This window comes from Podarcis vaucheri, assembly GCF_965113315.1.
Source record: "Podarcis vaucheri genome assembly, chromosome: 6".
Classification (NCBI taxonomy): Eukaryota; Metazoa; Chordata; class Lepidosauria; order Squamata; family Lacertidae; genus Podarcis; species Podarcis vaucheri.
This window is the reverse complement of record NC_138764.1, coordinates 52995765-53137490: the sequence shown is the minus strand read 5'-3', so window position 1 is coordinate 53137490 and position 141726 is coordinate 52995765. Positions and strand designations below refer to the sequence as shown.

General features: G+C 43.9%; 5 protein-coding genes and 1 long non-coding RNA gene across 13 annotated transcripts in view; 4 read left to right on the top strand and 2 right to left on the bottom strand.

The window, feature by feature from the left end:
* Positions 1 to 21604: 21604 nt before the first annotated feature.
* On the bottom strand, positions 21605 to 42326 carry TAL1 (TAL bHLH transcription factor 1, erythroid differentiation factor). 3 transcript variants are annotated; one of them, XM_082226786.1, is made up of 5 exons: positions 42225 to 42326; positions 32682 to 33284; positions 31157 to 31248; positions 27589 to 27639; positions 21605 to 22925 (listed from the first exon to the last, which is right to left on the bottom strand). In XM_082226786.1, the coding sequence occupies exons 1-5, from the start codon at positions 42236 to 42238 to the stop codon at positions 22504 to 22506; spliced, it is 1182 nt and encodes a 393-aa protein (XP_082082912.1). In that variant the 5' UTR covers positions 42239 to 42326; the 3' UTR covers positions 21605 to 22503. The 3 variants fall into 3 exon arrangements, with proteins under 3 accessions (XP_082082912.1, XP_082082913.1, XP_082082914.1); XM_082226787.1 differs by having other exon boundaries at positions 27589 to 27636; XM_082226788.1 differs by lacking the exon at positions 27589 to 27639.
* On the top strand, positions 37762 to 39115 carry LOC309534869. The gene is made up of 2 exons (XR_014220908.1): positions 37762 to 37869; positions 38419 to 39115. It is a non-coding gene; the product is annotated as an uncharacterized lncRNA (long non-coding RNA).
* A 4969-nt stretch (positions 42327 to 47295) lies between the features above and the next one.
* Positions 47296 to 66501, bottom strand: STIL (STIL centriolar assembly protein). Of its 5 annotated transcripts, none has more exons than XM_082226714.1 (17): positions 66483 to 66501; positions 63955 to 64023; positions 62201 to 62305; positions 61226 to 61341; positions 60216 to 60403; positions 59553 to 59800; positions 58254 to 58337; positions 57969 to 58055; positions 57099 to 57246; positions 56112 to 56221; positions 55883 to 55994; positions 53980 to 55041; positions 53270 to 53432; positions 52305 to 52521; positions 50599 to 50794; positions 49839 to 50095; positions 47296 to 48926 (listed from the first exon to the last, which is right to left on the bottom strand). In XM_082226714.1, exons 2-17 carry the CDS (start codon positions 63987 to 63989, stop codon positions 48107 to 48109), a joined length of 3948 nt encoding a protein of 1315 aa, XP_082082840.1. In that variant the 5' UTR covers positions 63990 to 64023; positions 66483 to 66501; the 3' UTR covers positions 47296 to 48106. The 5 variants fall into 5 exon arrangements, with proteins under 5 accessions (XP_082082840.1, XP_082082838.1, XP_082082842.1 ...); XM_082226712.1 differs by lacking the exon at positions 66483 to 66501 and adding an exon at positions 65896 to 66159; XM_082226716.1 differs by lacking the exon at positions 66483 to 66501 and adding an exon at positions 65896 to 66159 and having other exon boundaries at positions 55895 to 55994.
* Positions 66502 to 67445: 944 nt separating this feature from the next.
* On the top strand, positions 67446 to 80131 carry CMPK1 (cytidine/uridine monophosphate kinase 1). Of its 2 annotated transcripts, none has more exons than XM_082226800.1 (6): positions 67446 to 67820; positions 72365 to 72511; positions 73998 to 74150; positions 75015 to 75091; positions 75176 to 75272; positions 76765 to 80131. In XM_082226800.1, the coding sequence occupies exons 1-6, from the start codon at positions 67629 to 67631 to the stop codon at positions 76804 to 76806; spliced, it is 708 nt and encodes a 235-aa protein (XP_082082926.1). In that variant the 5' UTR covers positions 67446 to 67628; the 3' UTR covers positions 76807 to 80131. The 2 variants fall into 2 exon arrangements, with proteins under 2 accessions (XP_082082926.1, XP_082082927.1); XM_082226801.1 differs by lacking the exon at positions 67446 to 67820 and adding an exon at positions 67848 to 68085.
* A 22014-nt stretch (positions 80132 to 102145) lies between these two features.
* FOXE3 (forkhead box E3) lies at positions 102146 to 103450 on the top strand (the record flags this gene model as incomplete). The annotated part of the gene is made up of 1 exon (XM_082227322.1): positions 102146 to 103450. One exon carries the CDS (start codon positions 102146 to 102148, stop codon positions 103448 to 103450), a length of 1305 nt encoding a protein of 434 aa, XP_082083448.1.
* A 38102-nt stretch (positions 103451 to 141552) lies between these two features.
* FOXD2 (forkhead box D2) overlaps positions 141553 to 141726 on the top strand; it is a 2792-nt gene continuing 2618 nt past the window's right edge. The window contains exon 1 of the mRNA XM_082228466.1: positions 141553 to 141726. This exon is cut by the window's right edge and continues 2618 nt beyond it. The gene's annotated coding sequence lies outside the window, so the exon portion shown is untranslated.

Genomic DNA, 141726 nt, shown 5'->3' with positions numbered 1-141726 from the left:
CTCAAAGGCCACATCAATTCACAGGAGACAGCAGTGGGCTTACCTGTGACTCACTTCTACACAACTGTGTACAGGATTGCCACCTCACTGTTTTCCTTGCTTTATGCTGCTATCATACACATACTTGCATGGAAGTTACTCCCATTGAATTAAATGGGGCACTTCTGAGTAGAAATGCATAGAGTTGTGCTGTTAGGTAACAACCCGCTTCACAATGAAGTTAAGCAGCTTAATTTGAACTACCTGGAGTAAGTGGGATGGGAATTTGGCTTATTTGCTCTGGTCAAGCATGAATGGCTTATTTGCTATCTCTAAGACTCTGCTCTTTATCTTTGAGGAGCTATTTCAAAAAAAGGTTGTTATTATGTGCTTTGAGTATCATGGATTTACCAGTATAGCTCTTAAGTATCAGGTGTTAGGGTTCCTTTTACCAGTCTTGCCTTATAAATGAGCTGTAATTGCTTCTCCATTTGGTACAGATGATAGTTTATTGATGGACAAACCATGTAGGTCACAATGGCTTGGCCACTTCATTCCTTATTGGATAATTCTAAACCAGGAATGTCCTAAGTCCGTTTTGGGGGGCCTAATCTGGCCCACCGGTCGATTTAATCCGAGCCCCGTGGCAGTATATGTCCTGGGGTAAAATCCTAAAAAAAGCTCAACAGCTTCAATCCTAACAACTTTTGCTGGCCCTCACACATGTTCACTTCATCAAATCTGACCCTCTTTGAAAAAAGTTTGGGCACCCCTGTTAAACTACCGGTAACCTAAAGGCAAGAGCTTTAAGCTGGCTAAAGAGATGCCACATCATTCTCTAACTGATTGATCTGTTAATAAGGTGAAGGTAAAGGACTCCTGGACGGTTAAGTCCAGTTGAATTCGACTATGGGGTGTGGCACTTATCTCTGCTTTTAGGCCAAGGGAGCCAGCATTTGACCTCAGACAGCTTTTCCAGGTCATGTGGCCAGCATGACTAAACCTCTTCCGGCGCATGAAACACTGTGACGAGTGTCAGAGCACACGGAAACGCCATTTACCTTCCCGCCACAGCAGTACCTGTTTATCTACTTGCACTGGTCTTCTTTCAAACTGCTAGGTTGGCACAAGATGGGACAGAGCAACGGGCACTCACCCTGTCATGGGGATTTGAACCACCAACCTTCCAATCGGCAAGCTCAAGAGGCTCAGTGGTTTAGACTGCTGCACCACCTGCGTCTAACTGATTGATCTGTTAATAATCTTGTAAAAATCAGACCCGGTTGGTCACTAATGTGAAATGTCAGGAGTCCACTGTGCATTCCTACAGCCAAGCATTGATATGAAACAGTCCACCTATGAGCTGCATCATCATGTGAATTGGCTCTTGACTCTTAACAGCAACAATCTTTAGTTTTCATCTGCTTAAACGCAACTGTCTTGGTTTCACTGGTTTGTGGCTCTAGATGGCTGAGATTGCATACACATTGTTGCTTGCTAATAACTGTAATGTTAAAGCAAATTTGAAAATGTATCCATTGAGCCCTGAGCTGAGTCATCTGAACTGTACCAACAATTTTTTCTGGTTTCATGGTCCAGCAGGTGGTGGAGAAACAGTACTTAAAGAAAAATTTCTTTAAGCTACAATGACTGACACAAACTAGTCCAGTAAAACATGTGATTATTTTATTTAATCTTTCAAGTTGTGAAGTAAGCGGTGAGCAGCTATAATGCCAGGAAGTGCTATCTCCTAAGATTAAATCTCACCCCTTCATCTGATTTATGATTTCACAGTTCTTTCCATAGTAATAAGTATTTTTGAAAAATGAAGCAGGTCCTCATAAATTACAATTCAGAGTTTTAGAGCAGGGGTTAGAGCAAACTTTTCTCCCCACCCTAAACCACTTGAAACTTGTTGTGGGTCTTGGTGGACCACTTCATAGGGGTTTGGTTTGGTTTAGTTTGCCTATTGCAGTGTGTTGTGCTGCAAGACTTGAAATTGTATTTCTATTGCTTCTTTTATTTTTATTTTTATATTTATATTGTGTTTTATTGTATTACAGTTTGATTTCCATGGAACTGTATAGAATTCAAATTGTAAGTGTTCTTCACTGACATGTTTGGACCAGAGTTGGGGAACCCCTAGTTTAGAGAATTCTCTTCCACCTTAAAGAAATGTCTTCCTCTCTGTGTCAGGATCCATCTCATCCATTTCTCAGATGAAAACAAGGCTGCTGGGTTTGCATGGGAACTGCCATCTTACTCCTCTGGAAACGTGAATGTACAAGGGATCAAGAATATGTCACAGAGCTTCACTGGAAGCTTCATTACATTTTGCTGGGGGGGGGCGGCCATAATTATATTTAGGTTTAGTTTAAACCTAAAAATTTGGCTGTCGTTTACAGTAATAGGTGTGGTTCCAGCAGCTCAAGGATTCGCCTGTTGCCTGTGGGGATTTAAAACAAAAAGAAGTCTTGCATGCAGAAGATCCTAGGTTCAATCCCTAACACCTCCAAGTAGGACTGGAAGAGAACCTTCTCTGAAATTATGAAGAGCTACTGCCAGTCAGTGTTGGCAATACTGAGGTAGATGGGCCAATGGCTCTGACTCAGTAGAAACAGCTTCCTAAGACATTCCTGTTTCATACTAAACCAGCATGGTGAGGATCATCTTGAGCCGCGAGATGGTGCTTTTTTTGCTTTCCAAACCTTTGAGGCCCAGGCACCTCAAGAGGAATCAAATGATAGTCACTTCAGAACGTGACCTGTGGTTAAACAGTTTTCTCTGTGAAAATGGGCTTAGCCATTTCTTGGCAGATCTGCAAGCGATTTTTATGAGCAGAAATGCCACAGAGATAGAAGCAGGGGGGAACCTACCAAGCATCTTGTTACAATTAAAGGCAGATCGCCCATTTCATCTGAGGTCACTTCTAGATGGTGGAAGGAGGGCAGAAAATTCCCCTGTGGGTCAGCTTCCGTGACAGATTATCACTTTCATGTGACTTCCAGTGCTATCAGCCTGGCAACTTATCAGCAAGTGCAGCTTTCAGCCAGAAATATGCTCTCATCTCACTGCCAGTTCGATGCAGCATGAAGATTAGGGACAATGAAATAGTCAATTATTCATTCTGCTTGGTGTCCACTGGGCAGCAGAGCTGACTACCTGCAATTAGCCTTTTTGCCTTTCAAAAACCTGCATGTGGGGACATCTTTGAGACAAAGCAGGGGAGAAAGGGGTCCTTTAAAATGGCAGTGTGAGATTACTTCAGACATGAGCCTATGGGCCTCTCTGGCCTTGCATTGTTCTCCATTGCCCATGTGCTGACCTCCAACCTCAGCTGTCACATGGTTGACAGCATCATATGACAGTTGCCATAAGACATTGCATAGTACTTTCGATAGCTACAGAGGATACACTGAAATGTAAAAGCTCTTTCTTTATTTTTATTTAAACCTGTATTTGCAGGGATTTTCTGGTCAAGTGCCTGCTTTAACATGTAATCAGTGTATCATTCACTCCATTGGGCCTTACTGCCTTTTTTAATGGATTAATGCAATAAAATAAAGCAAAGTTTAAATGAACAGGAATGCCATATTAACACACACACACACACACACACACACACACACAATGAAGCTCCCAAAGTTATGTGTGTAAACAAATGTTTTTTTTTTGGGGGGGGGTGTTAAACTGTAATAAATATTGCAGAGAGCAAGCAGTTGGACACAACTGAGTGCCCAATTTCTCCATCTTGGTGTCTATAATCTTCTCCTAACAGAGGAAGCTCCAGAACACCCTGAGCTTATGTGGCAGATGTGGGGCTGAAGCATTGAGGAGGAACACAAGGCCACTGCAGAGAAAGAGCGAGCACACAGGAGGAGAAAAAGGAGAGAAATGTTGGCTTCTTATATTGATATTAGTTTTATCATTTGCAAATGGGAGGGAGCAGCAAAGACAATCTGCTGCCTGTGACACTCTGCGTTGGCACTGTTGTGAAAACAGCAGCAGAGAAAACCCATGGTCAGTACTGCCTCAAACAAGCCTCAAGCTGGGGAATGGGCAGAAACATGGGCTCAGTCATTGTTGATGAGTGTGCAAAGACGTGGGGCACTGTGACAACTTCCAATTTTTCAGTGCAGAGTAAACTTGTACAATGCCATCTAGTGCTGCCTGTCAGAAGCCACCTGCCCACATCTGGGGGGGGAAGGGACTTGGTTTGCACATGGTTGCAACTTGTCAAACCCAGACACAGCTCAACTTCAAAGCTGTGCAAAGGTCAGGTCAGTTCACATGGCTGCACTGGTGACTCCTTTCCAATCCCTTCTGTAGTCTCTATATTTCAGGCTGAAGGCTGAGCTTTTGCACAGCCGACATGGTGACATGTCATCCATGCCACTTAAAGGTAAAGGGTAAAGGTACCCCTGACCATTAGGTCCAGTTGCGGATGACTCTGGGGTTGCGCGCTCATCTCGCTCTATAGACCAAGGGAGCCAGTGTTTGTCCGCAGACAGCTTCTGGGTCATGTGGCCAGCATGACTAAGCCACTTCTGGTGAACCAGAGCAGCACACGGAAACGCCGTTTAACTTCCCGCTGGAGCTGTACCTATTTATCTACTTGCACTTGACATGCTTTTGAACTGCTGGTGGGCAGGAGCTGGGACTGAACAATGGGAGCTCACCCCGTCGCAGGGATATGAACTGCCAACCTTCCAATCGGCAAGCTCTAGGCTCTGTGACTTAGACCACAGCACCACCCACATCCCTATCTATTCCACTTGTTGTTGTTGTTTAGTCGTTTAGTCGTGTCCGACTCTTCGTGACCCCATGGACCAGAGCATGCCAGGTACTTCTGTCTTCCACTGCCTCCCACAGTTTGGTCAGACTCATGTTTGTAGCTTCGAGAACACTGTCCAACCATCTCGTCCTCTGTCGTCCCCTTCTCCTTGTGCCCTCAATCTTTCCCAACATCAGGGTCTTTTCCAGGGAGTCATCTCTTCTCATGAGGTGGCCAAAGTATTGGAGCCTCAGCTTCACAATCTGTCCTTCCAGTGAGCACTCAGGGCTAATTTCCTTAAGAATGGATGTGTTTGATCTTCTTGCAGTCCATGGGACCCTCAAGAGTCTCCTCCAGCACCATAATTCAAAAGCATCAATTCGACTGGCATTTCAACCAAAGCACAACAGGGGCAGAACTGCAGTTTCTGCATTTGCAAGAAGAGTCGAGCAGCCATCTCTGCTTGTAGAACTGCTCCTATTGGTTTATCCCATTCCATCTGAGTTGGAAGAGAGATGGCAGGCAACTCCTGCTGTCCAAGATGTAAATATGAACCCGGGCACCGTCCCAATAAATTCTCAGTCACCACAATACCTTTGCATCTTCATCCAGAACTTTACCCAAAATCTAAACACAGCTACAAGCTATCTTCGCACATGTCAAAGTGTATGATTGAAAGAGTGTACACTTGTTGATTTGCACAGTTCAAGGTACACAGTTGGAGGTCTGTGCAAGGGGAAATTAAATGGATAAACTATAATCAAATATTATGATGCTTTATTCCGCTGCTGCTGCTAACTGAAATTATCTTCCCTTACCCCAACTGGGTTCACACACAAATTCTCTTCCTTTCAAATGCTAATCCCTACCAGACATGGACTTACAATTACAAATTCATAGGCATCTTTCCCAGGAGCAGGAATTGTTTTGCCCCATAATAACCTCTAAAATGAGGTCTTAATAGAAATTCATTCACAGTCACTGGTAAAGCTTCATTAGCCAAAGAGAAAAGACAGGGCCGGCAGCAGTGGTCCCTAACCACTCTAGGGAAAAATTAATTCAAATTACTTTGTGAAGTAACAAGGCCAGATAATGTGTTTCCTTTGCAGGATTATTGTTTTTTTCACATTCTAATGTGCTTGTAGATTAGGTTGCTGTACTTTATCCTGCAGTGGTCCACAGTGACAAGGCTGGGAACTAGTAGCATCATTGCCCTCTCGGAAAACTTGTTTCAACATGACTTGTGTGATAGCAGGCTGATATAACACTGAAGGTTTCTTCTTTCTTCTAGCAATCTTTCCAATAGCAGTGGCTAGTCTCGGCCAGAGAGCTGAGATCCAAAAAGAGGGAGGGTCTGTGAGTCTACTGATTGCCACTAGTAGGTGATGCTCAAGGAAGGTGGAGCAGCGAGGGGCCGGCCAAGTCTATGCCTTGCAAAGGAGATGTCTGGTCTCCAAAGTAATGCTTTATGAGATCTTATGATGTCTTTGGTTGAAGCCAATACATTCATAGTGTTCTGTCTTTGCAAAAGGTTTCTAGGCTTTTATATATGGTGCTGGCTTAATCATAGAGCCAGAGGCAGGGTTGTAGTCCATCTAGTCCATCCTAGAGGCAAGAAATTCAGGTTTAGAGCATCCTGTTGACTGTGATATTGGGTTACTGGAAGGTAAGGTCAAAGCTGAAGACAACTCACATTGGGAGAGGCTATGGAAAACAGATTTGAAATTCATGGCATGTTGTTCACTGAAAGAAAATTATATGAAAATGGTGTATCGGTGGTATTTGACTCCAGTTAAGTTAGCAAAAATGTATAGAATGAGTTCAGATACCTGCTGGAAATGTAAAGAAAAGGAAGGTACCTTTTACCATATGTGGTGGACGTGTAAAGGAATTTTTAAAAATTGGGACATTATATATAATGAATTGGAAAAAATGTTTAAAATAACTTTTGTTAAAAAACCAGAAGCCTTATTATTAGGAATTACAGGTACCGAGTTACCAAAGGACCAGAAAAGACTGTTTATGTGCACGACAACAGCCACACAGATCCTACTAGCCCAGAGATGGAAGGAAGAAACAGCCCCAACCAAAGAATAATGGCAAACCATAACTGGGAAGCTCAGAAATCAAGAGGACAATAACTTTTAAAAAGAATGGGAAAGTTTACAATTTATTTACAAGACCATTATAAGCAGTTTAAAACATTTGCAGGATTTTAATCACACTTGTAAATTAAAGGAAAGTATGGATAATTTGGAAGGATAAATCTTGGATATGCAGTTGTAAATATTATCACTAGGATCCATGGAAGAGATGGGAGGAAGTCAGGAGATTATGAGTAATCTCGATATTTGGATCTTGAATTGTTTTTTGTTGTATGTTTATATTTTTAAAAAAATATTTAAAAAGAAAAGCTGAAGGCAACTGAGTAGAGCAAATTGAACAACAAATATTGCAGGAAATGGTCTAGATAAGATGTCAAGAAGGCAGAGACCTGGAACCCTTCCACACTTCACTTGTGGGTTTGGCAACAGAATTGTCCAGTAAGCTCTCTTTAGAGTTTGAAGATTGGGCGATGCCTTGCCCATTTCCCAGTTCTCTGTCATTAGAAAGATGCTCTGAAGAAGCAGCTTGCTTTTGGGGGTTTCATTCACCTTGGAAAGGTCTTCCCATGTCAGACATTGGACTCCTTTCCCCTTGGAACCGCTGCCTTCATTTCTGGACGGCATGTATTCCCTTCACACATGGTTGTGTCAAATCCCTTAATTATATTGTACTCCTCATCCAAATAAATAAGAGTTAGCTCTTATTTATTTGAATTTCGGATAGAAAATAATGAATGAGATTTAACATCACCAAGCGAAACAGTGGGGAAGGATTGCAGGCCTGTGCTTCTGCTGGAGATGGTGGATGAGTGTTCTTAGCAACCTGCTTGCATTAACAGAGGCTGCTGGGGGCTGGCAGCACACAGGGATGATGTGGGCACATGGCAGGGACACAGAGAGGCAGCCAGGCAAAGGATCAAACTGGCATAGCCTCATGCTTCACTGCTGCTTGTGTGGTGTAGTGGTTAAGAGCGGTAGTCACGTAATCTGGGAAACCGGGTTCGTGTCTCCGCTCCTCCACATGCAGCTGCTGGGTGACCTTGGGCCAGTCACACTTCTGTGAAGTCTCTCAGCCCCACTCACCTCACAGAGTGTTTGTTGTGGGGGAGGAAGGGAAAGGAGAATGTTAGCCGCTTTGAGACTCCTGAAGGAGAGTGAAAGGCGGGATATCAAATCCAAACTCTTCTTCTTCTTCTTCTTCATCCCTTACTGATGGACTTCCCTCCACTCACTTCTATAAGCCAAGTTTGTTTCTGATGATTCTTTCACACCCTAGACAGATGAGCACTCGGCTCCCACCACCAGTTTCTGAAATGAACATCTGCCTACTACAAGCACATCCAGCGTAGTTTGTTTGTTTCTAAAGCGGGACACACAGAACCCCTAATAGAGCGACATGTTACTCAAAGCTTCCAGTGCCAAAATCGCTCCTTGCTCAATCACTCAGCCAGTGATTAAGAACAGCCCTACTAGATCAGGTCAATGTCCCAACTAGTCCAGCATCTCACAGTGAACAGCCAGGTGCCCCTGGGAAGCCCACAAGCAGGTCCTGGGCACAGCAACACTGCCGTGACTGGCTTTGAGAAACATGCTGCCTCTGACTGTGGAAGCAGAACATATCTATGTTGACTGGTAGCCATTGAAAGCCTTATTCTGCATTCCTTTGTCTAGGGCAGTAGTTCCCAGCTATGGGTCTGGAGACTCCAGGGGGTCCAGCGGACACATCCAGGGGGTTCTCATCCCTTGTCTCTCTCTAACTAAAGTTTTGTCATTTTGGCATGGTAATATCACAGGTTTATGGTCTGTTTTAGTGCTAGGTGATTTTTCAATATATTGGCCAAAATCGGTTTTGAAATCACACCGCGATAATGATTTTGACCTGGCAATGTGCAGCAATATATCACTCCTCACGCGAGGGAGAGCAAGGCAGCTGATTTCAAGGTACCGCTGATATCGCACTATAATCTCATACAATAACGCTGCTGATCTGAGCTGCCTTCCCTCACACTGAGGGGAAACCGGGCAGCTGATTGCCCTCACTTCAAGGCACTGTGGCACTACCTTCCCCTGGCACTGAGGTGCAGCAGCTTTTCTCAGCCAGCAGAAAAGTAGCAGTAGCCACAGTGGACATGTATCTTCGCTGGCTGCCCCTCTGAGGTGGCTTGATGCACACACACACACACCCATATCCATTACCTCCCACCAGCGGCATTGCACAAGCCTGTAGCGCCCAGGGCGGGCAGGCGTGAACACAGGGAGGGGGCAGGGCACCCCACCTGCCCGATCTTCATGACTGCTCCTTCCCTCATCCACAGGCCTGATCTCCAATTTCTGACATTTTGATATATCAGAATATCGCAATGTTTAGCTGCTGGTAGATCATGATGTCAAAAACCAGATATCGCTCAGCCCTAGTCTGGGTTTGTTTGTTTTTAGTATACCTAAATCCTTTGTTTATTAGGGGCTACACCCCATATTGGGATGCGGGTGGCGCTGTGGGTTAAACCACAGAGCCTAGGACTTGCCGATCAGAAGGTCGGCGGTTCGAATCCCCATGACAGGGTGAGCTCCTGTTGCTCGGTCTCAGCTCCTGCCAACCTAGTAGTTCGAAAGCACACCAAAGGTGCAAGTAGATAAATAGGTACTGCTCCGGCGGAAAGGTAAACGGCATTTCCATGCGCTGCTCTGGTCACCAGAAGGGGCTTAGTCATGCTGGCCACATGACCCGGAAGCTGTACACTGGCTCCCTCGGCCAATAAAGCAAGATGAGTGCCGCAACCCCAGAGTCGTCCGCGAGTGGACCTAACGGTCAGGGGTCCCTTTACACCCCATATTGTTCAAAAAATTGCTTTGCAAAGGTAACTACCATAGAGTTATCAAAATTTTCAAAAGTAGGGGGTCTGTGGCTTGGCTTTTGAAAAATAAGGGGTCCTCAGTAATTAGCTAATTGGGAAGCATTCATCTAGAGCAGTGGTGGCAAACCTTTGGCACACATGCCAGAGTGGGCACTCAGAAGGCCCACTCTTTGGGCACGGGCACCATAGCCCCAGCAGGGCCGTTTCTGGGGGCTGGCAAAATGGGCAGGTACTCTCTCCCATGCCACTGCAAGCGGGAAACACTCCCTAGAGCGTGGGCCACCCACAGCAGCATTGGGGAGAGTTGTGTGCCCACCAACCAGCTCCCCCACACTACAATTTAAAACAAACAGACTGAGCAGGTAAGAGGCAGGTGGCTATTTAGGTTGTTAGCTGTTATGAAGATAATAAGCAGAAGGTGGATGCACACATGAAATAAAGCCAGCCAGGTACTGCTAGTTCCCAAGCAAGTTCAGCCTCCAAAATCGGTATCAGTACCTCTAGCCAACCAGCTCCAAAAATTTAGAATGGTAGCATTCTCTTGCAGGAGAAAGTATTCCGATTTTATCTTGGTTGTGGTCAGTGCTTCTCTTCAAGAAGGACATTGCAAGAAATCTGTTCTGAGAGGGGCAGTAGTTACACCTTTACTGAAGAAGCCACCTCTCGACTTGGTGATTTTGGAAATTACAGACCAGTTTCAAATCCAACAGTTTTGGCTAAAATGGTTGAGCAAGGAATGATTCCATCTCTTTATGACTTAGGGTTGACTTAGGGCTCATCCGCTTGACCCGCCACTTTCCCCAGGGGGGAACCCACTGTTTCCCTCTGGATCAGAGCAAAGTCAAGTGGGTTTTCTGTGAAATGATGTTTATCCTGATTTAGAGCTGAATAACAGGTTGGAAAGGCAAAACCTCCTGGACCTGTGCTTTTCCTTCTCTAGGTGACCTATGTGGTCTGACATATACCTTCTTTCAGCTGATATTATCCTTTAATATAGGGGTAGCCAACATGGTACTCTGCAGATGCTACTGGATTATAACACTTCTAACCTCTGCCTATTGGTCATGCTGGTGGGGTTGGGAGTCCAGCAACATCTGGCTGCCCCTGCCTACACCAATAGCCTGCCTTTCCTTCATCACGGAACTCAAGGTTAGCATTCATGGGGCTCTTAGACAAACTCTCATCAAACAGATAATAATAATAATAATAATAATAATAATAATAATAATAATAATAATAATAACAACAATAATAGTATTTATACCCCACCCATCTGGCTGGGTTTATTTATTTATTTCTATTTATCTGTATGTGTGCATGCAGACAATCATTATTATCCCATATTAAATTGCCATGTTGGCACTTTGCGATAAATAAGTGGGTTTTGGGTTGCAGTTTGGGCACTCGATCTGTAAAAGATTCGCCACCACTAGAGTGTTCCCTTTCTCTTGCTCAATGAGGCCACCCTGTGGCAGAGAAAATGAGAGACATAAATGGGAGGATAGACTGTAGTTCAAACCATTACCGTTGGAGAAACAACATCATTCAAGCCACCTCTGTCCTCCTTGGATCTCTGAAAATTAAACAGGTGAGGAAACTTAATTTATCTTCTCCCTCACATCCCCATTCCGGCTTTATTTGTTCACGTTGCAGGTGGAAGCCAAAGAGGAATTGTTGGGAATAAAGCAGAGTGCAAACACTCTTCGCTTCCTTAGTTTAGCAAAATAATGTTAAATAGTTCCTACATGTTTCGCAGAAAGCAGGAATCATGTGGCACTAGAGAAATATGGAGCAGCACCTATCCAGAACCAACCTGGTGGCACAAAGGCAGCTAGATGGTGTGCCTGTCTTGGGTCTCTGTGTCCTGGTTTGGTCGAACACAGACATGCAGCCTGAATAATTTCTCTATGCCTGGTAAGAACTTGTAGAATGGCCCTCATCTCCCCCATTTTGAAAAACTGGATTATTTTCTGATGTCTTCTTTTAGTTTCTTTAAGTCCCTTTGACTATGCCAGGGAGGAGGAACCTATGGCCCAGCCCAGATTTTTGGGGGCCACAACTCCCATCCCCCCGACTATTGTGGATACCGGCTTGGGCTGATGGGAACTGGATCCTAGCAATATCTGAAGGTCCACAGATTCCCCATCCTTGGATTACACCCATGTCTCTGGCTGTCTGGCATAAGACAAGGCAGCATGTCATAGGGATACACACCAGATTCAGTGAAACTCTGCATCCCAAACCCAACTAGCCCAATTCAACCTGTTTTTAAAGGTATTCTTTCACAAAAGGTACCCCTGGCAGTGACGCTACCATTCCTCCATCACTTTCCATTATGGAGGTTCAGGAATGCAGCGGCACCAGCACTGTCTGAGGAGGACTGAGGATATTTGAGTGTCAACAGTGATAAATGCATTCAGAAGGGTCATCTGCAAAACCCCTAAATTGGTTAAGGTTTGTAAGTTTTCAAGCTCCACCTACCACTAATCCTGATGAGAACTAAAAGCCTGATTTTTGAAAGACAAGTAAGGAGAAAGTTCCGGATTTCTGCATTTGACACCAGGTGTCTGCTAAACAGGCCTGTCCTGGCAGGTTTCAGCCATGAAGGTTCTGAGATCTGTTCCTCCACATATATCGCCTCAGAAAAGCTGGTGGTGGCATGGATGCATTAGCAGCCATTAATTTCCCCAGCAGCCACCCAGATCAATGTCTGAAAGGCAGCCATCGACTTCATTCCCCCCCCCTTTTTTTTCTTTTTAGACCAGAGAGCTGATTGTCAAAACATTACATCCAAGTCACTTCCATAATGAAGCTGAAGGGGGAGGGAAGAACCCATCAGAAGGCAGTGAAATGAATCTAATCGCCTCCACTTCCATTCAACGAGCTCCAGTTCCACGCTGTTGTTCCCCTTACAAGTGCACTCAAAACCCCAGCAAGTGCCTAACAAAAGGTTTCCTCTCCCCTTTGGTATCTGTTAAACAAGCTCTTTCTTTGCCACCCGGCATCTGCTTAGCAGTGGCAACGGGCTCCTTGCATTACCATAAGAACACTGGGGTGGGATTTGGCCCGGCTACTCAGGCAAAAGCACCACAACAACTGGTCTGATTGCCTCCATCAAAAAAAGAAACCAACACACACAGAGAGAGAGAGAGAGAGAGAAGAAAGAAATGAGACAGAGGCACATAACTGCTTTAGTCCTTGTGCTGCTGGCCAAAGCCCAAGTGAGCAGCTGCAGGTACCGGTGGAAACTCTGCACAAGTTTATGCACTGATGCTTTTGCAGGCAGGATGGCAGTGAGAAGTTAGACAGAACAGGTTTTTGCATGGAGTCCAACAAGTATTTATTCTTATTTTTAATTTAGTTCAAAATTGATAAACAGCTTGATCAAAAATTTCTCCCAAAGGTGTGCAAATGTAATTATAGATGACACTTGGCTAAAACCCAGAAACCAATTAAAAGCAATCCACAAACCAAGGGTGCATAAAATCATCATCATTAACATCAAAGATAATATCAACAGAACTTTAAAAACACATGTAAGCAACTGAATCAAGTGTCTAGATAGGCTTGCCAAAACAAAAATGTTTTCTGCAGAGTATGGTGAGGGTACCTGCCTAAATGTGACTATCTTTGAAGGATGCAACCCTCTAAAGGGAGCTTCTTACCTTTGAAAAACAATGAGAGACAGATTGATGGCAAGTCCTGAGAACAGACAGCAAGTGATGAAGACAAGGGGGGGGGATTGGATTTTTCTCAAGTGGGGGCTGGGAACAAGCATTCCGTTGGGGGATTGCCCCGGCCTGGGAGAGAAGAGAAGGGCAGACCTCCAGGACCAAAGAGCCTTTCTGATTAGAAAATCATAAGCTGCCACCACTTTGCCCTGCTGAGAAATAGCGTACAAGTCCCTATAGACAGATTCTCAGGCCATGTTTAACGAACTGATAATTGAAGCCCCTTTGACAAACGGCAGGGCAACCCCTGGGGAGCTGTGGAAATGTCAGCTCTGCCAGGATCCCACCAGTCACCAACAGAATTGCAATCACATGCAAAGGCAACAGAGCACAACCTGTTTAGGGTTAGGGAGGCTTAAGCCGGTGATGTCCAAGTTCTGCAGTTTGGGGCAGGAGGGCTGGATGCCTTTGTTCCTGAGATCAATGGGTGAAATTAGAAATTCAGAATATAAAGTGTGCACTGAGAGCCAAAGGAAGAGAACAGAACAGAATAGCATTTATTGCATTAGTTCATAAACCATATCAGGAGAAAGCCAAAGGGGAGCCAAATGGAGTTAAATTGGTAGAGTAGAGGATGGGAGGGTGGTGGTTAAAGTGGTGGAGCTTCATGGTCCAGCACTAGGGGAGTGGGCAGAGAGCAGGCGGAGGCAGGGCTGGCATGCATCCCGGGGCGGGGCACACATCCTGGGGGCGTGGCACGTTGCCTGCAGGGGTGTGACACCCAGCACTGGTGGGGGGGCAGCCGTGATGGCACCTCACCAGGATCACACTGCCAGGGGCGGTGTGCTCCCCCCGCACTCCTCTTCCTCCACCAGTGCTTCCATGCTATGTTGCAGGTGAGCTTGCCACTCAGTCTGAGAACATGGTCTGGATCAGGGCATCCCAAACTGTGGTCCACATGGGGCCCATGGGGGCAGAGGGGGACTACTGGATTAGGTTATACCAGGTCAGATGCCTGCACATCTGCAAGAATTTTTTTAGAAGGACAGGGAAAAGTAAAACATTAAAAGTTGGGGGCAGACTAGTTGAGAGAGAGAGAGAGAGAGAGAGAGAGAGAGAGAGAGAGAGAGCACTCTTGTACATCTTGCTTCACATATCAGGTACTACAAATGGTATGAAGTTACTCACTGAGTCTGGCGATAGGAGGAATATTTTGGCACAGGGTAGAAGTGGGGGACAGGGCTCTTTCCTGTTTCACTTCAGTCGGCAAAATGGGATGGGCTGCCCCTGTTGTGTACACATCACTTTTGCTACCTGTGCATATATTGGAGATCTGTTGTTGCCTAGGGCAGGAGTTCCCAAACTGTGTGCTCCAAGGCCCTTAATATCCTGGAGCCAGCACTAGTCAGTATACCCATGGAACTTTAAAGGAGCCTCCCCTGAGAAGTTCAGTCTACCTGGATATCCATGGTGGCATCTGCCTGTTTTATTTTCAGCACCTTGGACTGAATGAAAAATTTACCATAAACTGAGGTGCTCAGAGGGACAGGTGGAAGCAAGGGCCTTTGACAATCAACATGGAAAATGCTCTAACCTCCCAGCATCATATTTGCCCATTTCTAGCACCTGCCCTCACCCACCGCAGATGCATCAGGTATGGGACAAGTCCAGGCATCTGAGCTCTCCATGAAGCAAGCACTTCCCATTTTGTTGCTTCACGCATTGTACGAAAGAGTCCTGAGAATCGGTTCCTATTTGTCCAGAAAATGGAATGTTATCATTTTCTTTTCACCCTCTCTTTATTAGCCAGCCAATTTGTCTTGAATAGAAGCAGTGTATAATGCCAATTCTTTCGTATTCTAGATTCACCCAGGAAATCACTCGCAATTTCTCCCTAGGGCCTGGTGGTGGTTCACAGCAGCTTTTGTCCTTCCGTGAGAATAAGCACAGCGAGGCAAGATAACTGGCAGGTCTCTGTCCGGCATATGGCAAGAGGGATGCACTAAGCAGATCGGAAAGCAATAAATTGCCCGTTCCCATTGCAAAGCCTGTATACTAATGAGGAGATGCAGCACTTTGCGTCATTATGATTGGGAATGATTGGAGGCGAGGAGCCTAATTTAATGCATGACTATAGCAGCTCCATTAATGAAACAGATAAGGAAAACTGAATGGAAATTGACACTGTCAGTTCAAATTGTCCTTAACCCACCTACTTTGTCTCAGTATAATAAAAATTAGGAGGGTTGGGGGGGGAGCTTCTTTGCTTTTAAAAAACAATTTGCTTGCATAAGAACATAAGATCCCACCAGGACCAGACGAAAGGCCTGTCAAGTCCAGCATTCTGTTCCCACAATGGCCAACCAGATACCTATGGGAAACCACAAGCAAGAGTCGCCATCCATTCTTTTCCCCAGCAACTGGTGATGCCTCTGACTCTGGAGATAGTATTTATCAGTCATCATGACTAATGCACTTAAACAGGTATCAGGTATAAACGCAGTATAAATTCAGCAAACACGTGAGCCGTCAAGTTCCTAGTGAAGGAGCTTCATCTGTCAAATTCAGAAAGGCATCCCTTCTTGAGATAGTAGTCTCTCAATGGGCACCATAGCATTCCCCAGGCACCAAACCAAGTTCTTCCTTTCATGGTAAGTGAAAGTTCTGTAACAAGGGTGTGGGCAAGCACAAAACTAAATCACTTGGCTATTTTTCTCTAGCCTATAGGTGAGGCATTGCCTGTTTTTATTATCAGTCACAACCAGACCCAACCAAACCAAACAGATATTTTTATACCAATATCCCAACCCAACCACTCCAAGTATGCTTTGCAGTCCTTCCTAACAGACTTGTTCAGACAATCTGGATTATGTGGAAGTACAGTTACAGTAAAATCTTTGGCAAAAAAAGATGGCATGGAGACGGTGTTGATGTTTTTTTAAACCTTTATTTAGAAATATCCTTCATATAGTCATTATATATATCTTGTTACTGTTCCAGTAACAAGAAGCCGAAAGCACCAGCCTGAAGATGACGAGTGAGACCTCGTCGAAACGTCGCACAGACACCCCGACTCTTACACGGGAAGACACCCGAAGACACCAAAACCTGCATATATATTTATATATATATATATATATATATATATATATATATACATACACATTACAACAAATGTGTTTTCAAAGTAGCACATCACCTTGTGGGCTTTTACAAAGGTAATCAGAATAAAAATGTACCAAGTCTGGTTATACTTTACTTCTGCTGTAAAATGCAGGGGAAAAACAACAACAAAAGGGGGCAAAAAGAATCCATCACACAGTACGACACTGACTTGAAAGTGCTGCTTCTTCGGAACCTAAATTTTGTGGGTGTTATATACACCAAGACACAGAGCAGGCAAGAGAGGAGAGGCATGGGGAAGCAGAGTTGTACCATTCCAATCACAATTTAAAGTACACATGAACAGACCTCAGATATACTGAAATTGTACTGTGCTGAAAAGATATGAGTTGTACCATTCTCTCATATGGATTAAAACAGTCGAAGAGTGTGAGTAATGCATGTGATGTGTGGAAAGCACCTAACATTTTATTCTCCCCAATTTCTGGGCAACAGAACCCACTAAAGAAATTGAGATGTAAGCAGCTTACATCGATCCGTAGTGACCCTCCCAGTTACACCAGCACTATTCAGATGACGTGTGATGCAGGGAAGGCAAGGTAAGCAGAGGGAGAGAGACCAAAGGCTGGATCCTGTGACCTAGAGACAGTCTGACATCTGTTTAACTAGGGGAGCAATACTATTGATCAACATCCCAATAGGCCATTCACATCTCAAAACTCAAGATCAGGCACAGTGATTCTTTCCTCCATTCTCACCCAGACCTCCTCCTCCTGCCCCACCTTCATTGGGTACATGATAATCTCCATCTCAGGTGTAGAATTACTTATTGGTCTCACTCTTAGCCCCTCCCCGACAATTCACATTTATAACTATCATAGAAGTAGATACCATATTGTTGTTTTCTTCCATGACCTGGAACTCTATGAGGCATTACAAAGGAATGCAAGATTGCTGTTGTCTAAGTTAAACACAAGAAGGTTAGATGCATACTAAGCTCGTTTCACTATAACTACAGCCTTTAACTGGAAGCAGATCCCATTGAACTCAATGGGCTTACATCTGAACAGACATGCAGAAGACTGCACTTTTCATTCCCATTACAATCTAGGGGACAAGTCATCATTAGTTTAATTCTGTTGATTACAATAGAACCTAAACTCACCTTAGTCTGACTCCAACCTAGAGTGGCATTCTGCATGTCTAAAGAAATTCACACCACATTATTTTACCTTATTTCCCACATATAAAATATCTAGGTGAGGGACAGGACCCAGCAAGTTGAGCACCAGCTATTTTTTATGAGCAGTGAGGAAAGCAGAAAAAAATCAGTTTCTTGAGATGGCATACACGTATAACAGTTCACCAGGGTCTCAATAAATCTACCTGGTGAGCTGCATTAGGCTTAGTGGTTCACAGACTTGAGCTGCCATCGTTATTATTATTTTTTTGCAAATCCAGTGAAATGTACCAAATAGATTCACATTGATGGCGAGATCAGACATTCACTGATCAGATGAGTTTAGTTGCTATTTTAGTACATGAAACAACAGTTTGCACTCATCTCTGCTGTGAAACAGTAGCAAGCCACTGACTATTGGAAGCAGCCTGGGAGTGAGGAATTTATTCAACATACACACCCCATTGCCTATAATGTCTCAATGGGAGAATGTGAAAGTCAATGTGTACATGAAATAAAACAATGTACATTTGGACTTTTATCATTAGGAAATGCAACACTGCCCGCATAACTCCTTTGCGGAAGACTGTGAAAGCTCACACAATATAGGTTACGTCAACAGCTCAGGGGAGACACGCCACACTTTTGCAGAGTGACAGTACCAAGAGCATAAGGGGACGGATCACTTACTTGGAGCAGTTGAATGTTAACCCATGGTAAGGGCTGGTATTGAGCTCCACGGAAATGGTGTTGAGGTCTAGAGAATGCAAGACGTGGAATGAGGTTAAAGAGCTCCTCACACAACTTCCCCGAGCACAGTTCTTTAGACGCACACAAACATTTACCTACAATATTGTGAAGTCAGAGGAATTTGTCCCCTGTGGAATATCAGTTGCAGAAGTTAATTCTGAAGTGGAAGTGGCTGGGGAGGGGGCGTCTGAACTTTATTAAATCTATGCTAACATCTCCCAAAGCCAACTGACATGCCTAAGGGTGAAGCCAAGTCTAAACCAAACAAGACCATTTTGGGCTCTAGAACAATAATACCAAAAACTGGGATTTATTTTTTTAACGTTTTCACTTGAAAATACTTCTCCATATAATATACCTCTCAACACAAATATACGTACAGACATTTTAACATAGCAATAGTTAATGTTCATTTCCTCAGAAAACAGAAGGCGGTATCTCAGGGGCTTGCCTGGTGGGACAGAGGCAGGGGCCTCACTGATGATTACTGGGGTGGGCTAGATGAATCAGTGGCAAGGTCAGGGCTGTGCAGAGGCTCCCACTGGAGTGTCCACACAGCCCTGGCCTCATGACACACAGTACGTGGCAGCAGTGACACTGGTCCTAGGAGGCTCTTCCTGCAGCTCCACTCACCAGGTGAGCCACTCCTGTTTTTAGCAGTTCTATGAAATCCAGTCATATTTATTTAGGAACAGGCAGCTCTATGCCACAGTTTTCATTGGTCAAAAGACTAGAGAAGGCTGTATCCCATTTCCTAGGTAACTATCAACCTAGGAAAAGAGACTGTAAAGACTGAAATAGGAGAAAGTAAATGTGGGGCTGATGAACATGCCCAAAATTTGACCTATGGTGGCCGTGCAGGACTAGTGAATGAATGAAACATACTAAGAGCTCAATCCTATATGTATTAACTCAGAAGTTAATACATGCCTTATGAGGAACGGCTAAGGGAGCTGGGCATGTTTAGCCTGGAGAAGGGGAGGTTAAGGGGTGATATGATAGCCATGTTCAAATATATAAAAGGATGTCACATAGAGGAGGGAGAAAGGTTGTTTTCTGCTGCTCCGGAGAAGCGGACACGGAGCAATGGATCCAAACTACAAGAAAGAAGATTCCACCTAAACATTAGGAAGAACTTCCTGACAGTAAGAGCTGTTCGACAGTGGAATTTGCTGCCAAGGAGTGTGGTGGAGTCTCCTACTTTGGAGGTCTTTAAGCAGAGGCTTGACAACCATATGTCAGGAGTGCTCTGATGGTGTTTCCTGCTTGGCAGGGGGTTGGACTCGATGGCCCTTGTGGTCTCTTCCAACTCTATGATTCTATGATTCTATGATTCTATGAGAAGTAAACCCCATGTGTTCAAAGAGGATTACTCCCTAGTATGTGTGTGTTAGGATGACATCCCAAAACTCAGAATCTGGTGCTTTGCAGTTCATTTAATCTGACTTTCAGATTCCATTTCCTATCTATGGATTTCTGCCAATGCTTCCTGTTCATAACAACTGTTTAAACAGAAACTTTTACAAGCAGTGTTTAGCAAGCTATTTATTCCACCTCTACAAATACATTTGGCTGTTAATGGGATAATGGGGAAATGAAGTCCACACGCATATGCATAAGCAAGCACATCGTCCAAAAGAGAAATACTTTAACTTTCACCAAAAAACACAAACCCTCAAAATCAGAAACCCTTTGGCATTAAAAACAAAAGCCTTCTGTAAAGCTGTTTGGATATCTATAAGATGTTTATTTTAAAAATAAAACAAGACTTAAGACAGAAACCCAAAAGGCCTTCTCCATTAAGGGTAGACTTCCATTTGTTTGCAAAGCTCTGTCCTTCAGTCATGGAAGCACCCAGAGTTTTCTGAATCGTGCCTTGAACCTGTAAAACTGCTGTAGCTACAGAGAGTGCATAAAACAGAACCAGTCTTAGCAACTATAGCTTCCCAATGTGCATCCTAGAATTATGGGTGTGCTGGCAAACATGTTGCTTTGTGCACATTCACATGCTACATTTTTATCTGCACACTTAGAAGATCTCCTACGCTCGTCTTGAACATGCAGTACAGTATATGAATTGGCCCTGAGAAGTGTAAAAACTTCCTGGATCTGCAATCGCCACAGAATCATTGCCTGTAACCTTCAAAGCTCAAAGTATTTCTCAAACACTGTCATAGGCTTTATTGGTGGTTTGGTGAGATTGCAGAGAGTTGGGTAGATTCTGATGGGGGGTAGTTGGAAGAGGTTTTGAACAAAGTACTGGCATTGGGGAAATGCCCAGGAAAGAGCTCACATGATATCGGAAAAATAACATCACAGGGCTATGTTGCACAACAGAATGCACACCAGCTCTGGCTCCCTGCAACTTCTGAGAATAGTACCCCCTGAGCATTGTCCTCCTGGGGTTTCTACTGCAAAGTCTCCTAGGGCACTTCCAGACTGTCGCTATTTTGGGGTTTGATTCAATCACATACTGATAAATGCAGGCTGCACAACTATAGTTGCTTGGGAGGTCTTGTGCAACAAACCCCCAAATATTGGACTTTTTGCAATAAGTGATAGGGGGAACAAAATTAAAAAATTCCTTCCAGTAGCACCTTAGAGACCAACTAAGTTTGTTATTGGTATGAGCTTTCGCGTGCATGCATAGGTATCTGAAGAAGTGTGCATGCACGCGAAAGCTCGTACCAATAATAAACTTAGTTGGTCTCTAAGGTGCTACTGGAAGGAATTTTTTTATTTTGTTTCAACTATGGCAGACCAACACAGCTACCCACCTGTGATAGGGGGGATGCACTGATACGCTGTCTAGCCTCACCACAAGCAAATCAGGGTGAATATTCCATCTGGAGGCACCCTTAGCATGTCTGGCACATAGCACAGTTGGGGGGGATGCACTGATACGCTGTCTAGCCTCACCACAAGCAAATCAGGGTGAATACTCCATCTGGAGGCACCCTTAGCATGTCTGGCACATAGCACAGTTGGCCATTTGCCATTCCCAGCAGGAACCTGACTCTGATGACCAACAGCATCAACCACGAATATGGTTCATGGATATGCTTTTGTGCAACTCCCATTCATTTACACAGATCTTGTGCAGGAGAAGCTCCTAGTGGCTCATGTGACCCCTGACTTTTATGTAAGTAAATCCAAACAAGTCAAAGTGCATTACTGAAACATTGTTTATACCAGTTTTGTATATAAATATATATTTACATACACACACAATTTCTCGTCGCACTTGTTTCAGGAAAAATAAAACCAGGAAACCCCAAGATAAGAACTCCAAGGAAATGCTGTTGCTCACCCAGGTTAGAAGAAATCATCATTGTGATGAAATGTCAGACGTTGGGAAACAAACCCTCACTGATGTACCTTTTTAGTTCAACAGATACTGCAGGTTGGAATTAAACAAAAGATTTCCACCATCATAAATACAAGACCTCAAACAACCCAAAACTGAGCTAGATTTAATTTTTTAAAAAAATTCAGAGAAACCCACAACACAAAGTCAGCTGTTCCTTCGCAAGGGATTATTTCCTTTCTTCCATAAGAAAGGCAAAGCTCTTGAGTGAAGGCAGACAAGTTGCATACATTTTCTCAAAGTGAGTTGGAGAAAAACCACACTGCAAGGATGGTTTTTAAGGGATTTCATGGCCACACGGATGCACAATGTTATGGAAGATGCTTGGAACAGATGACAGGAAACGAGGGGCAACACAATACTGAAACAGTGATAACTCTGCAGAAGGACAGAGTGTCAGGCCAATCCCTTTTAAACCTTGTATGAATACAAGATGAGATGGCTGCATATTTCCACCTTTGAGTGTTAAACTCTTTCAAAAACACAGAGTTAACAAGACAATCCTCCCAGGCCATCAATGCTCTGTCAGTGAAGATGCACTTGATCCATCTGTGTTTTGTTATGCAGCTCTCTTGTTCAAGCCAACAGGAAAACTTGGGAAGTACCCATTTTCTTTTCAAGAGGAGGGGGGGTGAAGGACATGCATAAATTCCAGATACCATGTATTCAAGGGCCTGCCTGTGCCTCTTTGCAGGTTCATCATCGCTGCGCACTGTTTTCAATGGGAAGAATAGAATGGTGGAGAGCTCTTGTGTGCTGCTTGGGGTCTAATGGTTCGTGTTCTTCTGTGAAACTGTCTGGGCTTCCTGCTCCATCTAATGAGCTTCCACAGCTTGAGTTTGGAGACAACATGTCCTGAAGAAGGTCCTCTTGCACAAGGCCACTCTCTTTGCTGACTTTTCCCCTTTGGTTCCCTTCTTCTTCCTGGTCATTGAGCAGCTTGGCCAAGAAATTGATGTATTTCATAGCCAGGCGTAAGATTTCGTTCTTGCTCAGCTTTTTGTCAGGTGGGTGAGTTGGGATGAGCTTGCGGAGCTCAGCAAAAGCTCCATTGACATTCTGCTGCCTCCACCTCTCCCGGCTATTTGTGAATATTCGACGGACCACCTTTGTGTGAGGACCTAAAAATAAAGAGAAATGCAAGTTTAGCAGTGACAGAATTCATGGGGAAACAGTAACACGAACACATCAAAACAACTTATTAAAGTGTGACTTTCAAGTAGGGATGGATGAATCTCTCATTTTTCCCATCTTGAATTCAGTTCACCAGATTTCTGCATTAGTTTGCAATTTTTTGAATTAAAAAACCTCACAAAGATTACTCAGCATTTTACTGTACATTTCCCCTGAAATACATTTCTCTGTATGCAAATTTTGAAGGACAGCCATGTTTCAGTTTGTGTATTTTTTCAGAAGTGTGAATTAGATAAGGTTGCATAAAAACTGGATTTCTCCTTCATTCCTACAGTACAATCTGTAGATATCTTGGCAGAGCCAGCCAGGTACACTTTTCATCACTGGAACGGGAGACAGAAATTAGACAGGTGCCCAATTCTTTCTTCTCATAAGGTGTGACACAAACTATAATCAGTTTGTATTTCAACCCAATCTCTTCTGCAGCAACATAACCTGAGGCCTCATCCCACAGTGCAACTTGGCTAGCTACTAATCAGAGAATCCTTAACAGAAAGGAATATACATACAGCACTTCAGGGAGACACTATCTCTATCTATCTCTATTATCTATCTATCTATCTATCTATCATCATCTATCTATCTATCATCTATAGCATGTTGGTGGTTGTGGGTGCTAAATTGACACTTTTCAACATTAGGTCAGTTACTGTCTCTTAGCCTAAGCTACCTCACAGGGTAGTTGTGAGGATATGCTGGGGAGGCGGGAAAGCTATATGCCACCTTGAGTTCCTTGATGGAAAGATGGGATATAAATGAGACAAACAAACAAATATTATGCAGACTGTGAATTGTTTCATCTTATAAAAACTCATAACACCCAGTTGGATAGTCTAATTTTCATGATATGACACATGCTATGTGTATTGGGGTCCTTAAGATCCACCAAACACTCTTATAACTGAGGCCCAGTGTTGAGGAGGGGGCCAAGAGAGAGAGAGAAAGAGAACTTGGTACAGAATGCATCCCAAGTTGGCTTTGTTCCAGTGAAAAAAAGCTTCTGCTTGTGCAAGGCAGGGCCCCTAATTTTTGTCACAGGTACACAAAAGACCTCCATCTACTGCAACCCTCTGGTTCATATTCCATACTGATCAGGAGGGTCTCCTAACCATCAGAAGCAACTTTTCAGGGGACACCTGGGTTGCAGTGGGTAGGAGAGATCAGTTGAGGTGCCCATTGAGACTGGTATGGCAGAAGGCAGAGTGGCTCACAGTAGGTGGAACCATGCCCAATAACAGGCAGAGCCAACTAATTCTAGTTTTGCCCCATCCTCCTCATTGCTGAGTTCCATAATCGTGACACTGAGGACTCGGCTATACAGATGCAAATAAAACATTTTAAATGTGTTGTGAAGTGCAATATACAAATGTGACACTAGAGGGCGAAAGTGAGCTATGCCAAATTCAATGTATTTTTCAAAACTTTTTAAAAGCATTTTCGCAGTGTGTGTGTTTTTTATATGTGTAGCATCCACCTGAGAGTAAGGAGGAGGAAGCTGACAACCAACACTGCCCATCTCTGGACTCACTATACAAAAGATGGCAGGCAGGTAGGAGCTGACTAAGGGTCAACTTGGGCTGATGGGGCATTGCCCCATTCATTGAAACAGACCAGCTTCTCCTGGAGATCAGTAAAAATCATCTTGGGCAAACAGAGGTGATTTCCACTAGTGCAAAACCGCCATGGATATAGACCAATAACTTTAATTCACAACCCATTTCCAGCAATTTGCACATACTCAATTTTAGCAGAATTTTAAAAATAATAATGTGGATTTAGCTGAGTGCAAAGCCCGTCGGCAGTCACCTCCCAAGGGAAAGGGGCCTAGGACCCAGCAGTTCCCCACAAGTTAGTCCACCCAACAATCGAAGCAGGAAATTGATCGTGTGGGATACGCCCACCTGATCCTAACAGATGATCCTGCTCAATGCTCCAGAGGAAGGCGAAAAAGCCCCGGTGTCTGCCAATGTGCCGCGGGGGGAATTTCCTTCCCGATGCCAACCCAGGTGACCAGGAAAACCCTGTGCATAAGAGCAAGAATCACCACATGTTACAGCAGAAGGCAGTAGCAAGTGTCATTCCCCTGTCTTTTCCATAAGCAATGTTTACCCTTATATTCTGCATGAATTATGCACTGTGCAGAGGAAGGAGATTACACATACTTGACTGAATAGGCATTGTTTACTTCAGCATGAATTTGGCATTTTTTTTAATAAGCAGCACTGGTGGCAGTGGTGAAGGGTAACTGGACTGAGTGGGCAGTCAAGTATCAAGGGTCTCTTCAAGTCAGGGGGCTGGAGATGTAATGAGGTCAACTGTTGCAATAGGGAAATCTGAATCGATAGGTATTAAGGGGAGGAAGCTGCTGCTCAAAGCTGGCTTTGGTTCTCAGTTTGCAAAGGGATAAGCACTAAGGCGAAAAAACCTATCAATGGATCCCCTGCCCTCTGATCCAGAAGCCTTTGTCCCAGGTGAATGGAACTGACAGAGACAGGGTCAACTCTAGGACTCAAGGAGCACTCTGCAAATTGCCCTCTGGCGGGTCTTCTACATTAGTGGGCACTGCAGACTTACGTGGTGGCAATGACATCCTGCTAGGAGGCTCCATTTTAAATTTCACACAGTGCCCCTGACAGAACATTGTCATGGGCCACTAAAGGAATCACAAAATGGTGGTTGTCAGGCTATATTGGCAGCATTGTGGAAAATTTTAAAATGCCAAATTCAGGGCAGACGTCACTGTCAGTGACCTCTGATTCAGTACTGGGGCCTCGGCAGTGGCTTGGTGCTGACACCAAGCCTGGACTGAGATGAATTAATGCTTAAGGAAAACAATTCTTCACATGCTCACAGGCACTCTGCTTTTAGTCACACCAAGAGCCAATTCCCGCCTGACATTCCACACTTAATATACAATTATTTTGAAACCTGGAGTGGCTGTCTTCTCCCCCAGCAGACCACCCTGTACATATGCCTGGGTGCTTCTGCAAGGGCCAGCTTCCTGATGTATATGTTGCAAGGAAGAAATAGCCCAGTGCATCCATCTCTGCATACAAAATTACATAGTTTGTCTCTTTACTAGGGGTAGAGATGGGCAATTGCAGAGAAAAGCAGACATGTGTCAAGGATTTCTTAGGACCTGAGAATCCAGGAGGTGCCTATCTGAGTAGGGCTGCCATATGTCCAGGAATTGGACTGCCAAAATGGCGTCTGGGTGGATTTTCACAGAATCGGCCAAATGTTGGGGGGAACCCAGATGTATGGCAAATAGAGCGATATTTTTTTTAAAAAAAATGCTTTAAAAAACACTTATTTTTTTGAAGATGCTCCCCAAAGGTCAACAACTTTTCCGGATTTTAACTTTTGGGAATATGGCGACCCTGTATTTGAGATCCTTGTGCCCTTGTGCATATACAGATTATAAATCCCTCCTTGCAGGAGGTTCAACAGAAGGAGCTCCACCTGCCTAACAGTTTTCATGACAAGAAGAGTGGCAGTAAAACAGGAAACTGGCCCTGTTCCAGATCCATTTATGCATGGCTTAAAAATATTGAGGGCTTATCTTAAGAACATGTCAAGACTGAGAAAACAAATATTACATCTACTTCCACTGAAGCACTCAAACTGAGAGGATATTTTTCACAACCCATGAGCAAAACTTCTTTTTTTAAAAAAAAATAGAAATAAAAATCTAGAATATCCAAATTGATCTGCCAATCTAAATTCTATATCCTGAGTTTTGATAGCTGAACTAAGCACTAAGCCCTAAAAACTCTTCGACTGTGGAGACATTTTTCTTAAGTTACGGGGGCATTGACAAAAGTGGGTGATGGCATTGAGCTTTTTTCATTGGATCACCAACTTGGTAGCTGTGAAAAAGTTGTGAGAAGGCAACTCTCTATCCCCCAGACCTTATACTTCAGATCAACCTACTGCAGCAACAGTAGAGAATCTCTGGCCCACAAACTTAACTAGGGTGGGTCAGCAAGGGTCTCATTTTGGCCTGCAAAGCCATTCCCAGCTAGCCACACCCAACTGTCAAAGTTGATCCATTGGGTTGCAGCTAGATAGTGATCTGGCCCACTGAGCCAAAAAGATTCCCCACCTTCTTTAATATACCAGAAGCCTTATCCTGTGGACTTGATTTCATGCATTTATTTTGGGGTGAAAGAGGGTCTCTGTTTGGAGAACTGCTCCAGGAACCCCAACCATCTTACCTGGCCTTGGAGAAAGTCATGTGTTGCAGGCACATCTGAAGTAATCTCAGTTCATAAATAAGATAGAATATAAACTCTCATCCCACAGATACAAATCCAACTTTTTAGTCCTGGTCCCATCAGTGTACCACATCCAATCTACCGCATCACAGAGATCACAAAGTTCTACCTTAGTGTCCCTGAACAAGTTGGCGTTTTGCCAGTTGACTGGTGCACATCTTTTAGACTAAAAATACTTCCCAAGTCTTGCCTTTGAGGACGTAAAGCAGGGGTAGTTCACCAAAAGCCCAGCTCCCCTCCCCCAAGTTCTTCCCTATGGCCCCTGAGAATTTGGCGGCAGCAATGGAACAAAAAATAATGATGATGTCCTCACCAGGATTGGGACTCTGCTGTCGCATGGAGGAGTACCCGCCATAGGTTTCTGCTGTAGAGGGGTGAAAAGAAGGAGGGTACAGGGAAAATTGTGTTCAGTCGTGGAAAATTGTCCTGAGATTGCTATCTAGGGTCATGGTTTCAAATCCCACCCAACCTCAGCGGTGTGTGTGGGTCTGGGTGTGTGGGTGTGTACTGGAGAGAGTGGGTGTGAATGTAGGGCAGCCTCTTGATCACCCCCTCCCCCACTTTTTAGGTCACTGGCACGAGGCCCTTGGAGAGGTCCCCCAGAGGTCAAAGCAGCCCACAGGCCACCCTTGACATAATGCAAAACTGCATTTATAATGGATTAAATCAAATATATTAGGATCATTGTTGGTTTGGGCTTCTGTAGACTTAGGGCTCATTGGGGTTGATCGTTCGCTGCTTTGTTTTCTTTGCTTGTTCAGGTGACAGAACCACAGAAATACCACACAGAGTTGATCCATCCCAAAATTAATCCCAGTTTTTGAAAACGCCTGTAAAAATAATTCAATAGCGTGTGGATTCATTGTACTGCTTTTCCAGCAGCCTCCCAACCCAGGGTTGTGGCTTAGTGGCAGAGCATCTGCTTTGCATGCAGGTCTCAGGTTCAATCCCCAGGAAGAGCTGGAGGAGACCCCTATCGGAAACCCTGGAGAGATGCTGTCAGTCCGTGTACTTGTCAATACGAAGTTAGATGGGCTATGCCTCTGCATGTCCCCACTTTACATGTTTGCCTCAATGAGGGCTGCTCTAGAACCAGTGTGGCAGCAGTTCCATGTAAATTGTTGGTTTGGTCTAAATGAACACACTGGCAGAAGCTAAGTCCCTCACTGCCACAGGATAACTCTCATTTAAAAGACAGAGGATCCTTGCAAACCTACTGAAGATGGTGAGGCAAGACTAATCTTAAATTGAGGAAATCCACAATTTAAGATTAGTCCAGCTGCATTGTCGTGTCAAATAGCTTGTCCCTGTGTCTTTTCAATGAGGCATCCAAATTATATCCAGTCCTTCTATAAATTGTGGAAATATCAATAGTTGAACAACTGAGCTAGCAACAGACAAAGTCAAATGTTTGATGAAATATAAAAATGGACTCATTAATAGAGCCAGCGCAACTGTTAATGTGAATATTGAGGATTACTAAGCATATGTAAAGCAGCATAGCTAGCAAGCAAGCAACCACTTTGCCAATATGGATGGAGGAAATGTCAAATCTGATATTTAAAATATAATATTAAAAGGGGGAAGATATAGTTCAATCTTTTCAGGTGATTTTCTTTTAGTTTTGTTTGATCCCTAATTTAAACATAAATGATTGAAAAAGCGGCAAGATCATGACCACTAGATATTTCTATTGCTTTGAAATACATTACAAATCCTCACCATGTTCTGTAAGTGGCGACCTCTCACTGGGAAGGAGTTTTGACCTCCAAATGGCATTTTGCCAGTAAATTACCCTGGGATTATCAGGCTGCTATGGTCATAATAACCCAATTTCTCCATAACAGTTCTTGAGCAAATGAGGTATGGGTGACAGCATGTGTCCCATTCATGGAATTAGTTCCAGGGGTTTTTAACAAAGTTTCTACTTCATGTCCTTATCCCACATCCATAAAACCTGCTCTGCATCCTCACTTTGGCTTCTTTGATTCTCGACCTGCACAAGTTGTGCCCCACTAAGGCAAACCCTCTTTGTCATATTGCTGCCTACCTAAGGCTACAAAAGGGCTGTCGAGAATCTGGACATGACTGATGGGGCTGTGTTCAGCTTGGTGATTACAAGAACACATGCCCAGTTTATACACAGTCCAGACAGGCTAATAGTACTTCTGGGTCTTAAGTATATATAAACCAAGAAGGAACATCTCACCAGTCAAGTATACACTGATGCTTCACATGGTTCAGGTGTAAAGAAGCCTAAAATCAACCTTTTGCTCATGGGCAACTTTTAAATTATTCCATGAGCTCCAAGGCCAGTATATATACATACATAGTTTCCAGCAACTGGTACTCAGAGGCATATGCCTTCTCTGATAGTGGAGGTAGAACATAGGCATCAGTAGCAGCCACTGATAAGCCCTCTCTTCCATGAATTTGTCTAATCCTGTTTTGAAGCCATCCATGTTGGTGCCCATTGATGCCTCTTGTGGAAGCAAGTGTCATAGTTCAATGAGGCTCTATCAAGTACATTGTTTTGTCTGCCCTGAACCTTCCAACATTCAGTTTCAGGGGATGAAGAGAGAGGGAGTGTGACTTCTCTCTCTCCACTTTCTCCACACCATACACACCTCTATCCTGCCACCTGTCTTACTCATCTTTTTTTTTTTTTTTTTTACAAAGAAAGTCTCAGGTGTTGTAACCCTTCCTCCAGTCCTGTGATCGTTTTGGCTGTCCTTTCATTATTCTTTTTCCAGCTGCATAATATCCATTTTGAGGTAAGGTAGCCAGAAGTGGACACAATAGGTTCCTATAACAGCACCACAATATTGGCAGCTTTATTTTCAATCCCATGGAATTTGCACTTTTCACAGCTGCAATATTGTGTATTACTTCAGAATGTGGTAAGCCAGTCCTGCAGCTTTAGAGGACCCTCCTTCTTGTTCTGCTGATTGAGGCCCTGGGCTTCTGCACCCAAGTCCAGCCCTGAAAGCTCCAGAACATCTGGGCACATGACCCAGCTGAAGGTCCAAAGGCCTCACCCCCTCAAATCCCATTCAACACTGATGGCTACACTCCTTTGATTTCCAAAAACTGGTTTTGCTTAGTGCATATTGCCCAAATACATGAATAAATACAGGACCAGGGCAATGTAGTAGGCAAATATTGTCTTCTTCCTCCTAGGGTGGTCATCAACTAAGCTTTACTCAGAGTAGAACCACTGAACTTAATGGACCTAACTTAGTCATGCCTATTCATTTCAATGGATCTGCTCTGAGTAAAACTTTAATGAATACCAGCCAATTGGTTTCATCCCAACATTTTCTCATTATTGCTATTGTCACCATCATCATCACCACTATGAAGCCAACACCAGGTGCTGTTGGACTATAGCTCCCATCATTTCTGACCATTAGTCATGCTGGCTGGGGCTGATGGGAGTTGGAGTCTGACAACCATGTTAATTACCTCCGATTTATGTACTTAGGCATCGTATATTCACCAAATGCAGATCCCTAAGTCGCCAAAATGACACACCATCCACATACAAGAGGGAAGTGATAGCAGGCTTGGGAGAACCTCAATGTTTGCTAGGTACAAAAATCATTTGGAGGGGGGAGGAAAACCTGAAAGCAGGACAACAACCCAAGCAGAACTCAGCATGCTGAATGGCTATGGAATGCTGTGGAGTAAAGGAAGCATGACAGGAGGTGTGGCTGGCTGGAACGCTGAGCAGAAGGACCGCTATTGCAACGTTTCGTTGCAAGTTCCACCTGTAGATCATAATCTGTCCGTCCCCCGTCCCCCTGCCAGCACAAAAATAACAGGAAATTAACTAGCAGATCACAGTTCTTGAGACTCTCAAATTTAAAAAGCTTCCTCACCATCAGAGAGCTCCACTTCATAGGGGGACGGTCTTCTTTTCACTCGGTTGTTGCTGTACATTGAGAAGTTATCTGGCTCTCCAAAGAAACCACTGCAAAGCAAGAGGCAGAATACAGGACAAAATGAGGAGAGAGAGTACAGTACTGCAAGGCAGATCTCTGCTGAAGACACTGGGCAGTCTTTGAATGTACTTCCATTCAGCTGAGCATATGCAGAAAGAGTGAGTGTGGGAAGGGGGATATTGTGTGATGAGCATTCATAACATTGCACATATATGCACATATTACAGATGCTCATCACACACACCGAGAAACCTTGAGCTGCAATTCTAAGCACATTTATTTGGATGTAAGTTCCCCTGAAACCCATTCACCTTCTAAATAAGATGCTTTTAGGATTCAGATGTATTACACACGGGCCTGAAGCACTTTCAGAGTGCTTCTAATGGAAGAATTAAGGTATACTTTACAGCACCTTTTTTTAAGCCCAAGGGATGCTTACCAGGGTTAAAGGATTTGTGTAACAAGGGGGGGGGGGAATCATTGTGGAAGCATCTACTAACCTCAAAGAAGGCTTGGCCCTGGCATGACAGAGCTTTTTAATATACATATGAATTGCGATTAAACTGCATTGCATTTCTGCAGGCAGTGAAAAGGAACCTCAACAATTTCCTAACTAATGGAGGCAACACATTGATTAAACACTCAGAATAATCCCTGGGAGGAAATGTTTTCTCTCTGTTTTTGATCTATTCCACTGAAGACAATTTCTCGGCGAGGGAGGGTGGGAGACGGATCCAGAGCGCTAGCATTACCTTTGTTACTTTAAGGCTATCAACGTCTGCTAGTTAGTAATGCTAGTTAGTTCAATGGCATTTCACGGTACAGCCTGTTTTACAGTTCTAGCCCGTACACTTAACAAATGGCATTTAAAAAAAAGACCTGGCATTTTAAAAATGATGCATAATTGTGGCTTAGAAAATGACGTATACAGAGGGGCCACTGAATTTGATTGTCAGTAGAGAACAGGCGATCCACCAGAGAGACGAAGGTGGTGGCTATTAATTTCGTAGCAAGTACGGCAAAAAATCAATTCTCTTTATGGCAAGCGGACAAAAGGGAAAGGCAGACAGTCCCACACAGCTCAGGTTTGGCACTCAGAGGGCATAAGAAGACGAGAGGACAAAAGAAAGAAAAACAAGAGCGGGAAAGAAAAAGATGTTGGTTTGAAAAAGAAAAATGAAGGAGAGAGGGGAAGCGTGGGGGCAAGGCAAAGCGCCCAAACTAGAGCATGAGACTCTTAAACTCAAGGTCGTGGGTTCGAAGCCTACGCTGGGCGAAATAGTCCTCCACTGCAGGGCCCTCGTGCTCCCTTCCAATTCCACAATTCTGTGAAACCGGAGGACATCCTCGACAATGGTGGCATATGACAAAGGCGACCCTAAGCAAAGCAAGCCGAGAACGGATGGCACAAGCAGAAAAGTCCCTCCCTCCCCCCTCTCCCTCCCCCGACGCTGCGGCGGACCTGCTGGCGGTGCTGAGCTGGGGGCCGAGGCCGTAGAGCATGGCTCGCGCAGGTGGCTGGAGCGGGAGCGCAGGGGCTGCCGTGGGGCTGAGCTGCACCATGCGGGCGTCGCTGCTGGCGTTGCTGCTGCTGCTGCTGAGGCTGGCGCCGGCGGGGGGCGTGCCCGTGCCTGTGCCCGCGGCGGTGGCGAGGGCGAGGGCAAGGGCGCTGGCCGGCTCGGCGCGCTGCGCTCGGCTGTTGCTGCTGGTGGTGGTGGTGCTGCTGCCTCCGTCTCGCTCGCGCTGGCTCTGCCTGGCGCCGCTCGGCGCGTCCGCGGCTTTTATAGGGCGCCCGGCGCGCACCAGCTCGATAACGGGCACCGGCGCGGCGGGGGGCGCCGGGCCGGGGGAGGGGGGCGGCCGGCCTGTCTCCTTGGCAACCCCATTGAGCAGCGCCGGCTCCCCCGGGAGGGCCATCCCCCCGCGCCGCCGATCGCCAACACCGCCGACGCTGTGGCTGCCCGAGCCCAAGCCCAAGTCCGGCTCGCCGACGCCCTCCGCTGCGGCTCCGGCTCCGTGCACGGCATCCCGCGGCGGGTCACTGGGGGGCCTCTCCATCAGCATCCTGGGGAGAAAGAGGGAAAGGAGAGCCGTGAGCGAGGGAGGGGCGCGCGGGGAGGGGAGGGAAAGGAGGAGTAAGGGAAAGTGGAGGAAGAGAGAGGAAGGAAGGAAGGAAGGAAGGAAGGAAGGAAGGAAGGAAGGAAGGAAGGAAGGAAGGAAGGAAGGAAGGAAGGAAGGAAGGAAGATGAAATGGGGAGGGAAACGAGGGAGGAAAATTGCGCGCAGGGTGAAGAAAGGAGAAGGGCGAACGAGACGAGCTTCCAACCCAAAAAAGGGCTGGAAGACTGGGAGGAGGAAGGATCGGGAAAGAAAGCGACACCTTCCCCGTCCGCGACGTCGCCCGCTTGTCATTGGCAGCGCAGCGGGCGCCCAGAGGGGCTGGGCACCGGCGCAGGGCCGCTCCGCAGCCGCGGAGGACAGTTGCGAGGCTAGCAAGGCGCGCCGCGTAGAGCGCGGCCCTTGTGTGGCCCGGTGGCCGGGCAAGCTCGGGCGGGGACCCCCGTGCGAATCTAAGACGGGAGAAGAGGGCAGAGCAAAGGGGGTCCCTTCCCCAACCTCCGGCTCTGAGACTTCCCTGCCCTCCATCCTCTTGCGGAAAACTCTTTGCCTGCCCTGCCCGTATCTCGTTTTTGCTTTTTAATTCCACACACGCACCCTTCGGACTTCGTGGCAATCGGGCGCGCGGGTGCGTTTCCTAAGAGAGTGAGGTGGCCTCGGGGAAGTCATTCTTACAGATATGAGGTGGGTGGGGAGAGCGGCCGGAGGATCAGATATCTACCATTTGGTGGAAGAGGAGGACGGTGGCAGAGTGACAGTGTCAACCAAAAGAGGAGGAGTTGTGCAGTGGGGAGAAGGGGACGGAGACGAAGGGAAGCCCGCAAAGCATCTTTGTTGCTGAAATAAAAAGAAAATCGCCACCATTCGCTGAAGCAGCCTGCGCGGAAGAGAAACTTTTTCATTTCACATTAATGCCAGGGATAATGGGGGGGGGGGTGTAATAAGAAATCATATCACAATGGAAGAGTGGGAAGGAAGGAAGGAAGGAAGGAAGGAAGGAAGGAAGGAAGGAAGGAAGGAAGGAAGGAAGGAAGGAAGGAAGGAAGGAAGGAAGGAAGGAATTCACCTGTCTGTAATAGCATCTAAAAAAACAGCGCTGTAACTGGATTCCCATCTCCTTTTTTATTTCTCGGGTGTTTCTTGAGTGAATCTCAGTGCTAATGTATTCGGTTATGGTGTATTTGCGAATAAAAAGGTAAAGGACCCCTGACAGTTAACTCCAGTAGCGAACGACTCTGGGGTTGATATCAGCTTTTAAATTAACTTTGCATAGCCATATCGATGCCTTCAACTAATAATACTTTGGGGGGCTTATAGGACTCTCGTCCTGAGTGTTCCCTCTAGCCAACACTTGCCTTGCCTTCCTCGCTGCAACAAAGCGCGAATTAAAGTCACTTTCCAAAAGTCGGCTGCGCCCAGGCTCTGAGAACAGAGCCAGATTTGTTAACCTCCAAGCGCTCCACGAAATAGATGAATTATCCAGAACCGGGGGGGGGGGCGCACACACACAGCCAGTTAAATTCGAATATTTGGGCTTCGCAACACATTTTAACTCTAATTCTTCCGATTACGTCAATAGGCCTTTCTCCAAGTAAATGTTCCGATCGGCGATAGTATTGTGATCAGCAGAACCAAACGTGTCTCAGTTCCAACTCTTCTGTCCGCCGCCAACACAGTTTTATTATAACGAACGGAGACCCTCCCCCTCGATCGCTTTGCAGCCATCAGATTTCTGGGGATCGCGATGAACTCTAAGGCTATTTGGTGGCACAGACTGCTGCGCGGGTGGGGAATGGCTTCCGGTTTGATCCAGAAACGCCAAACAACAGGAAGCTGTCTATGAGATATAAGCCCGAACTCGGTTTATCCAACTATCTCCATAATACTTGCAGAGGGAGTAGCCGTGCTGATATCTTGACACCTCTCCCCGCCCCCCCAAAAAGGAGTACTGTTTCACCTCAAAGACTAAAATTTATTATGGCATAAGCTTCAGCTTAAATACTTGGTGTGTTTTTTTGGGGGGGTTGTTTTTTAAGACCAGGTAGCCCTTTCAGATGGCAATCCGATATGCACTTAATTGGAAGCAAGTCCCACGAGAATAAGGGGTGCTATCTTCCGAATATACAGCCCTAGAACCGTCGTCCACACACACACACACACAACACATCGCTGGGGTGATTTTCCCGGAGTCCCTCTGAGTCCAAGGAGATTGGTTCCCGAGGACCGAGTGAAATATGTTCAGGATTTCAGCCTCAAACCGCCGGTCCTGGTTAGTTAGTGAACGGGTTGGTTTCGTTTAAGCAAGGAGTAGTTCAGGGCTCCCGTTTAAAGCAAGAAGAAAACAAAGCACGAAGAAATAGAGGCGTTTGAAACGCAATTTATATTGGGGCTGATTGGCGAAGGGGCCTGGAGAAATCCATATTTTATGGTGTTTCGTTTAAATCGCTTAAATGCAGCGGAATTATTCCCGTCCGGCTTTCTCCGCTGAGCTGCGGGCTGTTAATTTCACGCCTCGAGCATAAATCCGGTCAGCGCCTCGCTCGGCTGCATAGAAAAACCGAGGCTTAAATTGGTTGCTGGCGAACTGAAACCACAACAGCCCCCGGGGATCGGCCGAGGAGCTGTCTCTGCCCACCCAGCGGGGCTCTCCTCCGAACACGGGCGCGTCGAAAGGCAAGCAAGGCCAGGGGCTAACGCGGGGAGCCCAAGACCAGTAAGGGCGGGTGGCCTAACCCAACTCCTACGCTTGTTGGACCTCGAAGGCCGAAACACCACACTGAGTTTCTCGAGTACATAAAGAAGGATTCCCAACGCCTTGGCTACCAGTGCATAGGGTTAATAATAATAATAATAATAATAATAATAATAATAATTTTATTATTTATATCCCGCCCGGGATTTATACCCCGTAAGGATAGCATGGAGAACGTTTAGAATATCTAGCATTCAGACCTGCCCGACTGTCCCCAGACTTACGCGGCAGCCCATAAGACCCATGAACTCGATAGTATTTTATCATTTATCTCAACGATTGGTATGGCGCTTGATTGCGGTTGTCTCTGTGTGCAGGAGACCTAACCTATCATAAAAAGACGAAAGCGAGTTAAAACTATAAAATCATAATTCAGTTAGAAAGCCTGCAGGAAAAACGACAATCTTCAGTAAATTCAGGGGTGGAAGGACTTGTCTGGCCAAAACTGGGAGGGAGCTGCACAAAATTAGGCCCCCGCAACGTTGAAGGCAGGAGGACTCTTTGTGGTTACAAGTTGAGCATCATCCCAGCCACCAGGGACGCCCCCCCCCCAACAGTGACTTCCCTGAAGACCTCAGTAGTCCAGCAGGGATATAATGGATCTGGCGATCCCTGATACTCTGGACCGACCCAAGTTGGGAATTAATACAAAGACCCTGAAGCTGACCCAGCAGCGAATACGGCAAGTGGCTTATATATGCGATTGCCGCTTTGCTGCTCGGAATTAATCAGTTCGTCTGCTGTGGCAGCAAAGCATCATTTAAACCAAGGGATCTGAAGCCGATTTCAAGGCTATGTAGGCAGACGAACCTGCCCAATCCAGGCCCAACCCTACTAGTGAAGGACCACGCCACCAACAATGCCCTAAACGCCCGCGAAACCAGCAGGATTTCCTTGTTGTCAGAATCTACGTTTGGGACCGGGGCTTTCCTCTCCATTCCTTCGGCCTCTGCCGGGATGGGTTGGAAGGAGGAGATCTTTGGATGGCAGCTTTGGAGAGAGTAGGGGGCTGGAGGGGGGCGTCGTGGAGAAGGAGGAAAGCGCCATCAAAATAGCACGACTCTATCTTTGACCAGTCACGACCCCTCCCTTGCTTTCAGCTGCCTCCGCAGCAGCACCCACCCAATCCGGCCGCCTCCTTCCTCCTTTTAATTGGACTTTCTGATACTGTACAAGGAGGCAGAATTCGCCTCTGCCAGATGTTAAGCAGCCCCTCGCCTCTTGCCTCCACAAAGCCCCTCTCATTGTCAAGGCCACATTTCCTTCTCCTCCTACCTCGAGGGGGCTTTCATTTAGGGAGGGGCTAGCCCAGGATGCTGCCTCCTGCCACGGCTTAAGCAGAGGAAGAAGCCTCTCGGATCAGGAGGGACCCGTCCCGGATATGGGGCCGAGGAAGTGGGGTGCGAGGAGAGATATTTAGATCTGGACAGGGTAGGGGGTATATTTCACTAGAAAGCCCGGGGGAAATGGGCCATAACATAATATTTCACATCAATGCTCACATCCTAAACGCATTCTCGGTCTGAAATAAGTACAGTACAATTGATTTTGATGGGGTTAGTTTCGAAGGAAATGTTAAGGTTCGCAGCCTGGTTTCTATTTCCGGTTCATGCGTCAATCATCATGTGTATGTGAGAAGTGCCTTTCCTACCAGTAACCACAGGAGTCCAGCAGGAAGGGGGGGGAAGCTTCACTCGCATCTCTCCATTCCCCACGCCACTAAACAATCTTGTCTCAAAGAAGTCAGTCTCACCAATGAGAGAAAACTCTTCTACCACTGGTATGTTTGGCCTGGTAAGGGAGACTGAGAGGAGATATGATAGCCATCTTCAAATATCTAAAGGGCTGTCACACTGAGGATGGAAAAAGTTGTTTTCTCCTGCTCCGAAGGCTAGGGCCCGAACCAATGGCTTCTAGCTACAAGATCCCGACTAAACAGCAGAAATAACTTTCTGACAGTAAGAGCTGTTCGACAGTGGAACAGACTCCCACTAGAGGTGGTGCTCTCTCCTTCCTCGGAGGTGTTTAAGCAGAGATTGGGTGGCTATCTATCATGTATGATCTAGTTGAGATTCCTGGATTTAAGGAGGCTAGACTAGTTGACCTTCAGTGTCCCTTCCATCTCTACAATTCTATGATTCTATGACAATTTAATTTCGCTTTATGTTATGTTTGCCGAACCACGTTTTGGGATGTGAAAAGCCTGAAGGAACGGCATAGCTTCTATCTCTTACCGTCCCCTCCTTCTAATCGAGTATGCTTTTGCAGGCAAAAAAAACCCTACCCACAATATTATTATTATTATTATTATTATTATTATTATTTGCAGCTTCAGGCCTGGTGAAGATTCCTGTGAGACTCAGAAGCTTGTTTTGTACCCTGCCTTTTGTATTCGCTCTTGGGCGCAAAGGAAACGATCGTTTTCTTTCCTTCGACGCTTCCTTCCCATTGTATCGTTGTGGGGGAGATGTGTGGGGCTCTTCCTCTTACTTAGAAGGAAGCCGCGATCCCTGCGGTAGTTGTTCGCTCTGCTCCTGACACAAGCCCTGGATCTCCAATAGCCTTGAGTCTGTCCAACAACGGAACTGCGGGAGAAGCGAGCGACCAGCAAATTGCAGATAAGTGGCGGAAAAAGTCCGGCGCACGTCTTAGCGGGGTCTGGAGGAGTGAGCTGCGTTTGGGGTTTTGTCGTACGCACGCTGTATCCAGAAAGAAATGTATGAAACGCGAAAATGTGTGTGTTTGGGGGATAGGGAGAGAAACGTTCGAGAGAAGTGGATTACACGCACACACCATACTGAATTCACCGGCAGCATATGCACTGCTACAAAATCGAGAGATGGCCAGGAGAAGCAAGTTTGTGGAGGAAGATGACGTCTGTTAACGGTTATCTGCGGAGCTTCCATTTCGGAGGCAGTCTACCCCTGGTAACCGGATGCCAGAACAAAAGGCAAGAGAGCGGCACTCTTTCGTCTTGCCTTTTATTCTAACAATAAATTACCAGTGCCAAATTTAATTATTTAAAATTTACATGCACGGGCTGCTTTTAAAAGACAAAATAAAAGAGGTACAAAAAGATGATCAAGGCATAATAAGGATGGCAGAGGACACTATTTAAAGCTTAAATTGAATTAAACGAGAGTTGTAAACTAGAGTAGCATCCAGCTGCATTAACTATTTATTTACTATTGGACTTATTAGTCCTTTTTACAGACTGTAAACTCAAAACAACTTACAATGTAATCGCAAAACTAAAACCAATATAAAGTTTCAAAACAACAACAACAACACCGATATACATTAAAAGCATTCTAACACAACTGACCTACTAAAAAGGGCCGCAATAGCTAAAAGTCTCCAGGCTAAAGGTCGGGTGGCGGGGATACGTTCGTGATTGGCTCCTAAAAGCAGCCAGTAATCGCATCAGGCGCAATTCCCTGGAGAGAGCATTCTATAAACTGGGAGCCACCACTGAAAAGGTCCCTTCTTGTGTTGTCAACCCGCAGACCTAATTCAGAGGGGGCACATGGAGAAAGAGCTCCCGTGATGATCACAGGGCTGGGGTTGGTTCACCTGGGGAGAGGCGTTCTCTGAGGTACTGGGGTCCCGAGTGACACAAAGCGTTACAGGTCGGAACCAGCACTTTGACTTCAGCTCGGAAACTAATTGGCAGCCTTTACAGTCGTGTCAGAATTAGCTTTACACGCTCAGATCATCTTGCGCCTGTCAGCAATGCGGGCGCGGAATTTCGCACCGGTGTGGTTTCTGAACTGTCTTCAAGGCAGCCCTACGTATAATGCATTGCAGTAATCTAACCTACTTCTGAGATATTCTGCGCCATGTGTCTGGCCACAGTTGCAGAGAGGCTGCTGAGCCGATGGGCTTGTAAAGGTCATTCTGTTCTGAAGCATAGCTTAGCAGCCTTGAGGGGCCGTGGACGTCCTCTCCTACAAAGTTATCACGCAATTCAAGCGAGATGCGGGTTTCACCATCAGGACATCGCTCAGCCTACTTGTGTGTTTACCTGATCTGTCTGTCAATAAATCAAGGGCGGAAGCGCGAGTGGAAACGTCTACAGGGAGGAAGCCTCAGTACCGGCTTCTACACGATCTGGAATTTTTTTTGCGTGTAAGCCAATACACGCAGAGGAAAGGAGGAGGAACTAGTTGGTAAGGCCCCGCCCCCGATTTGGACCTAGGCGACCTTTCTACATTCCCACACAAACGTCTATCTATCTATCTATCTATCTATCTATCTATCTATCTATCTATCTAGCATCTAAATGCAATGTATTCTTTTGCTTTCAGTTCCTAAGCGCGCAGATGCCATCATTGTGGTGTACATATTTTGATGGATGCAAATATATCACTTTTCTGCCCTACTGTATGACACACAACGCTCCCTGTATTAGTAGGCAGATGGTGGTCTATTTTATTTATTCTTTGCACCACGAGGAATTAGAGGACTGTATGCACCAGCATGCTGGCTTCAGGAAACCGAAAGAAAAAAGGAAAAGAAAGGAAACATTTGAGCAGGCTAGCGCCTCGCCTTGGTTTTTGGGGCTATATTATTCAGAAATACCGTTTTAAGTGAAAAATCGTGTGGGGGAGGGGGGAAGTATTTAAATTTTATTTTAAGGAACCCGTTTTACAGGAAATATTCAGAATCGGAATTCCTAAAAGACGAAGAAGGGAGCAGGGTGCGACAAATTGCAGTTCGAAATGTGTTGCATTTTCAGCCTTCCGCTGTTTTTATGCACACGTGCATTAGCTGAATACTGTAACACTGTAGCTCTTGACAGCATCTGAATTGGGAGAAACGAAATTCCCACCCTCTGAAATATTGCCCATCTGCAAATAGGTTCTGTTTTAAGTTAATAAATAACAACCATAAAATAATAATAATAATAATAATAATAATAATAATAATAATAATAATTGCACTGCTCCAAATGAGCTTTTTTAAAGAATCCACCTTGTCTGTTCCCAAATATTTAGCTTTCTCGTGAAAAACATGGACAACAAGGCACAGAGGGCCGCCCAAGCCTTCTCTTCGCGGCCTGTTCGGCTGCCACGCACTTCGGTATCCGCCTAAGAGAGATTCTGCGCCTTCTCAGGCAGGCCGGCTTTCCTGGACGCTTCCCATCCCTCTCCTATTAATACCTCGCCCCTCTCCGCGCAAAAAACGCATTTCATTTCCATCCCTGCAAATCCAAGTATCTCAGGGGGGAAAAGAGAGGCGACGAGAAGCGGGAAACGAGTCTGAATCCTGGGGTCTGAGCGCCTGAATCCGCCGGCTAACTCGGTTTGCCGCCTGCGGACCGGCTTGGCTTCTTTTGTTTTACCGATCCGCAGGCACCACCGTAGGCATTTCCCCCGCCTTAAAATACAGGGCCAAGCCTGAGCTTCTTAGTGCTGGCTATCTACAGTAACAGGGATAAAGTCCAGCTGCAGTCTTCTGTACACGCGTGCCGGGGAGCAGACGTGCAGAGAATGAGGACCGGGTTCGCACGGAGCCAGCCGCCTCCCGCTTCCAGTTTATTCCGCATTTGCTTCTGGACTCACAGCAGGCCGTTTGCTGGGTGGGAACGGGCTCCAGCACAAAGAAAAATAGAGAATTTTTAAAATAACAACAACTCCCAGATAGCAAAAGCAGCCGAACAGCAACTGCCCTGACGGATAGCTGGCTCGTTTCATTAGCTAACCTGAGAACATCCAGGGGTTTTGCAGTGGAAAGGCGAGGCAGCGAACGGGCAAAGAAATAAAGTGAAAATACATATCCATATAATTTGATATTTCTTTCATCCTGCTTTCCTCCCTTCCTCAGTGTGTATATGGGCGTGTGTGTGTGTGTGTGTGTGTGTGTGTGTGTGTGTGCATATATATGTATATGCACACGTGCGCACAAGAGCGACCTCAGAGTCTGGGAATGGCGCGGGGATTTATATATATGTATGTATTTCTATTACTTCGCTGGCCGCCTCCCATCCCTCTTCTCTGAGGCAAGGCTTCCTAATCCAGGCCCATTGGCAGGCCGGCTGCGAAGCGAAGATACCCCAAAAACACGCGCACGCACAAAATAACCCGCGAGAAAACAATATCGAGCGCGTCTCGATCGTCTCTCTCTTTTACTCACCATTTGCTTTTCATTGGTGAAAATGACTGGAGCCATTTTGTGGCCTATTCATGGCGGATGGATGCAATTTTTTCCCCCTCTCCCCCTTTTCCTTTCTCCCCGCCTCCCTCTACCGTAAAAAAAAGAAAAAGAAAAAAGAGAAAGCAAAAAAAAAAAAAAAAAAAAAAGGAGAAAAGAGAAAGAGAGTGTTGGGTGGCTTCGCAGCGCCGGGATCTCATTCCCACATCACGTCCAGTTTCCTATTTAGTATGGAGAGCGGAACACCGGAGCAATGTGGCCAAGAGAGATAAGGCGCTCGCAGTGGCCCGCCTGCCCTGATAAGCCCCTAAACCCATTATTTATGAAATGATTCATTATTATTTGGCAATTTTATCGAAGGAAAGCGGAAAATTATTGCAGGGATATGCAGAGAGAGGGACTTTGGAATGCATGCCGGATTGCTTTTTTAGACGGGCGCGCGCGCGCACGGGCGCGCGTTCAGATGCGCTTTAAAAAGAGACAGAGGGGGAAAAAAACCTGGGAGGGAAGAGGAGGAATAAAATATTCGCCAGGACTGCCCACATTTGAATAACGATCTTTTCTTTCAGCTTTCTTGGTGGTTACGATTCTCCCCCACCGGCTTCCTCTGCGTGCCCCCCCTCACCCGCCCACCCGCCTCCACCGCACACCCGGCATTAAATATGGAACACCTACTCGGCTCTTAATTTAATTTAATGAGCCAAAATAAAATGGATCGAGATATTGAAAAGGGGGAGAAGTGTGCGAGCGTGTAACCAAATGGCTGAGGGGAGCAGCACGTCTGGTACAACTGGGTAAACAAAGGGAAGGGATATAAAAAAATCCTTCCCTAGCCAATAAATAAAGAATTAAATAAAATGTGTGGGCATAAACTAGCGATATTTGCTGGTTTAATTTGATATTCGACGGAGGGAAGTGGGGGCAATTAAGGAAATCAGAGGTGGGGGTGCTATTTAGGAATAAAAGCTCATTGAAGTGCGCAGTTATGGTTATTTTTTAATAACCCGTCAAATATGTAACCTTTTAATGGGAAGGAGATGGGCTAATATCCCGGAGGGGGGCATTTAGGCGCTCGGTTGGGGAAGGGACTCAGAACGATCACTGGATATAGATGCAGAATTGAGTCGGCGGAGCTAAGATCCATAAAGTTCAGAGGCGCTGATGGATGGAAGAAAAGCAAATAGAGCCTTTTTATTCCCGTCTATCCTCTCGGATCCTAAGCACGTATTAGCAGGATGTGCGTCCCATTCTTTTTAACAGAGCATCGATGAGCAGTAAATGTCACATTTCCAAACCAAATTTCCTCCCCTTTCAATAGAGTCGTATGTGTGCAAGGCGCGTTCTCATTTGCATCGAACTAGGCGAAAAGCAGCTACAGTTAATCTGGAATACATGGAAGCCCTTTTGTGTCGGTGCATTTATCTCAAATCGGTGGGAAGCCGTTTAAGTGTACTCCCGGTTAACTACTGCGGAGTAATTACCTCCCTTCGGGATCGATGCAGATATAGCATTCCCGTCCCAGCTGCCTTGAAATAAAAGGATGGAAAGTGGAAGTGGCTCCGGGGGTCATTAATAGGCGTTGACATGACTTAGGGATGCGCTCAAGGTTTCTTTTTAAGGCTGCCGCAGCTCCTTTACAGAACAAGGGCTCTTTAAATCAGTCCAGGAATCGGGGTGAGCGGGTAGGGGACGACGCAGGAGCAGGAGTAGACTTACTTTGTGTGCTGCCACTTAGCTTTGGGGAGCTGGCTTCAGCCTGCTCTCCTCAGACTATTTTGGACTACACGGTGCGACTCAGGAAGGCAAGGCTGATAGTCTGAGGAGACTGTTCTGCATGATGTATTTGAGATCATCATGCTGTTTACACTCAGACGAATCAGTTTGGAAGAGTTCCACCGTATGAAATACAACCTCTTGGCCTTTTATTTACGTCCACACGACACACCAACTACAGGCGCTATGCTGCGAATCTAGAGGCGCCCTTGTCCTGTGAATCCGATTCCGACTGGGTCCCCCATGAAAATTAAATCCGAAAGTGGCAGCAACCTTAAAATAATGGTCGTCTGCCCCGTAAAAAATATGCTTTCAGCCAGATTGGCTGGAAATCATCCATTGTCCTTCTTAATACAACATATATTGTTACTTTCCAGCTTCTAGCGGGGTAGTCTCCTGCCGCAAAAGCCAATGAAGATTATTGTGGCACCTTAAAGGCGAGCACATTGGTTGTGACATAAGGCTTGGTGGAGTCCAGTCCACTTCATCATATCAGATGCCCTCAGTCCACTAAAGCTTATGCTATAATGCGTGGTTTTTATGGCCTTCTTTGCGGTAGCCCCTTCGTTTTTGGAATGCTCCCCAGGGAAGCACGCCACAACTTTGCTATCATGTTTTTATCAGGTATTATTGTAGATCTCAGACATTGAGAGATCTTTGGCAGCATAAAATTACAAAAGGAAAAACATTGGATTGGATAGCTCAGTTGATAGAGCATGAGACTCTTAATGTCAGAGTCGTGAGTTCAAGTCCCACATGGGGCAAATGATTCCTGTATTGCAGGGGATTGGACTAGATGACCCTCGTGGTCCCTCCCAACTCTACAATTCTATGGTGATATAATAATACAGTGGTACCTCTGGTTACCTACTTAATTCATTCCGGAGGTCCGTTCTTAACCTGAAACTGTTCTTAACCTGAAGCACCACTTTAGCTAATGGGGCCTCCTGCTGCTGCCGTGCCGCCGGAGCACAATTTCTGTTCTCATCCTGAAGCAAAGTTCTTAACCCAAGGTACTATTTCTGGGTTAGCGGAGTCTGTAACCTGAAGCATAAGTAACCTGAAGCTTCTGTAACCCGAGGTACCACTGTAATGAGAACAGAAACAAGCCAGCAATCTCTCCTCCCACTTCTATCGCGCTTCTTATCTTTCTGAAAGTGGCTGACCGAAAGGGGAGAGACTGGAAGACGGAGTAGCAATGAGCAAACGTTAAACGCGGGAGTCCGTCTGTCAGTCATCCGGACATCAAGGGGGAACTAGGGCTTCGTGATCCAGGCAAATACTGTACAAATAGCCCGATCAGCAGATTAGGTCCGCTTCCTTTAGATGCGAGGATTTCCCTAATGATGCTGCTTCAAGGGGACTCAGCCGCCGCCTGACGTCTCTAACCCAGGCTCCAAGATCGGAGGAAGGAGGCCGAGGAAGAGCTTCCCCCTCCCCAGGGAGGCCGCTCACGACGCTGCTGGGAAGCCAGGAAGATCAGCCTCAGAGCAGTCACGACTTGTCCGCCAGGCCTGTCCTGCACGCTGCATCCGGGAAACACGAGCGCCACTTCCTCTCGCCAGAGAGGAGAGAAAACGAAGGCGGCAGAAGGACGCGATCGCGGGATGGGGATGAATTAAGAGTCACGTCTCGCCCTCCTTAACCCGGCACAGATCCTAAGAGAGCTCCATTTAGGCCGGAGGGGTGTCTGCGTTCCCGTATGACCTCGCCACAATAGGCAAAAGTAGTGCTCCGAGCATGTGCAGAGTGCTGCAGCCTTGTCCCTGAAAAGTCACATTTGGGCACTCCCAGAACTTGGCTGCACCGCCTGGAGCTGCAATATATCTTGTTATACAGAAGGAACCAGCTGGCACATGGTGACTTGCTGATCACCAGAATTGTGAGCTGGTACAGTATGCAGTAATATTTCAGCTTTAAGATGCAGAGGCAGGGTGGGGTCTGTCAGCATATCTACAAGAAGCCATGATAGAATAATCAACACATAATCTAAGCTTATTAATCAGTGGTTAAACACTTGGCATCTTAACTGACCTCCTGCCAAACTTCCCTTTGGCAGGGTCTTCAAGCTCCCATTACACTCTACAAAACACTCGCTACACATTTCTTGGGACACAGGAAATATGCAAGAAAAAGGCAATGAGGCATCTAAGAACAGCACAGATTGGGGTAGAGGAACAGGCAATGTCAGTGCCAGAACAGATGGCAAACAGCAGTCTTAATGAAAAAAGCATCTCTCACACCCCTCAACCATAGACAACTGTTTCATGCATCAATATTCCAGTCTCAGCCATAATAGGGCTGAATCTCAGGTGCATAAATGTTGTTGCCAGAGACTTCAGTCCTTTTCACATCCATGCTCCCCATCCCAAAGGGGCAACCTCACTTTTTTGCACTATGGAACACAACTTGGAATACAGGGCCAGAGGTAGTAGCGAAAAAAATTAGAAAAAGAGAAGGAAGGTTCTTTTTACACGATACCTTAGATAAGGTATTTCTCCACTGTCTCAAAAAATATTTTAAATATGGGGGAATACAGAGGAAGGAGAGGAGAATTAAGTTGCCATAGGAGAAAAATGAATGTGAAAAGTGCATGAAGGAAAGGAACAGTAAAAGACGAAGATGTGCTGGTGGGGTAAAGCTTATGGAACAGATTTTGCAGAAAAGGGGGGGAAATACAGCCAATGTCTGTATTTAGCTTGAGGAAAGCTGAAGTATGGAACTCCCTGCCAGAGAGAAATTGCTGTGGCAAAGAATTCAGTAATTTCCAAAGAGGAACTGGATATCAATAGTTGACAGCTAATTACAGTGGTACCTTGGGTTACAAACACTTCAAGTTACAGACTCTGCTAACCCAGAAGTAGGACCTTGGGTTAATAAATTTTCCCCTAGGATGAGAACAGAAATCGTGCAGCGGCAGCAGGAGGCCCCATTAGCTAAAGTGGTACCTCAGGTTAAGAACGGTTTCAGGTTAAGAACAGACCTCCAGAACAAATTAAGTTCATAACTAGAGGTACCACTGTATGTCAAACTCCACCTAAATTTTGTAGCTTGTTCTGGCCCTGCGTTGCCAATTTGTGCCTAGTGGGCTTCAGTAATTTTCAACTTTCTCAAGTGGCCCTAGGAAAGTTTGAGAACCCTGTTTTAGGCAATTACCAAGAGTCGTATGTAACTTCTGCTAAGCTAATATAATGGATTTCCACACCACATTCAGCAGTCCCCACTCTGCATATACCAGCAAAAATATTATGAAGTGAGGGACATCACTGTGCAATAATGATGGATATCATTCCAAATTTTTTATTGGAAAAAACAATGTAAAACAGGCTAAAGGACCTGAAGGCCTTCATGAAAGATAATGAATTAAAACTATTATGGTAACACACACAGAAATAAAATAAACCAAATTTAATTTTTAAAAACCCTGAGTATAACAAGTCTGCATATTACAAGTGTAAAGTACATTTTATTTAGACATTCAAGAAATGTTAATGATTTCAAACACAAATAATAGATAAACAGTTCAGCAATTTATCCAGCATTTGTTCTTCATTTTCATACTACAAGACAAAAAAAGATAAGGATGACATTGGTTGACCTTGTTTTTGTTTCATGATCATAGTAAACATTATGAAATTTTATTTCAAATTTGTGTAAGAATCGGGGCTGTCTAATGAAGTGCATTACTCCAATGCTTGAATGGACTCAAAAAAGGTTAATGCTTTAAACTGAGTAACCAAAATAATCTCATCCTAAACCCCCTTTCCACTTCAGCATTGATTAAGTTGCCAAAGTCCATTTTACAAAATTCATACATATGTTTTAAAAAGTATGTCCCATTACATATATATTTGCTGACCTTTAAGAGCATAAAGACACATCAATAAACATAAAGATGCAAATATTTATATTTGAGATAACAGTCAAGCCATCACACCAGGCACACATTGAACCCTTTCCTCCCATTTAGTTTATTGCCAAAACCACTTGAAAAGAGTTGGTGGCTTCTTGATTAAATTGAACTACAGAAAACTGGTTCAACTTGTACTGAAAAGTCCTGCAAGGTGTTGGTTGCCAATAAATCAGACAGGTTAAAATAACTTGGGTAACTGTCTGAGTTTTTGTACATCAAGGAAAGTACCCACTGAATTCATGTTGTCCACTTGCTTTAAATTATCAACAATAGGAGCTGGATGAGTTTCAGATACAATTTGATTATCTAGATTCTCTTTGTCAGGATGCTGAGTAAACTCTGCTTTTCCAGGTAGAAGTTTCATTTGGGGGTTCAAGTCTTTAAAAAATGGATACGAACTCTCATCTGACTGGTGAAGGATTCGAAGTGGAATGACTGCATTTGTAACAGTTCTTAATATGGGGCCCTCTGGATTAGACAGATGAGTACTAGATAGTTCAGATTCATGATTTGCTGGATTAAAAGAAAGCCTCTCACTTCCTCTTTCATAGGGGTCTTTCTGGCAGCTAAAGCCATCTAAAATAGGGTTTAAATTGAGTTGCAGAACCGGTTTTATGTTCTTTCCTCTACTGTAGTCAGTCTGTTCTTCCTCTTCATCATCACTGCTATCACTGCTTTGCAATAGTCCATACCTTTTCATGTACTTCTTGGTTGCAAATGACATATTGCTTGGGGAAATTAAGCCAAAGCCCACCAAAGTCTTATCAGTATTAGTGTGCAAGAGAGTCTGCACAGATGAAGCCATAGAATTTTTTTGGCTTGTGTGACTCAGAGAAAGCTGTGACAGTTGACTTTCACTTAGGTACTTGAGTGCAATAGCATTTGCTTCCATACTCAGATCTACTCCATTGGGAGTTAAGCCACTCATACCAACATTAGCAAAAGAGATGTAGTTTAGACCTGGGACTACAGCTTCAGGATTAATACAGGCCAATATGCTAGAAGAAAACAAAGAAAAACAAGTTATTTTAACTTGATGCAAGTAAGTATACAGGGTGTGCCTTATTCTACCTGCTTGTAGCCATCAGGTCACAAAATGTCAATGTACTTTTAAAGACAGGCCATCTACTAGCTAAGGAGCTGAGGACAGTATTTAAAGCTTAGATTGACAAGTCAGTCTTTGGAAGCCTAGTTCTGACCTACAGATATAGTAGCTACTAACTATGGCTTACTAACTCAGACAACATTGATAAATGCTTTTTGGGTCCTTTGGAAACAGACTGCATGCCAATTCAAACTGCCAATGCTTATATCCAATGCTAATCCTACAGAGAGTAGAAGCATTCAAATTAATGAACTTAAGTTACTCATGTTATTAAGTTACTAACTTTAATGGGTCCACTCTGAGTAGGACTGGGATTGGTGAAGCAGACCCCTCCCACATAGGTCAACTTTGACAGGTGGAAGGGTTTCTCTCTCCTGCTTTAGATTATGTTCTTGCCTAAATGCTGAGTTACATGATACATAAGTGTATCAATGCATATTTTAGGATACAATGCACTTAGAAAGAGAAAAACCAAAATCTTCATGCAGATTAAAACGACTTTAGATTGTGGGATTGAGACTGAATAGACCTCTGAACATACACATGTGAAACTGACAAGCACGAAAAGGACACCAACATGAATTGACTGATCTATCCATCCCTACCCACAAAAGTCAACATTTTTGGCCCTTTGGAGTATGGATATGGGAAGCCCTCCAGATGATGTTGTCTACAACTCCCATCATCTCTGAACACTGACTGTGCTGCTGAAGAATATCCGATTCCCATCCCCACTTTAGAGGGATGAAGCCATTTATAAGCTCAGTCAGACTTTTTTGTTCTTTATTTAGAGCAATCTTTCTACCTGGCATTCTCTACTTTGTGTGCACTGTTCATCATCTTGTCAGGAGAGTCAAATTTTACTCCAAGGTTCCTCAGTTGTTTCAAGGTTGCATTCAGAACAATATCTTTATCACTCAGGAGTGGATCAGGATTGACTGAGCCTCTTCTTTCTGTTTTGCTCATTTTTGAAGCTGTGGTACATTCACTGCTGGTAATGTCCTTTTGTACTGAGGAACTGTTTTCTTCAGAAGATTCCTTCAAGAAGTGGTTCACTTGACCCTAAGGAAACGTAGAAAGGAAGGTACAGAGAACTGTAGAAAAAGCTAATCAAAGCTATAGGATATTAGCAGTCTTATACTTAGCATGCTTGGAGATAGTTTTGTATGTCAAGGCCAATCAAATATTCACAGAAGATCAGAATTTTTTTCATAATGAATCTTCATTTTAGATACTCAGAGTGACATCTGACTAAGTCATAATCAGAGTTGGCAAAGTATGACTTAGATATCACCCCCAATCATTGCAATCTTAAATTATTGTTGTGCCACATACTATTTGAATTAAAAGATGCACGAATTACATCTTGAAAAATTATTCTGGCATGCAAAATATCAGAAATGCCTACTTTGGACTGTAAACGAAACATAAAGGCTCAATAAACAGTTGGACAACACAAATCTGTTTAAGAACTGCATTTTTTTAAAAAAATAAAGCCTAGTAGCTTCTCTGCTAATACCACTAAGGAGCACTGGGTTAAGGAATGATACATTGAAATAACTTACCAATATATCTTGGTAAAACTTCTGGTCATCTGGTGGGGCATTTGGAAGGTAAGTGATAACATGCTCAATATTTTGTTCATTAACTGCTACCAAATGACTGTCAGCTCTCTCTGATGGGCTGGTCTGCATGCACATGCTAACACTTTCATTCACTGTTGAAATTGGGGGAAGTCCTGAGTCAGCATCTGGTCCACTACTAGAAGTAGAGAATAGTGAATTAGTAGAGAAGATTCAAATGAGTTGATTTTGAACAGAAGTGGGAAAGTGGGTCAATACTAGTGTGAAGGCTATAAAATGGGATGGTCATTATCTGCAATGCCATGGCAAAATGCAAAAGCTGTATTACAATGAGTATTCAACCATATTCTACACAGCAAGTTGCAATAACTTCAATAACGGAGGAAAAAACAGCACTACGTTGCCGCTTAAGTATACTCTTGTCATTCCCAAACCTCAAGCACTTCTTTGATGAAGAAGTTTCGACCTAAGCAACCAAGTTAGCAACACCTGTACATTTACTGCACAGTAAAGAATTATGCAGAGTCCCTTAATTAAATAAGACTTAATGCATATTTGCAGATCACAACAAGATTTGCTATTTTAACAGCTAAGGCTAGAAAGATGGATAATTAATGCCAAAATGCCTGCTAGATCATCAAATGACCTGAAGAGCAACATAGGTATTAATGGTATTCAAATAACGCAGCTGAAAGTAATCAATTGTGTATGTTGAAAGAGATAAGATTAAATCATGTACTGTCATTACAGGTTACCAGTTACTGCCAGAGAAGTGATTTTTCATCACTCAGAAAAGTTTTGAAAGCTCAATATGTGAAAAATCGCTTTTAGCAACTGGGATGCAAGCTTCAGCAAGAGATTGCTTGCTTGATTAAAGCAAGTTCTGTATGCCCATGACTTGTTTCTATAGTTTGAGATCCTAGCCATCAGTAAAGCTGCACATGAAGATGCAGTGAGGCAGGCATGCTCTTTTTTTTTTTAATTCATCGCCTCCACAAATAAGCAATCCATTTTTACCCATGAAAAGTGAAGTTAGAGTTGATTAATGGGGCTGCTGCACTGTAGCTGCCACTTAACTCAGTCACTAGCATTTCAAGCAAGTTGTCTGCAGTATCTGGTCATATAGGAGGAAAACATCTGCTATAGATGCACAACTTTGAGTGGCTGTAGATATATTGTAGAATCTTTGCTGATTAATTCATTGCTACAGTCAGTGTTCTACATGGTTTTAGCTGCTATACTGTTTATTTAAAACAGTGAAAATAATACAAAGTCAATTAGATTCACTTTTTTTGGGGGGGGGGGAATGAAAATAGCCTTTTTGAAACCAACCCAAATTCTTAGAATTAACATTTTAGTTCTGACAGGTGACAAACACACATAAAATGGCTTGTTCTGAGGCTAAGCAGAGAAATACAGATGTACAACAAAACAATCATGAATGAGAGATTACTGAACTTAAGTGAATAATACAAAGCACTTCAGCTCAGGCAAACAAGGCTGCCAACTGTGGTCAATTTCTTCTACAAATATGCATTATTGAAGGCAAAGGGAGGGAACTGAGGCAAACTAATGTGGAACTGTATGCCTCCACCAGTGTACTCCTGAAAGATCAGATGGGTTTCACACAACATAGTATATGTAGGTTATTAAAGTATGGGGAATTTAAACGAGGGTTGTTTTTTTACCGGAGTCCAGAGGGTTGACTAGCTCCTTCTACAAGATGAATACTATCCACAAAACTGGGTATGTCAACAGCATTTAATGAAGAGGCAATGCTTGCTTGACTCCTGTTCTTCTCAGTGTTCATAGAAATATTAATGTCTTCATTGGATATTTCAACATCATCTTGTTTCACATGCTCATTTTTATTTTCCAAAGTAGCATTCCACATCAAGCTAGCACCTAAAGTAAAACAGGAAGAAAGCCTTGGTTGAATTTAGCTAGGCTGGTGGCACCACTCTCTGTCTCTGCATGTATTGTGTATTCTATCCCAGTCCCAGATGTCCATCAACTTCATGCATTATAGCAAATCACTGGTACATCTTGTTGCAATTACTAGCAGTTCGTTAATGTGACACTCAGTGTTTAAGTAACTGAAAATGATAAATATTAGCAGTCCTCTCATGGGCAGTTTCACAACATGATGAGCTTGTGAATTTCATACAAATTTGGTATTCTTGATAATACCAGTTTTGGACTCTAGCAGCAGCCATCAAAACAAAAGTACTTGAAGTCACAACACACTGAAGTGTGATTTGAGGCTGTGACGATCACATTAGCAACTTCTCTTTAGCAAGACAAGATCCACTGCACTAATCCCCCCCCCAACTTTAACATTTGAACACTGCTGTGAGCAAACCAACTCAATCACATTAATTATTCCACAAAATTTACAGTCTTTCAAGCAATTAATATTCAGTTCTCAGTCATACTATACTGTATTGGAATCTACCATGATACAACAGTCTGGGTACAGGACCCAAGTTTGTTAGCAGAGTGGATCAAATAGGAAGACAGCACAACACTACTGGATCAAATAGGAAGACAGCAGAGCAGACTCTGAACAGCTAAAATGGTGCCCATGTCAGGTATTTTCCCACTGCTGAGTTATACCAGTGTAACTTCAATAAGGTGTACAATAAACCAATACCTGTGCTCACTGCAATGCTGACACTTTTCTTCATGTGTAACCCTGTGGATGATTGGGTTTCCATGGCAACAAATTCTAGTTGCTTCTCAGACTGTATGCTACTGTTTGCTATAGTTTTGGTTGAGCAGGGCTGAAGAGTTTGTGCTTCTAAAAGCCGCTGAATCTGTAACCATGTAAGATCAGTGTTAATTATACTGCCAAGATAATAAAAGTGGGAGAAGTAATTAGTAAATATCACTGTCATATCAATTTGTCTCTTATGAATACAGAACTATTCTTTCTTTAAGATGATTAAATGCAGCATCTTTAAGTCCTCTTTATATAAAAATGCAACACTGCTAACTGTAGAACGGAGAAAAGCACATATTGCTATTAAAACAGTTGAGTTTCATTAATTAAAACTTAGTTGGTTTCTATTCTGCACTGAACTTAATTCCAAACAACTTAATGGCTCACTAAATTGACTAGTAAACCAGCCAGCTTAATTCTGAAAGCATAGCTAACGAGCTATGTGAAACTGTTAAAAGACATAGTATTAACCCACTACATATTTCTACTAGGCTCTGAAGAGGCCACTTATTAACAGACAAGTACACAAGACCAAAGTTGTAATCTGATAATATCATAAGTACCATGAGTTTAAAGACCATGTTCCTGTGATGAACCTAGTAAATTCTAAGCACGTACACAATAGATTTAACCCAACAAACCTGAGCTTGTAGTAGTTTGATCTGCTTATCTTGTTCAGCAAGAATTTTGTAAACATCTGAAGGTAAGTTCATTATTCCATTATTGGGTCCCAACTTTGATGCATGAGTGTGCACACAAGCCGGATACACTGCATGTGATTGTGCATTGCCAGGGTCTGAAGAAGAACTCTTTACTGTAGCTGACATGTCATCATTATGGGGGCAAAACTTCCCCACTATCCCATGATGGCCAAGGTTCACAGGGCTACTTGTGGGACACACTGGGTTGCAGCAAGCATCTATATATTCTGTATTTTGATGAAACATTAATTGTGTACTCTCCTGGGAACTACTTGACTGGATTTCAGGTGTGTGACCCACTGTAGACATCCCTTGCCAAACATTTGTTGGACTGTATTGCATATGGTCACGTAACTGGCAGCTGCAGACACAATGGGGACAGCAAGGTGAGCTCTGAGATGGTATCCGAAGTTCCATGGGTCTTCTCATGTGTGGAGATGACAAAGTACAGCTGTGCCAGGAAGGCTGGGAAACTAAATGAGATTGTTTAGAGTTAGATCCTGAGGGTCCATTAAAAGGAAGCTCTCCTTTGCTTTGTGTAGGCTCATTATTTGCCAAATGTTGTTCTGGTGTTCCAAGCTGGTGGGAAGAGGTGTTGGGAGAGAACCCGCTACAAGGAGTTGAAGGAGAAGAAGAGGAAGAAGACCCAGAGCTCTTTCTCGCTTGAGATCCAACTACACCACAGTTGGACTGCTGTTGTAGTGGAGGTTTCTTTCCATTGGAAGATTTTAAAACTGAGTTTCTCTGCTTTATCTGGTTTGGTAACTGCCTTGGAGAAGGCTCTCGGGCACAGAAACCCAAGCTTTGTTTCCCAGAATCACAGCTCTGAAGTTGGTGGGGTGGATGCCCTATGGAACATGCCATCTTAGCAGGTTGATGTCCCAATGAAGGTTGGGGTTTTTTATCCATCACCATGACATTTTTGGATGTTGACATAGATTCTGTAGAGATGCCATCAAACACAATAGACAGTTCAGGAACCGAAGGCTGGATCTCTGTCATCTGGAAACGAGGACAATATAAACTTAAAATACGTGTTGATCTATGCATTTCTTATGTTACCAATTTAATTGGAATGTTCCTCCCCCACCTGAGAAACTGTTGTAGCAGCTTCCGCTACACTATGGAGAAAGAGAAAGCAGACATCACTATGTAAGTCATACCCCATTGTAAAGGAAACCTACTTCTACCAGGAGACCTTTAATAAGATATTATCCCAAGTCCTGCCAAAATAGGAGTCCTTGTGCCATGTTAATAGAACCTCAAATATTGATACTATACATGTACTGTAGGCAGATGCACAGGTGCAAGTGTTTCAAATGGAAAGAAAAAGCTATTGCAGAAAAACACTGTTTCTATAGAAGTCTCTCTATAAAAACACTACCAGCACAGTTATTGTCTACATGAAGAGACAGTCATTGGTTCCATCTTTAGCTTAGGAAGCAGAAAAATCGAAGGCAATCAACATTTGCATTCTTAAGAAGACTATCTGTACAGCTCAACCATTATTTCTTCTCCCTCCTTCAATGTGCTTTTAGAGGACCTCCCTAGTAAATTAAGTCAAACAATGGGGCTATGGGTCAGCTGGTTTATTTGGTCTACATGCTTCCCACAGTAGAATATGAAGTCTCCTTAAGAGGTTTCTTTATAAGGTTAATCTGAAACATGTACTTGCAGCAATAAAGGGTTAACAGCACCACAGCACAACCTGGTGGTATGAGCATGGAATACAACTATCCCGGCAGCACTGATGCAGAAGCTGAGTGCTTAAGAATTCCTACCAACTACACCAAGGTACTGATATTTTCTCTAAAAACTTGAAGATACTAAATCTTGGAGATACCTGCTGACTCACTGGGTGAGGACGGGGAAATGGTCTTGGGGATGCATCCTCTTCCACACCAGAGTCATGATCACTAACAGAAAGTTTACTAGCTGAAGAACCTTGTGATGGGCTAAAAAAAAAATTAAAATCAAGTTTTGAGTTTTGTATTACATAGAAAATGTTTTGATTGCATAATAGAAAACAAAAATGTCTGATTAAATGCTTAAGTATTTGAAAAAAGTCTCACCTGCTAAAGGAAACATTCTTTGAAATTTTACTGAAGAACTCCACTTCTGCATTTTTATTTTCTGAACTTAGTTCAAATTGAATATGGTATTTATCTGATGGCTCCACGTTCTGAAATGAAGTAGATGTAGTCAGTAAGCTCCATTTAACAATTACCACACAACTTATCCTAACCAAAGTCATGTAAGAACTCTTCAAACAACCCTAGTGCTGGTGCTACCTTCTTGCTTCCTGTGAGTTTTTCTATTCAGGGGACCCTGGACTGGAGTAAAGATTAATGTTAAACAGGCAGGTACTTAGTAGAGGTTAAGAGGTTAAGAGTAGAGGTTAAGAGCAGTGGTTTCTAATTGGTGGTCTGCGGACATCTGTGGCACATACCCATCAACTATCCAGGACATCCCATTTGGGGACTGTGCTCTTACATGGGTCATGCGACTCACATAGGAGCACAGCCCAGAAGACACATGTTTGGTCTTCTGGGACATGTTGGTGCTGGGACAACATTTTCAAAAGTAGGGGGTCCATGCCTTGGCTTCTGAAAAACAGGGGGTACACAGTACTTAGCTGATTGAGAACCACTGAGGTAGAGGATCATTGGATACAGCAAATCCTCAGCTATAGCACCAGATCTAGTGTACACAAGTATTTTGGCACACAGAGAAATGAGCAATAATTCCCAAAGGGAATCTGCCTGCTAGAACAAGCTTACCACATTCACAGTCCTGAACAAAAAGCATGGGCAGAGATATTGGAGTACTTATTTGCTTCCTAGTCCTATGAGGCTGTTCTCACTATAAACTCCCGATTGTTGCTTTAAAGCCATGCCAGTACCTGGCCTACACCTGACATCACATATGACTTCAGGGATGGGGAATGGTTAGTCAGGAATGGCTTGCTGGGCCACCTTTGCCCCTGTGATAAACAACCGTTGACAAGCACCCCCTTGTAGCTGCACAGCCAACTGAAGTAGGGAAATCAAGCAACTTACTTTGAAGCAACGTAATGTTTCTTTGCTTGTAAGTAGCTGGAAACCTAGTTTAGTATGTCCACCACAAGGAAGGCATTCATAGAACTCTGGATCTTTATGCGTCAGAGAATAAAGAATTACAAGGAAACTTCCTGATTCTGAAAGTACCCTGAAGAAAATAAATTAAAATACACTCATTAAACAGAAACAATAAATAAAAAAATCATTTGGCAATGTGATGTACTGAATTCAAAGGAAATAAATATGTTTTTTTAAATTGAATTCAAATGGTAAAGCTTAATATAACAAATGCCATCAGATCACCTACAAGAACAGGAAGCAAAGGGGTAGTTCATATTTCAAATATAATTCAGCAATTGCGCTTTGTTGTTAAACTAAGTCCAGTTCATATATCTTCAGCAAGTTGCCCAGCTCACTACCTGAAAACCATATTGCTCACTTAGTTCTGGGGAGCATGTAATTCTCTTGTAGAAGCTCAATTGATAGTGCTGCTGATCATCTTTGAATGGTTTGAGTCAGGTTATCTTAAACATTATCTCTTCCTACATTAATCTACTTAGATCTGACTGGGACAATCAAGCAATCTCCTGCTCCCTGATTTGTCCTGTTCTCTGATTTGTTTAATCTCTCTCTCACACACCCATTCTCTGTGGTTTCTGCTCCAAAATGGCTGCCACCGACCAGCAAAGTACAAAAAAACCAAGATGTAAAGAAGTAAGTTGTTTGGATAAGTGAATCTGTGGGGCATATAGTGAGGTTTGGCCATAACTCTAAATGTGGATAAATGATTTTTTGATAGTGAGCTTGCAGGTGGTGGGACCTGTGTGTACTTATCATTTCTTGAGAAAAGTTCATTTTAATTATTATCACCTTTCTTGAATTGAAGAGTTGAATAAGTAGTGCAGGCTGCAAGTCCAGACTTGCGGACTGTTGATGTGAGAGATTCCGCTCAACCAACTAAAGGAAGAAAAAAATAGGTTTGATGCTATAAGCCAGTGCATTCTCATGTAGCATATATATTTTACTCAAACTGAGTTATCCAGTTTAAGATTAATATTTCTGCAGTACATATTAAAACATTCTGCTTTTCTGGACAATGCCAAGCTCAAAGAAAGAAAAACAGAGGAAAGGTTCATACTTCATCTAAATACTTACATGCCAATCAGTGGCAAAGTATAAGCTTTGGGATCAGATTCAAGAACTAGCAGTAGTTTTCTTGTCTGGTCCATTGTAAGATAGCTGTAAATAAGAAAAAAAATCCAAACTGTTTGAAAACCTGTCTCAGTCACTTGAGTCAACAAAAAGCTAGCCTTAAAAAAACCCCATAAAATCCTTCTGAGGATTACATTTTGCATTGGTCACAATCAGGCATGTTACTGATGCAGGGAACTTGTGAAATGCTTTTAAAATATTGGTTGTATCCAATGGTGCCCTTGTGCTAGAAAAAGTGCTTCTGCAAAGGACACCTGATTTTCACTGACCCATCCTACACAATAAAGCCCCGTGCCTTCTCCCACCAATCTTCTGTGGGTTTAAAGGACCCTCAGCATAGGGTTGCAATTGATAGAAAGGGGATTGGTGAAAATACGGTGTCTTGTGGAAGCGCTTCCACTATCTTAAAACCATTTTATATCCACAGTGTAATACTAGAACTTAACACACAAGACATCTCTTATAATGATACACAAAACTATAGGTGGTATGTTCTGACATGTGTGTCAAGGAAAACCTGATTTCTAATACCAGAGTAGGCACACAAATTCAACTTTTGACTTATATATCAATTGAAAGAAATAACTGAACTTGTTTGTATAGCACCAGCTTTAATTTCAAAATCCAATAGAAACTAAGAGTCCTCGTGTAGGCCAATTCTTACACTAGAGCTGTTGAGAAGTCTTCCACGAGGTGGAGACACAATGTGTAAAAGCTGCATTTCATGTGACTTATTAAGTGTATTTTCCCCACTGTGTGGAGTTTCAATACCAGTCAACATACTATACTGACCAGCAAACTGTTCACAGGGTAACAGGCAATTTACGCAGTAGACAATATTAGTGTGTTACAGACACTGTCTTAAGCTGCATTTTCAGCAGCTTCCACATGACAATAAATAAATCCATTCATGCTAGGCCAGTAATTTAAAGTGAGATGTAGAAGGTTGTATCAGTTAATAATACAAAAGAGAGTCCGTGTAATACAGCACAGTTTAGCTGTGACTGATGAAAAGAGTCTATAAATAGTGCCAGATCATTATATTCAAAACAAAGAAACTCCCCTAGCCCTAGTCAATTATATAGAAAACCTGGAAATCATACTGGATGATTTAAAGAGACTGGAAGCTACTTTCCACGTCTCCTTAGAAATTATGCATTGATATATCTTACTCCAAGACCAAATGAAACAATACAGACAACTGAAATTTGCCAAAGTGACTAGCAATGAAGCTTAACATACCCACATTTGCAGGTACCCTGAACTTGTGTAATGCTCATGTGGCTGCTCAGATTTCTAGCAAGAGCTGTAGGAATTATTGGAACAGAATTCACAGGAGTGTATTTTAAGGCATTGGCAAATGTAACAGCTGCCCAGTGAAAGTCAAAGTTTAGGTTGTCCATATCTTCTGTGGAATAAATGTGAACTCTTAAAGTCAGCAATTTCGAAGGTTCCAAAGAATCTTGACTGTTCAAATTCTGTTGCAGTATCTATAGGGGGAAATTATGTCCGGATTAGTCTCAGACACAAGCATTGTTCAACGTTTAAGAACAGTAATGGCATTCTTTTTAGGCTAGGCATCTAAACTTCTGAAAAGAAACTTAGCTGGTCAGAGCTGTGATATATGGAGATTATTTTATTTCCCCTCTCCTATAAGAGTGCTCCAGAGAAAAAGATGTGAGAGAGTGAAAACAGAAATAAACAGAAGGGAATGTTAAAGAAAAACAGTCGCCCTTTCCAAACTTATACTGAATAAAAAAGCTACACCCAGATACAGCTTTTCATGTCTAAGCATCTACCACTGTCCGGGACAAACTGAGAATAGCCAATGGATATTAACATAGAAAGACAGCAGCTATTCAATAAACAACCTTTGTGTTAAAATAAGGGTCCCAAGTTTCTTACCTTAAAAGCTAAGCTGAAATCTTCAGAATTGTGCACTATGACATCACCTGATGAAAATCCCCAAGCACTAACAGTACATGGAATCAAAAAATCTCCAGGAAGCGATGCTGTTGGTATTTTCCCCAAGCCACCAGTTACTTCACGACCCGGATCAAAACGATCTATTGTTAGTGATACACCTTCACCATCTGTGCCAGAGAAGTTAGGCAAGTTAGAATACATTCTATGAAGATGGCTCACTGATCCCAAATTTCACCAAGGCTTAAAACAAGACCATTTGTTAGACTTATCCAGCACTATGATGCTCACTCACATTTCAAGGTTCACACAAACCCTGCCCAAAGTAATTAGACAGCTGTAATTTTGATGAAGTCTTATTTAAGTGATAGTCATCTTTGCCATACAGCAGGTTACTGGTTCAACATTTCCAGTTAAAAGGACATAAGGTAGCAGAACAGAAGATATTTTCCTGAGGTTACAAAGTCACTGCCAGTTACAATAGACTAGTAGACCATTGAGGTAACACTGTAAACAGGTTTGCATGTACTTAAAGTAACACAAACATCAAAATGCACAGTTCAGCGAAATAGTCATCAACATGCCATCACTGTACAGTGCAACCTCAGTTGTCAAACGTAATCTCTAGTTGAAAGGATCTCAAGCAGCAGGGTTGGGAAAGTCACCTCAGACCTTGAAGAGCCATTGCCCGTCAGGAGAGACAATATTTAGATAGAACATGTGTACCCAAGAGGGTCCCCCACCCCCAATATTGTTGGATTGCCAACATTGTGAGTGGCAAGGGTCATTGGAAGTTGTAGTCCAGCAACATCTGGAGAAAGCAATGCTGATTCCACTGGCCTAGAAGGATCAATAGCCCAACAATGTAAGGCATGCTCATGTTTACACACCTTGGTATCATTCACAAAATAATCATGTTATAAAGACACACTGCTGTAAGGCTTATTTGTTGAGTCAAATAGAATGGCAATGGCCTCTAACAAGATACCTACCTTCATCTACTGCAAGATTTCCAATCAGAAAACATGTGAAGGGTTTTCTTCTACTCTGCCTAGCATGACGATGGGTCAGTCGCAGTGTTTTCTCATGCATTATCAGTTTAGGATTTCTGAAGAAACACAAATTAAAGTTTCAGTACTTGAGTTTACTATTTCTAAGTATACGAAGACTGATAGTTATCTCAAAGAATAATTCACTACTGCCACAAAATACAAATGATCCATGTTACAAAAATAAAATAAAATAAAGGAAAGCAAGAATTGATGTGGGAAAAATTGGAGAAGCACCTTGAAAAAGTTGCTTAGGTTTAAAATGGTTCATTTATGTGTTATTAGTCCAAAAGCAACCATGATGCATTGCAATTATTTTTAGTAATTTTCCCAAGCTCAAATTTTGGATTTATTTTACTACATAGAAAATAGTTGAGTCAATCGGTTCTGAGTTGTTTATTGATTTTAAAAAACCATTACACTTCACTGAAATTATCTTGCTCCATGTATGGCAGAAAAATCAACTATGTCACTCTTGCGCCACATTACAGAAAGCGTAAACTACAGTATTAGCTGTGGCTTCTTAGGGACACCTTTTTCTCCGCCCTAAATACAATTTGTACTTGCCCAATGTCTTTTCTTAGGGTGCTGTATGATTTGTTGTTCCAATGGGTAAAATTGAAGGAAAGCAGTTACTGGCAAAACTTTAATAAAAGCTTCCTTACAATACAAAATTGTTCAAACATGGAACAGACCGCATATGGAGGTACTGGGCTTCCCTTTACTGGAAGTATATAAGCAGCAGGTAGTCATCCATCTGTCAATAATACTGCTGTCGCATCCTGCATTAAACAGGACTTGGACTAGATGACCTCCATGGTATTATAACAATTGGATTCAGAGTTGGAGGAAGAGTTATTGATAGATGAGTAGACAGTTCAGGGAAGAAAAACTCTTAATCTATATGAGACGCCATACCTATAACACAGGTGAGAGACAATGCTTTCTCCAACAGGAGCTGGATTCCAAAGTGCACATTTTGATGCAGGAAAGCTGAAAGGCACCATTTTCCCCAAAACACCTCTGAAAAGACATACAAATTTACTACTTTTTATTTGGGTACAGTTGGAGATAAGCAGAAGACAAGTTTACCAAATTATCCCAAAATATAATAATAATAATAATAATAATAATAATAATAATAATAATAATAATTTATTATTTATACCCCACCCATCTGGCTGGACTTCCCCAGCCACTCTGGGCAGCTTCCAACAAAATATTAAAACACAGTAATCCATCAAACATTAAAAGTTTCCCTAAACATGGTAGGAGTGTGCTCCTTTAAGATGGAAAATGTAGGTTTTTCATATTCTCTTTAAATATTTGTATTGCAAAGCAGTGGGTGGTATTCACCTAACTTTTATGCAGAGTAGACCTCCTGAAATGGCTCTAAATTAGTTATGTGCTTTAATTTCAACTGGTTTACTCTGACTTAATTGAATACCACCCATTAACTACTTTTATGGTATTTTGCAAAAGAAGCCATTTCAAACAGAACACTTTCAGCTTAATTCAACCCAGTTGTAAGCAGTGCTGAATGTTTCATACACAAACTCAACTTAAAACTCCAGGGCATACTAGGACTGAGCTGAATAGTCTTTTTAAAGAATCATTCAAGGGCTGAGGAAATCAAATAGGTCCTCAAAAACAGTGCAATGGGAAAAAGCTTTGGACAATTCTGCTCCTTTTTTGTGGGGTGGAGGGTTGTGTTTGCCTTATTTTACATTACAAGTTACGTGAGGGGAGCTTTATTTTTCTTTAAACACTATGTTTAAGTAGTGCAGCGCTCTAATGCTGTCTTCCACACTAGCAACAATTCCTGAGTTGCCCACATGGTCATGTCAGGAAATGCTGCCAGGCTGGGAGCTAACTTGCAGAGAGCTCTGGACTGCTACGAGTGCATGCAAGGCTTTAAACACATGTGGCACAGTCAATGAATATCAATATGATTATCTCAAGGAAAACAGCCCACACCTCTGGTTTTCCCAAGCAACAGTGGCAAACTGGTGTAGTAGAGGGGAAAGGAGGAGGGAGTACACCAGCAAGTAATATCAACTACAGTGGTACCTCTGGATGCAAACGGGATCTGTTCCGGAGCCCCGTTCGCATCCTGAGCAGAACGCAACCTACGTCTGCGCATGTTACGATTCACCGCTTCTGTGCATGACATCATTTTGAGCGTCTGCACATGCATGAGCGGCGAAACTCAGAAGTAACCCATTCTGTTACTTCTGGGTCACTGGAACACAACCTGAAAACGCTCAACCTGAAGCTACTTTAACGCGAGGTATGACTGTATCAGGAATAAACATGTACCAGATACATATTACTGTTACACACATAAACAAAGCCAAGCTACTGGAACATATCGTGTTGTCCTGGGTTCCTTAGATGGTAGGGCAGAACCTAACTTTAAAAAATAAAAATAAAATAAATATACTATTATAATTAACAAGCAGTGATACAATTTCTAGCTATCCATACTTTTCAACGTCTTCAGGGTACTCTGTTCTATTTGCCTTTATAGTGACTGAGTCAGAATCAGGGCCTCAGGAAATAAAAACACCTGAACAAATAGGAAACGCTGCTGACGTGTGACTTGGATCCCTCATGTGACAGGCTGTAAATCATATTCATATTGAAAGAGATCAAAATTTTTACAATAATACCTTTGGTTTTGAGACACAGGTGAAATTAGTTCCATGAGGCTTTAAGCATCCGTTTGATCACTTCACCCTCTGAGAAAATGCAAGAACAGGAATAAGATAAAAGATACAGTTAAGTACCGCGAAGTAATCATGTCTGATACCAGTATGTTAGCACACTCCATTTCTGATATATCAAGGGAAGTTATTTATTGTCTAACTTGCAACATCTAATCTGCAACCTACCAGCAACATTTTTTCCCCTAGTCAAATAGTTGTATCTTGGCTCTCAAGTTTTACTTTCACACTATTCCAGTGCTAGGTCTGGTATGCCCATGTACGTAATACCCACGTACATAAAAACATAAGAGCCTGCTGAATCAGGCCAATGGGCCATCTAGTTCAACATCCTGTTCTCACAGTGGATGAACAGTACACCTCTATCATGGTTATCACAATTTTGTGGAAGGGCTATTATTGACCATGGAACTTTTAAATAACAAGTAGTCAATGTGGTGCCCTCCAGGTGTTCTTGAATTAAAAGTCCCATCATTCCTGATGACTAGTACTAGTCATTCTGGCTGGGGCTGATGGAAGTTGTAGTCCAACAGCATCCTGAGGGCACATTGGCTAACACCATTTTAAAGGCCCAAATTCAATAACCGTCTCATTCCCCAGCATAAGTTATTGCTACTGTGTTCTACTGTTTCTTCCAACTGCTCAAAATCACAGTTAAGGTGACTAACAGTCATAATTTAAAATTTATGAAACAAAAACTTTTGTTTAAAGCAAAAAAGAGTTTACTTTCAGAATAGAAAGATATCTGTATTTGAAAATCAGCGGTGAATGATTCTACACTTCCCCAAGAGTTGGTAGTCAAAACTCCATCCATCTGACCTGCTCATTTCTGCCTGCCCAAGATTTCTACTTTTTAAGATCACCATCACTTTTTATTGTGCTTCAGTGGTCTTTGGGGGCTTTGTCTATTTTGCCCAGTGAAAGAAGCACTGCACTCAAGAAAGCAAACAGCAATGCTAGTTCAAACCACTGCTCTCAGATTTCCCTCCCACCAGGTCACCAGAACCATCCCCCACAGGTCAAATACTAGTTGGCAGTCATCAGCTTAATGTGGTGAATTACCGGTATTGAAATCCTATTAAATTCATAGGTAGCCAGCAACCAAAAGATGGGCTAAAGTGGCATTTTTTGAGCCAATTCATAATCAAAAGTGATCAGTATTAGAGGAATATTAATTTATGAGCATTTTATATAACTGGGTGGTAGGCAACATCACCCTAATTTCAAATATTAACTGCCTCAATTTTTATGACTGCCCCCTCCCAAACCTATTTAATTCAAGGTTTGGGTAGTTTGTCTACCCATGTGCTAGTCCTTCTGGTGTTGTGCACTGCTACAACTGCCAGTATTCTTGGCATATGCTTTTATTCTTATTTTTGTATACTATTGTGCTATTTCATAACGGTGAGCCGTTTATACCTAATAATAATGATGATGATGATGATGATGATGGGGGGAAAACCTTAATAGTAGATAAAACAGCTGCGGCTCTGGATTTTTCCCAAGGCGATACACTGAAAAACACGGATCTGAGCCATGTTTTCCCCAACCCAACCTCCGCGTCCCAGCCCCTACTGCACTTCACGGCCAGGCAGAGGGCAGGTGGGGAGACGAGGGGACTTCACCTATTGAACGTCCACGAGGCCCACAAGCTGTGACAGGAAGAGACAGAAACGCTGATTTGCTCGTGGACACAGCTCTGTGTTTTTAACGATGGGGGGCGGACAACTTATTTGAAGAGGGAAACACCTGGTCTAATAGACAGGCGCGGGTGGGGGAGCTACTTATGAGGGAAGCGCACAGGGAACCGAAGGGGCGGAAAGGAAACGGCGGGCGACGCGGGCAGAGAAAAGCCACCCAGCTCAGGCGCAGCGGTTCCCCACCTACCTCACGACTCCTCGCCAGAGCCCCCTTTTCCACGCGCCGCCAACGCACTTTCGGCGCTCGAGAGCCTGGCGCGGCGGCCAAGCTGTAACCGAATTCCTACCTCCTCCCTGTTGTGGCGGCTCCGATGGCGGCACGGGCGGCCAATCAGCGATCCCTCTCCCGCGAGGTCCACCCAGCCAATCGCGGCTCGCGACCCCTTCTATTAATCGCTGACATCGCGTCAATCAAAACCGTCGCGCCCGCCCAGCAGGTCTCCGTAACCAATCGAAAAGCCCTAAATGAGACTAAGGCCCGTTGCGCGCGCGCGGACCTCTTGTGGGAGGGATATTTAAAAAAAACATGGCTTTGTTTTAAACGGTCGCAGCTAGGGAGCCATTGCGCAAGCGCAGAGTCTGAAAGTGGAAAGAGGAAGGGGCGTGATTCCTTTTGTTACCTTAGTGATAACAGCTTCGAGCGATGTTTCAGAAAGTGCTTGGGTAAACATAGCTGGGGGACGGTCTATTCAAGTCAAGCTTACATATAATCTTGTATACGTTTTCTTGGAAGTAAATGCCGCTATATTTCAGGGGATTCGCCCCAGTAAGTACTTCCGAGGGTCGTTGGTAGAACTACTCGGTATGTCTTATTCAGAGCGAAGTCCTATTTTCAGTTGGTAAGCGGATAGAGGATGGAAGCCTAAATACATCGCAGCAAAAACGTTATTTTGGCGCCTAAAAGACGAACAGGTTTAGTGACATCATCTGCAGACTGGTCTACTTTCAGCTGATATATGTCATCCCCGGTTGCAAGATGCTTCCTCTACTACACTCTCACCTGCCAACTAGTTATGCATCTGAGGACGTGGACACTGAGAGCCAGTGTGGTGTAGTGGTTAAGAGCGGTAGTCACGTAATCTGGGGAACCGGGTTCGCGTCTCCGCTCCTCCACATGCAGCTGCTGGGTGACCTTGGGCCAGTCACACTTCTGTGAAGTCTCTCAGCCCCACTCACCTCACAGAGTGTTTGTTGTGGGGGAGGAAGGGAAAGGAGAATGTTAGCCGCTCTGAGACTCCTGAAGGGGAGTGAAAGGCGGGATATCAAATCCAAACTCTTCTTCTTCTTCTTCTTCTTCTTCTTGTCCACAAAAGCGGGAGGGGCCCACAATGCTTCGGCGTGGTGGTGCTTTGTCTTCCCAAACAATGCCAGCATAGTAGCATTTCTGCTGCCAAAAGTTTGCAAGCAATCGCAGAAAGGACAGAGACCTACAAGAAGCTCCTTTCGGGCGCGTATCGCATGCATAAATCCATATATACTTCCAAACGAGAATAGGTATTTATAGGTATGTCTATCTCTTGTGTGTATATGTATATGTGTGCGTGTGCGCGCGTACACACATACGCGTTTCTTTGTTTCTTTTTTAGTTGTTCCTGAAAGTGTCCCCTCCTCATCCACGTAGGATCCCTCCTAGACAAGGCGACCCGACCCCCGTCTAAAACAGCCTCTGCTCCGGAGCCCTTCACGGGACGCCGCGCGGGCACAGGCGCGTAGCCCCGCCCTCTCCCCTGGCCCCGCCCTCCTTGCCCGCCATGTCGCCCCTCCCCCAGCAGCAGCAGCGAGAGTGACCGGGCGGGAACCCGGAAGCGCTTTCCCTTCCCGGTGACACCTCAGCAGCCACCTCAGCCGGAGGAGTGAGGTGGCGTCGGGACAGTTAGCGAGCCCACCATCCCTGCCGGCGCGGCGCTTCCCCCCCGGCGTATGTTCTGTCGCTGCCTCTTGGCTTCCGCGGCTCGTGTCGGTCCCTCGGCTCCTCGGCTGGGCGCGGCGGCGGCGTCCTTGGCTTCTTCCGCCCCTTCCCCTCGCTTGCTGCTCCTCATGAAGCCGGTGGTCGTGTTCGTTCTCGGCGGGCCTGGCGCCGGAAAGGGGACCCAGTGCGCCCGCGTTGTGGAGGTAAGGGACGGAAAGGGCACCTCGTCTCTTCTCCCTCTTTCTTCCCTCCGCGATAGAACTACCATGCCTAGCAAGCGGCGCGCCCGTAGAAGCGCCCTAGTCCCTGTCAACCGGCGCCCAGAGGATGATGGGGGTTGTAGTTGTGACCGACTTGGCTTGTGGCCCTCGAGATTCTCAAATGGTTTGGACCCGACTTGATACCGGTGGGATCAAATATGCTACGAGCCTGGTGTTGAGGCTCGGAGCTAGAAATAGCAGTTGCACGGTAAGCAGGGCAACGGATCTTATAAGATACACGTGATAATAAAAGAATCTTTTCTTTTCAACAGAAAAAAAAATAGATAAGCAAAAGCTGTAGACGTCTCAGGGATGCTTCAGGGGAAGGTATTCCACAATCAGGCACGGTAGCTAAGCAGGTGCTTATGGAAGGAGGTGGTGGTTATATTGCGGGCTAGAAAAAGCTTGGGTTCAATGCTCATCTAAACCTCTGGCGTGATTGTTTCTGTTAGTAACTTATGAAGATCTTATGTTTGGAGGGTAAAGGGGGTGGGGAGCAATTTTGTGCACCTTTGCATTCATTCTTTAACTGGGGAATGGTTCGAGCTATTCAACTCTCATGGCTTCCAACTAATTGAAAGAATCTTCATAATCAATAAGCTGCTGGTCTTAAGATTCGTTGGGAGATGCTGTTGGGTTTAAACTGACTTCTGTTTGTAATATAAGTATGCCCCTAAGTTCTAGACACTCGCATCAAAACCATGTTCAACTTCAAGGCTCCAATTACACGTTGAGGCAAGTACACACAGCACTTCTGCCTTAGAAAGCTTGCTGGAAAGAACCAAGGAGTGGTCTATTTAAGCCTCTCTCTCTTGAGGCAGGCAGGGTTTCCTTTGCAGGATTGGAGACAACAAACATAACTTGTTAAAAATAAGGGGTGGTATGAGTCACAAATTTTCTGGCACTATATAAAATTTTAAAAGTCCAATTCATGCTGAAATCAAAAGTTGGCAACACAATTAAGTCATAAATGGTATAAATGCATGTTGAGTTATGTGTTCTAATACCTTATTCCACTCTGAATGTAATCTTTTCTGTGTAATCTGTGGTGATGATGACAGCATATATTGCAGCTCAGTGCTTAATCCTTCAGTTTAGCTTTCACCTTAATCAATTGAAACAAAAAATAATGGATTTTGGCACCTTCTGTTTTGGAGACCTCTGCCATTGTATTTTTGAACTTTGCACAAGTACAGTGGTATCTTGGTTAACAAACGATTCGGTTTACGAACTCCACAAAACCAGAAGTAGTGCCCTGGTTTGTGAACTTTACCTCGGTCTAAGAACGGAATCCAAACAGTGGAAGGGCACTGGTGGCGGAGGCCTCATTAGGGAAAGCATGCCTTGGTTTAAGAACGGTTTCAGTTTAAGAATGGACTTCCGGAACGGGTTAAGGTGTAAACCGAATTGCCACTGTATGCGGAATGTAGCCAAGCTTATGTTGCCAACCCCCATGTGAGCACTATGAATTTGACTAGTTTCTCAGTACCATTGCAGTACTACGAATGGTAATCTTACACCACATACAGTGAGCAAAGGAAGGAATAAGGCAGAGGTCACATGTCATAATGATTCTTAGTAATGACTCACAGCTTGGGTGTGGCTCCCAACTGTAAAACTGGTACTTTCATTGCGTCACTAAAATCCATTATTTGTATTGGCAAAATGCTGACCAGAAAAGATTTGTCTTACAAGGCAAGAAATGCAGTACACATTTTACCCCAGCCTTTTAAGATCCCTGTAACTGAGGATTTTGCCATCCAGTATATGAAGGAGAGAGCACAATTTTGCCCTTCTTGCAAAAGTGCCCTCAAGGGCAGTAATTTACTTGTCTGAATAGGTATGACCAGAAAAAACTTGGATGTATATAGGATAAAGTAAAGCAGGCACCCCCAACCTGCGGCCCTCCAGATGTTTTGGCCTACAACTCCCATGATCCCTAGCTAACAGGACCAGTGGTCAGGGATGATGGGAGTTGTAGGCCAAAACATCTGGAGGGCCGCAGGTTGGTGATGCCTGAAGTAAAGGGATGCACTTTGGAATACAATCTGTTCCCTGCTTTGGATGACATCACTATTTTGAAATAAGTGAAGCAAGGACAAGACATTCCATATACAACTATGTCATATCTTTCATTTCGGTCCTAGCTGCATTTACAGCCCTATCGTAAATGTTGCACAAAATGTGATTACGTATATATAGGATTGTTACCTTACTTACCCAAGTACATCATACAGTCATCACATTACAATTATCTGGGTGGTTGTAAAAATTGAGGTTCACAGTTGCACTCTCTCCAAATATAGGGAATTCTGGAAGTTGAGTAAATGGCTCTATACAGGCAGTAGGGCACATTGATTTCAGTGCAGTGCTTTCAAGAAAGTATACATAAAATTGCATCTTAAGATTTTCTTTAAAAAAGTTTAATGTATAGCACAAAGCAGTTAAGTCAGAATATGCTAACTGAGTTGTGGGTTAGATTTACAGATACATAAATGGGTGCCAAATAGGGATTTATTTCTGCCCATTCTCTTCTATAGAAAATGTTTTTAAAACCATAATCCTCAACTGCAGACAGAAATACTGCATGCCGGTGTGAGGGTTTTCAGGGTAAAACTTCTTATGAAAAGCTTTGATTTAGGTTATAGCTTCTGTAGGTAATATTCGGAATAACGGACTTAATATTTATATACAGCATTAGTTTAAAATACATAGTAAGGCTATGGAGCACACCACTAGGATTCTTTGAGAGATATCAGTATGCAAAATTTTGCCTTGATGTTTTACAAAGTAACATACATTTCACCGGGATTTAGGTGAATGTGTACAGTATTCCTAACGTCGTCTTCTAGCATAACTTTATTTTAGTCTTCTGTTGGTGGAACAGGAATACAATGAAATTGTTCCTTCTTTGGCATCTGTTGGGTTGGTGTAACATCTACGTATTGTGCTAGCCAAATTAATGTTCTAAATTCAGAGCAGTAAACAGTAATTATATAAACAAGCAGAAACTTATGGTGCAATTACACACCCACCCACCCTGCTCTTTAGCCAGGTAGCTTACAGAGCAGTAAAAGCAAGGCAAGGTAGACTCCTGCCCTCAGGCTTGCAATGTAAAAGATGCATCAGAAAAAGAAAATGGAGAGGAAGGAAGGAGAAAATAAGCAAGCTTGGATAACAATTCTAAGTTACAAGTTCCTATACAGTGGTGCCTCGCAAGACGAAATTAATTCGTTCCGCGAGTTTCTTCGTCTAGCGAATTTTTCGTCTTGCGAAGCACGGTGTCGGGAAAGTTTTGGAAAAGCTTCAAAAATCACCAAAGTCTTCAAAAACCTCAAAAAAGGCTACCACACCGTGTTCTATGAGTTGCTCCTCGAAGTCAAGTCGCAACTGTATTAACGGTGTTAAGAAAAAGGAAACAAACTTGCAAGATGTTTTCGTTTTTCATCTTGCGAAGCAAGCCCATAGGGAAATTCGTCTTGCGAAGCAGCTCAAAAAAACGCAAAACCCTTTCGTCTAGCGAGTTTTTCGTCTTGCGAGGCATTCATCTTGCGGGGCACCACTGTAATGATTAGTTAGGATGGAAGCAGTTCAGGAAGAGGAGAAACCAAAATCATCTACTCTCCGTTGCCTTGCATCCTTTCTCTTTTTCTGCTACAGCTTGATGGAATGATTCTGTTCAGGTGACAGTTGTATTTGATAACACTTGTAACAAAATGATAACCTTATTTTCAGTTAATTGTTCAGAAGTTATCAATTGCTATTAACAGTTATGATTGTTGCATGCTACTTTCAAATTGAGAGGTACAGTGCTTCTGAATACTAGTCACTGGAGAGCAATGTTGGAGAGGTTTACAGGCCAATTGCTGCGCGTCCAGTTGACACATGACCTTGCACATGTGCATCCCCACAACCTGGAAGTGGCTGGGAAAGGGAGTGGGGCAGGCTTAATGTGTGGTTCACCAAGAGCAGGGGAGTCAGGAACACAACCCTTGTGCAAAACAGTTGTTGCCTATATTGTCCTTCCTACTGTACTTGTGGGTTGGCCACTGTGGGAAGCAGCATACTGGTCTAGATGGGTCCCTTGTCTGATCTGATGGGGCTGCCCTTATATTCCAGCTTTCCTTGGCACCTGGGTTGAAGTGTGAGTCATTTGTCCAAGTGAGCTTGCTATAAGGGAAATTCAGTGTATTTAAAAATCCTGTTGATTATGTGAAGGTGTTGAGGAAATGGAAGACATATTAACTAATAGGTTTCTGCAAAGTTCCATGGAGGAAATAACTCCAACAAATGTTAGAGTTCTTACAAAGTTACATATTAAACTTTGGTGAGGGAGCCTAAAGGAAAATGTTCTATGCATATGTGGATTGCATGTTGTCTTTTAGTGATGCATGTGGTGCATTTAAAAAGAAGAATACGTACCAATTTCATTTAAGAAGTTGCTTATACTTAATTAAAAGATACTTAAATGTATATTTTTCTTTTAGAAATACGGTTACACACACCTCTCAGCAGGTGACCTGCTTCGAGATGAGAGGAAGAGACCGGGCTCTCAGTATGGAGAGCTCATTGAAAGTTACATTAAAGATGGAAAAATTGTTCCTGTTGAGATAACCATCAGCTTGTTAAAGAGGGTAAGATTTTAACACTGTGCTGAGTATACAGTTTTCCATGGGGAGCTATAACAAAACAAAATAAAACAAAACAGCTTACAACAAAACTTTAATGTGGTTAGATAAAAATTTGCTTTCCCTTTGTTAGTAGCTAACAAAAACATGCAAGGCTGGGGGGGGGAGAGTTTTTTCAGCCTGATTGCTGCATTCCCTTGTGGGTAGTCTTCAAGGGAGGGGCACATACTGTTTGTGGGCATGTCCAGAGGAAAAAAATGTCCAGAGCAATTAACGTGACTTTTAACTTTGTTGGGTAAGGTACGTTTAGACATGTGAAAGTCAGAAGTTTCTAAGCACATCTCTCCATCCCAACAAGCAAGAGATGACAAGATGACATCATGGTTCAAGGACATTCCAGTCAGGCAAAAGAACTCTCAAGGGGTGTGTGGAGCGGAACTAATAATAAGGAGAGGCCCAAGTGCCAGGCAGAGAGGCCTGGGGGGCTACATTCAGGCTCCAGGCCTGAGATTTCCCACCACTGTGCAAGACAGATAGATGAATTACTTTTGTACCTGTATGTTTTTCATAAAAAACAACGCTTTTTAGGGTTGCTAGAACCCTATGTGGAACAGAAACCAGTAGATATTTGGTCTTTATGAATGCACTGATCCATTGGGGCTTCCTTCTATATTATTGCACCTTATGTGTTGTCTACGTGCAAGACAAACATTTGCTATTGTGATAAGAATATATAGAAGAGTATTGTTTATGTGAATGCACAGCCGGTTATGTCTTGTGTGCTTGTGAAGCCCAGAGATAGGCAAATAACTCATCTATGAAGGATGTTTTTTATTAATAAATTCTGTACTCTGTTGCTGCAAGTAATTGGACTACATGGGCTGTATATATTTAGGATTCATTTGGCTAGAGCATGATGCTGATAATGTCAAGGTTGCAGGTTCGATCCCTGTAAGGGACAGCTGCATTTACCTGTATTGCAGGGGTATTGCAGAGTCCCAATTCTGTGATTGGATCCAGAGTTGCCATTCTGTGAATGGAAGTGGCTGAGATCCTGCAAGGACTCCCTTTGGAGAAAAGAAAGGGAGAAGCAATTCTCTTTCATCCCTCTTGTAGCTCTCACTGCCATCTCCTATTCTGATCTATGAAATTCTCCGCCTTTCAGAACATCTTCTCTCCAAGCTGCAGAGTGAACAAGGAATGAGTGAAAACTGTCTCTCCCCTGTTTCCTTCTGTGTGAATGTCCCATCTATTTTATTTTTGTGGTAGACATTTGTTCATTTAAATGCTTTTCCAGCTGTACCATAAGTATATTGGTATTAAGATAGTATGGAATTAACTTTAAGGTTGCAAGAAATGTATTTGGTACACCTGTAACAGTTCACATGAAAAGCACATGTGTATTTGTAGTACAGGGGGATTATTACTTAGATGTCACAATACCGTGCTTGTAGAAAATCATGTTTAATATAAGCTCTCTGTTACCTATCAGGCTATGGATGAAACTATGGAAGCCAATGCACAGAAGAATAAATTCTTAATTGATGGATTTCCCAGAAATGAAGACAATCTTCAGGGCTGGAATAAAACCATGGATGGAAAAGCAGATGTATTGTTTGTTCTCTTTTTTGATTGTGACAATGAGGTAATCACAATATCAAGACACTTGCAATTTTCCTCTGTGCTGTATGAAGAGAGACAATGAAAAATGTTCCATTGTTCCATTTCTCTTTTCCCTTCTATACATTTTGATACTAATTACAGTATGTGTTAATTGGTTCCTTCCCACAATAAGCCTAGATAATTTTGTGGCAAAATTGTCTTGCAATTACAATTAACTGACATGGTGGAGAAAAGTTCTATTGAACTGTCCCATAGCAGAAAGAAGTATTGGTTACCAGAGCACAATTAGAATTGTAGAAAGTGGGAGATATCTTTTTTTCTTTTGCTTCGAGCAGTGAAGAAGTCTTTGCGAGCACTGATATTCTACAGTATTCAGGCAAAATTAATTCTTATACCAACCACCTCTTTCCCCCAGTTCTGTCATCTTGAAAAATCACTTTGTCCTTTGCATTAGATAGGGCATTCTCTTTAGGAAATAAAAGACTGCATACATTCTTGAATGCTGTACATAAACGATAGTTCAGTATATGTGTTGAATTTTGCCTGGTACAATGAATTTCAGTGGATAATTAGACTTCAAGGGCTTTTACCACAATATGCTAGGTCCGTTTTGGAGATGCCTTTCTGTTCTACTGATTGTGAAATGTTAGATTTCACGTGGCTGGAATAAGGTCTAAGTTCTTATTTCACTTAAAAGTTTCCCAAAGTGGTGTTATTGATATACAGCATAAGTAATGAAACGTAAGCTGAATATATTCATGCAAAATGTTTAATACATAGTTTTAGTCTTGTACCTTAAAAAAGCAAAGTATTTTGTTTACTTCTTGTGGCTTCATGTTTTGATAGTGGCTTCATGTTTCAATAACCCTTTTATTTTTGTTTGAAGGTATGTATTAACCGTTGCCTTGAAAGAGGAAAGAGCAGTGGCAGAAGTGATGACAACAGAGAAAGTCTGGAAAAGAGGTACCGTGTCCATGTATAATTTCTGTGTTAGACTTCCTCATGCTTTTCAGTTTCATGACTTTGCTGTATCCTTCTTTCCCTTAGAATCCATACGTATCTAGAGTCTACCAAGCCCATAATAGACCTCTATGAGAAAATGGGCAAAGTTAGGAAAGTAGATGCCTCTAAATCTGTTGATGAGGTAAGTTGTGAAGAGGGAAGGTTTGGTTTTGAATTTCTTTACATGACTTATTAACCACACACAAGCGCCAGGATTTTCTTGGGGCTCAAATATCCCAACTCTTCATTGCATTTTAAATTATCTTCTTTCTCTTACATGGGGAAGATACCAGGTAAATCTGTGGTCAGCGTTAAAACAGAAATGTCTTAACGGTCAAGCAATTTACACCTATTTTCAGTTCATCAATTCAAAACAGCTACCCAGATCCCAGTCACAAGCATGGCTGCACATAAGATTGAAAGTGTGCAGCGGGTTTCTTCAGGGCACCATGCGTACAGGAATAGGGCATGGATCCAAGTGCAGTGTACTTCATCCTACAATTAGCATGCCCTTATTGTCTAAGACAGGATGGCACAATGGTTGATGTTGTTGGCACAGTGAGACAGAGCTGCAGCAATAGCATTAGCATTGCTTCTACTTACCATGAGGGGGAGCACTGAGGTGGCACTGAGATTGGAATTTTGAGAGCACATTGACATGAGTGCTGGATTCTCTGCCAGTGTGTCCATGCAGTCCTGACCTCCCTTGCCACTTTGCCCTTCCTCTTCTTGGTAAGTGTTAGTGACTTGGCTGCAGAATCCTGAGCTTGCACTCCAGGGATCACACTATAAATTTGATTGCCAGGATTGGAAGCTCCTTGAGACCCTCCATTATAGTTTCTGATTTTTGTACTGCAGTTGACATTCAAATGTTTAAATCAGTGCAACCAAAAATTATTATCAAGGGGACAATTTATATAGTGAAGACAGGCAGTTGAAATACAACTATGGCCTTCTGTCAGGAGAACAGACATCATTAGTTTCATTCTATCCCCTGAAATCCTCTATGCACCCCCAAAATCTGCAAAAGATTGGGGACCCTTGAGCAGATAAATAGGAGGGGGCAGAAGTCCCATTGTGCGAGTGTAAGTTTTCTTGTGCAACACTGAATATCGTCCACAGGCCTCACATCAACTTCAATGACAGATATATCAGTTAGAAAATACGGATTTCACTGTCAATCCTGTCTCTTCTGTGTTTCATTGACTACCTGATTTCCAAGCTGCCTCCATCACTGTTCTAAAATGTTTACGTCTGTTATCACCTCTAATTGCCTTAGGCTGGGTGCTACCCAACCTGGCTGTGCATGGTGGTAGATTGTAACTTGAATAGGCCTGTTGAACATAGTGATTATAAGAAACTCACAGTTCCATCCCTGCTTTACTTTTAAGGCTCTGAACACTTTGTGTTAGTGTTTGTCCTGCCTTTTTATACTATGAATGTGTTTTTAGCTTTTACTCTCTTTTAATTTTATGTTTTAATGTGTAGTGTGTGCTTTTTTGATACATCACTTGAGTTTATTTTTCATTTTTAAAAAGCAGCTAATAAGTGCAATAAATAATTGTTTGCAGTATTCATGAAACATTCTTGTTGGTATAATGTAGAAAAATTATGCAATGTCTTTTCTTTTGCAGGTTTTTGGCAAAGTTGTGAAGATCTTTGATAAAGAAGGCTAGTTCTCTACTTGAACACTGTTTTCAAACTTGACTGAATCTTGCTTTAAGAGCTGCTACTATAGTTCATTTTATAATGGTGATAAAATATGCCTTTGTAAACACTTTTGTGTTGAAAACAGTTTAAAAATGGTTAATTCAAAAACCTGGTTTAAAACATGAGTTAGAATTAGATGTGGCTTGTCATTAAGATAGATACAGTCAGAAAGATTTGCAACTGGTAAAGAACCCTAATTGCAGAACAAAAATAGTAATTAAATGCTAATCCTAGCTATTTTCAGAAAGCATCTGGTGATCCCCTTAATTTTTCTTTTCTTACTGCCCAAAGCCATGTTATTTTTTAGAATCCCGCATACTGAAATTGTAAATATAAGTAAGAGGGCCTGTTGAATTTCTTTTCGGTTTCTTTTTCTTTTAGTTTTGGACCAAATATGGGGAAATCGTATGTGTTTTTTTAAAAAATAATAATGATATTTGCTGTTTTAAATGACAGACAATTGCTGTAAGCAAAAGTTTTAAACAGAGTATCCCCTTTGTATTGAATAGTTCTTGTTTATTTGGTTGCTAATAAAGCAATGACCCTCATGAGGCACCCCAATATTAACCACACTACTTGGAAGTTGTCCCATTGCTTTCACATTTTGGTGCTCCCTGTATCCCACACATGCTTTTCCAAAGATAATGAGGAGCAACAGTATCTGGAAATTGCATACTTTATAGTTTATAATCGGTGGGTTGGATTCAATCTACGTTGCACTTAGGTCCCACTGAAATCAATTTGAAAAGTTTAGTCATGATTAATTTTAATCCCATTGATTTTAATGGGAGAATGCAATCAGCAGAGCAATCCTTAACAGCTCCTGCAGGATCCATCCTGATAATCCCATTTTGCGAGTTTTGCACTGTCTATCCCCCTGAGCACAGCAGAAGCCTCCATCACAGCCAAACCAGCCAAATACATACCATCTCAGAGGGTTAGGACTGCAGCCTAACTTAAGTTGGGTCAAGCCTAGTGCATTTAGGGCTGAGGATTCAGATTATGTAGGTGCTGCACACATTTAGGTGTCTGTGTATTTGCAAGTAATATGGGCATTTTGTATTTGCAGTACCCACAAGGGTTAAGAAATCAGATATTTGAAAGCAGCTATTACGGTAACATTCACTTGCCACACAACTCTAGCTGCATGATAAAATCAATCTAGAAGCTTTGTAACAAAATTATTTATTCAGTGATTTGAAGTGTATGTTTTGAGATAGGTTGGAGGGGAAATTCTTATGATTATATTTTCCGCTAAAATTGTATAACTTGAACATTTCGACTCAGTTATACGTTTGAAATGGTTTGACCAACATAGAAGCATACTAGATCTGTATCGTTTAAATTTAATGTGTTGCTGGTGGCAGAAATGAGTTTTTAATAACTTGATTAATTTGGATAACAAAAACATACTGAAATGCTTGCACAACTGTTCTAATTGCACATTTCTTTAATTTAAAAATGGCATAAAAATATGGGGCTGGTTACTTAAATCTGTGGGGTTATTATTCTTTTTTCTTTTCTTAAAATGTCCATTGAATAGGATCTGGGAAATGTGATGATGCATACTTATTAGTGCACTCATTAAGGTTTCTTGTGATGGTTGCTTCATAAGCTACCATTTTAACTATGTTTACAACTATTATTTTTCCTATTTTTGTCTCTCTCTCACAGAATAGCTTTTAGTGATATATTTTGTCTTTTAATTAAAATATAATTAAGGAACTGCAATTGACTTTGGCCAGCTGAACATTTGTGCTTTGACTTCACCTGTGTTCTCAAGAAGTAGGAAGCCTAAGTGAAAATGCGGTATTAGGATGAGATTTTTGCATTAAAATACACCATGTTATTGAGATTAGTTGCAAAAACTTTGAAAGGTGCAGCTATTTTGTGGGGGGAATCATGGCCAACTTTTCTCAGAGCATGTACAAACCAACACATAGTCTTATTCTAGAGAATTGGCTTTTCAGTTACTTTCCCACAGGGAAACCTTGACTGTCTGCAAAGAGAGCCCTGTATATCTGCCATAGAATCTGCTTGTTGCACAGGATTCTGGGGAGTATTTTGGTGTGCATTCACAAAGGACTTTAGGAAGGTCTGTTGCAGCCCAGCTGTTACTCCTTGCAGACTGAGTACTCCATGCAGGACACACATTCCAGGAAACCCTCTCCTGATCCATTGTTACCAGTTTCGTTTAGTTTTTCTGAGGATCCCTTAATAAGCATCTATGGAACTCTTGGTTCCTTATGACCATAGTTTGAACTACTGTTATAAATTAACATACTGCTCCTACTTGTAGTAACAATCACTAAAGCTGATTAAAATCATCATCAATTCCCCCCTTCCCCCACAAAAATCATTCTATATACATCTTTGAAAATTGGAAAATCTCCTCCTCTCCCTTCCTGCTGTCAAGGACAATGTCTGCAATTTGCTTATGCCTTAGTAGACATGCTTATGGCCTAAAATAGTGAATTTGGGAGCTGGGATCCTTCTTGTTGGTAGCTAGCGAGCATTTCCTGGAAGTGGGGATGAACCTGGTGTTTATAAGCAAGCTGTGTTCTTGGATTTGTCTCTCCCAAAAAGGAAAGGTAATATATTTGTAGTGATTGTCTGCTACAGCAGGAAGACAAAAAAGGGATTCAGTGGAACTAAATTCAGGCCTGAGTCAAAGGAAGCCTGAAGATGGATGGGTGCACAAAGGACTTCTTCAAATGCTCAGATAGGAAACCTGTATAACCATAGTTTGTGTGCAAAATGCTTCACATGCTTTGATTGTGGCATTTACTGCACTTCCATGTGCTGGGGGTAATGGATCTATGTATGTTGATCCTGTCTGTATGCTATCAAATAAGCCAACATAGTATCAAATGACCTGAAGTGTTACCAACAAAACCTTTTAGAAAGTCCTTCCGTAAAGTTAGTCATTAGATAAGAATCCTCATTGTAGTGATATTGCGGTGTTTGAATTTTACGAATATTAATCGAAGTGAGTATGTTTTCTTGCTATGTATTCTGCTATCTGTTTGAAAACTGAAACAACTGTATTTTTTATTTTTAAAAAATATGCTACCAATATTGAATTTGGGGTTTAATCGTGTTGTTTAAACAATTGGGATTGATTCCTTTTGTCACTCTTACTGATGCTATGATTGCAGTGTTTTTCTCTCCAACCCCCCTCCCAGCGCCATTTTCTGCAACTAGAAAAAAAACTGTATAATTCCACAGAGCAGCAAATTGTAAAAAAAAAACTTCTAAAATGTACACAAATAAAGTTTTGTTCTCAAGTAACCTACTGGTGAATTATTGCCATTATGTGTCTGCAAAACATAGCGGCTCTACTTTAAAATACACCACTGTTTTTTGTAGGAACACATGTGGGGGAAGTAGGGCAGAGCTGTCTGAAAATCCAAACACCATCCTAGTGATATTTGTACTTGACTACAGATGGGAGGGGGGAGTGTTTGACTTGTAGCTATGCATTTTGGAAGAAAGCCCTGCTAAATGACAAGACTCAGAACGTGGCCGTACTCTTCTTCATTACTCCAGATTGCCACAAGGAGGAGTGCTTGTTTTGTATAGAATGGCTCGAGCTTGCAGGTGAGAGGTTTAGGCTCTGTACATTACTGCTAAACAAAAGTTTGTCTTAAGTGTTCATCATCACAAAGTAATGATGTGGTTCAAAGCGGGTGAATTTCCTGAGCCAAGAACAATTTCTTATGGCTTTACGGACTTTTCAAGCTGCCTGTGGAATCTGCGAGAAGTCTCTAGATAAGAAATGCAAGATCAGTAAGAAGAATCAAGTGCTTCAGTGTAAGCTCTAAAGACTTCCATCCTACAGAGCCTCCAAATCCATTGGTGTACTACGCGGCAGCAAGCAAAAGCAAATGCAACAGGCCAGGTACAAGTACTTCCTCCAAACCCTCCTCCAGAGCAGCAGAGAGGGGGTGCTGTTTTGTCTGGGAAGTAGAAATGCTTGTGCATGCAGAATGATCAAATCAGAACAATGTTGAATTTCCCCCCCATGTTATTAGCAGTCATCAACCAGAGTGATGAATCAATAAGAGATCTTGTGTTGCATGTCTTATGAGACTGATAAAAGTTGTATACTACCCTTTATCCGAAGATCTCAGGGCAGTTCACAGCATTAAAATACAATATAAAACAGCAAAAACAAACCAATAGATCATCCTCGCGATCCCTTCCAGCTCTTCAATTCTATGAATTTGTAATAACCTTCCTCTCCCACAAGCACATTTAAAAGGATATTGGGACGCGGGTGGCGCTGTGGGTTAAACCACAGAGCCTAGGACTTGCCGATCAGAAGGTCGGTGGTTCGAATCCCCGCGACGGGGTGAGCTCCCATTGCTCAGTCCCTGCTTCTGCCCACCTAGCAGTTTGAAAGCATGCCAAAGTGCAAGTAGATCAATAGGTACCGCTCCGGCGGGAAGGTAAACGGCATTTCCGTGCGCTGCTCTGGTTCGCCTGAAGCGGCTTAGTCATGCTGGCCACATGACCCAGAAGCTGTACGCCGGCTCCCTCAGCCAATAAAACGAGATGAGCGCCGCAACCCCAGAGTCAGCCACGACTGGACGTAATGGTCAGGGGTCCCTTTACCTTTACCTAGGATGTGAAATGCTTTGAACGCCTATGTTTTGATGGTGTGACAGTACTGCAGGGCCAACCTCCTGACACAGGGACCACTATAGTTTATCTGTTTCAGGCAGGACAGTAGTAGTGATGTGTTGGGGCTGCACAGATGCACCAGCAGGAATCCCAGATTGGCTCTGCCATTACATCTGTGCAGCCCTGTTGCAGTAAACTGTAGCAACTCGGGGCTTGTAAACCACTTGGAGCCAGGAGCTCACTTTGTTGCCTTTCCTAGATATTGAAGCTGGAATGTTTTTGCAGGCAAGGCATGTTATCTGTCACTGAACTATAGCCCTTACTTTTCCCAACTATTTGCTCCCATTGAGAAAATTTCAACCCACCCATTCAGGGTCATTAGCCACTACAATAATCTGCTTAGGCAAAGGAAATTTGGTCTGTCACTAACAATATTAGTTTTGATGAATCTGGAGAGTCTTTTCTTTTGTAATGCTTATGGGACATTAGGATGGGAAGCTTGAAGAAGGATGCTTTGAACTTGAAATGTCAGTGTTACTGTAAAGACAGTATCATTTTTGTTGTTGCTGTGATTTCCTTTTTGTGTCTGGAGAAAGACATTGTGCCCAGGATGGGGGAAGGGTAAGAACTTTGCAAATATAGTGCTTTACTTTGCATGAAAATGAAAGATTTGATTATTATAGTTTGGATGACATGCTTGTTAAAAGTTAATTAAAAAGGCTCTCTTAATTAAAGTGATAAGGCACAGGTGACCTTAATAAAATGTCTCTTCAATATTAAGGTAAAATTACTCATTTTAGGGATGAATGTGACCTTCTCTCCCAGAGATCATTCACGGTAATACTGAATGTTTGTGAGTTTCAGACCTTTGATTTCTACAGTGCTGAAGTGGGTTACTGGTTACCAGATCCTTGTTTGCATGGAAGTTTGAAACACAAAGGAACTATTAATAAGGGCAGTTACTGAATTGTTATTTTTATGTCGACAATTGTTCATTAATGAAGGATTTTGTTATTGACCTTATTCATTAGAAAAACTTATCTTCTTCTTTTTGCTCTTAAATATATGAATCACGATAATGGCAATCTCTCTCAACTGGGTCAGTTATTCAACAACACGCCTGTGCGCCTTTTGCTACAGACTATTCCCCTTATACTGCCTTGAGTGAGCGCGACTGAGGAATAAAATGATGAGTAATCTTAGAACAGGAATTTGTGACCAGAGATTACACTGGACCTTCTCTTTGCTGACATGTGGACTTTTAAAGCTCTCCCGGTACCTGAAGAATTCAAGGAAACTCAAAATTTGAGCCCTATTTTGTGCCATTTTGATTGGCCTGTTAAAGGTATTGCCCATTTTAGATTTTTTTCCCCTTATGTGCCAGTACAGCTACCTTTTACTGCTGTATTATTTTAGTCCAACTTCAACTACTCTTATATGAGATAATATTTGATGCAAGTCAGGCTAAGGAACACAAGTAGGGTTAGACTGGACATGGGGGTTTATTGGGGGACAAGCACTGTGGTTGAATGGGCTTAGGTATAGAAACATCTTGGATCCACTGATCCCAGGATCCACTTAAGCTATTGTTGAGTGCTTTGCATGAGAGACAGGAGGCTGTATTTTTACCTCCTGTATTGCTGCCAATTCCGAAAAAGTAATGTTGCTTTATGTCTCATGCATGTGAGGGCCACTGCCTACATTACATCACTTGTTTTTACTTTCCTGGTGTGCATCTGCTGTCTGGTTTAATATATTTACAGCAACATGGGGCAGGGGGTAGAATAGATCACCATGTTTTGCATGTTCCAATAAACTTGTGTGGCTCATGGCATTTACACTACAGCATTCCATGTGGTTGTATCTCAACACCTCATGCTGTTTAACACCTACATGAAGCTGCTGGGTGTGGTTGGCTTTGGAATTTATTTACAGTGGTACCTCAGGTTAAGTACTTAATTCGTTCCGGAGGTCCGTACTTAACCTGAAACTGTTCTTAACCTGAAGCACCACTTTAGCTAATGGGGCCTCCTGCTGCCGCTGCGCCACCAGAGCCTGATTTCTGTTCTCATCCTTAAGCAAAGTTTTTAACCTGAAGCATATTTCTGAGTTAGCGGAGTCTGTAACCTGAAGCATATGTAACCTGAGGTACCACTGGATTAAAAAAAAATTATATACCAGTATATCATAAAAATATATCACAAAAATAACAACAATATACAATATACTCTTTAACTGCCCACTTAGGCCAGGCAGAATAGACAGAAATTCAGCAGGTTTTTAAGAGTTGGCACAGAGGCACCCACTGAATCTCTATTGGGAGGGTTTGCCACAGGACTGGGCTGATAACGCTAAAGGCTCGCTTTCTCATTGTCAAATGAGCCTCACCAACTTGGAGAATTGCTGTAAGGTGCTGTCAGTACCCAGCTCTGTTTCTCATTTCATGCAATCAAAATGTCACATTGCAGGCCCTGAAAAAATTCACAAAGTAAAAGAGGGAACAAAGGCTAATAAACTGAAGCTACTGTTGGTCAGTGAGATGTTCTTCATCCCAATCAAGATGAGGTTGTATCTCACCCATTCAAGATGCAGTTCACATGATGCCAATGCTTTTAGATCCAACCTTTCTTGTGGATATGATTCCCTACGGCTGCCAAGTTGGGTTTGGGTATGGCCAACTTTCCAGTACGGAATTAAAGATGCGACCCTAGTGCAAAATTGTTTCTCATCTCAAAATATGGAGCCACATGTTTCTACAAGCCAAATTCCATAAAAAGAAGAAACCAAAGCTCTCTCTAGCTGTGTGTCTGGGAAGAAAAATGCCATAAAAGCCTAATAAAGTCAAAAGCTTTTTATTATTCTAAAATGAGTTGCTCTGTGCTTTTGACCTTTCAGTACATATTGAAGACTTACCTGCCATAAAGATTTAGTCTGGGCCCAAATCCCATCACCTCGCTCCTTTCTTCTCCAGAAAGAGAGCTGTCATCACATTGCTGAATCTTTTAAGTCTGCCTCAATGCTTGTCGTCTCTCTTGCTTAATAAAAGAGAGAGAGAGAGAGGGATAGGAGCTATGCATTAGGTCACCCTTCTCTTTTATGGTGGGCTGCTTGTTCTTTTACTATTTTCCCTGACCGCCTGCTTGTGGTAATTCTGTCAAACAAAATTTCTGATTGAACGGCTTATTTTAACAGAAACAAAATAAAACAAACAAGGGATTCCCACATGTCTCGATGCAGGATGAATTGGTTCGGCTGCCAAGTGTCTCTCTCTCTCTCTCTAATAGGGGAAATGTATTTAGAAGTTTGCTGCTGCTGTACTGTTTTATTTGCTTGTTCCTTTTTGTGATCACTTTTTTAAAAGTCCCCCCTCCCCCCGCCACAATATTCTAGTTTTATACTTGAAGACACTTCGGAAATGTGTGTCAAAAAGGTGACTGACAAAAAACTGCAATCTTGCATGTACTAGAAAAGACAAATAGCTTAATGCTATTTTGTATACATCGATCCATACATACATAATTTTATTTGTATGCTGCCTTTTCACAGTTCAAACCATGCTCAAGATGGCTTACAGCATGAAAAACTACATAACTACAACATATCAAAAGTAGCCAGAAACATTAAAAAATACACAACCAAATGGCACAATTTCCACATAAATCACAACAAGATCTTAAATAAAGATAGGGGGCGACAACAGCAGCAGCAGCAAACCCACCCATCACCCACAAAAAAATATCTTCAGTAGCCTCAGGTTTTTGTAGCTGGAGTTAGTCAGGGCCACCACATCTTCTCAGGCCAGGTGGGAAAATACCTGCAAAGTAGAGGGGCAGGTCTTCCAGGATTCACAGCCAAGATGGCATAATTTGCTCTGTAAAGAAGTTTTTGCTTTCTCGACTCACCAAAAGTAGGTCTAGATTTTTTTTATTATAGGAGGAAATTGTCAATTTAGTTGTATAGGGAGGGAACTTAGTGGGGACTGAGGGAGAAAAGGAGAGAGAGAGCAGCAAAAGAAGGGATATGTGGAAGAGGAAAGTGTACCTGCACATTTATAGATAGAATGGACCTCAGTTTAGTCACTCATGGGATTACTAAAATTTATCAGAGTACTTCCAGAGGGTGTTGAAAGCTGTATTTTCAGATTACCCCTAGAAAAATGTGAAGGGGGGGGGGGGTTAAAATCAATAGATTACTTCTGGTGGCACAATGCTAGTAATGAAAACAATAGCTTCTGAGATGGAATTTATTATTTATTAAATACTGGAAGAAAGTAAGTTTGATAATAGGTCATATATTTTTCCTGTGGAAATTAATCCTTGTGGTATGGCTGTAGTGATTTACTGACAGCGTTGGTTGTTCAAAATGAGCTCTATAAATTGACAGCTAATCTCAGAATCATTGCAATAACAGAATTTGATCATAAACAGAAGAATTGGGAATGCTAACACTTATTAACATGTGTATGGGATACTAAGATGAACTGTATTCATGCCATATTTAGGAATGGAAAAGAGGTGTATTGCCTTAATTCAAACTGGAACATCTTTATACAATGTTGAGGTAAAATACAATCAAAACCAGTGTTGGAATCAATTCACAAACTTTGCTTTCCTGTGTAATGAATATTCCTTGAGGCGCATGCCCTCATTTTACTTGTTTACCTTATTGTAAGATGTAAAAGTAATTAATAACATATTACGGTATCTGGCAACTAATCCCAAATGTTAGATATCTGACACCGACACGAGAAAACAATGCTTTGTTGCATGTCAAGAGACTGACATGTCAAAATCAGCCTTGAAAGCCTTTAGAACACAAGTGACCCTGTAACAAGACCTCCTGGGTTGACTGGCAGCTTTTAACTTCAGCATTCGAGATTAGCTGACCTTGTTTATTCAAGATCCACCTGAGATATAGCAGACATGCCCATGTCTATTACGTTTCATGCTGTAAATGTTTGCTCAGGTATCAGAAACCAAGCGGAGTTAAGGGATCATAATAGCCATTTGGCCTCAGTTATAGGTCCTTCAGAACAATGCTTAGATGGGCTAGCATTAAGCACAGACTAATGCAACAGTTAATGGTCAAGAGAGGCATTGAAATGACAGTATTGCTTCCAATTAAGCTTTGCCCCTCAAATATCAGCAGAGATGTTGGAACAGAGGCAGTCTTGACCTACAAGCTGTTAGTCTTGGGAGATCTCGCTGCCTTGACAGGAGCCAGTCTTGACAGACGTCTGTTATGACAACCCTGGGATTGTCTCAATATGCGATATTTAATAGTTTCTTACATTTGTATCCGTTCTTTCCTATCAATGGAGCCCCAGGCAGCAAACACACACAAAAATCAAACCAATACAGTTAAAAATAAAATCTAAGAATTAGAAGCATCTGAAAACATTAAAAAAAACTAACATCCAAAAACAATCACATTTCCCCACTTTGCCAAGTGCTACAGCTGGTCTTGGTGATGTGCGCCCAGGAAATGGAAGAAGCAGAAACAGATGTGCTCATGCCCACTAGATTATCGGCACACTGCCCAGTAATGTGATTCTGATGACTCAAGACAGGCTTGAGTTGTGGAAGAAGGGGATGGAGGTAGAGGCTGGGATATCTCTCCAAGACAAGGTTTCAAAACAATAACAGCTACATTTGTATATCTCCCCCTAGTGGGGAAGCCTGTGAGCAGGGTATCTGTGGCTATTACTCGGTGTTCAAGTTGGCAACTTCAACCCTGATCAAGGGACAAATCAATTTTGTGTGATTGTTTTGACAGACTCCATGCCAAGCCAGCCCCAGGCCCTTCTGGGCTACTCTCTATCCCTGAGATACAATGAATGATGGCTCCCCGCAGCATCAAGAAGGACCTGATACATTTACTGTATACAGGAATATGAGTTTTAAAGGAGCTACGGTGGTACCTCGGGTTAAGAACTTAATTCGTTCTGGAGTTCCGTTCTTAACCTGAAACTGTTCTTAACCTGAGGTACCACTTTAGCTAATGGGGCCTCCTGCTGCTGCCGCACCGCCGGAGCACGATTTCTGTTCTCATCCTGAAGCAAAGTTCTTAACCCGGGGTACTATTTCTGGGTTAGCGGAGTCTGTAACCTGAAGCATCTGTAACCTGAAGCCCTGAAACGTCTGTAACCCGAGGTACCACTGTATTTGTAGTTACTGCTGGTGGCCACAGGGTGTCTTACCTGATGAATTATTGTATTTTAATATTTTGCTGGAAACCACCTAGAGTATAAATAAATAAATTTTTTTTTATTATTATTATTATTATTATTATTATTATTATTATTATTATTATTACTATTATTATCTCCAGTCATCTGTAGGACTTTGGATGCCACTCCAATAAAACGTATAATCTCTTCACATTCCAAGCAAGCCCTGTGTCATAGAATCATAGAATTGTAGAGTTGGAAGGGACCCTGAGGGTCATTTAGTCCAACCCCCTGCAATGCAGGTCCCTTTTGCCGAACATGGGGGCTTGAACCCACAACCCTGAGATTAAGAGCATTGTGCTCTATCAACTAAGCTACTTGTTCTCTTGTTCATAGCTTGGGAATGTAGATCAGGCCACATTTGTTTCTCTCCCAACCCTCCGTTCTTACTGAACACACTCACTAACTACCATTTAATCCTTTGTTTCTCCTGCGACCATTGCTTTCACATAATACAAAAACGGCTTCGTGTTAAGTTGACCCCATTATAGTTGAAAAATCCTGTTGCACTGCGAAGTATCTTTTACACAAACAAGCGGTTCATGGTGCAGGACAGGAAACAAGCTGAGCGCGAGCCTTCCCCTTCTGGCTCTGGATTACGTTTGTGGAAACGAGAAGCCCGCCATTTGGATATTTATTTAAGAAAATAAATATTATTATTTCAGGCGTTGGTAGCCTTCCGGGGGAGATACACCAGTGTGTAACAAGTGTGTGTTTAATGCAACTCTCTCCACTTGGATGTTATTTTCCTTCACAGTCAGGCAATTGAATTTAAGACAACTCTGGTTCCCTTGAGCAAACAAGAATGGTTGCTAATGCTACTAATGGCTCTACGCAGGGAGCTGCAACTTCAGTGCATCACAGGAACTGACTTGATGCTTTGCTTACCTTCAGAGCCTCTCTGTCCTATCTGTCTCAAAGCCATAGGAGCCAACTCCTAGGGGCCGGCCCCACCAAATTTTTTTTTTGAGGGGGCTGGCCCTCCCAAAGCTGATGGGCATTGCCCTTCAAATGGTGTGTGTGTGCCATGTCATGTGGTTGATTATGAAGGGCAGAGCTCACCTGCCCCCACCCCAATATTTTATTCAAGTTGGCACCCCTGCTCAAAGCTGTGGGAATATTAGGGTTGGATCCAAACTGAATTATGCCACATGGAAATCTATGAGAAAAGTTAATAATGCCCAGGGCTTTTCTTTCAGCAGGAACTCACCAGAACTGAGTTCTGGCACCTCTCAGGTGGGCACCACTGCCATTATAGGAAAACAAGGGAGATGTTCATAGTTCCAGCACCTCTTTTTTTTTTAGAAAAATAGTGCTGGTGATGACTAATGTGAAGCCCCACTGATTTCAATGTGAATGATGTGTGACTAACTGAGGCTGTAATCCTATACCTTCAGGGCTGGCCCTACCATTAGGTAGAGTGATGTACTGGTCTGTGGATCAGAACAGTGGTGTAGCATTGGGGTGGGGTGGGGACTGTGGCCCCAGGTTTCATTTGTCAGTGAACCTCTCCTCTGCTATTTGCTTGGTTGAATTTCAAAAAATTGCTATTATTACATTATTATTATTATTATTATTATTATTATTATTATTATTAAGCAATAGTATATTATATTTTCTAAAATATCTACCCAGCCTTTCTGCATAGAACTCAAGGCAGTCTTCCAAACAGACACACAATGCTGCATTAAGAAAGCATACATTACTTCTGTGTAAACACTTATAGGATTGTGCCACAAATTATCAACCAATACCACAAAGCCTTGATGGATACCTGGTGTGAACTGCCCTTTGGACTTGCTTCTCTGTTAAATGAAGTGTTAACTCTAGCCACAAATTAATTCAAAACATATTTGGAAATGACTCATGCGAATTCTCCAAGTTGTTTTGGAATATTTTGTTTAATAAATGTAGATTCCACCACCACCCTCTCCAGAACTGTCCAGATGGCTAAATGTCTTGTCATGTGATATAACATTGGGGTAAAGAGGACAGTGTGAGACACAGCCTTGAAGAAGGATGCCAATTAGAGAATGGTATAATAGTAGCCTTCCGTGGTGTTATCCAAAGTATGGATAGATGACACAGGTGTAGCTTTCCTTAATGGTGCCTAAAATACACAGCTACCAGCTTTGCCCAGTGAAAGCTGCTGGCATTATCATTCCTTCATTTGATTTCTTACCCACCCTTCACTCAGGGCAGATTATGACAATTTGAAATTCAATATTAAAAACGTTTTAAAACAAATTCCAGTCCCTAGAATAGAGTGGGTCCTGTAAATACATATCTTGGGTGTCAAAGGCCAGGGTAAGCAAGTCTGTCTTCAGCATACAACGGAAACTAATGAAGGTGCCAGACCCACCTGTATGGGGAGAGAATTCCATAGCCTAGGAGCTGCTGTAGGGGATGACATCTCCTGGGCCACCCTCACTTGCCTGAACCTCTGAGGGCAGTAGAACTACCAAGAAGGTCCTCTCTGCTGAGGGTCTGCAGGGAAGGAGGGTAAGTTCATGAGCTGTGATGCAGCTAGTCCTGCAGAACCAATGGGACTTTGGGCTTGCCTATTTACCAAACTAGGGATGCGGGTGGCTCTATGGGTTAAACCACAGAGCCTAGGACTTGCCGATCAGAAGGTCGGTGGTTCGAATCCCCATGACGGGGTGAGCTCCCATTGCTCGGTCCCTGCTCCTGCCAACCTAGCAGTTCGAAAGCACGTCAAAGTGCAAGTAGATAAATAGGTACTGCTCCAGTGGGAAGGTAAATGGCATTTCCATGCCCTGCTCTGGTTCACCAGAAGTGGCTTAGTCATGCTGGCCACATGACCAGGAAACTGTACGCTGGCTCCCTTGGCCAATAAAGTGAGATGAGCGCCACAGCCCCAGAGTCGGCCACGACTGGACCTAATGGTCAGGGGTCCCTTTACCTTTTTATTTACCAAACTGCCCTGAATGCTGCATGGCAAACAGCTTTTGAAGTTTGTGATATGCCATGGAAGTGGGCTGTAAAACACGCACACATACATGCATGGAGAAATATCAGTGGAAACGCCCACATCACTGGACATGTCCGAAGAAGATACCTGGACAGTTTACACTGAGGTTATTGGGCATATAAGGGGTTTAAATATGCATCTCTCACACACAAACACAAAGATCCCAGATTTTGTGTTTTGCTTTTAAAGAAAAGCAGCTTGAGAAAGCAGGGAGCGCTTAGCCATATGCCTGCCTGCCTGCCTGCCTGCCTGCCTGCCTGTTACTTCTTTGCTCTAAATTGCACTTCTTAAGTGGTTTTTTCTTTTTTAAAAAAATAATAATGCTTCAGGATCTTATTACATGTGTTTGAGCATAATCTGTAGTCAGATCCGAAGAGCAACAGGAAGAGGATTGTAGAGGAAGAGATATTTTTGAATGTGGCAGCATTCCAGATGTGTGCACTTAGCACTGTAGGGTTCGTCCTCGTCCTCGTCCTCCTCCTCCTCCTCCTCCTCCTTCATCTTAAACTATTAGGAGCATTGTATTTGGAAGGGGTTGGAGTGACCCGATTTCAAATGCCATCACTGCCAGGAACTTCCTGACTGGCTTTGGCAACTCACTATCTCTCTGCTTCCCTTTCCCATCTGTGAAACAAGAATGACAGTGAGCTGCCTCCACTGGTTCTTCTGGAGGCAAAAGACACGGCAAAAGAAAATCGTAAAGCACCCTGCAATTTAGGATTAGGAAATACCACTGTTGTTCTTTATCCACCGAGAAATCTTCCCGTTTGAACAATGCTTGCTAGGACGGTTTTGGACAACTTCCTATCAGAAAGGACGCCATTTAAAAAACACCCTTTCTCCACTAGGTAAATGTCAGTGTGAAAACTCAGGCATAATTACTATGTCCTCCAAATCTCTCCCTCCCCCTCTTCCATTTCCCCCCTTTTTTGTAATTGCGTGTCAGACCAAGTGCACTCCAAATGCAAGCACTGTTGGCTACAAGGAGAGTGCAACGAGATAATCCATGTTTTCATCATTCATAGGCCACTCTTTTCACATGCCATGGTCCGTACTTTATTAGGTTGAGCAGCTCTGGGTCTGCAAGAAAGACCCAGGCCTTTCTCATCAGTATGAGAACGGCCCAGTGAATGGTTTCCAAGTGTTTACTCAGCATTTGTCTCGTGGCTCATCAGAGGCATGGGGAGGGAGGTGCCGACAGATCTTTTGTCCGACTGAACTGCCTGATGTGTTATGACAATGTTCCATGAATATGCAGAATGGCAGAAGGGATTAGGACCAGTACAATTCCCCCCAGGCCTCTTTTCTTTTTTTTTTTTGCCTAGGATGTTCAGAGCTTTAAGGATGACCTGTTCGCGGTTAGGGCACTAAACACCAGATTTTCCTGCAGATAGGAGTGTAAAAATCCCACACTTGTCCAAAGCTGTTAACATCTGACTTGAAGGTCAGCCAGTCTTATTCACAGCCCTCTATCATTTTCCAGCAGGCAAAGGCAGCCTAATCAAAGGCTTTGTTTCAGAGGAGACATAGACATGGTACATTGTGAATGGCAGCCTCGTTCAGCAGCGCACATCCAGCCAAATACAAAGAGGGCAAGGCTTCCTTGCTCTGAGCAGATAATAATATTCTGGCCATCTACTGTTACTTTTCTGTATGCTGACTTCCTGCTGCCTGATACAGCTCTTCTCTCCGTTTCCTATTTCAGGTTAGCCTGGAACTAAAATGCCTACAATAACATGGTGCTACAAGAGATTACCCATCTAATAAAGGATCTGGGTGCTCACAAAGAAATGTGATAACATGCTCTTTCATTTAAAAGGAGATTGTGTTTATAGCTCTCAAGATTTTATGGGGGGCAGACTGGAAATAAGAGGGGTGCGGACAGTGGCAGACTTTGGGCTCTCAAATTTCAGCAGGGCCCTGTGCATCACTAGAATTTGGTGCCCCCCGCCTCATGCTCCATTGTGGTGCATTGTTGTGGTGCCTCCTGCAGTCTGACACCCAGGGAGACCGCGCCAGTCACGCTACCCTAAAACCACCTCTGGTGCAGTGTAGTCCGTAAGTATTTTGATACCCTAGGCAAAAAGCCAGCCCAGCTATCTGGGTCCTTCTGAGTCTAGCATCTTTGCTAAATCTCACCAGCCCAGCTCCTATGTACTGTTAGAACCTATAAAGAACTCACACCTCTAGTTCCCTGAAACTCATGGCTCAAAAATATTCTATTTACTGAAATCTTTCTCTCCTGATGAAACATTGGACGATGGATTCCAGGGCTCTCCTGTTCATGAAGCCTTGCCTAATTCCCATCACTACCTACTGAATTCCTCAGTCCACTACACTGCTGTCAGTGAATATGGTTTCATGTAGAAGAAAAGAATGGAAGAAATACTGTGGTCCAATGACACAAGCCTGTGAAGTATGGATTGGCTGCCTATTTGAAGGCTGAAGCTATGCCTAAGAATCATACAACCTGTGGCACCCCACTATCCTCACCAACAGATTCACGGCAGAACCAATCTGCACAGTCCTGAACTCACCCCCACCCTGCCCCACCCCACCTCTGTCCAGGTAACCTGCAGTGACACTGGTGCAAAGGCGTTGAAAGAGCCAATACAACACCCGAAAGGGGAAGGACCTGTTATCTAAGGTAGGTATTGAGAAGAGTTAGAGGAGAAAAGTGAGAACTGTTTGCAACAAGGGGAAAAATTGGAGAGTAGAATGGGCAACTGTGGGTAGAGTGGGATAGAGTGAAAACAGAGAAATGAAATATGAACTGATGTCTTGTCCCAATGCAGGGTACCGTAATACTTTACATGAAAGTGGATGCATTGTCTGAAAATTATTAACAGTTTAAGTTTGCACTTAAGTATATTATTATTTATTATTTGTCCTTAATTGCCCTCCCTTTAAGTTCCACTTGTGTACTTGCTGTCTGGAACAAATATTACCAAAACGTCAGGCAGGTTAAGGCACAAAGTTAGGGCAATTCCCATGCTACCTTGTTGTTTATGCTGTACTTTTGTACTGTTTTATTGTTGTTAGCCGCCCTGAGCCCGGCTTCGGCTGGGGAGGGCGGGATATAAATAAAATTATTATTATTATTATTATTATTATTATTATTATTATTATTATTATTATTACTACTACTACCTGTTAAGGAAATTCAAAATTTAACAATGCTCTCAGTTGTGAGTTTGGTAAAATCTAAAGGGCACCCTGTCCTGTTTACATATCAATACTGAATACTGGTGAATTGAACAGATTAGCAGATTTCCAGTGCAATATCAGTAGGTTCATTTTTAATCCATGTTGCCAGGGATGGGCAGTCACTGTAATTTCCACCAGACTCATTTGGGGCTATTGTCAGCTGCCCAAAATGAGGAGCTAAAATAAGGTTACCAGACGTCCCTGTTTCCCAGGGACAGTCCCCAGATTTACTAATCAGCCCCCTGACGAAATCCATCTATTTAGTAGGAAGTTGAAAAGTGTCCCCGGATTCATTGAGAAAAATCTGGTAACCTTAAGCTAAAATGATTAAAGTTGGAAGGATGTACCCCTCTGTCACTCCATAGGGGTACACACAGAGCTCTGTGGAAGATCCTGAATAGAATAGTGTGTCTTGTGGCACCTGAAAGACCAACAAATATATTACAGCATAAGTTTTTGGGGAACAGAGTCCATGAAATCCTAGAGATCCTCGTTTGCCAATCACTGTTCTACAGAGCAGTAAATGAATTTGGAAGCGTTCCATCTTCCCATCAGTATTATTTTAACAGCTCCGTCTATCTACTGCAAAGCAGTGCAAGTCCCAGTCTTCTCTTGGGGATTTTGTTTAATGCAAACGAACTTCCCCCTGCAGTTTTTGTTTGTCCGCAATTGGAAACAGAGCAACAGAGACACCTAGCCAGATAGGTGGGCTTTGGGATCTTGGTTTCTAAACCATTGAGCAATGTCAATACAAGCTTCAAAATACTCGCTGCAGGCTTACTGCATTTAAGATTTGAGACGGGGAAGGAAATGCACCTTGACACACAGATTTTCACAGCCTTGGGGCCAGGAAGAGCCCATCTTGTTACAAATGAACTATATCGCTACTGTCAAGACAATTAGACAAAGAACTGAGACAAGGAGGACCAAGACGACAATGGAGGATATCTTAATTAGCAGCCTAACTGCCCAGAAACTTGAGTGTTGGCATCATCAGGAGGCCATGCTGTAATGTGCATATGCCAATCAATCCACTAAAAATGAAAGTGACCTAGGATTCTTAAAGACCTGAGTTCCACTCCCTTGTCCTTAGTCATGCTGGCCACATGACCAGGAAAAACTGTCTGCGGACAAACATTAGCTCCCTTGGCCAGTAAAGCGAGATGAGCGCTGCAACCCCAGAGCCATTCACAACTGGACTTAACTGTCAGGGGCCCTTTACCTTTACCTTTTAAAGTCAAACCTTGGTCCATCTAGGTACACTGGGCAAAGCATCTGCCTTGCTTGCAGAAAGTCCTGGATATAATCCCTGGCATTTCCTGGTAGGGCTGGGTAGAGAAATCCCAGTCTGAAATTCTGGGGATGCTGTGCCAGTCAGTGTAGACAATACAGAATCGGCTGGACCAAAGATCTGGCTAAATATCAGGCAGCCTCCTATGCTCCTATACATTTGGCAGCAGCTCTCTGAGATTTTAAAAAGGAGACCTTCCTGGCCCAACTTGAAGATGCCAGGTGTTGAACCTAGAAGCTTTTGCATAAAAAAACACCTGGAGCGATAGCCCTTGCCCACAACTGTAGCCATGTAACAACTTCAGCTTCCATCTCTGAAACAGCAATGAGTGACCTGCTTCGTAAGGTTGCTATGGAGCTGCCTCTGAGGCTGGTCTGGGAGCTTCAGCTGGTGCAGAACTCAGTGGTATGTCTGTGGTGTGGGACAAATTAGACCTGCACTGAAAGAATTACACTCAGGGTTGGTCAGTTCGGCCCCCACCAAGGGTGCAGGTGCCCCTCCCACCCCTCCTTCTCCAACAGGCAAGCACCAGTTAAAAACCCTCCTGTGCACCCATGCCTTTACATGAGTTATTATGGATAATTTTCTGTGATGAATCCCCCCCCCCTTTTTTGCTGTTTCTTTTCTTTTGTTTTGGTTTTATTGTCAACCTGTTCTGGAATACTGTTTCAGTTTTGAAGTGTGGGCTATACATACTATTTCAAATAAGCAAACTTATAAAATGTGCTACTTACAAATGGTTAGACTGCCTACCAGTCTCTTATATGTCTAGCTGCTGAACTGTAAAACACTTGGAGATGTTCTCAAACAGTCATACTCAGAGCAGACCAGTTGATGTGTGTGTGTGTGTGTGTGTGTGTGTGTGTGATATATATACAAATGGCATGAGAAAACTTGGTATACTTGTTTGTATAACATTATTCTTGTTTATAAAACCCAATAAAAAAAGAGTAGACCAGTTGAAACAAATTGCATATGAATTTTGCAGGTGGGCATCCCATTCTGTCCATAACCCTGCATGTGTTAGAATATATTCCTTCCCAATCAGGACCTTTGGATGGCAAGAGTCTTAATTCAGTAACTGACAGCAACCGGGCATATGAAGACCCTACCCTGTTCCCCCTGGAGAACTGGCAGGGAGGGAGGGAGGAACAGGTACTCTGATCAGCAGTAGAAAGAGATAACCTTAAAAGTCCTGAACAGCAGAAACAGTAGTTATAAACCATATTTTTCATCCCATCAAGTCTTGAGAAAACTGGAGGATCACACCATGGCCAAATCTCCAAATATGTTCCCATCTGAACAGAGTCTATTCCCTCCCCTTGTACCTTGACTTCTGCATTTCCACGAGGGGAGGAAACTGGGAGCAATGAAGCAGACAAAGAAACGGCAAGTGGTGGTGAAAATCTGGACAAACAGAGGTAAAAACTCACCACTGAATGAGTCTTTTTATATGTGTGCTGATCATGCCAAAGAAGCAATAGCTGTCTGCAACCATCAGGCCCACTCTGTGCTACCCAAGAGAGTTCACCTGAGTGAGCCTTGGTCTGCAGAGGAATGCAGTGGAAGGAAACATGAGCAATCCACCGTCTAGGTTTTAGGCAACTATGTTTTATTCAGGGTAGGCCCATTGAAATCAATGACCTTAACTTGGTGATGTTCAACAGGTCTACCCTGAGTAGAGCTACCATTGGCTACAACCCTATGACTCTTCTGCATAGCATTTCGAAGATTAAATCGCTTGCATCCACCTTGACTTAGAATACCACCGGTTAGGCATTTCGGTCTGCGGATGAGTCCAGAGAAGCATCTGGTCCTTATTTTGTTGGATGAAAGCCAGCTGTTGTGGCCTGAGGACTTGGAATAGCCTTGGAAAAGAAACAACTCCCACCATCCCCAGCCAGCATGGTCAGTGGTCAGGAATGATGGGAGTTGTAGTTCAGCAAACTCCGGAGGGTCGGCAACCTCTGCTGCAGATTGTGCTTCGCGCCCGTAAGCGGAAGTTAAAGCAGGTGCCTTACATTACGATTGCCATGCTTTCTGTGCATGAGTGGAAGTCTAAGTAAAATCGTCTGCCGAATGGAAGCTTTTCCTTACGTCCTAAAATAAATGTGTGCTCACAACTCAGGCATATCAGCCGGGATGCCCCGAAGGAGCTCCTTTCCAACTCGTCTCCGAGGAAGTGGAAGGCGATGCGCAACGGGGGTTGCCAACTGGCAATCACTTCGGAAACTGTTTGCTGCAGTTGGCACGATGGCAAATATGGGGTGAGAAACGAGAAACGGAATTACTTCGGAGATTTATTTGAAATTAAAGTGCATTTATCACAACAACACTGTTATACACTCAGTCACATCTGGAGTAGTGCGTGTGGTTCTACTGACCCATCCCCGAAAAGGACATTGTTGGAGCCACAGACGATGGAGACGCCAGCATGGGTATGAAACTTACTAGCAATATTACAAAGGTAATATTGACATTCATTGCTCCACCTGCCTTTGCATCAGGCATCATCACTGGTATCACGTGATCCCCAGAAAGTACAAAGGTACCTCGGGTTAAGTACTTAATTCGTTCCGGAGGTCTGTTCTTAACCTGAAACTGTTCTTAACCTGAAGCACCACTTTAGTTAATGGAGCCTCCTGCTGCCGCTGCGCCGCCAGAGCACGATTTCTGTTCTTATCCTGAAGCAAAGTTTTTAACCTTATTTCTGGGTTAGCGGAGTCTGTAACCTGAAGCGTATGTAACCTGAAGTTTATGTAACCCGAGGTACCACTGTAATGGGTCTCTCCGGCTGCAAAAAAAAAAAAAAAAACCCCACTCCTGATCTAAACTATCGTGCCTTCCCCTCTTTCATAGGACCGACTCCTAGGGGCTGAGGTCCCTTCGCCCCCCCCTAAAATATTTAAGGGGGCCAGCCTCCCAGCAAGTTGATGGGCATTGCCATTCATATGGTGTGCAAATGCCGCGTCTTGTGATAGATTAGGCAGGGCGGGGCTTACCTGGGTTCCCTCAATATTTTATTCACGTTGGCGCCCCTGCCCGCTTTCATGATATTACACAGAAGTCCGACCACTGGCAAAGCGAGGAATGGTTCAAGAAGGAACAACGGGACCGGGTTCCCTCGCCTGGTTTCCTGACATTGAACAGCATTGCAGCGCTCTGTGCTGCAGCTCAGCCTCCAAATAGTTTCTTCAGAAAGAAGTCCCACTGAATTCGGCCGGCTTACTCACAGGGAAGTCTGCACACGGTTGCAGCTTCAAGAAGCCTGGGTGCTTCTTACTGTAACATTTGCAGCGCCGAGGACCTTCTCCAATCCATAATCGTCCCGATCAATGTGGGGCTGTCGCTCAGGTCGAAGTCTTGTTGCTCATTGGAGCAGCAGTTTAGGGACCTGCGCATCCGAAACCCGCTCAAAGGAATCCTGCACACTGGGTTCCATGGGGCTTTCTCTAGTAGGATTGCAGCTACAGTCTAGGATTCGAAACCCCGAGCAGCAAATTACGCTCCGGGGAGTCATTTCAGTTGAAATCCGCGGCGTTTACTTCTGAAAGGGACGGGTTTAGTGTGGTGGGGCAGGTTTAAGCGCGCCTGGTGGCTGCGGTTCTCCTCTCTGGAGCAGTGAAATGACCATCACTTTCCTCCCCCGACCCCGAACTAACTTTACTAAAACAGCTCCCAAATAATTTCAGTTTTGCACCGTGTGTCCTAACTAAGCACCCTCGTTTGCAAAAGTTAAAAACAAAAGTAAACCAGCATTAAAGAAGCAGTGGGAGGAGTTTTGAACGCTTTGAGAAAAGGTAGATAAGCAGGTGTGTAGGTAGATTATTTATTTTATTATTTATTGCATTCGTATCCCACTTTTTTCTCCAAGGAGCTCTTCTCCCCCTCCTCATTTAATCCCCGCAACACCCCTGCGAGGTCGGTTAAACTAAGAGGCAGGGACTGGCCCAAGGTCACTCAGTGAGCTTCATGGAGGAATGGAGATGTGAACCCTGCTCTCTCAAGTCCCAGTCTGACACACTAACTACTAGACTTAACCTGCAGCAATATGTTGCAGCGCAGCTGTGCGAAGTGTTTCTGTTCTGGATTCTAACTAGCCAGCCAAGCCCGTTTTCGGGGTACTATTGCGCGTGGACTGTTTCGCTGTTGCTGTTGAATGTGAGGGTTCCTTGCTGACACCCCCCCCCCGCCGCCTCTTGTATCTCCGCGGTCTCGTGTTGGCTCTAACATCGGCCGTTCGCGCTTCGCAAAGGAGCTGGCTGTTACCTATTCCGCCCCTTAAGGCTGCCATCCTATGGGATTCCAGCGGTTGCAAATACAGTTCTCCTCGATTCGCACTGCAAGTATGCGTTGCAAATGAGAAGTCGAATTGCTCGCGAACGCTTGTCCATAGAATTTACAGCCTCGGTGTGTAAGCAGCTAGGAAGCTCTCCTGAGCAAACCTTTGATCTGAAGGGGAACTGCGCACCTCTGGACAGCTCCCAATTGACTTCAGCAGCGCTGAAATAGGGAAACCTCCAGTGGGTCGTAAAACAAAATCTGTGCAGCTCTATTGTACGCAGGACTGGAACTGACTGCGCAGTCCTAGAATAAGTCACCTGTTGAATCAAATGGGGCTTAACTCCCAGAGAAGTGCCTCTCCGGTTGCAGCCTTGTGCTATTACAAATGGGTCTAGGATGGCCATTTTAGCATACTTCCTTCAAGGAAGCCCCTCTGGGGGAGGGAGGAGAAGTGGGGCTTGGTTTCGAGCGCACAAGGTCGGGACTGGACTATTCACAGACCAGCCCAATCCTAAACAAATCACTGAGAAGACCGAGATGTACTACCAACAGGCACCGAGATACCGCTGGGAGTTTAGGACTATTAAGTCAATCCTAGTTAGAGAATTTTAGGCATACGTACAGTACTTCAGTTTTGTGATATTTGATTTGGTACCGGACAATTCTGGGAAACTCAAGAGGGCAGGAGAGACTAGACCAAGAACAAGCAATGGTTCCCTATAGATAAAAAATTGAAAGCAGCCTCCGTTGGCCCACGGGAGCGGGCTGGACGCGGGGAGGGCAGGAGGGCCCAGATCAGAGGTGCCAACTTGAATAAAATATTGTGGGCGCCCAGGTAAGCCCCGCCCCGCATAACCGATCACATAACGCGGTGCACGCACACCATTTGGATGGGAATGCCCATCAATTTTGGGGGCCCGGCCCCCTCAAATATTTTATTGTGGGGGCGGAAACCCCCACGGCCCCTATGAGTTGGCTCCTATGACCTAGATCCACATTAGGCCAACACCCATATCAGGACCAGCTATTACATAATAGCGAGCAAGATACTGAGTATGTCAGAACATGAGGATGCATGTTAAAACCGGGTGGGTGATGGAGCGGACTGGAAACGATGCTGATAGTAGATAATGATCTCCAACCAGTTCAAGCAAATCAGTTCAAATAAGCAGGAAAGTCAAACCCAGTTTTGATGCGGTGACAGCTACTGACGATGCCCCCAACCCTCTCCTTTCGCCATATGAAGGGGCAAAAAGAGGAAGGCGTGCCTTGAATTCACGGAATTCCCTACACTAAGTCAGGTGTACCATGTACTTGCTAACTGAGGACATCAGGTGGGGAGGACTTGGGTCGGAAGCAGGAAGCTCCTGCCTAAATGTGTAGCACTGAGAAAAGGAGCACACCCCTGCTATACTCGCAAAGGAAAACGAAGCCCATGAATGGCATAAGGGAACTTTGAAAACGTGTTCATAATCCAACACAAGAGAAAAAATAAAATCGCGGTTTTCCTTTGCCTATTTTCCTCCACGCCCCTCCCTTATCCTGAATCCCCTTGGCAAGCCTGTCGAGTTGAATACATTCTGTTTTCGTTTTAAGGAGGATCTCCGCCCCTTGATCTAGGAGTTAGAGGGTGTGCTAAGTAATTTGGAGGCAGCTGGAACAACTCCGCGTGTTGCTTAAGAAAAGCTTATCATAATTAATGTCACCCTTTCCCATCTCATCCTTCAAACATTTCTGGCGTATGTGAGAGAAGTCTGTATGTACATCGCAAAAGAATGATATACGCGCTCTAATTGAATGTGTGGAGGAGCAGAGAACCAGAACTCCCGTGGCTACCGGCTCTGAAACAAAAGCGAATCCCGCCGAATCCCATGAGATTTGTTTCTGCCCATTGGCATTATTCACCGGGAAGTTCTCCTGCGCAAATATCAATGGGAACTGTGCCAGCCGCCCCCCCTCTTGCGCAACTTCCATTCTGTTAACTGAAGCAGCAGCAGAAGGACTTGCTGGCCGAGTCTGCGCGTCTGTCTTCCTACATCCCGTTGGCTAAAGCATCTGCAAAGCACACTTCCTTCCAAGTAAGTTCTCTTGACGTGCAGGGACAGTCTTGCCCTTAGGAGCCAGTTGCTGGTGCGGTCCGCAAACGTCTTACTGAAAAGAAATCCCCTCGTCGTAGTTGCTATGGGCTAAGGCTACAATCCTATAATCCAGCAATGCTTACTTGCAGTAAAAGTCCCCTTGAACGTGGTGCGACGCACTTCCGAGTTAGCACGCATAGGTTCGCGCTACACCGTGGGCTGGAAACGAAATCCTCCTCTACCTGGTGCAGGCGAAGAAAGGAACCCCGGTTTAGTTTTTCACATACGAAATGCTGGCACTGGCTTGTGGAACGCTGTTTTCCGACAGTTGTGTGTGTCTTTCTGTCTCTCGTGTGTGTGTGTGTGTGTGTGTGTGTGAGAGAGAGAGAGAGAGAGAGAGAGAGAGAGAGAGAGAGAATGCATGCGAGTGAGGAGGGGGAGCGTTCAGGTGGGTGGGCAATAGCCGAGCCATTGAGGGGGTCGCACCAGGGTGGCGCCAGGCCTGATCTATATAAAGCAGGTCGCCCGTCCAATACCTGGTCCCCGAGGGAGCTGTGCTGTTTCATCTGCCTTTCCCTCCTGGGAGCTTCCCTTGTATATGAACCTGGCCGGCTTCTCCTTTTTCTCGGGTATATGCACCATGACAGCGGACTCCCTCCACTCGCCTAGTCAGGGGGCTAGCCCGGGCTCCCCCACTTTGCAGAGGGGCTCCCCGTCGGGCTGCAAAGTGGAACCGCTGCTCATCAAAGCGGAGCCCAGAGGCAGCCCGGCAGAGAGAGCGGCGGAGCAGCCGGTGGAGGAGCAGCCACCTGGCCCCGGCGCAGGTGGTGGCGCGGGAGGCGGCGGCGGCGGCCGTCGGAGGAAGCGCCCGGTGCAGCGCGGCAAGCCGCCGTATTCCTACATCGCGCTGATCGCCATGGCCATCGCCAACGCGCCCGATCGGCGGCTGACGCTGGGCGGCATCTACAAGTTCATCACGGAGCGCTTCCCTTTCTACCGGGAGAACCCCAAGAAGTGGCAGAACTCCATCCGCCACAACCTGACCCTCAACGACTGCTTCGTCAAGATCCCCCGCGAGCCGGGCCACCCGGGCAAGGGAAACTACTGGACGCTGGACCCGGCCGCCGAGGACATGTTCGACAACGGCAGCTTCCTCCGGCGCAGGAAGCGCTTCAAGCGCACCGACCTCACCACCTACCCGGGCTACGTGCACAGCGCCAGCGCCTTCACCCCCAACCCGGGCCCCGTGGCCCGAGCGGGGCCCGGCTGCGGAGGCTCCGGAGGCGCCGCTTACCCGGGCGGCGGGGGCGCCCTCTACTCCCCCGGCGGCGCCGCCGCCGCCTACAGCGCGCAGCTGCCCGGCCTGCCGCAGTACCCGGGGGCGCCCCCGGCGCTGCCGCCGCGGATGTTCAGCATCGACAGCCTGATTAGCTCCCAGCAGCAGCAGCAGCAGCAAGCAGCCGCGGCGGCGGCGGCCCTGCAAGGCTCCCCGGTGGGGCCCCCCGAGCTGGCTCACCACCCCTTGGGCCTCAACGGCGCCGGGGACCTGGGCAGCTGCCCCGGGAGCAACGCCGAGGCCTGCTTCCAGACGCAGCAGGCCAGCCCCGGCTTCCTGGGCCGGCAGCCCCCGGCCATGGCCTACCCGTACTCGACCTCGCCGCCCGCCCACCTGGCCTTGCCGCCCGGCGCCTATTCGCCTCCCAGCGCGCAGCTCTACGGCGCCCCCAACAGGCTGGCCCTGCAGCCCGGGCGGCCCGCCGCCTCTTCTTGCGCCGACCACGCCGAGCAGCTTTTGGGCCTGGCGGCCTCGCAGCTCAACGGGCTCGGGCAGTTCGGAGGCGCCGCCAACAGCTCATACATGAGGCAGCCCAATTTCCACTCCGGCCTGGAAAGGTACTTGTGAAGCCGAGGAGGGAAGCCGGCCTTGGCTGGGCAAGCGGGCAAAGCCACAACGTGAATCGCCTAGGACATTTTAAGAATCGTCGCGTGGGAAGGGAGCTGCGCGCCTGGTACTTGAATGGAACTCTTGTCGGCGCGACCTGCTCGCGTGCGCCCCTGAATTGCGAGGAAGCCCACGACGGGGGCGCCCACAGCAACGTCTGAACGGCACCCGCATGGTTTGGAACCCGTGGAAACTACACGTGAAGCATGCCGGCAACACAAGGGAAGGGTCTACCCAGCGCCTCCCCACCCCACGTGTCCAAAGGAACATGCGGTGGGGCATCCCCTTGCAAAAAGTGAGGACTGCCACAGGTCTTTTGAGAATATTGTACATATGTAACATATTTTCCCCTCCTCCAATAGGATCCGTGGATTTGCAATTTTGGACTTTTACATAAGAGACTCTCTGCCGCTTGAGAGGAACAGAGCCCCTCATGAATAGACATTCTGGGTGTTGCCCAGTGCGCCGGAAAATGTGCTGCAACATTGAGCAGTGACCTTGACGATCCAAGTCTTGCAGTTTGGCTAGTCCAACAGAATAGGAGATACTGAACAGTGTTTTGCTTTTTGTTTTTAAATGATGTGTTGATTGGCCCAATAAGTTGTGATTTATTTATTTTCAAAGAGCTTTTAATGTCATCTGATTCCCATGTTCCGCAGAGGTTTGCAATTGTGCCATTTCCAGGTCACAGGCAAGAACAACTTTTTTTCCACAGTGGCAGCCAAATCATGAGACAGAATTAAGGTCCCACCTCTTCAGGTGGCACTTTTGACCTGCAGTTTAGGGTTGGCAGCTTAGAGGAACTTGCCATCTGCTAGTTCAGCCTTCTGCAGCCAGGATAGGGAGGGGGAGATAGAGAAGAAGGCAGCTGATCAGGGCTGGCATAGGTTAGCCTCTTTGATTTGGCACTAAGATTGGCCCTTTCTTGCCATTGTTTCGGCTGAGGGAAGTGCTGAGGTGGCATTCCTGCTGTCTGCCCTCAGAAGTACTTGTTCTGACAGGTTTTACAGAGCTTTCCTCCTTGTGGGCTCTGTTCTGACATTCTCAGTCCTTTATGTAAGAGAATGGCAAACGACATGCTTTGCATCTAAAAAGTCCCATGTAGGGCAGGAATGAACCCTGTCAAATTCTGGAGATATGCTTCCATTCAGTGCAGACAGTAATGAGCTAAATGGACCAGAGATTTGATTCCCATGTTTAGCAGCTGCCTGTGGTTTCTAAGATCACCCAGGAAGCTTTGTGGCTGAGCTTGTATTTTATTTTATTTTTTACCTTTTGCACCAGTGATGGGGAACCAGTGACTCTCCAGGTGTCATTAGGCACCAGCTCCCATCACCCCTTGCCATCCTGGCCGTTGTAGTCCAATAACACCTGGAAGGTGGCAGCTTCCCCACCCTTGTCAGATGGACAGAATTCCATTATATCCACCCAATAACTGGTGTGAGATAAAGTTAGGCTGAGAGAAGGTGACTGACTGAATGTCACCTGGTGAGCTTTGTGCTTTGATCCCAGCTTTCCTCCAGTCAACTACAATGCTATATCTTCTAAACACTGCACTGTCTTGGAGATACCAAGAGCCAGTAGTAATGTGCTGGTATGTAGTGCCTCATTTGGTTTTACGGACCACCTAGGGGCACACCTAGTGGCGCAGCAATAAAACTGCTAGCCCATTTGCAAAGCTAAGTCCGGTATGGTTTCAGATTGGATGATGACATTCCTGCATTGCAGGAGATTGGACAAGATGACCCTTAGAGTCCTTCCAGCTCTACAATTATATGATTGTATGTTACTTTATTCTGGCAGTGAATAATTGCACTTGACAAACAGCTGCCTAGTTTTCAAAGCTGGCAAATTTTACACAACAGGTTGGGCCAACGACATACCATTTTTACTTCCTGTGTATCTCCTTATCACTGCATAGGCAGTGTATAGTACATTTCAAATGTATAACAGTTCCATTTTTTACCATACATTACGTATGAAAGTGGTTTGCTTTCCCCGTCAGTAATGTTTCATAACGTGCAGGTAATGGACAATCGTCATCACGCTGCACGATGCATGTATTATGCAGTGTTGCTCACTAGGCTACTGTATCATGTTATAACACCAACATGTCATGCTGCATATGAAATGTACAGTGTATATAGTGCATATTGCATATATAGCATTAGCATAGTTTGTAGTGCATATTGCATAATGAACAAGAATGCCTTCGGAATAATGCACGGTAGTGCTTTGCATGTATAATGCATTTAAATATCCCAGGATGTGGCATTTCTTGATAACCTATAACCAAATATCTCAGTTCATAACTTAGTTAAGTGTATTTTGATTTAAGCATATTTAGATGCAGTCATAAAAATGTGTCATTTAAAAAGTCAATTTCATTAAAATAATTAGGATACTATTGATTCCACTGATTTCAGTCAAAGATTGCAAATATATTTGGGATCAAAGCCTATATTGATTTAAATCTGAACTCTTAAATGGACTGTCAATTCATTGATGATGCTTAAAGAATTAGTAGCATTAAGTATTTCAATATTAATATTTAATACATTTAAAGCCTGGTTCTCATTGAGATGATAAACCTTTATCTGGTCCGTTCCACATCATACTGCTGGTGAGGTCTCATATGATGCAACCATGTACCATAAATCAGTCAGTCCCTGCACATAGGAAGGTGGCATGTTTGGAAGAAGGCAAGGTTGGGACCCTTCTTCCCTGACACATATTTTGTTTTGTATGGAGAAGCATTCCTTACCTGCAGTAGGAAAGTGGTACGTTCTAGGTACAAGTTTTAACACTCCAGTGACAATTAGTCCTGCTTATTAAATTAAGCAATTCTTTTTGTAAGTAGGAGAAATTTATATTTTTCTAACTTAGGGAAAATAAATAAATACTCATTTTAGACATGCTTAAGTGTGCTGGTCCTGTTTTGAATATGCCTCTTGAATAGATGATTTATTATCTAAAAGGAAAAGAAAGGAAGAACAATTCTTAAGCTTTTCAAATCTTGTTTGTGACATGAGCTTTACCTGTGTGTTTTTGCTCCCCTATTTGTCAACAGGGGAGTCACTTAGCTCCTTAGTCTTCCTTTGAAGTGCATGAACCCTGGTAACAGTGGAGTTTTTCATGATCAGGGATGGCAGGTCATAAGGAAGCATTTGCACATGATAGTATACATGCAGAGCTTCCTGCACTACAGGGGGCCATGTGGTTTGTGCAAAGGCTGGGAGGCAAGGATTACTCATGCTGATGCACAGTACAGCAGAGCTATCCAAACCATGTGTCGCGACATGTGTGTTGCCGTGTTGTACAAATACTCCCCGTACTCTTCCAATGGCTGGAAAGGGGTCAGTTTAACTTCCGGTTTGCTACTAAAACTGAATTACTGTGTCGCAAAATGATACCTATCTAAAAAGTTTGTCACCGATGTGAAAAGTTTGGAAAGCTCTGCAGTAGAGTCTCATTGACAGTTATGGATAGTTAAGCGTGTGCTTAGCTTTCTCTCATTGAAATCAGTGAGTTTTAAGCGTTTTTGTTTTTTTAAATCATGTCCCATGTCTTGGTATGTCAAATCAGTGAGTGGTCTCCGTTAGGGGAAAGAGAAGTATTAAGTACTTCACTGTTTCATTTGCTGAAATGATCTAAAAGGCAGTTGTGTCCAGCAACCTTATTTGGGCTTATTCAGAACGTTCTGTGCTTGGAAGGCTATGCTTGGAAGATCCAGCTAGAGTAACCAAATAGTCTAAGCTACAATTGCTTCTGCAACACAGCAACCCTGTCCTGTTACACCAAGTCTTGCACTCTGTTTTATATAGAGTTGCGATCTGGCAAAGGCTTTGAGGTTAATTGCTTGATCTAGTACACATCTATGTGTCTGACTAAGTTCCGCAGGACAAGCAAGTTTGCAGTGACAGCCTTAGGGCAAGTATTGCTAAATTCTGAGGAAATAGGCATGGCACAGGGCTGTCCATAATCTGTAAAATAAAATAAAATTGGGTAAAATAATTTTGGCAAAAGATGTAAATAAATAATTGCCAGCTCAATCCTCTATATCACTACTCAGAAGTTAGCCCTTTGAATTCAGAGTGGTGCTTTCTCCCATGGAAGTGGGTTTAGGATTGCCGCCTCAGTGAAATTGCAATACTTGGATACAGAATTTTCACATCCATTAATTTCAGTGTATCAAAATTCCCCTATAGTGTATCCCCTTCAGTTGATAGTGGATTGTGTGACCTGTCAGCAAGGTGTAATAGTTTAAAACATGACTATCCTTCCTTCCTGTGCCTTGAAAAGGATTGAAAGGAAGAGCCAAATGTATGGTCAGATCAAAAGGATTGTCAATGGAGCACAAATCTGGACTTCTGTCAATTGTTTTGGAAGATTTTTGGCTTCTGTTTTGCATTTTGAAATAGTGGAGCATAGCATATGCAGGGCTGGGGTGCCCTGGAATGTTAGTCTCCTTTCACAAATAGAAGCAATAGTGCATGCTTTCTTTTTTTGAAACAGATTATTTATAATTTTCATTTTACAAGAAAAAGCTAAAAACTCTTAAAAATCAAGTCTTACGTTTATAATATTTTTACTGCATTTCTAAACTATATAGTGCATGCTTTCCGCTTCTGTGAATGCATGACAGCATGTGCATCTTGATCAGAAGAGTTCTCCTTAAGTCCTTGGTTACTCATCTTGGTCCAGACTTGCTTACTCCTCTAGCCAGTGGGATTGTGTGAAGATCTAAGTGGGAAGCAGTTGCCCACTTCCCTTTAAGAGTCATTAGCCTGAGCAAACTGTAGCATTGTTGTAATGGTTTAAACATATGGGAGGAAGATAAGTCAGAATAGTAACTTTCATTTCTTCATTTTTGACCTGTTGCTGTTGGGAGAACAGATGAGCTTTTTCACCTAAGGAAAATGATCAGAAGGTTAGCATATCCAGCAGCAAATTTTAATCTTTAGCAGGGCTCCTTTGTCTCTAGCTCAGATAAATATACATTTATGACATTTTGGGAGACTGTGATGCATTTGATACGGTTCTCACTAGGCAGTGTCATTAAGGCCAGTGAAACGTACCTATCTGTCTTTGGGAAATGGTGCTTGAACTATTCAAGCCTTTTTCAGTTCCCTGGCAGTCAGAAGAAAGCTTGATCTGCCTGGGAAACTTCTCAGAAGACTCTTGAAGATCTCTGCAGTCTTTGGTTTCCGTTGAAGTGTGCCTGGAGCCAGCAGGGCTCTGGTTGTCTGAAGAGGTGCATTATCGCTCTCTGGTGTTTTTTAGCTGGCTCCTCCTTTGTGCACTTAAAGTTGTCTTCATAGGCTCTTAGCATTTTCAAGCATAGCCTGATGTGGAATGTTGCAGCATTTACCGGTATTTTCCAAAGCTTCACTTAGCCCTGACGACTGTAGTACTATATATCTACCCACCTGCACATGCGCGTGCGTGCGTGCGTGCACACACACACACACAGTGTAGAAACTCAGATATATAAGTTAGGCACCAAATGAGCACCTTAAACCTAGGTTACAGTTGCCACTATGAAATGTCTATTCTATTTGCTAGGGAGTTTAACTAGATGACCCTTGGGATCCCTCTCAACACCACAATTCTATGATTCTATGATCTCAACTACATTGCTTGGCTGTAGCTTGCTCTTGCAACAAATCACTTGTCTCAGTAGACAAGAAGGAGAAATACATACAGTGGAATTGGAAATGGCTTTAACAATGGACTAAGGCAGAGGTTTTTTAACTGTGGTTGCCAACCTGAGGCCCAGAAATCTCCACAAAGTCGCAACTGGACCTGCGCCAGTGGCAAAATGCGCCGGGGGAATTTCAAACACCGTATACATACATGTAAAGGTAAAGGACCCCTGACAGTGTAGTCCAGTCGCAGACGACTCTGGGGTTGCGGTGCTCATCTCGCTTTACAGGCCGAGAGAGTCAGCATTTGTCCGTAGACAGTTTTTCCAGGTCATGTGGCCAGCATGACTAAGCCGCTTTTGGCACAACAGAACACCAAAACTAGAGCAGCGCATGGAAACACCTTTTACCTTCCTGCCAGAGCGGTACCTATTTATCTACTTGCACTGGCATGCTTTCAAACTGCTAGGTTGGCAGGAGCTGGGATTGAGCAACAGGAGCTCACCCCATCACGGGGATTCAAACAGTCGACCTTCTCAAGAGCTCAAGAGGCTCAGTGGTTTAGACCACAGCGCCACTTGCTTTTTGGATTTGGTTTTGGGAGTGTGTGTGTGTGTGTGTGTGTACACACACACACACACAGATACACATACATATATATACACACACACACATCCAAAACCAACATAGTAACCAGGAGCCTTATTGGCAATATGTTACTGCTTCTTAAACAGTTCTTACCACAGAGATCAACAAGTTAAGACTAAAGTTCACAAAGCACTTAATTGTCATATTCATACTTAATTAATGGACTTTATATTGTTTCAATGTAAATGCTTTTATTTAAATCATTTCGGGATTGCCAGCTTTCACATCTGCACAACAGACATCACCACTGGAATCTGGGCTGGGGATAATTAAGGAGCTGATGAAATAAAGAATTTAGTGGGTGCCTCCTATTTACTTGGTTCTGTTCACAATCTGAGTGCATTCAGAAACATCCTTAGCGCATCCGCCAGGAATGAAGCTAATCCAAACCAATTAAAAATAATAAAGAGATATGCCTTGCTGAATTCAGAGGACCTGTGAAAAAGACTCAGGATGAAAGCTGAAGTAGGAGAAGTTGTAAGTTTTCCCGCACAATCAGGAGGTGAGCAATATAGTAATACATATTTTGGGTGGCCTTCTTAAACTCCTGTGGGGAGTTCCTTCATGATTATCTTAATGTATCACAACTAGTCTTTTAAGCTTTCGTTTCAAAAGCTTGTTTATAGCTGGGATGAATCAAGCAAATGAGTTGGATTAAAGTGTCGCGAGGGGCAAAAGCCTAGCAGGGCCAAAGTGGATTTAGGTTAAGGAGGAAGTTTATGTTTGCCTTGCTGGTAGGGTAAAGCTATGCTTCCCCAGGTAGGTGAACCTCCAGCGTAAGCAATTATTGTTAAGAAGAAAAGGCAAATTATATATAGTTAGCCTTCCTTTGCTTAGTAACAGGAAGGTGATGTAGTCTGTTTCAACTAATGGTATACTTACGGAGGACTGAATTGACCTTTCATCATAAGAGGCAACAGCAAATTACCTAAAGACTTTCTGTTCCTGATGGGCAATGAGAAATGTATATATTAGGTGTAGCTAAAAGTGAAGACATAGAAGAACAAAAAAGAAAGAGGACCAGATGTTGCCCCAGATGCCATTACCAACAGGTTGCAATTCACCTGCAGTATCTAGTTGCTGCAAGATATGACCTTCCAAAAGTTCTGAGGAGTTTTAATGAGGTTCCATTGGAGAGCTCTTCAAGCAGATATGTAATGGAGCAAATTTACTGAATGAATACATAGAAAGTGAGTCAGTTCATCCCAACATTTTGGTGCAGATACATGGGACGTCTCTCCTGATTATGCTGGGAATTTCATCCCTCTCCCTAGCAATATGAACAGAAACTAACACAATGTATGGTGGCTTAGCCTGAATGTGTGTTAGAACAATTTGGTTCTAGTTCAGGGATGTATTTTATGAGCAGCTTCATCTAGTACACAAAAAAGGGTGTGTGCAGCTAGCAGGATCTTGTGGGGAGCTTTAAGAAATGGTGTTTTGGAGATGATGGGTGTTTTGTCCAGTACTGAAAGACCTAGGCACTTGTCAAGGGGAGAGGCTGAGTACCAGGTGGTCAATGAAAGGTGAGAAAATAGTGGGATAAAGAAGGGAGAACGTTTCCCAATCTATATGTATTTTCAAAAGTATCAGTAGCTGCTCAAAAGTATGCAACTACTAGTTGTATCGCCAGTGATTTTGGCAAAAAATAATATCCCCTTTACAGTCTGGTTCTTCTGTAACTGATCTATGTGTTTGAGCATGATTTGCTCCTCATTTGTGTACAGTATTGATAATCACAAATTGTGAAATTATATGTATTTCTACTCTTTGTACTTCTTAATAATTCCTTGGTGACAATATATGTAAAGGCCTAAATTCATCTCTTTCCAGGGGCATCTAGATGGGAGAAGAGTTTCATCTAGGGATGAGCAAATCCGTTCTCTCGGTTTCTCATTTTTTCAGTCTTAAATTCAGTTCTCCACATTTCTGCAGCCATTTACAATTGCATGTGCACTTTTTAAAAAGCAAAGAGCCCTCATGAAAATTTGTCCACATTTTAATGTGGCCCTCTTCTAATGCACATTTTTCTATGCAGTTTTGACTAGTGCAAGCAGTTTCCCATAATATACTGTAATGCATTTTTGTAAATTATTTAGTCATTTTTCTGCATTTTTAGAAATGAGGATGGTTGGAGAACAGCATCTCATAATTCTGATACATGTGAATTATCAAATTTCTACTGCATCCCTGGCTGCATCTGCTTTTCCAAAGTGCAAGCTCAAAAATGAATTACAGGACTTGCCTGTCTTTTCTCTCTCTGCTCCTCACCGACCCAACCCTTGCCATTCTAAATGCTCAAATAATATGAAGGAAGATGTGTACTGAAAGGTTAACTGCTTAAAAAGGCGGGTGTTGGGGCTGAACAGCTCAAGTGCAACCCCTGCTGTTGTGTAGCAAAGTAGCAATTAAGATGCAGTTTTGCGTTATCTCTATCCAGGTATTTTGAAGGTATATCCATCTTATTTCATAAACGTTTGGCATGGATGGATTTCTTCCAACAAAGATTAATTTTTATTGTTACCCTGAGAAAGGTATTCGCACACATGTATGAAAAGAGAAATTAACACAGTACGACCGCATTTGGTCAAAACTCCAAACACTTCATTTCCTCAAAAATATTTACATTCTGCCTTTAATCAAAAGATCCCAATGTGATCTAAAATGCAATGCAATGTTGGTGGAGAAATAAGTTCTTTCTTGTCACCACCATCAAGGAAGATGAACTCTGGCCCACATTTAGTTGGACTAGTTTTCTTTCATTGTCACTCTTAGTGTTATTCTGTGAATGGTAAACCCAAATTAATCTGTGGGCTTAATATAGAATTAGGGGTGCTCACTGCCACTTAAATGAGAGATCTGTTCAGGGATGAAGACAGTTGCCCTTGGAAAACTGGGCTAAAAGTAGTCCACACCTCTATGCTAGGTCTTACAGGGGGAGCACTGAAAGGATGATTGCTAAAATTTCCCCTGTGAATGAAGAAAGTTGAAGTTTATTTCCCCTCCAAAAGATATTTATTAAAGTTTTTAAAATATAACAATGAAAATAAAAAATAAAAAGAAACAAAATACAAAATACAACATAAAAACAGTTAAAAAACAAATAATTTTCTATAACATATCTTCCTTACACTTATTTCCCCAGACCTCCTCATACCTCCCTTCTTTGTATTCCACTTCAATTTGTTAGTTCAGCAAATCCTTACCATTAAGCTTTTACCCATTTGTAAACCTTTTTTTTCGTATCTCCTAAAGCATTACAGGTGGAAACCCCTTAGTTTCTATCCAACATCCTTCTAACATTCATTAATTTTACAATATTTATGTAAATAGTCTTTAAATTTCTTCCAGTCTTCTTTCACCAACTCTTCTCCCTGGTCTCGGATTCTGCCAGTCATTTCTGCCAATTCCATGTAGTCGATCAGAAAGTTGAAGTTTAATCTACTCACATCTCTTCCATCCCCAACACATTTTCACGGCAGAGTCCTGGCTTTTGACCAATAGCAGCCTTCACCAACTTAGTGCCCTCCAGTTGCTTTGGAATACAAATCCCATAAGCCCCAGCCAGTGCAGCCATTCTGGCTGGGGCTCATAGGAATCATAGTCCAAAACATTGGAGGGCACCAGATTGGTAAAGGATGGCCAATAGTATCAGACAACTGGCATGTGGCAATTCAGGTGATCATGGCCTGTGAACCTCAATGCCAGACCTGCTAATGACCTGTCCATTCCTGTTTATGTACCCTCATGACTGTTGGGGGAAATGCAAATCTGGTAAAGCAAAGTTTTCCAGTTTGAAGAAACAGTCCAGCCTTCATAGGCCAGTTTTGGAATTATGTTTGGGATATTGAGTTCCTCTCATTTCTGTTGTTGAATGCGGATGGATGCCCATGGATTGTTCTGATGTGGACTCTATAGGGTTGCTATTCCTTCCTGCATAAATCACTGGAATCGCTGCGTATGCTGAAGACAAATGAACCACCAGGAGTTTGGGAGCCTAAGCCTGCTGCCTAATTTGATGGTGTGGCTGTGGGTAGATGAGCCAATGAAGCTGCTTAAAGAAGAAGTTACAACAAAGTAAAATGATGGTGCTAAGCACACATCATAGAATTGTAGAGTTGGAAGGGACCACAAGAATCATCTGGTCCAATCCTCTGCAATGCAGGGATCTTTTGCCCAACGTGGGGCTGGAACCCACAACTCTGATATCAAGAGTCTCGTGCTCTACTGACTGAGCTACTATCTCTCAGTGGGAGCATGGTTTTTGGAAATCAACGGCATGAATGCATTGAATGTTCCTCGCTCTGACATCCCGCCCCTACAATGTTTAAGCCACAAAGGGTTACATGGAAGTTGGCTCTGACTCTGGGCCCAATGAAGTGTGTCGCACTGGAGCCAGCTACATGTTCCGCACCATTACCCCCATTATTCCCTTCGTTTCACACCCTGATCCATTGTTTGTAATGAAACTGTACCAGAGACATGGAAAATTACACTTTTGCACACCCTACATTTTGTGCTGGAACGCGTGGAAGTTTTGGAGCAATATGCAAGCTCATCTTTTTGCTGGTCCCAAGAGCCTCAGGTAACGTCTTAAGCGCAAAGAACTGAAAACGAGCGTGCTATGTGAACATGATTTGAACAGGCCATGTAGATCTGTCAGAAGTTGGGATGGGGAGAAGCAAGGGCAGAGAAATAACTCAGATTTCATTACTCCATTTATTAGCACCAATGGAGAAATTCCTTCCAATGCACATGGCGGCTTCAAAGGAGTGGTTTTTGTCAAGTCTGCAGCCAGGGAGGAAAGGGTTAAACTCTCCCTCCTTGTCTGATGTTAAGCGTAAGAAGCCATAAGTCATGCTGGTCCAGTAAGGGGGGGGGGACAAAATCTGCAGGCAATACTTTTATGAAGACCAACCAAAATGTCACAAAAAGTGAGCAAGCTTTTGAGTTCTTCTTATTGCTTAATTAACATCCAGGCTGCTGAAAACTGCAGAAATGGTAAGCTTGCTTGCCATTTCATGACATTTCAGTTGGTTCTACAATAAAGGCACTGCCAGACTGTAGATGTTTGACATTTTATTATGTTTTTATATGTATTGGAAGCCATCCAGAGTGGTTGGGGCAACCCAGACAGATGGGTGGGGTATCATCAGCATCATCATCATCATTGATTTTTGCATATAGATAATCTTACGTTAGGGTTGGTTTTTTGCTTTTGTTTTTGTTTTTGCAAGGGGAAATAATACATTTCTGAAATAATTTAGCCCCTGGGGGAAAAAGGAGGAAGGTTCTGTTACTGCATTTGGCATTGCCACTGGCCTTCATGATTGCAAGGCAGCCTTGGCAAATCCCTCCCCCCAAGTGCTCCAATTCTCAAATTTGGAAAGGGCTTCCGGAACATTTCCTGCAAACTGCTTAGAGATGTTACTACAGTTGAGTGGATTATATTTTTTGTTAGATAAAATAAATAAAACAACACAGGAAACTGTTTTACAGCCAGTCAGCCCATACAGTATATCTATCTATCTATCTATCTATCTATCTATCTATCTATCTATCTATCATCTATCTATCTATCTATCATCTATCTATCTATCTATCTATCTATCTATCTATCTATCTATCATCTATCTATCTATCTATCTATCTATCTATCTATCTATCTATCTATCATCTATCTATCTATCATCTATCTATCTATCTATCTATCATCTATCTATCTATCTATCTATCTATCTATCTATCTATCTATCTATCATCTATCTATCTATCTATCTATCTCTCTCAGTAATGCTTACCCTGACTGGCAGTGACCTTCAGGGTTTCAGGCAGGGGTCATTCTTTGCCCTACCTGAAGATGCTGGTGGTTCAACCTGGGAGATTTTACATGCAAAGGAGATGCTCCAGTGCTGTGCTTTGGCCCTTGGCGTCCTCTCTCCAAGGTTGGGAAAGGGTAGCTTTTGAGCTTGCAGCCAGAGACTGGTTAACCTGCTTCTTCTTTGATATCCAGTAGATGGTGCCCTTATATTATCATCAAGATCATAGCCAGAGGGAAGGATGTCCTGGAAATACATGCTAAATGTTTATGACCTTTTCCTGTTGATCTGGCTTGTAATCCCCACTCTTTCAATCAACTGCCCCCAGCCCTGATGTGCTGTGTATCTCCTTTGTATGGCGATGTGGCATATTTCTTTCAGAAAAGAAAATAATGTAAGAGACATCCAGTGCTGAATTTAACCACACGTCAAGGGGAAACTGGTTCCTCGGTGCAAGAGGGGAAGAAAGCTACATTTGTTAGCCAAGGGTTGGGTCTTTATGGAGCGTTTTGTCTAATTTCTTTATGGAGTGATATGGCAACAAGCATTCATCTTGAATGCTTGCAGGGTGTTAACACTTCTCCATGTTATTCATTCATTTTATATGTATGCTGCTGTTACACACCCACTCACACACCCACACACCCACACTCACACACACTCACACTCTTTGCTCAAAGCAGCCTACAAAAAAAGAAACGGATGTATTTCCAACAAACACTACAAAAACAATTTCATAATAACACAGCAAAACAATAGCAAATATAACAACATACCAAAAAACCACATGCCAATACTATAAATATGTCAAGATTATGTAAATGGCATGCAGAAGCCAATAACAAAAATAGCAAGGGAGCTTCAGTTTCACCTTAGTCCCTGGGACATTCCTCCCATGGTGTTAGTCAGTGTCCCTCTTCTGTGACAATTTCTTTAAAGGCTTCCAAGGGCAAAGGGTGGGGTAGCTGAAAACACCCCTCCCATGATGGTACTCATTCATCCCACACTTTTTAACACATTTGCCTGTCATTTGCCAAACCACAAAATATCGGGAGTTTTTAAAAGTAGAGGTTTGTTTTGTTTTTTTTCATTCTAGGGCAATTAATCCACTTTAATTGTGCAAGCCTAATTTTATGGTATGCACTTGAATTCCTACTACAAAAAGAGTGACAGTCTGGCAACACCCTATAGCAACTTACGTATATATCCTTTGAGAATAGAAGCTCTGCAAACTGGCAGCATGATCTTGAATTTGAATGGCACATACCCTTCTTGACTTCATTATTGGTGTATACTGAGCTGAAAACTGCCTGAATACATGGAAGGTTCAACCATCTAGAATCCTATGTACGTTTGTTTGTACCTGGACACAAAGCTTGGAAAGACTATGCCAAATTGTTAAATCATTGCCATCCCTACTCTTGTGGGTTTGTTTTCTTTAATGCTCAAGTACATCCTTTGCCATCTCTTTATTTCTGTGTCATGATATCTGTGTGATTTCAGCACATCAAGAAGGTAAAACAGTTATGTAACATTTTTGCCCCCAAATGTGCAGCTTGTCAGTCTGTATATTTAAGAACAAGAAATGTGTTAAACATGGTTTTCCTTCACTCAAAATATCTGCTTCTTTTCATGGGATTGTTAAAATACATATATTGTACAAGAATTGTCTGTTTGATACTTTTCATAGCAACAATTAATTCACGCTGGTCAGCCATCTTTAGTCATTTGTACATCATGCACATTGCCACAAGGTGGCAACCTAACAATGCATATTTGCAGCGCCTGGGAAAGATTGAGGGCACAAGGAGAAGGGGACGACAGAGGATGAGATGGTTGGACAGTATTCTCGAGGCTACCAGCATGAGTTTGACCAAACTGCGGGAGGCAGTGGAAGACAGGAGTGCCTGGCGTGCTCTGGTCCATGGGGTCATGAAGAGTCGGACATGGCTAAACGACTAAACAACAACAAATCCACCAATTTTTGCAGATTTCTTCATATAGTTTTGATTTTAGGATGAATCTTGTTCTCTTCCTTTGATGCTCCTACATCAATTGGTTGGCTTTTACCCTTGATTTGGTCACATGAATTGGTTATGGAAACAAACCACCTGGGATTTCCCTTCTGGCACTGATCCTTCAAAGGCCGCTGCCCTCCAGTAATATTCTTTGGCAACTGACGTTAGCAGTTCCTTGTGCTTCCGTGATTTTCTTTCTCATTTCATTGACAAAATGGTGGTTGAATGAGGATTGTGGGATGGAAACAGAACTCTAGAGGATGTAGATCTGGAGCAACGCCTTTGCCACAATCCCTAATACTGGAACTCACTTGTTCTAAGTGAGAATACAGGCTGTCAATCAGAGTTTAGTCACAGAGAGGTGAAGGACACATAGATGTTGAGGTGGTGTGTGTGGCGCTCAGAAATCTAGCCTGTATGGAAGCTATAGGTTTATCTTAAATATCACACTTTACTCCCTAGAACTGCTAGGCTAGGGACATAGCTCAGTGGTAGAGCATCTGCTTTGCACTGAAAAGATCCTGGGCTCAAACTCCAGGATCTCCTGGTAGGTCAGAGAGAGATCTCTGTCCGAAATCATGCCAGCCAGTGTAGACATGCTGAGCTAGATGGACCAGTGGACTCAATAGGCTTGACTACGGACATTCGCTCTATGTGGGGCTGCCCTTGAAACTGTCTCAGAAACTCCAGCGGGTGCAGAATGCTGCAGTGAGGCTCCTCACAGGGTCCCTGCCATGGGAGTATATTCACCCAGTGCTTTACCAGTTGCACTGGCTCCCGGTGGAGTATCGGGTCAGGTTTAAGGTGCTGGTTTTGACCTTTAAAGCCCTTTGTGACTTAGGGCCCTCGTACTTACGGGACCACCTCTCCTGGTATGCCCCGCAGAGGACCTTAAGGTCCATGAATAACCATAGTTTGGAGGTCCCGGGACCTAAGGAAGTTAGATTATCCTCCACCAGGGCCAGGGCCTTCTCAGTGATGGCTCAGACCTAGTGGAATGCTCTGTCCCATGAGACCAGGGCCCTGCAGGATTTAACTTCCTGCCGCAGGGCCTGTAAGACAGAATTATTCCACCTGGCTTTCAATTTGAACCTGGCCTGATCTTTTGTTCCCCTTTCTTCCCTCCCCCTCCCCTTTTTGTGAAGATTGCCTGCTCTGGGATCCCACAGCTGGTTCTCCCCTGGTCTCCTCGCTGGCCCAAGTGGGACTAATTTAGCTAGCTAGCACTGGTGATCATCTAATGTTTATTGGATGGATTTCCCCCCTAAATTGATTTTTGATTCTTGATTTTATTGTAATTTACACTTTATACCATATTTTATGCTGGTTTTTCTTTTTTTAAGCATCAATTAAGTGTTTTAAATTTGTTGTTAGCCGCCCTGAGCCCGGTTTCCTGAATCGGGAATGGCGGGGTATAAATAAAAAATTTTGTATTAAATTTATTATAAAGCTCTTCCTATGCTCCTATGACATCCCTAGAGCCCTGCAAGGAATAGAAGGCATCACAGGCTGCACACGGCGTCACCATGTTTGGCCATGCTTCTTGCTAGTGTGCCACAGTTGCTGGTGTTCCATTATTCTGCACAATGTAGACATTTGAGCCAGACTTCCTATAACCAACCCTTCAAGCAAACACAAAGAGACCTTGCCAATAGCTTCAGTAGTTCCTTCCACTCTCTTCTTCTCTGGTCCTAAGAGAGCGAGGAGCATATTCTGGGATTTCGTCCAGGAATTCTTGTGTGGCCAGAAACATCTTTGGTGGCAAACCGGTTGGATTACCACCAGATTAAGAGAACTCCTTGCACAAATGGATGATGTCAGTGGAACACTAGGAGACAGCTTTGTGACTCCTTTGGAAGGGCTGGTGCAGTGTCGGAGCATAGTTTTGCATTTGGATACAGTGCAGAAGTTTCCATTTTGAGTGAAAAAGTCATGTGTTAATAACTTGTCTTTTAGAACAAGGCAGTGAGCTCATCCATCTTTAAGCAGCTTCCTTTTCTTCTTGAAATGTGCCTTAGGTCATAATTTTGACTGGAACTGAATATGCAAGACTGAATGGCACCAAGGCCAAGAAAAAATGGAATCCTGGTAACATGAATAAGAAAGGGCATTTTTAGTGGACTTTCCCATTATTATATATTTACATAAAATATATTCAACTTTCTTCTATTTCATTTTGTGCAGCTAGCCAGCTAGCTTTCTATTTCTGATGTTTCATTAAAGAATAATTTACACACATATACATTTCCTACAAAAAAGAAATACTGAACTGTTAATAGGAGAATGAATGCACTACTGGGCACAAAATTGCTCAGCATCACACTGCAAGATAGTAGCAAAAGTCCAACGTGAATAAGGGTGTTTTGCTTATTACAGCAACCGCTATTCAGCTAAGACACATGACCTAGCAACCCAACGGAAGCAACACGGGCAAAAAGGGTGCATGAGTCCAACTCATTTCCCCTGGCTCAGCCAGCAATAGCCCTTCTCCAGAATGGAGTTTGGAATATGGGTAAATTACAGTGGCAGATCTATCTACCTATTGTTATATTTATCCAGGGGAAGCCAGCATGGTAGGGCAGTGCTGTTGAACAACAACAGCATTGCTTCCACTTTCCTGGGTGATATGAGGGCAGGGGAGCAGTCAGGCTGGGGCCATCCAGGTGAGCAGCAGCAGTGATGTTGTTGGGAGGGGGCTGTGCTGTGCACCAGCTGCTCCTGACCCCGGCTTTTCTCCAAGGAGCTTGGGGTGGCATATGTGGTTCCCACCTCCCCATTTCATCCTCACAATAAGCCTATGAAGTAGGTGAAGCAAAGAGACAATGAGCAGCCCAAGGCCACCCAGTGCGTGAGGAAGCCTCCCAAGTCCTCGTCCAAAAGTCTCCACCACATTAGTTTCCCGACATTCTTTTTCCAAGAAGGCGCACAGCCAGATTGTCTCATGAGAGATCCTTGGATGAACGACGTTTCAAATTAAATTTCCATGCGTAATCCATGATTAGAAAACCAATTAGTGACACAAATTAAGCAAAGTTAAAGCAACACTTTGCAATATTTTAAATTAATCTGAAAGGCGCTTAGTGTTAAGGCTTCCAGCGCCACATCTGTATGCAACCAATTTAGGATCCAGCTTTGATGCTAGCCAAAATGAGGGTTTAAAACCCATTAGAGTGTTGAGTTAACATTTGGGACTTCTTAGTGAGGGCTTTATTAGCTTCTGTGTAAACTAGAAATGGCTTCCACATTAGAAGGAAGACTTCAGAATTATCATGTTTCATTGTTTCTTTGGCTCAGTCTGTGAGCTTCTCCCACCCTTTATGCAACAATTATTTCACCAATAACATTTTATAAGACATTGGAGGTCTAAGGAAAGGCGGGCATTAACTGTGGATAGGAACAAATGAGGCTTCCTTATATTAAGTCAGACCATTGGACCATCTAGCACAGTATGTCTACACTGGTTGCTAGAGGGATCTCCAGAATTTGAGTCAGGGTCCTCTCCCAGCAGTGGGGAAGCTGCATGCTCTGCTACCGGGGGCAGAGAACAGGCAGGGGTGTGGTGCGCATCCCAGGGGCATGGCAAGTCACCCACGAGGGCATGGCGTGCTGCACGCAGGGGCATGGCACACATTCTGGGGGCATAGAATCATAGAATCATAGAATCATAGAATCATAGAGTTGGAAGAGACCACAAGGGCCATTGAGTCCAACCCCCTGCCAAGCAGGAAACACCATCAGAGCACTCCTGACATATGGTTGTCAAGCCTCTGCTTAAAGACCTCCAAAGTAGGAGACTCCACCACACTCCTTGGCAGCAAATTCCACTGTCGAACAGCTCTTACTGTCAGGAAGTTCTTCCTAATGTTTAGGTGGAATCTTCTTTCTTGTAGTTTGGATCCATTGCTCCGTGTCCGCTTCTCCGGAGCAGCAGAAAACAACCTTTCTCCCTCCTCTATGTGACATCCTTTTATATATTTGAACATGGCTATCATATCACCCCTTAACCTCCTCTTCTCCAGGCTAAACATGCCCAGCTCCCTTAGCCGTTCCTCATAAGGCATCGTTTCCAGGCCTTTGACCATTTTGGTTGCCCTCCTCTGGACACGTTCCAGTTTGTCAGTGTCCTTCTTGAATTGTGGTGCCCAGAACTGGACACAGTACTCCAGGTGTGGTCTGACCAGAGCAGAATACAGTGGCACTATTACTTCCCTTGATCTAGATGCTATACTCCTATTGATGCAGCCCAGAATTGCATTGGCTTTTTTAGCTGCCGCGTCACACTGTTGGCTCATGTCAAGTCTGTGGTCAACCAAGACTCCTAGATCCTTTTCACATGTACTGCTCTCAAGCCAGGTGTCACCCATCTTGTATTTGTGCCTCTCATTTTTTTTGCCCAAGTGCAATACTTTACATTTCTCCCTGTTAAAATTCATCTTGTTTATTTTTGCCCAGTTCTCTAATCTGTCAAGGTCGTTTTGAAGTGTGATCCTGTCCTCTGGGGTGTTAGCCACCCCTCCCAGTTTGGTGTCATCTGCAAATTTGATCAGGATGCCCTTGAGTCCATCATCCAAGTCATTGATAAAGATGTTGAATAAGACCGGGCCCAAGACAGAACCCTGTGGCACCCCACTAGTCACTCTTCTCCAGGATGAAGAGGAACCATTGATGAGCACCCTTTGGGTTCGGTCAGTCAGCCAGTTACAAATCCACTGAGTGGTAGCATAGTCAAGACCGCATTTTACCAGCTTCTTTACAAGAATATCATGGGGCACCTTGTCAAATGCCTTGCTGAAATCAAGGTAGGCTACATCCACTGCGTTCCCTTCATCTACCAGGCTTGTAATTCTGTCAAAAAACGAGATCAGGTTAGTCTGACATGACTTATTTTTCAGAAATCCATGCTGACTATTGGTGATCACAGCATTCCTTTCTAGGTGCTCACAGACTGTTTGCTTAATGATCTGCTCCAGAATCTTCCCTGCTATTGATGTCAGACTGACTGGGCGGTAATTATTTGGGTCCTCTCTTTTCCCCTTTTTGAAAATAGGGACAACATTTGCCCTCCTCCAGTCTGCCGGGACTTCGCCTGTTCTCCAGGAATTCTCAAAGATGACTGCCAGTGGTTCTGAGATCACATCTGCCAGTTCTTTTAATACTCTTGGATGCAGTTCATCTGGCCCTGGAGACTTGAATACATCTAAACTAGCCAAATATTCTTGTACTATCTCCTTAGTTATTCTGGGCTGTGTTTCCTTTGCTGAATCATTTGCTCCAAATTCTTCAGGTCGGGCATTGTTTTCTTTATCGGAGAAGACTGAGGCAAAGAAGGCATTGAGTAGTTCAGCCCTTTCTGTGTCCCCTGTTTGCATTTCACCATCTTCTCCTCTGAGTGACCCCACAGTTTCTTTGTTCTTCCTTTTGCTACGAACATACCCATAAAAGCCTTTTTTGTTGCTTTTAACCTCTCTAGCAAGCCTGAGTTCATTCTGTGCTTTAGCTTTTCTGACTTTGTGTCTACATGTGCTGGCTATTTGTTTGAATTCCTCTTTGGTGGTTTCCCCCCTTTTCCATTTTTTGTACACATCCTTTTTTAATCTTAATTCAGTTAAAAGTTCTTTAGATAGCCACCCTGGCTTCTTTAGGCACCTTCCATGTTTCCGTCTCATTGGTATTGCCTGACGTTGTGCTTTTAGTATCTCCCTCTTAACAAATTCCCAGCCATCATGAACTCCCTTTCCTTTTAGTATTGTTGTCCATGGGATCTCACCCAGCACTTCCCTAAGTTTTATGAAGTCGGCTTTCTTAAAGTCAAGAAATTGAGTCCTAGTATGCTTGGCTGCTCCTTTCCGCTGTATAGTAAACTTCAGAAGAGCATGATCACTCGCGCCTAATGATCCTTCCACTTCTACCCCACTAACCAGGTCATCAACATTGGTTAGGACCAGATCTAAAATGGCTGTTCCTCTTGTTGCTTCTCCCACTTTCTGGACAATGAAGTTGTCTGCAAGGCCAGTGAGGAATCTGTTTGACCTTATGCTCTTGGCTGAGTTTGACGTCCAACAAATATCCGGGTAATTGAAGTCCCCCATTACTACTATCTCCCTTCCTTTTGCATGCTTGGCCATCTGGTGCACCACCTGTGGAGGCATGGCTCCCGGCGCAGTGTGTGTGCGCATGGTGCGTGTCTGGGGGCCCGCCATGATGGCACCCTACTGGAATAGTGGTGCCGGGGGTGGTCTGCTTCCTCCGCACTCCCATTCCTAAGCCAGTGTCTCCCAGCCCTACCCTAGGAATTTTTCTGCATGTGAAGCAGATGCTCTACTACTGAGCTATGGCTATGTAAATTATCTCCTTGAAGAGCTCTCCTGTAATTATATTTAAAATTTTCACAGACTGGTGGAAATTATTGGATTGGCACCCATATACCACATACTTTGTGCCTCATGCTGAATCTAGAAAGAAGAGGTGCTTTCATTGTTTCCCTTGATCTTGGGCTTTGCAAGAAGAATCAATATGCAGCAGGTGAACTATCTACTCAGAGGTAAGTTTCACTGAGCTCAATGGGGCTTACTCCCAGGTACGTATGTAAAGGAGGGCGATCTTAGTCACCCAAAGTCATTAGGACTCAGCAAGATTTGTAACCTCTTTCAGCATCTGTAGAGGTGATAAATGGCTTGAATTTTAAATAGGCATGTATGATGAAGTCAGCCTATTTTGTCCATGGCTGCTGCCAATGTTTGACATTGCTGCCTTCCTTACCAAGTGCAACCTGCAGCAGTGCTTGTCTATCATACTTGCTGTGTGTGTCGATTTTCAGCTGCCTAAGTAGTTGCATTGACCTCTCCTTCCTTTCTACCCATTGCTCAATAGACCTTAAGTATCTGCATAAATTCTGTGCTACAATTCAATGTTTATCAAACATTCCTATGCATGTCTACTTAGATTTAAGTCCCAGTTTGTTCAGTGGGGCTTATTCCCAGGTAGGTGTGCTTAGGACTATAGGTTTGCAATACAAGTCTATGGGTGTCTACTCATAAGTAAATCCTGTTGAATTCAATCAGCCTTATAGGTGAGTTTGTACAGCAGAGCTGGGGAACCTGTGACCCTCCAGAAGTTCCTGAACTACAACTCCCATCATCCCTAGTCATTGGTCATGCTGGCTAGGGTTTATGGGAGTTGGGGTCCAGCAACACCTGCAGGGCCACAGGCTCCCCTTTAAGATTGCACTCTTAAAGTGCTGAATTTGATCTAGCCTTCATTAGCATGGAGGACTGAAAATTTCATCTTAGAATAAGCATCCCACTCTGATCAGCTTTTTCACAAGACCTGATTTATATAATCTCTCTAACTTGTAAGGCATCAGTTGACCTGTATCACCAGAGGTGGGTGGTTTCCCTTTCCTCAATCCTTAAGACTTGGGCTGAAATTGTCAGAAATGTTCTTTCGACTGCAGACCTTATAGGGTAGATTCCTGTTCTCCTGTATCTTTGTTCTAGGACTAATGGACTCAATGCAGAAAGTTTACCTGTGAACTTGAATCCTGCCATGGAGATGGAAGGCGTCTTTGAGAAATGGGATATAATTGGAATACACAAAGTTTGCTTTCATCCAAATTTAGACAATTAGATTTCAGATTTCAAGTGTCTTTGATAGTCTGATAATCTTTTTTAAATCATCTGCACTGATTTGCCCACCTGTCCCTGAAATTCTCTTCCTTATATACTGTTGCCAGACAAATATTTTAGTTTTGTAAGAGACTATGAAATAATATCCTATGAGAAACTGAAATAACTCCAAATGCTTAGAGGATTAGAAATAAAAAGAATAAGGGCCTGCTTGAGTGGTGGGCAGTGAGTCGTACCATTTCGTGATTTAAAAATAATAATAGAAAACTCTAAAAGTACAAGGCTAAGAGACTGAAAGTGAGGACCTTTGCTTAACCCCAAGTTCTGTACACTATTCTACATTTTTCATTGTATTAATTCCTTGGTTGCTACCCTACTCACAGAAGTGACATAGAACAAGCACTCATTTTAAGTCAATCTAATTTTATAAACTATGATTTAAAATTTCCCGAAAGGCAATATCTAAATTAGGGACGGGGAACCTGTAAGTTCCAGATGCTGCTAGACTTCCACAATCCCCAGCCAGCATGACTAATGATTGGGGATTATGGATATTGTAGTCTAAAAATATCTGGAGGCCTATTCCTGATCTGAATATTTCATTTAGTGCTCTGTCCCTGAAAGCCTTGTGTATACTTAGAAAGCTTTCCAGCATTCCCTCTTTGTAGTTTATCTGAGGTTTGCATCCCTTGTGCATAGTAAATTTTATGTACACCATCATGTGATAAGCACATATGCACTTATTTTGCCACATGTACATGCCATGGGAACCTGACTGTCCACCCCCTCTGTCCACAAAATCAGGGCTTCCTAGGCATTTGAGAAATACGCATGTATGTGCTCAACATGTGAAGCAATATGTGAGGTACATCCCATTTCCCACACAGAACTAATCATCATGTAGGGGACAGAACTTGTCCAAAACGGTCCTCCGTATCTTCAGCACCAGATGGGGGTGGTAAATTGAAGCAAAGTTTGACAATGTGGTGGGTAAATAATGACCACAGCTCTGTAGGTCCTTTTCCTCTCATGACTCATAGAATTGTAGAGCTGGAAGGGACCGAGGGGTCATCTGGTCCATGAGGGTCATGTAATGCAGGAAATGGGGCTCAAACCTACAATTCTGAGATTAAGAGTCTCTTGTACCACAGTAAATTAGTTTGGCTGCATCTTCTCCCCCACTTGAATATCCAACCTGAAGAAGACTCCTGTTATATTTTAAAACTTCTTTCCGGAACTTCAAATGCTCACTGGCCAGTCCAAGTTCACAAGACGTATTGTTTACTCCGTTTCTTGCATTTCTAAAGCAGATACCGTACAAATGTTTGAATTTCACCCTGACTTTTGAAGGCTTTCATTAGCAACTAACACTGTAGCCTCTAGATGGCATGCTTAGCACTGAACTAACTATATATATATATATATATATATATATATATATATATATATATGGGCGGGGAGGCATGCAAATCTCTACCAAGTACTTGAGTCTGAAGTTATTTTTCTGAATGCAATTTAGACTACTTTAAAAGGTGGAGGGATTCAGAATGGATTGCTTTCTGGCTTTTTTAAAACATTCAGGTGGACACATTTTCATGAGACCGTAAGGACTGGATGCTTCACTTTTGTACTGGGATATATGCAGTTTTCTTTTTAAAAAAATAATGAAAATATGAGTGCAATGATTAAATCACTGAACTGGCAAAATTAAATTTCATGTTTGTTGTCACTGAAACAGCTACCACAAAGGTACACACACTGCAATACCAATTATCTTTAATCTCTTTCTCGTAGGGTGGGAGGGGGACAGAGGTTTTCATATTCCTCGTTAACACAAAATTATTATTTTTTAAATGTATGCTCATACTTTCGTCAAACGAAAGAAGGGCTTGGGCTACTGTCATGCTCAGATGATGGGATTTCCTTTCCTCCACGTTGTTCCTTAATCCTCACTAAATCCCTGATTTTACATATTTGAGTCCCGTCCTTAACCCCTGCAAAAAAAGAAAATTTGAATATGCAAATTAAATATATGCAGAACTGTGAATATGCATGACAAAAATTTTGATGGCAAGAATTTCTGATCACAGAAATTTAGACACCACATACATACATACATACATACATACATACATATATAATGTATCCAGGAATAACACATATTTACTTTATTTGGATGCCTGTCAGCTGAAGCACTTTGACAACTCGGTTGCTGAACTATGGAATATTTGCTATTCATGTGCAACTTGGATGGACAAGATCTAATCTGGGTTTAATTGTTGTGTTAGGATCCTTTACAAATATTAATTGCTTTGTTCTGTCTGTTAATAGCAGCTTTGGAAGGATCTGATAAATACTGAACAACAAAAAGTTAACACCCATGGATTAAAATCCAAAACTCGACAAAGCTTTTTCTATAGAAGTTTTGCTATGGACCTTCACAGGATACAGATTATACTCCTAATCATGCGGTTGACCCCTTTGCTAACACATGCACAAATATCTCCAATATCAGCATATAACAGTCTTGCATAAATCTGAACAAGTTGTTAGATAGCTTTGCCAAAATTCTGACTGAGTTATAGTGTGACAATATTTTTGGGAGGGGGGTTGGCAGAGTCCAGGCCATATTTTTAACAGCCCAAATTTAATTGCTTACATTTGGAAAACATTGCCTGATATTCTAATTTTATTTTGGGACGTAAAATAATAATTTGAACCAATTGATGTCCACAAGACTATTTTTCTTTTGTGGTAGGTGCAGTTCCCACACTACGGCCTTCAGTGTGCCTGTGTGGGTGCCAAGTCATAATTGGCCTTGTGCAATTTGGCTAACATGTTTTTAGTGGCAAAGAGTGAACTGGCTTGGTCTTATTTTTTTAAAAAAAAATACACATGGCCATTTATGAGTTGAGATCACCAAGTTCCACTCTACCACCTAGGTGAACAAACATCTCTTCACAGACGTTTGGGGGACTGTACAAAGAGATTGTGGAAAGGTCCTCATAAGGCAGGGGAAGAATTATGGTAGCAATTCTAGTTTGTCCACCTGCAATGCTTGACACTGGGGGTTAACAGGTTATTTAAGCTAGAGAGTTTCCTTTATGGTGATGAAGTCAATGGACTTAAGCCAATTTACATACAAGTGTGCCCATTTAAGTACCATGTGGATTGGAAGGTCTACCTTAATTGGCTGGTGGATCACAGCCAAAAAGTGTAGAGAATTTCGGCCCATAAATTTGGAATCAGGTTAATAACACCTCTTCGATGGAGAGAGAAAGAACCATCATTCAAGTGTGTAAGCAGGAACAAAAACAGGACAAAAAAGATAATCCTGAAAGGCTTAATGCTTTAGGGATGCCAGGATCTATGGAACTCAAAGCCAGTGCCGAGTTGTGAGATGACCATAGTGGAACACAAGAACTGTTGTCTTAGTGCATGTTTGGACAGGGCACCACCATCCTAATCCTGTTCTGGCCATACCTTTCTCATTAGTCAATCCATCCCTGTTCCCTGGTTGTCTCAAAGCCCTAGCATTTCCTGTTAGTGCTTTTATGTGCAAGAAGGTCATCATCTAGCCTGCTTTAATGGACTGTGTGTTGTCCTCAACCTGTATTGCCTGCCTTGCCTCATTTAAGCCTGTGTGAGTTCCTGCCTTATTTCTTTTCAGGTAGACAGTGTCTTAAAACTAGACAGCATCTTAAAAAGCAGAGACATCACCTTGCCAACAAATGTCCGTATAGTAAAAGCCATGGTTTTCCCAGTAGTGATGTATGGAAGTGAGAGCTGGACCATAAAGAAGGCTGATCGCCGAAGAATTGATGCTTTTGAATTATGGTGCTCTTGAGAGTCCCATGGACTGCAAGAAGATCAAACGTATCCATTCTTAAGGAAATCAGCCCTGAGTGCTCACTGGAAGGACAGATCATGAAGCTGAGGCTCCAATACTTTGGCCACCTCATGAGAAGAGAAGACTCCCTGGAAAAGACCCTGATGTTGGGAAAGATGGCGGGCAAAAGGAGAAGGGGACGACAGAGGATGAGATGGTTGGATAGTGTTCTCGAAGCTAGCAGCATGAGTTTGACCAAACTGCAGGAGGCAGTGGAAGACAGGAGTGCCTGGCGTGCTCTGGTCCATGGGGTCATGAAGAGTCGGACATGACTAAACGACTAAACAACAACAACATTCTGCAGTCCCACACATTGGAAGTCATTTCTCATAGCGCATTGCCTGGATGGAAGAGCATAACTTCTGCTGTCCTTTGCTGAATGCAAGGAGGAAGGCTTGCCTTTCGCTGCCCCATTCAGTTCTCCTGCATCCAATTCATTGCATTCTATTTTTATTTTATCCTGCATCTGAGCAAATTGTTCCTTCTGGATATCTGTTTTGAAGTGCTTATCCTATTTTTGAAGCTTGCAGGAGTGGAGGGAAATCAAGTTTCAAAACTGAACAGAAGGGTACACAGTACCGGCACTGTTTTTTCTAGAAGAAAACATGGAGGAAACAATAGATGACTGTTGGTTCATAATATTTCTGAAATGCAAATGGTTTCTTCTCCCACTTCTAAGTAGGACTATGCATTATATGTGCTGATGATCTCTAGACTTGCCCAAATAACAACTTTCCAGCTCAGACTTATATCTGCATGTTTCCCTACAAACAGCGAGCCATAGGTGGTGGGCGTATTTGGGGGGAAAACAAAGGAGGAAATACATTGCTATTCGAACAGGCTGATCATATAAATGTGTCTAGGTGTCTATGTTCATGCTGCCCCTTCCAAACTATTGTGCCTGGGTAATTATGTGTCCCACTTATAAAGGAAGCAGTTCTAAATAAAATGACCATAATAACCAAGATGAAAAGCATCTGAGGGCAATAGTACCAATAAGGCAGCTTAATCTCTGTAAAGGATGCAAGAGGTTGAACTTTCACATTGAAGCTTCCAGCCCACCCAGTGGCCAGTATCCTGCTTGGACAGGTCCAGTGAGATTTTGGGGGAGTTCATTTCATATTCCTGTTTTCAGCCTGCAGCCTGCTGGAAAGTGAGTGGGAATGGTGGCTGCCAATTCCAGAGTGAGCAGCACTCAGCTACTGAATCTTGGTTAAAGAGTAACTGGCAGCAATCACACACAAACACATGCTCGTAGGTAAAGAAAATAACAAAGCCGTTTATTGTCAGAATGCGTCACTTGAATAGAAAAGTTTCTCATTCCAGACTAATTAGTTTAGAAAAGAAAAAGGCAGCAATTGCTTGCTCTCAGAGGATAGTTAAAAATGACCTCTCATCTGGAGGTCCAAGAAAGAAATGTGAGGAGGAAGAAGTTGTAAACAGGATGCAGCCTAAGACAGTATAAGTCTAAACCATGGGTAGGCAAACTAAGGCCCGGGGGCCGGATCCAGCCCAATTGCCTTCTAAATCCAGCCAGCTGATGGTCCAGGAATCAGCGTGTTTTTACATGAGTAGAATGTGTCCTTTTATTTAAAATGCATCTCTGGGTTATTTGTGGAGCATAGGAATTTGTTCATTTTTTTCCTTCAAAATATAGTCCGGCCCTCCACAAGATCTGAGGGACAGTGGACCTGGCCCCCTGCTGAAAAAGTTTGCTGACCCCTAGTCTAAACAAACAAGAAGCTGATAAGTTAAAGTGTGGGGATTGTCTAGGAATGTGGCAGTCCCTCACTCCATCTTTCTTAACCCTATGCAAACCCATCTTGTGCAAGCTGAATTTCACCCAAACTTCCAACACAGAATGCTGGTGAGCACCACTGCCACAACTTGTAACAGGTTTGCTGCTGTTTCAACCCACTTTTATGGCCACCACTATCTCTGCAGCAGGCGAAAAGCATGGCAACTCAGCCCTCCATAGGGCAGCACTGACTTCAGTTTTACGTGGCCTGTACTTACAGGTAAGAAAGAGTATATATGCAGGTGATATTAACAGTTAAAATGTCACTAATATGTACTAAGTAAACTTTACTAAGCTGCTTAAGAACATAAAACATCTTGCCAAATCAGATCAAGGTCAATATAGCTCAGTACTCTTTGCCAGCAGAGAATAGGTAGCCTACTAGAAATGGGCCACTGGTCCAAGGCGTGAGCCACCTTCTTCGCATACCTGGCCTAGAAGGACGCTGTGATTCTCAGTGATCCATAAAAAACTTAGTGTGTTCTTTCAAACTTTCATCCTACTCATGTGGCCAACCCCTGAAGGAATAGAACTTCTAAATATCCTTAGAACTATTTATGAATAACTTAATGAAGCTACCTTGAACCAAAGAAGCAAAGGCTTTTCCTTTTAAAAGGAATTTCATTTACTTACTTCAGTTGTCATAATTAAGCTCTCTCTCTCTCTCTCTCTCTCTCTCTCTCTCTCTCTCTCTCTATATATATATATATATATATATATATGCTGGTGGTTCAAACATGCCCTCTTTCCAGACCCTTTGGGGCATGTCAGTACACTTTCCCCCCAACATTTATTTGGCCTGAGATTGGCCTTTGGAAAGATACTAACACACAAGCACTCTTCTCCCCCCTCCCTCCCTTCTTCAAACATACAACAAGAAGCACTGGCCATCTGCAGCTTCGAGCTGTTTCATCAGAACTTCCTTTGTGGCTGTAACACGTGAGCAGAGCTTTCTACTAGCACAGGAGACTTTGGAACCTCATGTCCCATGAAAATGACTGCACTTGTTTTCATATCAACTGGGTGGAAAAGGAGGCCTTTGGAATAATTCTATATTTAGCTTCTTTTTTCCAAACCGGTAGCTATCCTTATCTGAGCACATAAAGCTGGGGGATACTCATATCATGATGTTGATCCATTTTATGGAAGAGGAACCTGCAACAGAATGTGATTCTACCTTCAACCAGAGCCGTAGCTGGGAGTAGCTAGCTGAGTGTTTTGTTCCTGGTGAAGCCTCCAAGGAGTGCCATTGAGGCAACCAGCCTGTGTGTGGGTGTGTACACAAATGCAGGTGGGGTGGGGTGCCAAGCTTGGGTCTTTAACCTGGGTGAAATAAAACTCTTAGCAGGAGTGCTCTTGTTCAAGGTGCTAGCCTGCCTGCCTGCCAGCCAGCCAGCCAGCTAATATTCTCTATCAGGATCCTGTAAACTGCAAGGACCTCAAGCGGGCTTTCCACCCCATTCCATCTCTACTCAATATTCTGTGGCCACTGAGTATGTACAGTCCCATACTTTGGGGAGGGGAGAGTAATCCGCTTACACTGAATCCTTCAAGATGGTTTGTACTCCTGCAAAAAAACAACCAAAACCAGGCACACCGATAATCCTTGGTGTTTGGGTTTTTTTCCAGTTTGGCCCCATTTGGCTGCAATCCTGCCTGCGCTCATCATCAGAGTTTCTATATTAGAGGGGGAGATGTGAGAGGTAACTGTCTAATCCTGTTCAGTCAACCTGATTTTCTAAATTGTCTTTACAGAATTCCTAGCTATGTTTAGTTACAAGTAAGCCTAACTCTGACCATCTTACTTCCAGGTAAAGATGTGCTTAGGAGTGCAGCCTCCCGGATGGGATTAAAAAGCCATGCCGATGTGGGTTTCTATGAAGCCTTTGTGAAGCAAAGAAAGATGGAGGCAGGAGAACCAGTGCAATGAATGCCTAGCAAGGACCAGATCGATCTGCTGTCAAACATTGTGACACCAGAGACCCAGGAATATTAGGATCGCAGCAGGCCCTGCCGCCAGTAATTTTTAAACACACACATACACAAAATTAGTATACAGAGTGCTATATATTTCGTGTGTCACTCAGAATACTTTGGGGAATATATGCAATACATACACTTAGGCGCGCACACGTCTGCGTGCATTTGAATTACAATGTCGAGGTACCGTCAGGACAGCGCCACTGTTGCTGGCTCTGGGTGCGATTAGGTCAAGCTGACTTCAGGATGTGGTTGGGATTTATTCAATTTTGTTGTTGGAGTGGGCGATTGTTCAACTAGCGAGGCTCAACAATCGTCGGCGGAGGAGAGCGCCTGGAACCCCACGTCGTAGTTCTTTGCCCAACTGCTGGAGGACCGTCGTAACACAACCTCCCCGCTTACACCCTGAGCACACCTCTCTCCTCAAGTAGCCGGCAGCCACGTGTTTATTGGAGCTGCAGGGGCCTGTTGAGAAGACTGGAAGGGCCTGATCCCCAGGCAAATTCTGCTGCCTGCATTTTGTAGCCCCCATTCATTTCAGTCCGCTTTAGAAAGAGAGAAGGACATCCCCACTTCGGAATAAAACGGGAGGGAACATCTCTATGAGAACCGAGGCGGGGGGAGGTGTCTGCAGCAGGGAGGAATTAGCTGGGAGGGGCTTTTATTATTTTAAATAGCATAAACAAAACCACAGCCTACTCCGTCGGTCCGTTGCTCGACGAGAGAGCCCATTCTCTTTCTCTCCCCCACCCCGCCTTTCAGATCAGGGGTAACGAATTCGGGGTGACTTTAAACAAAGAAAGGCTTTCACCTTCGCTTAATGATTTTCCAGTAAATCAGTAGCCATTCCTCCCCTTCCAAAATGAACACGCACACCCCACCTCCACAGCCGCCCCTCGCCCAGCCGCCGGAGCACAAGGGGGCCGTTCACTCCGGAGTCCTGAAATACACAAAGTGGAAATTCGATCTCGCCCCTTCTGCGTGTGGTCGGGAATCGCAGGCTGCTGCAGCTGCTCGAGACGCGGCTGGGTTTTCTTTCTTTTCTTTTTAATGACACTTGCGTTTATGCAGAGAGGCCAAACTATTATTTTACGCAATAAACGTACAAAGAGAGAGGGTGGTACAAAGAGAGAGGGAACTTTCTGCTCGTCGTTCCCCCCTCCCCCCACCCGCGCCACTTGATTATTTCCCTATCAGTCTTCCAAAGACCTGATTCGTTTTAAACTGTCAGGAATCTATAGAAAGTAAAAAATAATAATAATTAAAAATGACCCGTTATTTTGCCCTGTTGCTAGTTTAGGGGGATCGCTCCCTATCCTGAAAACAAAACTATCTGTTTCTGATGGATGTGAATGAATGAGAGCGCAACAGAAACGCGACGCCGTGCTCATCTCTATTCTCCCCATTCAGGGTCCTCACGCGCGCTCATTACGGGGTGGGGTGGAAGGTAAGTCCCACTGATTTTAGGGCTATTCAGTTCTGCCCGATCCCCAAACGTGTTTACCCGGAAGTAAGAGCTACCGAATGCAGGCAGGCGCTCTTTCTCTCCTGAAAACGCGCTTGTGCCTGCAAGCCTTGAGTGAGATGCGGGGCGCGCCGGTCCAAGATGCGACGCCTGCCTCTGTTCTTTTGCTCCAGGAGAAACGCCGGCTCTACAGCTCCTTTTAACAGAGGCCCCTCGGGAGAAATTGCCTCGAAGGCTGCGTTGACGATGGGAGCCTCTTATGACCCGATCCTAATTGGAATGTGTTGAAATTAATTGGAATACCAAACGACGCTTTTTTCCCAAGTAAGGATTGGTGTGCTGAGTTTACTCTCAGAGAGGCAGATATTGGCTTTAGCGACCGCGGGTGAGAAAGAGAGAATACATACCATGTTTTAAAATGCTGTTTCGCGGCATGCGTTTTTGCAGAGAGGCCAGCGTTAATAATAAAATGTTAATATAATGTGAATTATTGCGACAAAGAGCCTTGCGGCACTTCAAACCGCAACATATTTATTATAGCATACATTTCAGTGGAGTTGAGGCAGAGGGGCTGAGGGTGGGGGGTTAGTGAAGTCTCTAAGGTGCCACAAGATTCTTCGGATGCACTCCCATACGTGCTTACCTGTGAGTAAAGCCCATTGGATTTCACGGTGCTTACTTCCAAGTAGACACATATAGGATTGCACTACTGGTAGTTTTTGCTATAACACAGCTGCCTCGCTGGAAACTATAAAGAAATAGCACTTGCTTTCATACGAAGGAGGAATGCCCCGCAAATAACCAGCAGAAGTCTCCCTTTTGGAAAATAGCAATATACACAAAATGCAAACGCAACTCAAACCGTAAACATTAAACCAGCCTTTAGCATGTTCACATTAAAATGTCCCATTGAAAGTCAATGTCACTTTGGTCTCCGAACGCTGGGATTTTAGACGACGAGGAGGAAGAGGATGGTGATGATTTTCTGCCAGAGCCCTCTAAGCGCAGCTCGCCCCTGCCCCGAAATCGTTAAGCGTTTGGAAAGCTGCGCTTGGTATTTGGAAGCAGCTTCTGCAGCTGCCTTGGCCCAGTTTGTCAGTATTAGGGCTGGTGATTTGATCACCAAACGCCAGCACCTGTTTGCGGCGGCGGCGGCGGCACCACCAGCAATTCATCATTCTCTTTCTCACCCTCCTGACGGAAGGGTGAAGGATAGGCTGGAGCATTATTATTAATTATTGTTGTTCTCATCATCACCAACTTTGGACATTCCAAAGGGTTGGGTTATGTTCTAGCCCCACCTTTTCCTTCGCCCCACCAAACAAAGCAACAAAAAAAAGAGAGGAAACGTTTAAGAGAATTTCCACCCACCCTCACTCCGCCAAACACCCTCCCCACACAAACATCAAGGAGCAAGTGCCAGCGAATGCCATGGGACTTCTGAGTAGGCTTTTACCTAGCGAAGGAGATCGGCTTGGCTTGAGAGAAATGAGGCTTCGAAAATGATTAGAGGATCCGATTATCTTAACTGCTGCAGGAACATTGGCAGATCTGAATTGTTTCAGGATACCGTGCCTAATGTCTCTATATGCGCCTGCTTAAAATTGGGATCCCTGCGTATTGACTTGATTCCCACGCAAGCGCCGCTTGTGGGTTAGTACCGTGTGTGAGAGAGAGAGAGGGAGGGAGGGAGGGAGAGAGAGAGAGAGAGAGAGAGAGAGAGAGAGAGAGACGCGCACACAGAGAGAGTTAAGTCATCACGTGCGATGAGCTGGACTTTTATTTCAGCTAGAGGATTGACCCCCCACCCAAGTTCTTCTTATAAGGCACTGATAAAAAGTGAGGAAAACCGTATCCTAAATCCCAGTACCATTTTCTCCTGCTCTGACAAAACGTCACACACACTCCCAAGAACAGAGCCCCCATTCCTTTTAGCACAAGGAGCAAAGTACCAGGGACATGAAGGTTGAGTCCCTGGCGAGTTACTATTGTATTACACTACCATGGGACATTGCCTAGTACCACCAAGTAAACATAAGCGTGACAGTAAGCTAAATGGACATCGATTACACTTACTTGCAAGAACAATGTTTCTTTATTTATATTTCATGAAATGTATATATACCGCTTGATGATGATGATGATTTTTTTAAAAATCCCCAAACCCTTAAAGATTTTGCAGAAAGAATCAAGATGAGGGGAGGTCGGTCAGTTGGAAAGTACCGGCTGCTCATCCTGAACGATGTTCACAAACGGTGGAAAGGGAACACCAGGATGTTTTTATACAAACCTCTGGAACAACAGGAGTGCCCGGTGTTTGACAAGTGATCCCTACTTGCAACGTGTAAAGCACCATCTTTGCTGAATCGAATCTTATTTCAAGACAAAGAATCAATTCGTCAATATCTTTCTGTATTTAAATCCTGTCCTCTATACTGCATGCAACTCGCTCTTGTTTTGCATCATCTATATCTAGGGCCGACTTCTGTGGGGAGCACTCTTCGGTTTTTTATCATGACATATTCACACTGTGTGCGCGGTAATATTAGCATCTCCTCCCATGTATGCAAAATTTAAAAAACAACAACAGAGAAGTAAAAGGGGCTCTGAACTCCAGGTTGCCTCATTTATAGGGAACCTTCTCAATTTGTGGCTGGGCTGGACTGGGAGTGTCACAACAGGGAAAGATGGACAGAGCATGGATAGGAAGCTTCTTTGGGATTTGGTTTGAAATGTTATTCCTACGCTAAAGGAGAAGGAGAAGGGAATGAAAAAGTTGGCCTATTAGACAGACATAACGAAATTGCTCTATTTCCAGGCACATGATGAGGAGAGAAGCCAACGGGGTTTGGCTAAATCGGCCCCAACTATGACCTATTTCATCCCTTCAGTTGAATTAATCATTTTATGGAACAGGCTATAAAGCCCATCCTTGGGTTTAACCTGATGAGGATGACTTCTTTTTTCACCAATCCATAACCCATCACTATTGTAAAGGCTCGGGGGTGGCATTACAGGGGGTTGGACTCGAAGACCTTCGGGGCCCTTAGAACTCTGTGATTCTATTAGTATTAGCATCGGCCGAAAAAAGACCTTACCAATCCCTTAGGCTCTCCCTTTCACTTTGCTACGTATATCAAATCAGTAGCAACCTCACCCTCCCACCTATCATCCCAGTTATGCTCAGCTGTTTATAAGGGTTCTCTGAGCATCTGCCACCTCTCCTTTTCTGTGCAGCGCCTAGCGCACACTCGCTGGCATGTAGTACATGGAAAGGAGAGGGGAACACGTCTACCCAATCCGATACTAAATCCTTTACTTGGCAACAGTGTATCAGGGCTGTTTAGGATCGGGAGGTCAGCCTCTTTCACCTTTCCGGTTTACCTAAATTCAGTTTGCAATCCCAGATTGACCCAGCTGCAAATAAACAAAAAAGGAGCCCCCAGGACTCCTGATGGGCAGCCCCGACCCACCGCAGTGGAAGGTCTCTCTACTTCTTCTGGGAAGTAGATTTTGTGGGTCTTTCTGGTTAGATCTTACTTCCGAACATATCATCCGTGGATGGGAACCAGCTGTGTTAAGTGAGAGCCTTCCTTCGGATCCTCAACGCACGATCTCCCGTCCCAGTGACCCATTGATTTCAAGGGGAGAGGTAAGCCTTCCGGTATTATTTCTCTTCCCCGGAAATCGATGGGATGCAGACGTGCTCCTCTTCTGCGGCAATGCCATGCCTCCGGCTGTCTGAAGGGTCTAGGGATGCCTTATTAGCTTCTGCCCTTTGGGATGTTTCTGAAAAACCGTGGCTGGGAATCACGAGTATGGAGAGAGCTCTGGCTCTCGGGTCCTCCTTGCCAGCTTCCCATAATAAGCTCCTGGTTGACCCATGTGAGAAGAAGATGCTGGGCTATGATGGGCCTTTGAGCTAATCCACCAGCGCGGATTCTAGCCTAGGTAAACTCAAAAGGAGAAAACGGTTTTCATGTGTCAGGAAATTAATGAAGGGGGAAAACTGGGGATTTGCCCCCATTAGAGTTTACCTCTACGGCAAGTCCAGCCTTGCATCAGCCATCTCGACGTTTAAGTGGATGACGGTTTTTCCATTTCTGTTTGCCCCACCCTACTCTCCAGACATCCCATGTCAGGTGCTAATAGCGTTCTTCTACAGCACCAACAACCCTGCCTTCTTTATCCGGAAGGTCCATTACTTCCAAGGCGACAACAAAGTTTGTCGCCTTGCTATCCTGTCCTTTTGTGGATTATGCGGGAATAAGGCCCACTGAATTCAGCGAGACTCAAGCTCCAAAAAGGAACGCTTTGGTGAGGCCGATCCGAGGTGTTCTGAAGCTGTCTCTTCAAGACATAGTTTAGCCACACGTGGGAGAATCTCTTTTAAAGATGCAAAATGGGGGTGTCACTTGGCCTTTGTCCTGACTTTAAGCCTGAGGGTTTTTTGTCTGGCGAGAGTGTAAGTGGACATTCTTGGCTCACGGGATACCTGCTCCCTGCTCTACAGACCTTTTCCTACCTGGCCTGGGGGGCGGGGCGTGGTCCCTACTGACTCCAGCTACGAAAAACTGAGGCTGCTGAACACAATCTTGGGCTTCTGTATCTTTATTTTACATATTGTCATAATTTATGTGGAAATTGTTCAGTTTGGTTGTGCATTCTTAAACGTTATGTAAGGCGCCTTGAGCATGGTTTGAACGGTGGCATACAAATAATATTATGTATGTATGTGCCTACGCTGCCTCATGATCCACACCTAACGAAGCTGCGACCTAGTGAAGTTTTTGATTTATTTCAATGTGATCTACCCCCAAAGTAAACCAGACAGCGTATTCCATTGATTTAAGTGGGGGCCGTAAGTTGACTTGGCCGAAGATTCGCTTGGATTTCAGCCTAACCTCGGCTTCTATGCGAGTCTTCCGATTTCGCTTGGTGAAAAAGCCAACCCAGAAAAACAAAGCAGACACGTGGCGATGTGTGTGGTCGGCAGCTCCGCACTAGGGGCCTGGTTCTGCAAAGCTCGCTTCTCGCTTTCCCAGAGCAATTTGAACACCAACCCCGCAACACACACGCTTTTTAATGCAGGGCTGGATATAAACAAAGAGCAGCTGCAATATTCAAATGCCTTGTGCTAGCTAAGACCTATAGACAGCAGTAGGGCGGGTGAGCCCTGTCATGGGCAGGGGGAGTCCCTTAGTCCAGCGCCCATAGAAGATTGCAAGGACAGCAGCGTACACTGATGAACTGCTCGCTTCTTATGTAAAATTCCATCGTTCCAGTTGGCAATGTGCAAATTTCCTCAGGTGGAGGGGGCATGATTTAGTTATAAAGTGGAAGGCGTTGGGGGCGAAACATGCGAACATAATTAACGACCTTCGCCCTGCTTTTGTCCATAATTCGAGCATTGCTTATTTGCCACTGCTTTATTGAGTAGCACCCGTGGGGGACCCATTAGGTTCGCTCAACCAACAGCATCGTCTGCTTCTCACATTCTGGTGCTGATAGGCCTTTATAAGCAGGTAGACGCAGCTTCATTTTCAAAAGACCTTGTTACTTGGGAAGTTAAGTTCTGTCCAAACCAGCCGGGCTTCTGTCTATGCAGAAATGTTTGAGATCCAGCCAGGGTCTGGCGGGTGCTTATTTTTCGCGGTAGGTGCAGATCGGATCAGATGATGTGACAACTGGGTCCTTAACATATTTGCTTGGAAGCCCTGCTTACCTCCGTGGCAACCCAAGAAGTGGGAAAGTGCTTCCAGATCCTAAACGGATTTGAAAATAAGAAGTTCAAAGCATTTAGAAGGAACCTTCTTCTGGTTTAGGGCTCAATTGCCTGAGTTGACCAGGCATCGCTTTCTGCTGGGATTTTTTTTCCGGGCTTAGTTGTCATTTGACATTCGGTCGCTTAGTTGTCATTTGTGGCGAAGTTGGGTTTATTTATTTATTTGGAGTTAATTACCCAAGTTAGTAAAATTTGCTCGGGAGAAAAAGGAGGCTATGCAGGTCTGGCTGTTAATCCACGCCAATTCCTTCAGAACAATCACTGGGAATAAATTCTGGATTGCAGTCTTGAGAACCTTCCCCTGAATAAAGAAGTCCGGGATCTGCATCAAGCACGTGTCTTCCAAAACAATTAAAAATATTCTTTTGCAGTTTATGTACCGTTTCTGAGACTGCTTTCAGTTCACATACTAGTTCAGGTTGAACAAGACGAACACCCCTTATGTACCCCAACCCTGGGAGCAAATCTCCTTCATTTCCACTGAACATTCAGCCGATGCGTAAAAGCGCGAGACTTTTCCTGGTCCACCTGGTTTCGGAGGCTGTTGTGAAGCGCTTTCGACCTTGGACTTTCCAGCCCGCGTGGAACGAGGGCGGCTGTCCTGGGCCCACTGCCGTGGGTGGGGGGAAGCGTCCTGACACGCAAGGTCGCCGCAGCCGCCGCCAGAAGACCTGCGCCTTGGCCCGTCGCCTCACGACACCAGCTCTCCAAGCCCTTCCTGCGCCGTCGGCAATCTCTACAGAAAGAGATGGCTGTTCCGAGGGAGGAAGACTTCGGGGCGTCGTTGCCGCTTGGCTGTTGAGGTGCTGGCGCAGGAGGACGCATTTGAGGGGAGAATAAACCTCCGTGCGACTGGAAGCGAAGGGAGAGCTTCCCAAAAGAGACACAGGCAACTCTAAGGTTGACTTCGCCCCTGTTGTATCATCATTGCTGCTGCTGCTACTACTACTACTGTCCTTATTATTAGTCACTGCTCCGAGACCCTCGGACCCTCTAGGGCAGGAAGAGCGGCGCGCGACAGGAGTCAAGATGGCGCGCGGCGGCCGGGCCACAGGGCGCCTTCTGGAACGTCTGGCGGGACTGCGAGTCAGGTACCCCGCCAGGCGCAACCAACGGCGCGGAAGGAGGAGGGGGGGAGGGAAGAGCCCGAGGTCGCGCGCTGCTCCGAGCGCGAGTTATAACCGCGCGCGGGCGGGGAGGGACCGAGGGAGAGCGAGCGCCGAGGGTCTGTCTGCGCGCGCCAGCACGTGACGCACGGGCCGCGCTATAAAGGCTCCTGGCTCTCTCCGACGCCGTTCAGTGCCTGTGAGAAGTTCTGGCGGGAGGGAGCCGCGCTGGAAGGGCGGTTGTCTTCCCTTCCCCTCCCTTCTGCCCCGTCCCCCCCTCCCTCACCTCTCCTTACTGCCCACCCCCAGGGATCCCACCCCCATGGCCTCCCCCACCCCGCACCTAGCGCTCTTCGCCTGAGGGGCGGGAACTGCGAGGGAGCGCCTGCCGCCCTCCGCTGAGCCGGGGGGAGGCGGGGCGGTGGCGCCTCCTCCTGGGACTCCTCCTCCGCTCCGCCG

Bases quoted from the DNA above. Each gene is read 5' to 3' on its own strand.
- TAL1 (XM_082226786.1), bottom strand. The intron at 27,640-31,156 runs GTGAGGAAGCTT...ACCCCTCTACAG, and splicing joins TGAAGTGGAGCTCTCTGATG to CAGAAACCTATGGCGGGTAC. The intron at 22,926-27,588 runs GTGAGGACATCA...CTTTATTTTTAG, and splicing joins ACAGCAGAGTCCCAATCCTG to GTCCTCACACAAAGGTGGTC.
- STIL (XM_082226714.1), bottom strand. From the start codon at position 63,989: ATGGAACTAATTTCACCTGTGTCTCAAAACCAAAG. The intron at 62,306-63,954 runs GTATTATTGTAA...ATGTCTTTTCAG, and splicing joins CCTGTGTCTCAAAACCAAAG to AGGTGTTTTGGGGAAAATGG. The intron at 55,995-56,111 runs GTGAGACTTTTT...TTTTTTTTTTAG, and splicing joins AAGAATGTTTCCTTTAGCAG to CCCATCACAAGGTTCTTCAG.
- CMPK1 (XM_082226800.1), top strand. From the start codon at position 67,629: ATGTTCTGTCGCTGCCTCTTGGCTTCCGCGGCTCGTGTCGGTCCCTCG. The intron at 72,512-73,997 runs GTAAGATTTTAA...GTTACCTATCAG, and splicing joins CCATCAGCTTGTTAAAGAGG to GCTATGGATGAAACTATGGA. The intron at 75,092-75,175 runs GTACCGTGTCCA...TCTTTCCCTTAG, and splicing joins AGAGAAAGTCTGGAAAAGAG to AATCCATACGTATCTAGAGT.